This window comes from Strigops habroptila, chromosome 8 (assembly GCF_004027225.2).
Source record: "Strigops habroptila isolate Jane chromosome 8, bStrHab1.2.pri, whole genome shotgun sequence".
In the NCBI taxonomy this organism is placed as follows: Eukaryota; Metazoa; Chordata; class Aves; order Psittaciformes; family Psittacidae; genus Strigops; species Strigops habroptila.
Genome location: NC_044284.2, coordinates 2,444,305 through 2,566,200, shown reverse-complemented (window position 1 = coordinate 2,566,200; position 121,896 = coordinate 2,444,305). Strand labels below are relative to the sequence as shown.

The following is a 121,896-nucleotide window of genomic DNA, read 5'->3' as shown; positions in this document are numbered from 1 at the left end:
TCGTTTTAGTAATGGAGGACTTGTTTTGTGGCAGGTAAACGTGGATAGTTTCTTTGTGATGTTTGTAAACGTATTTATTTCCCTTCATTTTAGCCGTGCTTATCTCCTCTGTCCTCAGCCTGGTTTACTCGACAAGCAAGCTTGTCCTGAAGGCAGCACTTTCCCTTCGGTAGAGCAGGAGGACCCGCTGGGTGATGTGTTTGCAGCCCAACTTCTCCCTTATGTTTTCTTGCCTGAAATTCCCCTTGGAGAGTCTAACTCAGTGCAAAAAAAGAGCAAACCCACAAAGTGTGTGTATACCTGTCTGTCAGGGTGGAGGAGTATGTGGAAAGGAGTGGGGGAGAGATGGACTTGAGAGATGAAATCCTGCACATGCTGTTTTCTCTTTCTCCTAGCAGAGGCAGCCCTTTTGCTGAAGGCCTGCGAGAAGAACCTTGTTGCTGGGTAGGATGTCCACAAGGCTGTCTCACGGTGTTTTGGCCACGAGCTACAGCCTTAGGTGGGTTCTGTTGTCTCCGTGTAATGCTGTCACTGCTTTGTGCACTGGTAGCTTTGACCACCTCACTTTTGGGCTGCCGTGTGATCATTGTCTGTATGCGGAAGGAGGGAGAAGTGGTTCAGTAATTCCTCTCCATGTGCTCTTGATTCAGCAGCCTGGGTAGGGATCTGCAGCCTCCACATGTCCTTAGGTCAGGCAGGATGAAGAGAACATGTGCGACTGGCACTCTGGATAACTGGACTTCAGGAAAAGCACCCTTGAGGGTGTGCATTATCCTGATGTCTTGGGCTAATTAAGCTGCTTCTGGTTTCCCTGGTGGATTTCTTTAATATTCCTGTAAATAGTATTTGTAGGGCTGTTTGTCCTTCTGCCTGGAACCTGATGGGTGGATTTCTGTGTGCTGCAAGAGCCTGAGCGTGTTGCCTCTTTCTGGCAGCAAGTATATACACTCTCTTAAATGCTACCAGGAAGGAGCTGCAGAAGTCTGAGTGAAACAGCACCTCTATTTTGAAATGGACCATTGCTTTATCCCTGCCATTCTTGCCTTTTGGGGATGGCTGCCTTTCCCACACAGCTCCAAGTAAGAAGACAAGCAGAGGAAAGAATAAGTGCTTTTTCCCTTGCACATCATTAGTGAAGAGCTCCGAGAGAGGAAAAGTGACCAAGGCTCACAGGCAGCAAGAAGGAAACCAGTTAAAATGGTGCAGTTTGTCCCCTTTGTAGGGGGTAGAATCCCATCCCTGGCTGGATTGACTTGCAGAAACAATTATAAAATGCAAATATTTATGAATCACTGTATATGTTGTAATCTGATTTCCAAAACAAACATTGCTTTGTGCTGAGAGCAATATGCTGCAGGGAATAAATGCTGCTAGTCAGGCTGAGGGGTGATGCAGCGACTCCTGGAGCGTGATGTGCTCCTGGCAAGTTGTTGGGTCTCTGTTCAACAAGTGTTTGTCAAAGTAGTCAACTGTGACTGGGTGGATTAGAAAACCTTGTGAGGACCAGTATCAGTTGCACTGATTTTGAGAGAAAGCAACTCGTGATCCAATATATTGGCAACTGGCACGAAATAAAGGTGCTGCCATGAAGTCGTACAATGAGTATCACTTTGCAGGATGAATTCTGGTGCCTCGTCTTGATTATATTTCTAGCTATAAGAGAAAATAATGAGGCTTTTTTAAAGGGTGGCCTGGCTGCAAGGAGCTGCTTTATTTCTGTAGCAGTTGGTAATGTGGTTGTATACAAATACTGATGGTTTGTGTGAAGACTGTATTTCGGGAGCTGTGTTTAGTTACAAAGATTAAGACCAGGTCTGATGGACGGGTACAATGTCCTTTATCAAAATACAACACAGCAGTAAGAGAGAGTAAATCAAAGTGTGTGAAGGAAGCTGCTTCTTCCGTTGTGGAAAACATCTCAAGCATTAATCGCTAACTTCCTTTTGCTGGAAGCATGACAAAGGAGGTAATTTCCTTCCAAATTACAGGGCACAGTGGTTTTTAAGTAGAAAATGCATTCCTGTGCAGAAGGCCACCACAGTAGGTGCTGGCCTCTGAGCCGAAGACTATTATGCACTTCTTAATTTGTCTCTGCTTATAATTAAGCTCATCACATAGAGCTTGAATAAATCAGGGTATAAATACATTATTAGAATGAAGTTATATAATGTGCATGTGCCTCTAATACTAATAACATAATCTGTTATATGTCTGCTTTATACAGCTGCATGACATGGTGTATTTATCACAAATCTAGCATTTGTATATTCCTATAATGGCACATCTTTTTTCAATTGCTTGGGAGCCTGAGGGTATGCAACATCCCTTTATCATTGCACTCTGATGAAACACCAATAAAGATGAAAATGCTGCAAAGAAATGTGGACCTGTAGTGACAGGGGAAGCTACAAATTCAGGGGCTAATACACTTCTATATCTCATAAATCGACTTATGCTTTTGCTTATTTGCAAAAGAGAGTAGCAGAGAACATGCAGTCTCTGTATGCACAGTAAGGCAGAGATAACATAAATAAGAAAAAGAAGTGATGCCAATTGAATGCAATATTATGTATTTAAGATGGAAGGAAGTAATTTGAAGGAAAGAAAACCACCCTTGGCTGATGATATTCCTACAGAGCTTGTACCCAATGCTTTGCAATAGCCTTAAAAAGCGGTGTTCGCTTAGTTCTAAAGTCACAGCAGTGAAAACCAGGAATGTCTGGTAATGTCTGTGGCAGAAGAGGTTTAGATCTCTTCCCTCTGTGGTCCCAAGGGTACTCGCTTCTTGTTTGCATTGGGTGCTTGGAGACAGAGCAGCAGAAACTGAAAACTCCTCCCTTTCTTGCCAAGCTGGGAATATGGTGTGGCATAGGCTTGGTGGAGCATAGCTCGGCCATTCCCATTTGAAATCCCTGTGTGGATCAAAGGTGACTCAAAGCATACTGTCTTTTTTTTACTAAAAGATCATGAAATGGAATGCAAAGATTTTACTGGATTATATTTCTAACGTTCAGCTTTTGGGGAAAAAGGCCGAACACAATAAAGTTGTCGCTGTTTTGAGCGATCTTATAGCCAATAAGAAAGCAGAAGGTGGCAACTAATTTCCCACATTACAATCATCATCAGTGTTTTTCTTGGAGGATAGAAAATGCAATGAGAGGTTTTAATTGTGGGTTATTGGGGCGAATAATCCTCATGCAAAACAGAACGTGCATGTACTTTCTGAAACACGATGGCAGTTACTGCTTGCTGAGAATGTGATTTCTTCTCAAATCCTGCAGCATCCCTTTGCTTTTATCAGCTCTGACAGCTTCACAGGTGTGGGGACAAAGATGGGCCTAAAACCAGTCCGTTAGGTAATACAGAAAATAGAACGATTTCTGTGACATAGCGCAAAATCTCTTCCTTCAGCTGTCATGTGGTGTCTCTTTTCTTCTTTGTGCTTTTTTTCCCTTAAGCCAGACTGCTGAATGATGAGAGCGGGGTTTGTGCTTCATCATTTTCTCTCACAGGAGCAGGGGAGCACAATGCGTTTTATTTCATGTTATTAGCTGGGCTATTGCTGGGCTGCTTCATGATTGCAGGTCTTTTCCTCTTGCCTCCTCGTTTGCTGTCATAATGGGAAAAGCACGGTGGTGATGGAGGAAGCAAGCAGCCATCAGGATGGGATGGAAAGGCAGTAAATTATGGTAGGGCAGGAGGATCTGTAAAGATCTCTTGCTCCCCTTTGCAGATATCTCTATTATTCTACTGGTCCTTGGAGGTGATGAGAGAAGGGAGTGAGATTTTAAATAGAAAGGACTGCTGGCAATTACAGCCCATTATTGCACATGCATGTATGAGTGAGAATACTCTTCATAGCAACACTCAGTGCTATATATCATCCTGTCTTGCACATTTTACATACCTATGCAGGTGTATTGGAGTAGACTGAACCTGCTGCAAGGAACAAAGGTTTCCAAGAACTGCTGCGCAGGTCCATTTGCTGCAATAGGGATAGCTTGGAGTAAGCTTGGTTTGAAAATGCATATTCCTAGAAAAAACAAACAAACAAACAAGCAAAAAAAAAAAATCTAGAAAGCCTTAAAATCAGGGGTGTAATAATGAATGAAATGATTAAATGGGAGATTCAACTCCTTTGCATGTGTAAAATGTGACCACTTTGTGCAGCTGGAACCAGAAGCAGGTAAAGCCCTTCTATGAATATTTGCTCTCTTCACTCCATAGTGGGCAATGTTTTGTAATGTTTTGATTAAAACAGCCAACATGTATCTTTTCAGGACTCAGACTTGTATTACTGTTTGAAAAACTATTTATTTTATTTTATTTTATTTTATTTTATTTTATTTTATTTTATTTATTTTTTTATTGTATTTTATTTTTTATTGAGTGTATTACTATTTTAAACACTAATTTTTTTTTTACAAGACCTTGCAGAATGGTAATAATAGACTCAAAATTACTATGCTTTGTATCTGCAATGAAATAATAGTGCCTGGCCTGTGCTATTTTCTGTCCAGAGGTGGGCATAGTAGGTCAGGGTGGAAGAGAAATCCTAACTAATAGTAGAGAAATACAAGTATTCTGGTCCAGAGGAATGTGTCCATAAACAAATATTTTCTAATGGAGTTCATAAAACAATTGGTTCTGAGCTGGTGAAGGGTAAAATTGAGCCTTTGTATTTAGTTTTCCTGGGAGTAATTGTCACAGCAGCTAAGAACTGAAAGGAAGTATTAGTAACTACAGGATTTGTAAAACCCCTCATGGGATAAAACACCTATTGCTTGCATGGGAGTGTAATTATGCTGTATGTACCTGGTCGTACTGGCCTGTAGCATCATCAGTAAGAGGTGATGCTCTGTTGACTTTTGGGAAGTTAGCAAGCTTCAGGGGCCAAATACAGAGATAGAAATGTATATAAAGAGAAAAGGCTCAGCATAAACTTCAGAGACAAACCATTTACTCAAGGCAAGATAGTGGTAGGTCACTCCCTCTGATAAAAAGTAATACTTAAGGACAATACCACAAAGTAGTACTGCTGTGCTGTGTTTAATATGTCAATTAGAAGAGAAGTTGATTGAACACAGCCTACAGTTTCCCAGCATTGTATAAGCTTTTAAAGAGCAATACAGTTCTCTGTATACGCTGTATTCTCTGTAGACGCTAAACTGATGTTTGATTGTGCTAAGCTCTTTTGTGCTTGACTTTTGAAACTTCCTGCAAGTAGCTTCTGAAGTTAATCTTTTGTACTCTGAATTGCTGAAATGGACATACCAGGCAACAAAAATATTGGGATTATTATTATTATTAGCCATGTATTGTTAACCAAAATATGAATTATTCCCTAGGTTTTCCATTAATTCCCCAGTGAACACCAGAAGAAACTTTCAGTTATCTCTGTATTTCTCTATGCTCAGAGGACTTTAATAAAGAACTGGCTATTGAAGGCAACTCCCACACTAATCACTTTGTGGATGGATAGGCAGCCTTTAATTTTTGGATTTTATACCTTCCTGCTCTGGCTAAAGCATCTTCTGGGGAAGGTTATGGATTTTCTCCTCACTAAACCAGCCCATAGCCTGCATATCGCTGCGTACCCTAATTGCCATTGATATCTTAGCAGCCACCCTGTTCTAAAATGAATTCTCTTTTAAATAGCAACAACTCTATTTGCACATAATGTGGAAACTTGGACTCAATGTAAGAGATTAGGATTGGGCTGAAGAAGGAAGTAAGACACTGGTGTTTTAGGGGTGTTGAAAAGTCAAACCATGATTTGGACCTTACGGTGGAAGTACCTTCTTCCATGTAATTAGACCGTGACTCCCACAGAGGATGGAGTGGTAGATATCAGCTTTGCAACAACAGATTTATGTTTAGGCTGTCAAAAGGGAAAAGAAGAAATCTGCCTGAAAAAATAGTGACTGAGCATACCTTAAAAAAGAAGCCATTTAGGTATGGTTTCCTTCTGAAAAGGAGGGTCATATTTGTCCTTTTCCTACTGTCATTCAGGATCTCGTCTGTGCTAATTGTTAAGCACCTCATACATAGAACCACAGAATGGTTTGGGTTGGAAAGGACCTTAAGATCATCTAGTTTCAACCCCCTGCCACAGGCAGGGACACCTTCCACTAGACCAGGTTGCTCCAAGCCCTGTCCAAGTGCCTTACCATGTGGTTATAGATTAAAGGATTTTGATGCTTGAGCTCTATATCCATTCTTTGTTTATGGTCAAAGGCAAATGCATTCCTGAATTAAAAAAGGAAGAAGAAAGGAAAGGAGAGGCTGGGCCAGTGAGAGGATGGGGAAATAGGAAATACAGTGACCTTGTAACACTACAGCCTTTTTTACTTACAAATGGAAATACATTTCTTAATGCAAAGAGCGTCATGATTTCCTTGCGGGATGCGATGGCTCTGCTCTGGTGAGGAGCCTGAAGGTAGCTCTGCTCACCTCTGCTCCTGAGGGCTTTACCTCAGTGCCAGGCTTTTTTTTGCTGGTATTTCTGCTCAGCATAGGCAATAAAACTGGCATAGTAAGTGGAGCATTTGTGATGGATGCTGAATGCATGCAATGTTTCCTTGTGGGATGGGAGCCTGTGTGTCTGCAGGAACAGCACTTTGAAGAAGCAAAGAAAACTCACGCTGGTATTTCTCCCTTTAATACATTAGAAGTTGTGTCATAAGTACAGCTCAAAAGAAGTTTTTAATGGCCTTAGAAAAGGCAGAATAAGAAAGAGGAGTAACAAAGATATAAAGATATAAACTACCCACTCAGTTGTAAATCTCGTTCTATTTATTTTTACTTTCTGACCAGTACTACCCATGTACTGTAATGTCTGGCAGATCCTATCTTTTTATGTAGCTGACCAATAGAAATGTGTGTCACCATAAGCCATTTAGAGTGAAGAAAAAGCTTCCTCACCCTTTTGAGTTAAAATCATTCTTCAAAGTACAGTTTTAGGAATTATGTATAGCCTCAAGCAAGTCTCGTTGCTTGATCAGCCTCAGCAAAGAGTGAGTGGCTGGCCCAGAAATGGAAGATGATGCTGTGAGTGTTCAGAGTGTCTGTCCTTAGCAAAAGGAGGACATCTTTCTGAAGGCACAGAGTTTTGCTACCTCCATAAATACTTCTGCTTATTCTGAGGGTACGAATTAAGAAAGTAGGTGTTATCTTCCCCCCCGCCCCAAAGGATGAGGAGGCTTTTTGAAGCAGCAGAGGCTTTAGGTATGACAGTACAGTCAGTTATGCTTGGAGTACTGAGGATTGATTTTATGGAAGTTAATTCCTCTTCCTTTCAAGGACTGAAGGTTGCATACAAGGGCACGAGGATATATTGACTGGCTGGGAATGAATGCAGGGTTTAAGGAGTCTGAGGTGCTTTGTGACACATGTCATTTCTGAAAAAATGAGCCATCCAGAAGAACAGTTTGTCTGCCCTGATGTGCCAGGGAACTTTATGTATTGGCAACAGTGATGGAGTGAGAGTGCAGCCAAAGCTGAGCACTGCAAAAGACTTGAATTTTCATGAGGGACATAAGCAAAAGACAGTCAATGCTGTTTGAAACACAGACCATAGGAACTGTGCTAATTTGGTGAGTCTAAGCAGCATGCTGGGGTAGGTAATGTAACACAGCTGTACCAGTGACTGAGCCAGGAACAGTTACAAACCACTTGATTACATAGACAGCCAAAAAGGAAGCTTAGGAAGTTACAGAAGTTTGTTGGTTGTTCTCGTTTCTCTTTTCTTTTTTCTATTTTTAGCTCATAGTTTACTATCAAAAGATGTTTTCTCTAGAAAGATTAGAATTTTAGCTGCCTGAGGGCCTATCTCTTAGGAGGGGTCTTTGGAAACTAATATATTTAGTTCTGTTATGCACAGGTTTGGGAACCATTTCCACCTGATGGTGATGGGTTGCCTCCTTCTTAAGGCTGTAAATTGCCCCTATCTCCTCAGCATTTTGAACACTGAAGGAAAAAAGTGATTTTTCACAAGTCTACCTGCTCTGCGAATGGTTATCTTCAATATGCTTAGACTATCTTTGATCTCATGTCCTGGAAGTGGTTTTTCTTTCATGTTCAGAAGTAGAAGAACATGTACTTAAGATCAGCCTCGGACTGCAATATGGCCAACCTCTCTATCTGTTTGGACAGCTTTTAAAATACCTGCTTGCAAAGGTAATCCTGACGAAATTTCTTCTTCTGACTTACAGACAGAAGTATGCAATTCTTGCCTTCCTTCTGGCAGGGTGGAGGGACGGAGGTCGCTGTGGTAGCGATGGATGTCATGTTTTGGAGTTATTTTGTTGAAGGAAAGGTGTGCATTCGTTGAAGCAAAGAGAACACAGAGAATACTGCAGGGGTTAAAGTAAAGCACAGGGAAAACATAAGTGCAAAAAGACAACCCAAATCTCTAGCATTAGAGAACCTCCAGGTTATGACTCTAGTTTTCAGCACAGTTTTGTAGACCTTATTTCTTATGCGATGTTTCATCGTAGCCTCTCCAGTGTCTCCGAATTTCCACATGGACTGACTGAAGTTAAAATGATCAGTGTTTTTGAGGCTTTTAGCTGGACTCCCATCCTTTGTGCCTCTGCTAGCACAGTTTCTTTGCACCTGACTTAAACAATAGAGAGTCTGAATCTGGGGGGGGTTCTTCCTGTTGAGCACCCAAAAGATGGGTGGTAGCATCTCCTCTGCTATGATAGATATGAGACATCATATATTCATATTCATATATTCATGTGAAACAATCGTATTTCATCCATGATCGATATGGACATCATAAGAGAGTGCACGTCCCCTTCAGTGCTGGTAATGTGGGACTAGTGGGATGTGGGAAATTTGGGAGCCATTGCAGATGAAAACCTGATATTAGAGGTTAGATCTCTAAATGTTTCTTCTCTATCCCACACTACACTATGAAAAGACTACCTCCAATCAGAAGGCAAATCATGCATGAAAAGTTGGAATCTCAAAGTTAATGTTCTGAGCATTATTTTCCTAATGCAGGAGCCAATAGTCCTTTTGTTAAATATGCGCAGTGGCTCTGCTTTTTTAGGTTTTGAAGGAAAACACATTACTTTTCTGAATACAGAGGTAATCAAAATTCAGTCAAGTGGGATGACTCCGTGAGTTCTGACATCAAAGGGCAATCCGTTTGATTGATATCAGTCAGATGGCAATATTGTTTGAAGAAATGTAGTCAGAAGACTGGCAATTTAAAGGCTGTAAAAAGTTAGGGGAGATGGGAGTGCAGTGTTCCATACTGATTTCCAGTGTACAAGACTGTGGATTAGAGAATTGGCAGTAACATGGCAATCTTGTCTCTCAGACACATGCATCTGAAAGGACAGAGAGGAAGAAAATCGAGCTCCTACTTCTCAGACAAGACAGTCAGTGGGGCATTAAAGATACAGTAGTAAATAATTCCTTCATCTTTTGCTTTACTTGCTGCATGAAACGAGGGATTACATTTTGCTTGAAATATATAGAGCACGTAATATTACCAGGCATTAATAAGCAACGAACAACTTCTTTGTCATAGGTTTGTTTGTAGGATAGTATTGATTCCACTGTCTGCATACAGAGAACAACAGCTCTGTTACGTCTTCCTGACAAATACCAAACATTAGCTGTACAGATACAGTTGGTTTTACTCTATTTCCCTGTCTTGTTTTTTGCCTTTGTTTCTTAATAGAAGTAATGGAACAATGTCCTTTTACTGTAAATGGTTCCTTTGCTAAATATGTCACAGGGTCATTACTCCCAGCAGGGTTAAAAACAATGCAGAAAGCTACCTACAGGATTAGAACATTGCCAGGTAAAGCAAAGTGAAAAGAAATCATTATGATTACTTGAAAACATTTTACACTGCTGGCAAAAGGTACCAAAATTGCATCAAAATGATTATAAAAACCAAGTTAGTTGCACAGTAAAGCATCGTGATAAAAAGTTGTGAGAATCGCCATAGAATATCACAAGAATTCAATGTCAGGGTAAAAAGACTAAAGGCTATCAAAGAAAAGCTCGATACCATTTGAAGTGTAAATGCCTAACTAGTCATAAACACTAACTTGAAATATACTGGTCTGGGAAGAAGAAGCAAAGATATTATTGAAGTATTTCACATATCAAGGTTGTTCTTAGAATAAAGTAGTTATTGCTGCTAGTAGGGCTGTGCCTGGAAATCCTGGCTTTCAACATGGACCTGACTACACCAGGCATTGCTCCAATACGAGGTAAAGACGTGACCTAATTCCAACCCAAAATGTAAAATATGAAAGATGGATGTAGTTGAGCATAGTTTCAACATGGGCTCAACACGGGTGGTTTCTTTCTTTTTTTGAAGGAAGTAAATCAAAGCTGTTTTAAGGAAACTAGAGATATTTATGGGCTGCTGCCACTTGAGCATGAGGAACAGTTAGAAGGAAGCAGTATATCTTTGGAAAGGTAACACGTGGAAGACAGGGAGTCTTACAAAATACCCCAGTTTCATATTTTTACTTATCAGCTTTCTTTATCAATGTATTTTCTTTGTATCATGAAAAGTAGGGTTGGGCTCAGTGTCAAAATGATGCAAATTTACAGAATCACCAAATCACACAGTGGCTGAGATAGGAAGGGATGCCTGGAGACCATCCAGTCCAACCTCCTGCTCAGAGAAGGGTCAGCTACAGCAGGTTGCTCCGGGCTGTGGCCATCTGGGTTTTGAACATCTCCAGGGATGGAGGCTCCGTAGCCTCTCTGGTCATCCTGTTCCTATGTCTGATCACTCCCACCCATAAAAATACTCTTTTCTTAAGTGAAATTCCTTGTGTTTCATAGAATCCCAGAATAGTTATGGCAGGGGGTTGGAACTGGATGATCTTAAGGTCCTTTCCAACCGTAACTATTCTATGATTTTATGATCTTTATTTTCAGAGAATTCAGTTAAAATCTCTGAAGAACTCAGAAGTGTTGTTCCTATTGCTATCTTTTTCCTTGCTGGGGGAGGCTGCGCACCTAGAGCAGTTTCTGTTCCTTTTTCTATGTCACTTTATCCCCTTTCCTCACCTGAGGTCTGGAAAGGGCTGTCATTCTGTATGTCAGCAATTGCGACGGAGGACAGTGGCACTGCAGGAGCTCAGGCCTGACATGGTTCAAGCCTGAACAGGAGAGGAGGGTCTGGATGCAGCCTGGACACTGCAGCTTTTCTGGAGATGGCAGGTGGCTGGTGCTGGATTTCTTTTGGATGTTGCTGTCACTTGGGGTGAGATTTGGTGGCACTGGGGGAGCAGGGTCCTTTACAGAGGGGGAGCCAGCCAGGCTCGTGGTCCCAGGCTGATGTTTGCAGCACCCCACTGTCACTGGCTTACTCCAGGCATGAAAAGGGTGGGAATAACTCTCTGTAGCTCCCTGCTTCCCAGGCCGGGCACTAATCCCCTCCCACTGAGTAATTCAGGGCTTTACACTCTCAGTATGTGTCACTTTGTATAAAAGTGCTCATTGCACCATAGCTGGCAGTGGAACAAAAATGATGCTCGTACAGAATGAATAACTTCTGAGGCTGGCTGGAGGTCAGACAGTGTTTTGTTGCTGTTCAAGAAAAGGTAATCTTTCTTGGAGGTAACTTTTGCCATTTCTGGCTCTTGAATATTAAGCTGTGCAATCTTGTCACTTGTATAATTTCCGGATATTTTCTTTGTAAGCGAATGGAGAAGTTAACTTAGATTTTCAGTCAGGCAAAATGACTGGCATTGCTGGGAAAAGAGATTTGGTAGGATGTAAAAGCCAGAAATGCATGAGGATGTTAACACCATACACCTGATCAGTGTTCTGTTTTTCAATTCCAATCAAGTGCCAGTAAACCCAAAGTTTTTGTTGTTTCTGTCCTTTTTTTGGGTTATTTTGTACAAAAAAGAGAAAAAAAGAAAAAAAGAGTTTGGAAACTCCTTTGGATCTCTCAACATAGTTTTGTTGCCAACAAGCTGGGGGATGTAGGCTGACATGCATCCTGTTTCTAATAGCACACACACTGTTTCTTTATTTAGAGCCTCTTTACCAGTATCAATTAAACCCCAGTTAAATCTGACACATCTTAACCTTGCGTTGGATCCAATTCATTGCTACAGCAGAACCCATATGGCACTGAGACAGTTGCAGGCATCAATTCATTGCTTATGTAGAGTTACTGGCTAAATGCCAAGCAGTAATCACTGCTTTTTGTTAATAGACATGTTTGCTTTTGCAGTCGTTTCTATACACAGTGCTCTAGATTAATTAGAACAAAATCTGTCATCCATCTAAGAAACAACCAGAACTCTTGGGGTTGTTTTTTTTTGCTTCAGATTTAAAGAGAAATGAGTACGAGCAGCCAAAGGTGGTGGTGGTGGAGAGTTACTCTGTTTATTCTAGAATATAACCTATTATGTTTATTGAGCACACATATATCTGCTATTTTACTTAAATAAAAGGGAATAGGGGGAAATTGCTGGTCATTGAAAATACACATACAACTTGAGGCAGTAATTGTAGAAAGACTAATCATGTTTTGGTTTTTTTTAACCTGAATGTTAAGAAATAGCAAGAAAACTAATGTTAAAGAAGCCACAATTCTGTTTCTGCAATTAAATGACACTTTCTACCTACAGAGACACTCAAATTATGGAAGTGCACATGGAGGTGGACTTACAGAATCACATAAATATCTCTGAGCTTTGGGTTATTGAGGCTTGCTTTTGCTGCAGCCTGCTTACAGTTTGAAACAACATCAGCTCTGGTAGGCAGGGTCATTAAACCAAAAAGAAATAGTTCCTGCATTACTGGTGTTGTATTTTAGAGACATTTTAACGTGTGACTATACACTTTTGTCCTCCCAGCCCCAGCTTGACGCCTGAATAATGAACACAATTGGGGTAACTGGTGGATATTGAAGTCTTCTGGGTAAATCATTAGCATTTTAAGATCACTTTATGCTATATCCAGATCTGTTGTGGTGGTGGATACATACATGGTGACCTATACTAAGCCTGGAATGCACTCAGGAGTGAGTGTTTTATGCAATAGGGGAATACTTTTAAGCTGCTACATTACGCGATAGAAATAACAAGCCATTTCCTACAGATTCTTATAGTGGTGCTTACCATCATCAAAGTATTTTAAGAAACCATTTTGGAGCATGTTATCTAATCAGTTGTGTAGTTTTTTTATCTCCATAAAAAAACATTCTGGTGGTGGTTTTTTTAATGTTAGCTATTTTTGTTTGCACAGAAAAATTACTTTGGTTAACCTGATTTGCAAGTGAAGCTTTCTGGTCCCCAGTTCTTTCATTCATAACTGTGTCACATAGGACCTGATTAAAAATCTGCTGGGGCTTTCCATTTGATTCATTAGGATTTGGATGGTGTCCACTGTCATGATTAAGGACCTGACTACTGATTGTCAAACAACTACTTGCTTAGCTGTTACTTGCTAACACTTTGCAATGACCCCATGTTAAGAGACCTAAACTTAGTCAGCAGTCAACAATTAATGGTAATCTCCAGTTTTCACTTAAAGTAGCAATGCTATTTGTAAGCTTTGAGGTATTTGTGTTTGCTTAAAGTAGCAATGCTATTTGTAAGCTTTGAGGTATTTGTGTTTGCTTAAAGTAGCAATGCTATTTGTAAGCTTTGAGGTATTTCTGTTTGCTTAAGTGATTTAATGTGATTTATACCTTAGCAGCGGATCCTATTAACAGACACCCTTACCTCTTCCTCAGTATTTCTGATTTATACTCCATATATGTTACATAAGAAAACGTGTGTATTACATATATATATAAAATATAATTTCCCTTTGCATAAAAGGACCGTAAAAATACGCCTATTTTCTGGAAGTTATAATCTCTTTCAAAACTTTTTCCTAATGTTGAGCTAATGTTTTAGTATTCCAGTGCTGTTGGTCCATTGTTCGGAAGTACAGCTTTATCAGCAGAATGTGTGGCAGATGGTTTACATTTGCATTAGCCTTCTGGAAAAGGAATCAGCTCCCACCAACATAAGCTTCGGCTTTTCTTTACAACATTTACAACAAATTCGTCAGAATAGCATTTTTAGAGGAAAAAAAAAAAAAAAACCCAATCCGACTGTCTTTGCCTTCCTTTTTTGAAGAGGAAAAATGAGTCCTGTTCCAATGCCCTCATCTGCACATATATCTTCCATCCCCTCCCCCAGTGTTTGTTAAAATGATTTAAGTATTTCATTATGCAAAATGACTTTTATAGAAAGACCTTCCTTTTTGCCCCACAGTCATTCTTAATTTCGTTTGTCACTTGTTATAGAGTGGAGTTATGTGAGGCTAGGATATATTATTTGTTCTAGTCTGTATTGGATAATTTATTACATTAAGAAACCAATAATTTTCAAATATAATCAGATTTAAGTTTTTAATAAGATTCATCCTCCCATTCACACTTGCTTAATTTAAGGATATTAAATCTGCTCCGGAATGAGCTTCCTCTCAAAGCCTTATGTGCCTATTAAAGGATTTTATTTCTGATGTGTTAATAGGATTTAATTATATTAGTCCTATAGTCCAGAGACGCACCACAATTGTTAAGCTTGATAAACCAGACAAGTACGTGCTAAAAAAGTGATGGCCAGCTCCTTAAAAGAAGTGAAAAATTACAAGGTGTTACTGTTTTAATCTCTCTGCTATGTAACTATAGCTTTGCATAATGCTGAAGTTTTAAATCTTGAATGTTTAACACACTGTAACTAGGTTTTTTTTGCAAAGAAAAAATAAATCAAGCCTAATGCAGAAATTAATAAGGCTTTTAATGAGTGTTTATATTTGTTTTTCGTTTCTGATTCCCATAGATTAATTTAGATAAAGTTCCAGTTTTATTCTTCTTGCGGCATCCTCTTGTTGTGTACAGACAAAAGCAGCAGCAAGTCATTCTGGCAATCCAGCATATTAAACACTGTCTCGATTTCTTGTTTCCTGTGGCTAATTAGGTTAATGGCAGAGTGACAGAAAGAGAAAACAATGGCTTGGGACGTTTTGCTGAGACGTGGTTAGGGAGATGGAGAGAAAAGAGAGGCGCAAACTCCTGTAGTCTGTAAGTCTCAAGATCTCTTTTGGCAAGACCTGGCATCGATTAGAAGTGCTGGCTCTTGTCAAGCTCGCCCTAAATGTAATGCTAAATGTAATCCTAAATGTACAGGAGTCAGCGCTGCTGATGGCTGCAGACATGGAGAGATGGAGGGAGCGACAAGGTTTGCAGAGAATCTCAGGGAAGGAGGAAAAATTAGCTGTGCGCCATCCGGTTGGACGTTTTGCTTCCAAAATTAGATTGACGTGTGTTATGGCACGTTTCCACTGGTAATCACAGACACTCAACATGTATTTCGAGAAGATTTAGGCCCTCAGTTTTTCTCTCACTTGCACAGAGCTAGACTTTGGGCCTCTCAAAACCTGGTGTAGGCTGCATTTGTTTGGAGAAGATAAACATGTGAAGTACGTTTTCGCTTTTAAAAAAGCCACTTTCTGGCATTTTTCCTTGCCATGATAGCCTTAGAAATGTAAACTGAGATAAACTGTTTTTTGGGTTAGGAAGGAAATGGAAGCAGAGTTCTGCTTTGCCCAGTGAGGGGTTGGCGAAGGAAGCTATAAGGCGTCATGCTGGTCCCCCAGCCTGCTGGATCCACCTACCCAAAGCCCTGGGCTGGAGAGCCGAAGCTCTGCCCAGGGAATGAAAAGGAGAGGAACAGGCTTGTTGCTGGGTGGAGCGGCAGGAAGAGGCACAAGACAGTGAATGTAGGGTCTGTGCATAAGATAATCATGTTCTCACCAGACTTGCGGCTCTAAATAAAGAAACTTCTTGAAAATCTTATGATTCTGGAGACTCCAGCTTGTGATTGAAACTGTCAGAGACTGGCTGTGGTGGGAGAGGGATGGGTTGAGCACCAGCGGAGGGCAGCTCTTGTTAATGCTCTGGGTTAGGCTGCCCTTGAACCACCTGCTTCAGACTTTGGTGCCAGCCAATGTAGGAACCCACTGTGAGGTCTGTGTCCAAACCTGCAGCGACAATCTGAGACAAGCTGTAACCCAAAGCTGCCAGACATTGACTTCCTGCAGGCACTGCAGACAAATGATAATCTATAAAAGATAATCTGGGTAACAGACAAGTAATTGTGGTGGTCTTTTAATACATATGGTGGTTCTGCTTTTTTGTACGCTTGTAAAGCCTAGTAGCCATGTCATTCCTAATTTATACTGGCTGTGAATAGCTTTTTAAGACAACATTGTGGCTTTCACATTTATAGTTTGATAAACTCCTGATAAAATTACTCATTCAGGCTTGCTGTCTACCATTGGAGCAGGATTATTGATTGCTTTCTATGTCTGCATCGACATATATAAAAAGCTGTGTATATTTATTAGAGACAAAAGGTATCCTGCTCAAAGACAAGCAGGATAAAGCTGTAAACATGCAACTTGTCACCGTTTATACATATATTCACTCTTTTCTCTGCCTGCAGTACTGTACAAGAAGGTCTTTCCTAATTTGACTTGGGATTTATGGCTCTGTAGTGCTTTTTTTTCCAGTTAGGTGCCCATATTTCTTTTCCCATGAATGTCCCAGGCATTTAAAGGGGTGTTTGCTGCCTTGTGTTGCCACTAGAACCAGAAGCTGAAACGATAGCTGCCAGTGGGAATTAGCTGAGTGTGCTTTTGTTGTATCAGATAGCAGGAGTAGGAGCACCGCTGTCTGCCAGCTTTGGCAAGGTAATCACCCCAGGTTTGGTTGCTCTGTTTATGACAGAGGAATTGTGTTCCCGTGAAAAACACCAAGATCCTGAAATTCCCCTCTGTTTCTCCCCCAAAGTTTTCAAGACTTTCCACTGAAGCAGGAAGGATGCTCACCCTGCAGAGATTGTGGTGCCCAGGGGTCACGGGCCTTGTCTGGGACGTTAGATTCATGCCTTGAGGAGTCCAAATGTCAGAGAAATGCTCCTGTGGAAGAAGAGTCTGAAATTGCATGTCAGAGCTGTAAGCAATGCCAAGAAATTCAGACATAAAGGTTTAATTGCAAAGAAAAACGGGAGAGGTGGGAGTAGAAGGGTGTGTTTCACACAGACTCCCAAAGGAGAAATTGATGTACAGTTTGAAAAATAATACCAGAGCTGAAAAGAATCAATGTTCTTAGGCAGATACAGTGATAAAAACTAGGAGACACTTTCAATAGAGACAAGGATTAGATTATTATATGGGCAGAAATAGATCACCATGCACACTGAAGTAGAAAAGCGTGGTGAGTTTCATAGCATGAAGTGGTGTGAAAGTGCATGAAGGCCTGATAGGGAGAAGAGAGAAGAAACCTTTGCCCAGGGAGGTTTGTGCTAAGCGTTCTAGCCCAAGTGGAAGGATACCTGCAGTTTAGGGGTGCGGGGAAGATACAACACCCCCCTCCTCAAACAAACATCCCATCCTTGTGAAATGTAGCATGGCTTGGGAAAAACCAGCAACTGGTGTGCACTGCAGTGGCAAACACTGCAATCTTTAATACTATAAAGGCTGCTCTGCCTATCCTTTTTATACGCACTGATGCTCCTCTCAAATTCCTCATACATGTGGTTTGGTGGGATGCCGTTGTTATTCTCATGATCTGTATCACACACACTTTACCTCTTGTATTATACTGTCAAGCTAATTTTACCCATCTCTCATCCTTTCAGTGCTTCCTTTTAATTTGCTTGTCAGGCTCCCGCATGTCTTTGTATCTTTCTTAGTCTCTCCTGAGTAGGACGTTACTAGAGCACAGTAGGAAATTCACATTTCAACTACTTTTCTCTACATCGTTCCTTGCCCTTCCCTGCACCCATCCGGCCTCTCTGGCATGTTTCCTAGATGATACCTTCCTTCATGATGCATTAAGGTTTATTTTCCCTGAGTACATCAGCTGCTGTTTGGAATCTTTTTCACCTTTTTCTTCAAAATGGAAATGATCTGGTGCTCTGTTACCTTGTTTCCCACATGATCGTGAAGGAGTAGGCAGAGGAACGGTGGCTGGAATACGGAACTGGTTGGGGCTGAGCAGCAGTTGCCATTTCTGCCTCCTCCTCGCACTGTGTTTGTCGCTGGTGAGTCTCGGCGTCTCTTGCTCCTGCATTCTCATCCTTATTTCTCCTTTCCTCGCAGTCTTAAATTGGGGCTGAGGAAAAGGTCACATTAATAACAAAAGTATTAATTTCTGTGCGGCCGAAATAGTTCGCTTCAGTGCTACCAGGCACTGCTTCGTCTTGCTTGTGTGGTTCATGAACTACATGCTAATTTTCTTTATATTTAATTACCTTCGAATGTCTCCTGTGCTTCAGGGTACAAGCCGCCTTCTGACTAATTAGGGCTTTTTCTCTGAACAGGCTATTCCCTATAAGTCTATGAAGAGTTTCTTGCACTTTCCTTTGAAGCATGTGGTAACCGGCAGTAAATGGATTGCTGGATGCTCTGCTCACGAAGTTCCTCTGTTATTAAATCCACAAATTTACACGAAGCAAAGTTAATAAGTGTAGCTGATTGAGCAGACTCGGATCAAATCTTTGGCATGCAGATATAATGGAGTGCATATCGGGTGAGCTGTTGTGCTTCAAAGAAAATACATATATTTTCTCTTAAGACAATTACCCATTCTTTTGTGATAAATGTGCGCTGCATGTTAACTCCTCCCAGTCCAGGCTTTGTCAGGCAAGTCTCCCTTGTGTAAAAGCTGTGCAGGCATCAGAATTTCAGCCCCAGTACTGCTTGGTCAGTGATTAAATCAGTGTGTGCTGCATACAAAAATCACCACAACAATGCTAAATATTACTATTGATTATGTATATAGCAGTCAATGCAAACATATTGTGTTCCAACTGCAAAAGTGACCATCTTAATTAGCTAATGATTTTTAGCCTGATTTCTCAACAAAACGAGATGTTGTGTGATTGCTCTTTCTGTCAGACTGTTCTCCCTCTCTCCCATCCCTGTCACTTCTGGACCTGTTGGGTTCAGTCAGTGTCAGTCTGGATTGACCGAGGGTGGAGATTTGAAAGGCATCAAGTCCTTGCGCGTTTAAATAGTGCATCTGAAAATCCTCCTGATAGACCAGCGAGGGCAGCGCTGGGTTAAACCGCATTAGACACCAGAGCTGGAGCCCTCTGCAGGCACTCACCTGGGGAAGAAATGTGTGGTGCAGGAGCCAGGTTTCACCGATGCTGTTCCTCGCTGAACAACACCGAGGACTTTATCAACCCCTTCAGCTTTTGATTTAGGAAGAGATGGTGTCCTCTGCTCTCTGTTAAGTGTCTGAAATGCTGAGATCATGCGAAGAGCTGAGTCATGGTTATCACTTGCTCAAAAGCTAAACTTCATATTTCTTTCCTTCATAGATCAGGCTATACATTTCAATAAACAAACTAAACACTTGGACTAGGCTGCTGGAGTCACTCTTTCAAAAAGAATAAGAGCCATTTAATGTACCAAATGGTTTATAATCCAAATGGCAGAAAGCTGACTCCCCTTCAGGACAGATCATGCCGGGCTTCCTCAGCTGGCAGTCGCTTGCTACCAGGAGCTACATCTCCAAAAAGCCTTTGTACACACATACAACCAACTAATTTTCTGAAGTTGGGTCATGTCCAAGCATATGAGATTCCTCAAGCATGAAATTCCACTTGACCCTATTAAGGCTTTCTCAGCATCAGATATGTACACCACAGAGTGGATAATGTTCATAACTCATTTCACATTACCCCTGGGTAGTGCCAGTGGAGAAATCCTGTCTAGTCTAATGCAATCAAAGCTGTGAATACGAGGAAATTGAAACATCTGGCCAGGTTTCTCTGCTGTGCCCCAGGATGTGCGACAGGAGAGATTCAGGTCAGGAAGGGGGGGGGGCAAAGGCATCTCTCCAGGGATGTGTGTGCTGTAGAGGACAGATGTCCCAGCGACATCGCCAGCAGCAGCAGGGTGCATCGGCTGGGCAGGTCACCTCAGATAATTTCTTACACCTGCACTGAAGTTCAAACGTGCAACTGCAGTTCATGTGAACTTGCCTAAGCTGACCCAGAAAAAGGGGGCTGGAGCACCTCCTGTATGGAGACAGGCTGAGAACATTGGGGCTGTCAGCCTGGAGAAGAGAAGCTGCGTGGAGACCTCAGAGCAGCTTCCAGTGTCTGAAGGGGGCTACAAGGATGATGGAGAGGGACTCTGCATCAGGGACTGTAGTGACAGGACAAGGGGTGATGGGTTCAAACTGAAACAGGAGAAGTTCAGGTTAGATCTTAGGCAGAAGCTCTTCTCTGTGGGGGTGCTGAGGCGCTGGCACAGGGTGCCCAGAGAAGCTGTGGCTGCCCCATCCCTGGCAGTGTTCGAGGCCAGGTTGGACACAGGGGCTCGGAGCAACCTGCTCTAGTGGAAGGTGTCCCTGCCCGTGGCAGGGGGTTGGAACTGGATGATTTTAAGGTCCTTTCCAACCCAAACCAGTCTGGGATTCTATGGAAAGTAGGGGATCTGAGTACGTGGACCTTGTCTGGGCTAGCTGCGTGGACATTTGAATGCACTCGGTAGGGTGGTACAGAGGGGTACAGCGCACAGATTGGGATGGGTACTGCATGCTGAGGTAGACCCAAGGTGAGAGGCTCGCTCTGTGCCTACTGCATTTGCTGGGGATGTGGGCAGGATCGCAATCGTCCGGATTCTGTGCAGCCAGAGATGCTGCAGAACCCAGCTCCTCTTGCAGCTTAGTGTAGGGGCATCCATCTTCAGTGTAAAGGAAAGAAGACATTGCCTTGGGCAGCTGTTTTAGCTCTGTGGCTCCTTTGCCTGTGCCAAGGGGTGGCTGAGGGTGGCAGCGGTGGGCAGGGATGTCCTGGTGCCTGTCCCCAAGCCCTTTCGTCATCACTCTGTGCTGGGAAAGCAGTGAGACCAGTCTCCAAGTCTGTACCATCTCTCTCCATCTCCGGTCCTCTCCTTCTCTCTTCCCATGGCAGGCACAGCCAGGCCTCAGCTCTGCGGCCACAGGGCATGAAATAGCATTTTGTGTGCCAAAAATCTCCTTGGACAGGTCTCTTGAGCCAGCAGAGACCTGTCCAAGGGGACTCCAGTCTTGCCTGTCATGGTGGCTGGGGTCAGGAGAATCCTCCTTCAACTGTATGTCCCTTAGAAGCAGCTCAGATGTATAATTCCATTTTTTCCATGTTTCATATTTACTCCATCTAAAGATCAGCTTAAAAGAGAGACAATTTTTCTGGTTCTTGCTGCTTTGAGGACGGAGGGATTACCTCCAGATCATATCTGGGGAATTTATTCTTTCAAAGTTTTTGGTACTTCTAAGGGTACAAAACAGCTTTAATGGGAATTGCCTACAAAAATCTCCCAGTATCGAATGGAGAAGGCAGTTTGTATGTCTCCGTGACAGTATCAGCTGCTAAGGAAATATAGTTAATTGTAGTATAATTAATTTAAGCATAAAAAAATAGAATTAAGAAGGTTCAAGTGCGTAATCAAAAGTCAGTTGTGAAACCCAGGGCTCTGTTGAATACATCTCTGAAAGAAATGAAAGAAGGCATATGTCTTCTTTCCTCCTTGTCCCTGTTTGCAGGCTGCTTGAATTCAGAATTAACCTCTGGTCAAGACCCTTGTGTGCCTGTAATGTCATACCTCCTCTACAGGATTTGATTTAGTCTAGATTTTGTCCTTTATGTTCATAAATATTGTCAGATCCTTTGATTAAAATTGCTGTATACAAGATGCAGAGTATACTCTTCCACTGTTGTTTTTCTTCAATCACAAGGCATTGCTCTCTGCCAGCACTGTTGTTTCCTTCTCCATAATAAGGTATTGTGGCCAGAGTTTCAGCTCTTGTGATAGAAGCAGTTCCTTCTGAAACCATTGGCACTTACTGTATGACTTGAAAAGGAGAGGAGGGAGAGAGGAGAATGGTGATATCAGACTTCAGCTTTTAAAACCAATAACGTTTTTATCAAGCATCTTCTAAAGCGGTGTTTAGCATGGGTCAATGACTGGATATTTGGATATTTCTAGTCCTACATTTTCTAGCACAGTGAATTTCAGGATGGAAGAGACCACAAACTTGGTCTTGCAGAAGAGTCATTATGGACAGACTAGAAAATAAATACTTTGTAAAACTCACCCTCCTCCAAGTCTTGGGGAATAATACTTTCACCATTATTGTTCAGCAGAAGCCGCATTAGCTTAGCTGGATGTGATGGCTTAGCTCTATTGCCTTAATTAAAGCAGTTAAAATGTTAATTCACAAAGTGCCAATGTTCCTGGGATATGTGTTTGGAAAGAATAAAAAAGAGCTTTCCATAGAGGATGCTTGTCTTGAAGGATGGTTATAGCCAGCTCCCCAGGTATGCTTCCTTTCGGAACACATCCAGTGTTTCCAGTTATCACTGGCTGTTGCCACGATGATTGATAACGACACAAAACCAAATAGTTCTTTAACCACTTGAAATAAACCCTTTTCAACCAAGCCTTGCAGAATGGCTCACTCTGTATGAAGAGGGATAGGATTTTGCTGGGCTGTCTGAACCAAAATTAACCTGCCTCCTTCTGTGCCGGGGTGGGCATAATGGATGGCTCTCGGGGCTGGCAGGTTACTACTCTTGCCTATCTGCCCAAAGTTACTGCTTTGAATCTGGGCCAAGCTGACACAACTTGAAAGTTACTCTCAGGCAACAATCAGGACAGTGTCTGATTGATTATTTTTGGGCCCAGTCTTGCTCTCTCTGGGTGTTTTTTGGGTCTTTTTGTGTTCACACAACAAAAATATGCTCCCCTTCTCTGAGTTGACGCTAATTGCTCAACAATTAGTGAAGGATTCTGACTCTGGTTTAAGCACATACTTGAAGCCCTCATTCTTAAGCACAAAAATCAGAGGCAGGTAACACATAGTTAGCTACACTTTAAGTGCAGGTGTATACTCTAAACATGTGCTGAGAAAGGGTACGTTCTGGGTCCAGGCTGCGATCTGTCACTTCTTACTTCGAGCTCACTTGTTGAAAATGGTGAGACAACATGTGGGAACTTCCACAACATCCATGACTTTTCCAGGCATCGGGAACAATGAGAAACCCAGGGTAATCAGTAGGCACTTTCTGGAACAAGTACCATTCCCTTTTATCCTCTCTGCATGTCCTGGGGGATTTTTTTTGCTTCCTCTCCCCTTTTGATAGCTGGAGCCTTGGAACCTCCACTGAATGTCTGGAAACTGTTTTTTTCTGTGGTTTTATTTAAAGCTTCCAAAATTTACTTTTTTTTTAATTAATTTTTGAAGTTTGGCTTTCATTCTTTGTTTTCAGACCACCGGTGGGTTTTGACACGTCCATTGGGCTGTCCTGAAATGCACATGACTTCTTGAGTGCTCTGTATGAGAGATGTATTGCTGTTGCTGACCACCTCCCAGAGAGGTAAATCCTTAGGGTCCTCCCTACATGTGCTCCTGCTTTGGGATGATTTTTCAACTACGATTAGTTCAAATTACTAAGCTTAAACCTGACTGCTTGTTTTTAATACATTGTTTACTGTGTTGATCTTGTATAATTTGATCTCCTTTATCAGAACTACCAAGCCAAATACCCTATGGAAGGCTAAGAAGAATACCCTTTTCACTGAAACTTTCATTTTAATTACAAAAGGGAACAACTGTTTGAAAAGATCTTATTTTTTTTCTTTCCATAAACCCATGTTGTTTCATCACTTTTTTAGCTGCATCCTAAATCAGCTGCTTCATTATTTCCCCCTGGTTTCACGTTAGGATGAGAAGTCTGAGTCATCTCATTTATCCCTGTTAAATAGTGATGCTAAATATTTAATATTAAATATTAAATATTGATACTAATGAGTGACATGTAGAATTGATGACTCCTGGCCCTAAAGCAGGCTAGGCAGGCTCACAGCCCTCACTGGGGTGCTCCTGGCAAAGAGCTGGGGACCTGAAGAAGGCACAGTCTTGGAACAGGACCTGCCTTCAGTGTCTAAACCCCTTCTGTTGTTTGCCATTCCAGTCACATGCTTGCTTTTTGTTTTGACAGGGCCTGAAAACTATTTGGGAGTCATAACAGCAGCATCATTAGTCCCAGGTGAGTCTGTGGTTGTCTGTGGTGTTTCATGGTTTCAGGCACTTTACTGAAATCTGGAGCGCGAGGCTGTCTCCCTTCTGATCAGCATCCCTGGGTGATAAATGGAGGGCTATTCATCAACAGTGTTAGGAGACATCTTGCAAGTGAAGCAGCTGTAGTTACATCTGTTTGGAAAGTGAAATCAGATCCCATAGGTACTGTATGTAGATGAAAAATAGACAAGGGGGTTGTTCTAAGGTTTCCTCCTTTTGTATTTCCAAAGGTGAGTGTGTGAAGTGTCCAGCATCATCAAACAGGCGCTCTTTACTTCCTTGCCCTGTTTCTATTCATACATTTTTACTGTGATTGCTCTTTCAAGGGCTATCCTACTTGTTAGCCAAATTAAGGCAGTCCTGAATTGGAAGGTCTATCACCTGGTTGACCTGTATCAGCTGGTTGTATTACTTTTAATTTCTTCACATGACCTCTTCCTCTTGCCTGACAGCTCTCTCATATGGGAATGTTTTGTAGTGGAAAGGTGCTGAGAGAGGAAGGAAAAAATTGCCACTCATCTGGAATGTGAATCATGAAAAGCTTTCCCAGAGCTGTCCATTCTTAATTTCCTGTGGTCGGCCTGTTAGGAGCATTGCTGGTGAAAAGCCAATATGATTAGTGTTGCTGTTTCAAAACAAATGGGTTTTTATCCGCTAAGGTTATGTGTTCTTTCAGCTTTCCAGGCAATTGTACCCAGAAAGCAAAGAAAGTCAAATGGCATTCTTCTCTCCTTTTTTTTTCGCTTTCATATTATTTTCCTCATTGTTGGAAGCAAAATAATAGCAGGAATAATGTTATATAGAGATACCTTGTCTGTAAACCAGCGGCGACAGTCAACCTGAAGTCCAAGCAAAAAAAAAGTGAAAATGGCTTTATTGAAAATCAATGTGCATTTGTAAGTGAGGATTGTTTCTTAAATCCTTGGTGTTCGTTGTTGGTTTTATGGTAATGACACTTGCAGGGAATGCTGCAAGCTTTGTTTCTGAGAGTTAAAGTGCTGGAGCAGGTAACTGCATTTCCTCCCCATTTGATTTTTCCACCTGCCCAAACTGGCATCCGGCTCTAGTAAAAGGAAGCTGTGTGGCAAATGCTTTTGTAGTTTGCAATATTGCCTAAGGTACACACAAGTTCCCAAATCCAGGTAGGGCATCATTCACTGAGCATGACTGGCAATCACCTTCCCATGCCTGGTGGGGTATTGCCCTTGAGGAGGACAGAATGTAAAGCAGGAGGGTGAGAAGAAGCCTGGTGCTTGGCTGTCCTGCTCAGGACACTCGCTGTGTGACACTTCTAACACCATGGTGGTGGCAGGTTTTCCAGCAGCAGTTGAAGACATGAGTGTCTCTGGTGGTTTGCTCTCTGCACAGAAGGAAAATGCACGTGTGCTTCGGTCAGTGTAGCTTAAATTGATGCCAAAGGCAGATTTGTATTAAAACACTGAGTCTGAGGTGGAGTATCAACTTTCCTGACTCCTTTACAGAGCCGGCAGCTTCCTGCAGAGGGGTGAAGGTGGCAATCCTGTTAAACCACTGCAGCTGTGTGCTTGGGGAACACCAGACCCAGCTGAAGGTCCTGTTGGCTCCAGGTGATGTTAGAAGAGCAGATTTAAGGATCCCTCAGCCAAGTGCACCTGTAAAGATTGTAAGGTGTTCCTGATGCTACAGCACTGCAGGCTGCTGAGGATGCCAGTTTTCTAAGAAAAAGTAAGTTGCTTATTTATCTTGATTCAGTTTTATAGTTGTGTAATTCAGCTGTCTGTTGGGCAACTGTTTTTTAGTAATTTCCACTTTTGTCTGTGTTGGCTTCTAGCATCCCCTTACCAGAACACGGCCAAGCCCAGGGTCATGACAGAATCAATCTCTGTTACTGTGCTGTAGTCCAAACCTGATAGTCTGACTTCCAGTTTTCCATTATGTGCTGCTTCTGCTTTCCATCCCTCCCTGACCAAAGCTCTTTCTTTCCCTGCTTCTTCATGAGTCCCTCATTAGCCTTACTGCTTTCATTTTTAGTTCATGCAATCTGGTGGACTTTCAAGGTTGCTTTTCCTCAATCAAGATCTCTCCTGTATTGTTATTCCATCCATATGTAGGCTGTAATCTTTAGGTAGCCTTTCCCTACACACATCTATCAGCTACATGTGGATCTCTGGAAATGCTAAATCACAGAGTTGCTGTAAGGAGCTCTGTCTGCTCTGCAAAGTTGCCAGGAATTGAACCAGGCTAAGGTGTGCTTTCAGAAACTAATAGAAGTCAAGTAAAAAATGTTTCATCTGGGGAGCGTGGTAATAGTCTGTCAAGAAAAAGGACTATTCCAGCATTTCTAAAAGTATGAGAAGACCGTTCATCTTATGACTGGAAACTAAAATGGGGAATGCTGCTCTTATTTGACTTCTGCCTGATCATGTAAGCAGTTTCACATATATGCCATACGCTTACATTATTTATACTTTCATATTTTGGTATGTATATATTACTCCATCTGTGTTTTTTTTCCCTTTTAGTCTTTACCATTCTGCATTAGGATTGTACGTGAAGATAAACTTGTGAAAGAAGTTAAAACACTTTTTTCACTGCTTGAAGTATGGCACAATGTATTTTTCTAGAAAGGAGTTCTAGGTAATGTTTTTTTCAGGTTACTTACAGGGTACATTCATAATTTATGCATTGTGCTTAGAAATACTGTTTTAAGCTGTGACCTACTGACTTGTTAAGGCTGAATTAAAAAGAAAAGCAAAATGTTTGCTACAATCAAATCAATTTGTGTTATCCTTGGTCAGTTTATCTGAGTAATTTGATATAAAAAAGGCAGCACTCTGAGCAGAGTGAAGAGTTTCTGTACAATTTCCAAGGAGAATGATAAAAACCATTACACTTCACCTAGCATGTGAAGCATAAAGTATGTTCTCAGAGCAGGCTATTGTTAATTATGTTCTGTGCTCAACGTGTTGACTGAAAAGCCCCTATCACCTGTGCTGCTGTATGAAGAAAGGATTTTGTAAGACGCATCCTTTATCTTCAGCAACCGTTCTATCAGCAAAGGCAATCTCTCTGAAAAGACAAGGAAATTAGAGAGAAAACAAAATGAGAGATACTACTTCAAATGATATGTTTGAATCCTATTCTAGCTGCTTACAAAATACCAGTTTTCCAAAGGAAAAGAGTTAGAAAAAGCTTTCATGCTCTGCTGCCAGACCACAGCTCATTAGCACCTCTTCTCAAAGAGGAATGAATTAAGGACAGCTGACTCTGATACCACAAGCATGAACGTGCCATAGAGAGCCTGGGAAGAGGAAACCTACCAAAACATGGTGAATTTGATCTAAGAAGTCCTCCAGGGCAAACACAAGACAGGAATATTACGTAATATGAGTATTTTTAGTGCAGAAGGAGGCAGAAAATGATGTTTCTCAGTCAATTAATGTACTGGAATGAACCAGTGCTAAGGGTTCAGTTGCTGGTACTGTAGCTACTGTTCCAGCAAACTACCAACTTTTCAAAAGCTCCTTCATGGCTAAGATACTGAGTTCTATCTGATAATCAGGATTTTGGATATATCTGTTCCACATGATGCACTTACTTGAGCTAGCTGTAAATTGGGTAGATAAAATGCTAGAAATAGGTGAGCTGCAAAAACATGGCATATGTGGAGAGCTACTTAATCCCACTGGGCGAACAAAATAGTGCTGCTTCTATGCAAGTTAGCTGCTGTCTAGACATACCTGTAGCCTCCTAAACCACTTAGTACTGCTGGAAGTTTTACTGCTACACTCATTAGTCGTTTTATATGCTTTAGAAAGCCATGCAATGACTGTTTAATTATGCAAAGTGAAGGTATAATTAAATTTCACTTGAACTGTGGGGATTTGAATATGATGAAATAAAATGGGTTTAGTTTTACAGGCTCAGTGTGCCACAGAGGAATCACAAAGCCTTTTGATTTTTCTTTTTTCATATCTGTAACTCTCTCCGGGGTAATGGAGACTTTGGGCCCAAGGTGGCTTTTCTATCTTTGTGACAGGCAGCGTAGATGTACGCTTGTAAAAGTTTGATGCTGCCAAGCGCAAATCAAAGATGAGATTTGTTTTCCTCTAGGAAAGCTGCCAGTGCTGTTAATATGTACATCTGGAAGTTCTTGAAACCTGGTAACAGGAACTGTGGTAAAAGCCAAATAAAGAGGCACAATAAGCAGATCTATAGTACAACTTTCAGAAATAGTAGCACGAAACTGGGCACCCAGGCATGTGGCCTGAGTGTATAATGCTGCCTCTTCACAATCATATGAGCTGCAAGCTCAGCTGTTGTGGAAAATCAGGCTGCCCGCTTAAAAATGGATACAAGAGATTGGCTTTCCCCTGATATTTAGAGCTTTTAATCTTCCTCTTTTACCCTAACAGTGGAGTTGGCTAAGTACCTGCTATGTACTGCTTGGTTTTTTACCATGCAGGGTAGTGTGGTAGTGATTTTATTTTCCTCTTTCTGATATAAGACCTGTTTTGGAGAGGCAAATTGAAAACATAAATTCAAATTAAATGCTAATAGAGGTATTGTTGCTTTTCAACCAATGGAGCAGAGACAAGAGGGGGAAAAAAAGGCTGAGAGGGAAGGGAAATGTGGTAGAAATGCAGCATTCCTCATCTAGGTCAGGCTTTCCTGGATAGTGCTACTTGCATGCTATCGCAAGTGTATTGTACAATGATATAAAACGTGCAAATTGTATTATATAGGTGTGAAGGGCAAACTTATAACTTACATAATGACTTTTATTTCTTATGCCATTGGCTGATTTTGTTCACTGTTGAGTTTGAAGTTTGCTCAAGCCAGACAGCGGGTTGAAGAATCATTACATTGAGGGGATACCCCCAGCATCTTCATCCCTTATAAAGGACACCTAAAATCCAGCAGACAACTTCAGAGTTGGAGGCTGTACCTCTAAAACAAGAGCTGTGCCAGGGTTCAGCTGGGACAAGCACCCACTGAGATGTTTCTTCCTCTGGCCGTGTTCAGTGCTCTGGGTAGGTGATAGCTGCTGAATTAAAAGAATTAATTATATATTACTGCTTTAAGCATGCACCGTACATGGGTTTGTGCTTTGTTGCCTCCCAGTCATCCCAGTGAGTTTGTTTTCCTGGTGGGTCTTCCTCAGTGGTCATTGCCACAGTGTGTCTCCACTTCACAGATGTGTGTAAAAAGGTGACTGCAATTTGCAGCTGTGTCATACATGCAAGAGATTAAAGCAAGGTGGCATTTCTTTATAGTTGTAGTTTACCTATAGGGTGTAAATTATGTACTTGTAGCACAGGATTTTGGAATTATTTTAATTCTGTCATGTCACGAATTGGTCAGAAGTTGATGTAAATGCACTAATTTGCCCAGATTTTGGTGACTAGTGGATGTGTTAAATTGACTGTAAAATGCACATTAAAAGTGGAGGAGGAAATTATTCTAACTTGCATAGCAAAACAAAGATACGGCAGGAAAAGCTATTGCTTTCTGTCTTGCAACTTCTAGCAAGAGACTGGTTACCACTCAACCCCATGTGCTACCAGGGATGCAGATCTGTCCCTGGTTCATTACTGTATTCATTGGCAGTGTTTAGGTCTGCTCTTGTGGTGCATGCTGGTCTCTCTTAACAAGACATCTCGGAGATAAACCATGGCCCCATAGCAATTCAGCATCTTATCTGTGGGTTTTCTGAATGACAATGGCTGTTTAAGACTGATTTTTCTCCTTAAAACTCTAAATAAGACATCAAGAATTCAGTATTATTTGGATGTAATCACCCAGCCCCTGTAATCATGTGTAATCATACAGCCCCCATAATAATCATAAGCCCCCGCTACATAATTACTCATTGGTGGGGAATAAGTGTATGTGATGGAAAAGACCTGCTAGTGTGAATGCCTCCTGTAGCACTGCAAACTCCTGTTGTGACATGCAGCAAAAAGTTTCCCCTCTTGATTATACAGGAAATATGGAGAAGGACCTTTCACAAGGGCATGTAGTGATAGGACAAGGGGTGATGGGTTCAAACTGAAACAGGGGAAGTTCAGGTTGGAGATAAGGCAGAAGCTCTTCCCTGTGAGGGTGCTGAGGCGCTGGCACAGGGTGCCCAGAGAAGCTGTGGCTGCCCCATCCCTGGCAGTGTTCAAGGCCAGGTTGGACACAGGGGCTTGGAGCAACCTGCTCTAGTGGAAGGTGTCCCTGCCCGTGGCAGGGGTTGGAACTGGATGAGCTTTAAGGTCCCTTCCCATCCTATGATTATGTCAGCTGAGGAGGAAAATGCCATCCAGCAGTGATACCTTGCCTTTATTTCCTTGCATACTGTTTCTTGACCTTGCCATGGGCAGGCTTTTTGGGAAACATGCTTGTTTTCTGTTTATCCTTTCCAAGAGCTACCTGAGCACCACTGCATGATGATGGACCATGGTCTGAGAGAGCTTGCTCCTGAAGTCTCAGGTAGTTTTGACCAACTTGTTAGTTAATAGTTGTGGTGTATAGACAACTTAGTGACTTAACTAGCTTGAGCCCAGATCAAATTATCACATACAGACATGCTCAGCAGCTTATTCTACGCTTAATAATGAACATTTTGTCTTTAAAAGAAGAATAAGACTCACCAGGGATAGGTGAAATTGAAATACAATTGCAGAGGAAAAGGTGCTTTTTGAGACAAATTAATTGTTTTTCATTCCGAAGCTTTTGAGGTAGCTGACTTTTTTCTTAAGGTTTCTCATCATCTTTCAGAGTACAAAGTAAGACAAACTGAGGAAAGGCAAAAGAGGAAACACTGAAACAGAAGTAGTATGAGGTTGTAAGCAAATAAAGTGTTTTCAAAGATGCACTAGATATGCTTGCCACATTTCAGCATAAAACTGGAATTATAAGCTGGGAGGGAGGAACAGAAACCAGAAATGTGAAACCCCAGCCCCTGAAACAAAAAAAACCCAATAAAACAAAACTATTCCTTTCAGGCATGTCTTTATTCTAGAATTTTTTTGTCAATGGGAAAAGAAGGAAATCCTAATGGGTTAGTTCGAATTTAATATATGAGACATTAGTCCTACTTCTATCTTTAATGCTTGAACTTCTGCACACTCACTCACTTTCCTTCATAACTGCCTTAGGTTTTTTTTCCTCTTTGTGTGAATATCTTGAATAACTGCTGAATTGAACATTTTAAATGATTCCTGTGACCTCGCCAGGGCTACCCGGTTCTTTCACCTCTTCAAAAACTGATGGTGTCTTGCAACTTGAGCTAGCATATACAATAAAACTGGTGCCATTTTTCTGCCATATGATTAGACTTTGAACAAAACTCTTTGGGGCTTGCATATGCATGAGCTATAATTCTTCCAGGGAGCTTATGGCCAAGCTTGCAGATGACTGCAAGCAAATTGATGACTTGCAAATTGATTTGTTTTCAGAAGTGCTGAATGGGTAGATAGCAAAACTTCCCACCTGACTCTTACTTGTCTGATTTTTTCCTCTTTTTCTTTTAAATATGATTTTTCTCTGGAATGCTGAGCAGATCCTTGTTAATGTTTTCATCTTTATCTGGGCAAGCTCTCTAAGGGTGACCTTAGAAAAGAATAGTCTTTCATTGCTATGAACAGAGCTTGTCTACTAAGGAGATGGTTTGGCTTGAAGAGTTAAATTTAAGTAAGATTATATTTAACTGAAACTCTACAGGAGAATTAAACAAGCTACTCAAAACTAATAAAAGTGGTTTGTCATGAACTGTTTTTTTACACTGCCAAATATCTGTTTGTTACCCTGTTGTCCGTCTGTGTAGGTCTGTTGCTCTTGAATTTTTCCAGCAAAATGAACAGGATGTTTTTTCCCCCTTGAAATCAGTGCTGTGATGAAATCTGCAGGCTGGCACAGATGAGGGAGTTGATCTTACCTTGTCCCTTTTCCCACAGGCATTGTTCCAGCACCCATGTTTTGCTTGGAGTGCATGGGTGGAGATTGTGTTACAACACAGAATCCCAGAATCCGCTAGGTTGGAAAAGACCTTTAAGATCATCAAGTCCAGCCTTTAACCCAGGACTGCCAAGTCCACCACTAAACCATGTCACTAACATGTGAAAGGGGAAAGAGGGTCTGTAGCTCTGGGGAAGTGTGCTACAGGTGGAGAGGACCTGAACACTTTGTTTTTCATTAGAAGTGTCTTATAGGAAGGAAAATCAGCAGTGGGCAAGCAAGGTACCTGCTCTTTTCCATCCTCTCTGAAGGAGGAGGAAACATAAGCTCTGGTACATACGCTTTGTAGCCTATGGACTGAGATGCTCAGTGACGTGAAAGCACGTCTTTATAAAGTCAGAATGCATATCTGTTTTGCTCTGTGGTTTCCACTAAAGGCTTTATACTAATGCTGTTATTGGGGGCAGCTGCATTATAGCACCGCTTACTTATTTATTCACTGTAGTGACAGTTACGTTTCATGTAGCAGCTGCTGAAGCCAAGACTATTCAGCAAGGACAAAATGTGATAAAACTTCAATGAAGTTTTCTTCTGCAATATTAAGTTGTAATTTTTTGTACAGGAAGAAATAGTTTTCTACGGCTATTTTCAACTTTTGTCTATCATATTATCAAAGAAATTCAGTATCCACTAGTTAGGAATGTCAGATTCACTTCCTTGCATTTGACTTTCTCATATGTGTAGCTGTTCTAGATATATAACCAGCTTTGTAAAACCTAAATGCATGAAAGTCATTATGATGATAGAAACAGCCTACCCCATGCTCTGAACACTTTCAGCTTTTCTTAATTCCTTTTAGTGTAATGAGGGCTTAACCTCTGGGCAGCAGGAGGTAAAAAACCCTAGTGTGGTATACAAATGATTTCGGAAACTCTTGACACATGCAGAAAATGGCATCTGCTCTGGAAGCCTTATTGATTGCTTCTAAAGTTTAACTAAGCCTTTGGAGGAAAGGAAAACCAGACCTTGGAGGGTACCAATGAGATGCTCAGGTTGGTGCAAGTGTGACCAGAATGTCTGTGGCTTTGGAGTCTTTATTCTACTGTTATCCACCCAAGGTTTTCTGTGTAGTCATTTCTGTTTTTCTGGAAACCAGAGCAGGCATCAGTGTTGGGTTTTTTTTGTGGGTGTGTGGTTTTTTGGTGGGTTTTGTCATGGTGGTTTGTGGGGATTTGTTTTGGTTTTGGTGGTAGTAACTCGTGCTGCTGTAACTGAAAGTCCTGGGCTTGGTTCCTGCTGGCAGCCACGCTGCTGTGAGTTGATCCAATACATTTGGTCACTAGCATGGCAAAGCTAATGATGCTACAGGGCAGTCCAGACTCCAGATTAGAGCGTAGACAATTCATCATCTTTTCCCCATCTGCATGAGGAGTTTGGGTACTGCCCAGCAATGAATGATACAGGAAAAAGGTTTTTTGGCCCATTTCTGTGAATGACATGTCACATCCTTCAATTTAAAGCTGATGCTATCTACTCTATTTGTATTATATACTTATTTTCCTCTCTAAACTCTGGAGGACTGTTTCTGTAACTTCTGTTGCACTACCAGCAGTAGACCCTGTAGAAACTAAGCAACTCTTCGAAGATGATAGATGCTGTGTATATGATGATGTATAATCAAATTCTGCCATAAGTTGCTACCAAAGACTTTTCAGCTTGCTTACTGTTGAGCCATAGAAACTGTAAGAGGATTTGCTGCCCTTCGTGTGGGAGGTGGAGTTGATACTTGTATTTTACATGGCAAAGGTCCATGAAAAGCAGTGATCTTTTGTCTTCAGTACATATGACATCCATAAGACACCTATAAAGTGACCAGAGACAATACTAATGTGTTGTCTCAAGATGTTGCCCTCTTGCATCTCATTTTGCAGGAGCTATTACATAGCTCTAGTGAAGGAAAACAAACTGCTATATTTAACTGTATTTTTAATATACATTAGTAACAGACATATGTTTTATGTGTTTAGCTGCAATTAACACTTTTCCAAATCCATATTATCTCGCTCTCTGTAAATGTTTCTTTCTGTGGAAGAAAAAGACTTCTGCTCTGGGCTGTGGGAGACTGAACGCGCTGATACAGGATGTGCTTTGTTTGGCAGAGCGAGGAGCTGATCCTGGTGAATCTCATCTCTTTGGCTCAGCTACATCCCGATAGGGAATGCAGAAATCTTAAGTCTCAAACAGATCCGAGCAAAGGTTTATGAAGCTTCTGCAAGTAGTAAAAACCCTTGTTTAAACTTTTGGTATTTGTGTGGGATAGCTGGCACCGAGAGCTCATGGGCAGTGCTGAGCATTTGCAACCTGCCTCTGACTGCACACGGAGGTCCTGGCTCCTTCACCTCAGCCACACTTTGTAAACTAGACCCAGCTTCCATATGGACCAGGGCTAATTCTGTATGAGAGGGCTTCCTTCAGACCAGGAGTCAGCAGTGGAATAAACAATGCTGTCTTTTGCCAGTCTCTTTGAAGATACCTGGGTGAAAAGCCCCTCCTTCCCCCAAAACCTCATGCTCATTTAATTCCTTTTGAACTATGGATATCAAACATAAAATGCTGGGGCTTGTTGTCCTCACTCACACTAGTCTCAAAGAGCATAAATTCACAGGAGCTGGTGAGAAGTTTGCCAAGCCCGTTTCTCGACTTAAAGGGTTATAGCATAAAGGGGTACTAAAACATCTCTCTTTGCTCCTCAGCTCATGATCTGTAAGAGGCAGCTGTCTCTGCTGATTGCTGGCAGGCCCCAAGAAAGGGTTGTGTTCAGGGGAGAGTGGGAGAGACTCACAAGGATGCTTTTGAGCCCAAATGCAAGTCTGCATCAAGTAAAACAAGCTCATGCTTGCAGGGAGTTAGTGACTGAGGTGGTCTAATTTGCCCTGAGTGCATGTATTTACTCTCTTTATTTTCCAACACAAAAAGCTGGCAAATTCTTTCCCCATGAAGTAGTTCTTTAGAAGTAAGCTTGCCCAGTCTCCTACAAGACAAAGTGTTTCTGCAGTGGTGTTCAGCGCAGCCAGAACTCGATGTGGTTGAGAGGTTCAGAAAGGTGTTTGTTTCCTTCACTGGCTTATGGAGGTGGCGTTGCTGCTTTTCATGCTTGCAGAGCTTTCCTTTAGGACTGGAGCTGGCAGTTCCACTTTTCTGATACCCCAGGCACATAAAGTTACTTTCAGCTGTTTGGATCCTCACATCTTATCTGTGCTTTGCGCAGCTGCTCTCCTACATGGCAAAGGTAAAGAAAGCATCAGCATCTCGCTTCTGGCTGCCCTATTTGTTACAAAAGTCCCTGTAAATCAGTGCTATATTCGCTGCTTGCTTTGAATTTGATTTTGATTTTTTTTTTCTTTAACCTCTGAGCTCTGTATCTTTGAAAAGGGATGCCATGGTTTCCATCGTTACCTTCTCTACATTGGATCTGACTTTGAAACACACATTTTCACTATGGTGAAACCATCTGCTACGTGTGGGGAATTAGCAGCACCAGGCATAATATTTCTTTATGGCTATCTAGAAATGTGCCCAAATAGTGCAGTATAATCAGGCATAATAAGATTTAAATGCCTATTCAGCGTGTGGTCTTGCAGTAAGGCCATTTTGACATCATCTTGCATTGGCGTACGTTATGTTGTATTGAATTTCCATTCAGGTTTTGTTTGCTGGTGCCATACAGGACCTGCTGTTATCATCTCGGAGTCATGTGTTTTTAATGATACAGTTGAAGTTACATGAACTGGATGATGAATGTGATACAAGCTGTCTTGCATTTACTGGGCAGTAAAAGCATACATGTGGTTAGATACTGTAGAGTGGTAAATGTGCTGTAAATCCACACTTAACCTCCCAGGTGGAACCTGGCTGTGGAGCCACATGTAAGGGTTGTCAGGACCTGGAATAATATTTGTTATATTATTCTATATTAGTGATATATAATATTATAGTTGTTCTTTTCATAAATCCACATCATTTGTAGGGCTCTGTGCTTGCTGTATACTTTCTTTCACAATTGCTATCTATCTTTAAAGGCTTCTGGTTTTTTCCCCTTTTTTATCCCAGCATGTCTCACATACAAACCAGGCTTAATTCTTTCCATACAGTTTTGAATTATACATCCATGGCCATCACAACAGTTTGGTTTTGTTTGTTTGTTTGTTTTCCCAATAGTTGATGGCAATTCTTCTGTTCACTTTCAAGTCTTAGGTCCTTTTAAAATATTAACTAATCCCTAGCCCATCATTTGTAACTATAATCTGTAATTTGCAGAAGTGAAAATTGAGGCAGAGAGGTAAACTTCCCGCAGATGTTGGTGATAGAGCAGTAAAGCATGAATTAATCATTGCAAGCATCCTTGTAGAACCACCCGTGTAGAATCCTGTTAGGTGCCTGAAGTGTGGGGCTTCCCGGCTCCCAGTCTCTATCTTCATATCTTTCCTTCTCTGTTTTTCCTGTGTTCCTGATGATGACTGTTCATCAAGGGATGATGTATGCTAAGCTGTTAGTTATGTTCCTGTGCTGCCAGAATATGAAACCTACCGATGTTGAAAGATGTGGGGACGCCTTTCACTCCTTCGTGTTTCTGCGAGCCTAGCTGCAAATTACCAGTGTTGGAAGAAGTCATGAGGAAAGAAGGGAGAATGCATGACTGAAGGAAAATTCAGATGCTAGAAGCGTGATAAGCTTCTAATGTCCTTTTGCTTTCTGGCAGGCTGTACGGGACCAGAAACCTGTTGTTAACGCTCTCTTTCTAATTTTATGAAATGCTCTTGGCTGAGAAAAAGACTGTTGAGGCCAAAATATTGGTTACAAAATATGGCTTATCTCTATTCTTGTTCAGGCTGGTAGTGTCCAGGAAAACGTGACTGTCTCAAGTGGATCCTTGGTGTTCTATGCAGAGTTATAGAGAAATGCACCTCCGTTCTCAGCACACCAGCACAGCAAGCAGGAGTTCTCCTGCACACTTGCCATCACAGATCAGGCTCTCTCCATACCGGCAGATTGATGCACTCTCTAATGCTGCTTTCCATGTCGGAACTACTACATGGTAGGGAAGAACATGAAGGCACCACCAAATCTGCCTGGCTCAAGAGAAATAAATATTGTTGACCTTGGGTTCTGACCTGTTTTCCTTCAGTGAAATTATGCCCACAAGAAAAGCTTAGCACCATGCTGAGCAGTTAGAAAACATTTCTCTCCGTCTCTACAACGAGATGAAAGAAGTACAAAAATCCAATTGGAATTAGTGTTGTTGAGAGGATTGGAAGGATTTAAGGCTTATAGTTAATAACAGCAAGCTATGTTCATCTACCATTTGTGCATGTGAAGTACTCTATAAAGAAAGATGGCTTTTGGAAGAGTTTCCACGATAATGTATCAAAATACACATTGAAAACGCTTTTATGTCCAGAAGAATGGCATGAATCAACTTTGTGCTTTATTGTATTTGAAATCAATACCAAAACCTGGTTTTTCTTGGCAAGTTCCTACAAAAGAGGAGTAATGTCATCCCTCGAAACTCCAGAATGAATTTTCTCCTTTCTCTTTTTCTCCTGACCCTTTAAATGCATTGGGCCTGCACTGGACCTCAGCAGTGTGAAGCACTATGTGTAGCATTTTCAAGGGATCTGTGACTATGGGTAATGTTGGCTGGGCCACAGCATCATTCAGTCCTGCTTCAGTTGTCTCTTGGCTGTGAGCTGGTGTTACAGCTGGTGAAGGGAAGCTTTGGTACTCCAGATGCACTGCTCTCTAGGGTCCATGTGGGCAGGTTTTTGGGATGGCAGGTCTATGATCTGGATTGTGGTTTCAAGCCTGTTTTGTGCAAGCTGCTGAAGGTGCACTGAAGATGCTTGGATGCTATTCTCCAGTGACAGATTCAAATGGGTACCCTAGAGCCAGGAGGCTTTTATCCTGTGTTCCCCCTGCCACCAGCTTTCCCTGCCCTCTAAGGATCCTCCACTTTTCCTCCCTCCCCTGCTGCTTCAGAGCTGAGTCCTGGTGCTGTGGGGAAGGTGGTACCCACCTTCTGGCAATGCAACTCTTCCAAAGGGGAGCATCAGACTGACTGGAAAGTGCTGAATTGTCTTTCAGTTTTTCTGTGGTTTGCTTTAATGTTTCATGAAAAAGGATGTGACTGAATTATCTCAAAGTATTTTGTGGCTCTTGGCTGTTTTTGTCTTCCTTCCCTTTTGTATTCTTAGTCAGTTCTTCAGTCTAGCAAGGTGGCTGGCTGCAGGACCATCACATATCAATCAATATAAATGATAATGGTAGCCTGGCTGAAGCGTAACCATGTAGAGAGAAAAAAGTTGCTGCCAAACACATGTGGCTTTCACAGCATGTGCCAAGAACTCTTTTACTTCTGGGGTGTTCTACAGCTAGGGGTAGGATGGAAAAGATGTGAGGGAACATGACGTTATCCTTATTGAACAAGATGTAACACTTCTGTTTATTCCTAGAGATATGTAGGATTATACTTAGGAGAGTTAATCCCACTTTTGCCTAGAAAATGGACAGACTGTCTCTTGGTGGCAAAGACCCTCTGACAGTCATCAAAGCAAGCGAAGCTCGCTATGTCATACTTTGTGGAAAACAAAATTGGACTCATTCTATCAATATCCTCTAACCCTCTTTGTTTGCTTTCTGTTTGTTCCCAGAGGATGTGATTGTTATTGGATATATTTGTTTGCCATGTCAGTCGAGTGAAAAGTTTTACTTTGATGCCGTGGCTTGTTTCAAGCCCCTGGTACTGTTGCGTTCAGCCGAGGCTTCCTTCTGCGTGCACGCAGGCAGAAGCTGCCCGTGGTTGCCAGGCACAGTGAAAGCTCGCTGTTTTCCTGTCTCATCTCCATGACGGATTTATTTTCCTCTGCATGGTTACGGTGACTCTTACTCATGTTCTGTCCTTCTCGGTGGCATTAACCTCCCCACTTTGAGGCCGGTCGAATTCAGGCTCATCGGGATACAAAATGGGACAAGAAATAGTCTTTGATGCTGATCGGAGGCTGCTTTTAGATTCCCTGGCTTTTTAACTCTGCTGAATAGGCACTCAGATTTGTTGACCTCTTCCCCAAAGCCCCGCTTTGCTGCTCTGGGGCATGCCAGCATTGTTGTCAGGGTTGCAGCATCTCCTGCAGCCATCGGTGCATTGCCCAGTGTGTGGGAGCCTGGTACCTTCCTCTGCTCCCTGCAGCTCCTTGGGGAGCTGTTTGACTTGCAAGGCCTCCAGGAGACTTTGGGTTCAGCTTCCCATGTACCAGATGTATTTATTTATGCGAATATAAGTAAACATGTCATGAAATGCTGCTGTGTTCACGAGCAGTCTTAATGGCTTGTCTGATGTTTTCCTTTCTCCCTACCATTGCGTTCAAAAGGATTCCAGTCTCTCTCCAGAGTGGATCCTGCCTGGCCCCCATTCTGGGCTGGCAGGACATGCATGGATCAAGTGAATGTGTTGCATTACTTGGTGAAATTCTCTGGCTGAGGCGTTTGCTGGATGTTTTTCCCAAGGTTTTCCTGGTCTGATGGGGGGATCACCAGCACTTGCTGGAAAGGGAGATAAAAGTGAAGCAGCAATGATGGCTGGTTAACTGGGCTGTCTTGCAGGCAGTGGCTTGTTTTTGTCCCTGTTGAACCAAAAGATAGGCTTAGGGCTAGGTTTACTTTTGAATGCTGGTGTACAAGATCTTAAAATGAAGCCCAAATCCCTTCTAAATAGGAGTCCCTGGCTTCCAATTTAAAGAACATCTGAGTTCTGGGAGTCTGTCACAACACAAACCCAGCTGGTTACTGCAGTCTGATAGCAAAACCCACTGAAGCTTTCCTTTCTTAAAAACCAGCTTTTGGGATCTGCCACAGCCCTCTTGGCAAATACACGCATATTGCCCCAAGACAGCCCCTTCTCCAAGAATTTTACCTTTTATTCTGCTCTTTCCAGATCCTGGAGTTTCCAATAAGATCCAGGCAGTACTTTAAGTCTTGTTTCAAACAAGGTGCTTGGTATTTGCTTTATTAACACAAGTTCTTCCCCAGAAGTGCTGCCTGCACATCCTGAAATAGCCAGGGCAGTGCCTGGGCCACCTGGTGCTGTGAACAGTAAATGGAATTTATTCCTGCTTAATGGAGTGAAGGAGTTAAAACTTCCCAGAAATGGACTGTAGATGGAACTGAACTGTGCCGGTGCCGAGCCTCTGAGATCTATTAGTTTTGACAACCTCACTTATTCTGGTGCTTCTCATCATCTGTAAAGTTAACAAGGGCTGATAAGAGATGATGAGGCATCACACGGATTTGTATTTCAGAACTCATAAATACCTCACAATACCATTTTTCTTACAATCAGCTACATTAATTTGTCGGCTGTAGCTGTTGCTGAATATTCACTTGGTTTAACAAAGGCGCTGCAAGGATAAACAGTTTTAAACCAGCAGCTAGAAGCCACGGGTTGTGCTGTGTGCTCAGCTCTTGCATGTTTTCAAATGCATGTTCTAATTTTACCGAAATTGTTGATATTTTTTTTTCCCCAACTTGCTTTCTCCTTTGAAACTATATTATGATTCAGAGGCAACCCCCTCCTCCGGCTGTATTTTTATCCCTTTTTGGTGTCACTTTGTAATTTCAGACCAGCAAGCCACATACCCGAGGGGGAATTTAATTTGAAACAAACCTTAGTCTTGGCAGAACAATTTTTACGAGGGGATCAAACCATGTAACACACCATTTTCTCAGGCTGCGTGTCACCTGGAGATGCCACAACTCAAATTAAGTAAAGGTGCTCTTTCAAGCACAAAAATCCTATGAAATATAGTGTGGACAAACTCTCCAAAGTAGCAGTTATTCTTTCTCCTGCTATAATAAGATGGAGCGCACAAATATCACTTGATTAACAGCTGCAGTATTAATTTCCCTTTTTGGTTGCTTGACTCACAGCAAGAATCATGTCAATGCAGCAGAGAAGCAATTAAATTGATTTTAATCTTTGTCAGAGAAGATAACATGCCTCTTTCTCTTCTCATTTAAATAATTAAAGTTTCAGCAGGTATTATTTCTGGCTTTAAAGAAATTGGTATCTTAATGTAATAGAATCCTTGTAATTATACACTTAATGGGTCTTAATAAGTTAATCATGGTTTTTCATTTAAAATGTTTTTTTACTTATTAAACTTTTATTTGCTTTGATGGTTATGCTTTTAAGAGGGTAGAAAATAATAAGAAAAAATATAAAGTTCTAAAAAAAGCCTCACTTCTCTTTTTCTTTTTTTTTTTTTTCATATTCCTACATGGCCTTTCAAATTCATTTCCAGTGGAATAGTCAGATTTCAACACATGCTTTCAAATTCTAATCCAGCGAAGCTTTCTGTTATGCTACAGTTAATTATTTTGTTGAAAAAGCTTCCTATAATGAGGAGAAACAAATATTCTTTTATCTTTGTCATAGTGCAAACTCCAATTCAGCTGGAGTACAGCAAATACTTCTGTGTCCTCTTTGATCCAAGCTGTTAGGCAGTATTTGGGGTCCTCCAGGTTATTCCCATTAAGCAGGGAAGTGCCTGGTAGAGTCAGGTATGCCTTTGATGCAATGCTCTGTGTTTACCCAGAGCACCCAGTAAGGACATGCTATCTTGCAGTCCCAAACTTCAGGCAGCACTTCTTTCCCCAGAAATCTTGGTAATGACAACATGGCAAACTAAAGTTATTTCTTTTGGTTTTGAATTCTTCCCCTGCCCCTTACAGCAGGAGTGCCAGCAGTCATTTATGTTACTTGTTCTTGGCTTTCTGGCTGGGGGAGTCTTAACCCTTCTTGCCAAGAAGAAAACTGAGCTGGCAGCAGATCCTGTTTCTCTGGAGCATGCATGGATGCTCTCTCCTCTTCGTAATGATACGCTTCATGCAGGAAAAGCTCATTTGCCTTTTAAAGGGGGCAGATACCTCAATCTGTCCAGGGAGGACTATCCCAGGGGAGACCCGGGGCTCGCTGGCTGGGTCCCAGGAGTCCCTTGGCCCTCCCAGGGGCTAGAGCCAGCCCGTGGAGCCACAGGCAGCTTGTACTCACCTGGGGCAGGTGACTTCTGGTGTGGACTCTGCTTTGGAGTTGCAGCCCATATCTCTGGAGGTTCTTCTAGTTATGCTACAGCTAATTATTTCAGCCGTAAGATGAGGGGAAAAGCAAAAATATCAAGGATGAACTATTTGTACTATAGTGCAAAAAAAAGTGAATATCATCCTGTACAACTAATATATTTTGTAGTCTTTAAACTAAAAAACTCCTATGCCTGCTGGATGAATTCCTGGTAGCTAACAAATCGTGAAATTGATGTTTTCCCATATAGTGGATTTGGTCATATTTTCTGAGAATTCCCAGTTGTTCAGTGAGTTTAGTGGGAAGTATTTTTGTGATCAGCATCATTCAATTTTCCAAGTTTGCCCTCATTTTCTCAGTTATACTCTAATTTTTTTAAGGGAATTTTTTTCAAATGTGTTATGTTGATGAGCAACACCACACATAAGCAGCAGGGAGCACACCAGCATTTGATTTATGTCCAAGCTCAAGAACAGCATTGTATTTATTTTTTTACTGTATCATTAGGGTTCTTAGGATTTGTTTTTCCCTTTGTCTAGAAGGGTACTTCATATTTGCTCTTTCCCTTGACTAGATATAAAAATCTTCTCTTCCAAAATATCTTGTTAGCACTGCTGTGATTTGGAAGCCGTACTAAAGTGACAGATTCCTTTTCCTTGGATTTCATTACAGGCAATGCTCAACTGAAATTGGGCAGGGGGGTAGACTTAACAGATAGTAAAACTATCACGAGTGATGTTCATGGGGCTTATGTGTATGCCTCCGTCTCAAGATACTAAAATAGTTCAAAAAACCAGCAGGAAAAGCAGAGAAAAGCACTTGTTTGCAGTCTCAGCCTGGTTCTGACATCTCTGCAAGTGAAGTTACTGCAGTGTGACTGCTGCTTTCAGTATTTTCATTGCTTTCCTTGGGAAAAGCCTTCGTGTATCTTTTGAGCTCTAGATACGGCTGTGTCTGTTCTTAGATGTGCACACTCGAGTGATACAAATATATTTTCATAAAGCAAACAACTCACATGTGCAAGAGCCTGTTGCTCCACGGCTTGGGCAACCTCTGTTTTCTGCATAGGTGCAAAAAGGCTCATAATTGAACTTAAAATCTGTTTCATGGGGTCTAATATGACCAATTAGCTTAGGCTCATCTGATTTATATCGTTGTGCCATATGGTGTGTGTGCAGGCAGAGATTTAGTCCAGGCAGATATTTTATGGAAGAGAATGGGGAAGCAAGAGAGAAATAGGGTGGTTAATCAACAGAGACGGGGTTCTTGCTAAATACATACTGTTTACCCTAAATAGGAGAAAGATACATAACAGATGCTGAATTCTTCAGCACACTTGGCGGCGTAACATGCTTGATATCAACAGGAGTATGAACAATGTAAGTGATGTAGCATATAGGAAGGGATACTCTTTAAGAACTGAGTTGGAAAGGATATTGCTTGTTGCCTTGCCTACCAAGTCATTACTGTGAGCGTTACAGGCAGTCTGCAGATAAAAGGTAATACTTTCTGAATGGACTGACATTGGTAATTATTGTCTATGCTTTGCTCTTTGTTTTTCCTCTTCCAAAATATCTGCTCAAAATAGGATTGCAATTGCTTTCCTTGTAGAAGTTTTTGTAGGACAAATATGTACTGCGCTGTGTATTCCCAATTACATCCTAAGGTTTTGATCAGAAATACAGAAATATAAACTTTTATCTGAGTGAATTTGGAGGCATTACTTTAAGAACAATCTCTCTTGGTCATCCAGGGCTTTTAAGTGCCAGTCACTAGTAATGCAGTGCAGGAATTGTTTAACATGTTTAGGCAGCACCTCTGAACTCTCTTCTTTTTGTGGTGAATGCAGTTGTGAAGGCATTCATCTTCACTAAAACCATGTTGCAGGCTGAGATTTCCTTATTTGTAAGCTCTTTCAGTGCTTTCTTACATTGCAGGACAAATCCAGAAGCCCCAAACCGGGAACTTGGATTCTTACTTTCAGTCAAACTTTCCAGAAGCCTGACATAAAGTGATTTGTGTCATTGAAAATCACATGGTAACAGACATCATTTCACTGAGAGATGGTTTTGTTGTCTTTGATGAGGTACAATTAGGAACCAATTTGGCAGAAACCCTTCACCCTCCGCATAAAGCAGTCATATAAAATATTATAGTCGGCAAAAATCCATAGCAAACGCCTTTAATGACTTTCTTTTATGAAAAAAGATTACAAACTCACATCATATATAGCAAGCCGTCAAATGTTCATCACTGGGTGTATGTGTGTGTGTTAATAATGCCCCCGGTAACCATGCGTGACACGCTGTTATCAGGATGCAAAAGATCTTCAATCTTCTTTGTCACTTCACTTATTTGAATAGTTTATCTGGGAGTCAGTGATTGAAATCATCCAGTGTTTCTCTGTGTGGAATGAAGCTGTACTACACCTTAGAGCTTATCTGTAGTTGAGCTCAACAGCCTCCTGCAGAGAGACAGATTTATTTTGCAAATTCAGACGTCCTGTTAGTAGCATAGGTTAAAAACCATTTCTCTGGTGCAGTGTTTCCAGTTTAATAGTAGTATCTTACCTTGCCTTCATTTACCTCCTCAACTCCTCCTCAACTAGTTTTAAGATGCAGTGCAAGAGGTTGATAGTTTTTGGAAAAGGAGATATATGATATGGCTGCCTGATGACGGGAGGGTAGATTTGATGACCCAGGCAGTCCTTGCCCATTGTATCTTCCTACTACACTGAGGTTAGGAGTAAATCATGCCTGGCCAAGCAACACAGCTTGCAGCCAGGAGGCCTTTTCAGAAAGGGCTGGAATAGAGGCACCTGTGTGACTTGGGCCATGTGCTTCTTTCCATGTCAAATATTGAAGCATGGCTCCTGGGCTCCCAATGCACTATGCCAACTAGCTAAGAAGGAGCATTTGGGAGCTTAAAAAACCCTAAAAAAATTTAAGGGTTGATATTTCATGTGTATTTACCTTTTGTGACCTGCAGGATGCTGACAGCTCGTACAGAAGGGAAAGGAAACCAGAATTCCAGGTCTTGATCACGCTTGGTTTTCAGCATCTTAAGCCACTGGCAGTTCCAAACACTTCAGTGGGAAATTTAGTGCTAGTAGTACTAAGAGTATGAGCATAGTTGATAGCTAATTTTCAGATTGCCTTACTTGTGCCCTCCTTGTGAAATGGCCCATTCTCAATACTGTGAATAGAAAGTGTTTAAAGTAGCAGTGAGAGGAGGTAATGTGCTAATAGGCGTGATGGAGGGCAGGCATCTGTTAAAGGCTGCCCTTTAGAGTTGTGGTGCAGAGGCCTTGAGGGCACAGTACTCACAGTAATGGTAACATGTGAGCCTCTGGGGAGGAAATAGAGAGTATGCGCTGATGGTTAGACTTGTTTTTCTCTGCCTCTACGTAATTGTGTTTGGTTTTACTAACAGTGGCTGTTCCCTTCGCCTTATTTCAAGGTTTTAGTTCTTCTTGTCCTTAAGTGCTTTGGTTGGGCGGTAGGCAGGGTAGAAGAGTGGGTGCTTTTTCAGAAAGGCTGTATTAGTGGCATAGGAGACTCTTTTTTTCCCGTGGAAGGCTGCATACAACAGCTACTCACAATCCAGCAGCTGTGCACACAGTGATCCACCAACTTCTGTTTTGGGTAGTCTATGGTTAGGGTAATGATTTATTCCACAGTTACACTCTTGTTCCTATGAGCTTTACCCTCGCTTGCATGTTTGGCTTCTGACATGTCACCTCATCAGCATCCGTCCAGTTCTGGTCCTGCTTTCCATTTGAAACAGCTGCTGAGATAGGCTCCTGTCTTCTTATCTTGCATGTCCTTAGGATGCAGTAGTCACTTTTCATCACTTGAGGTCTCCCAAGAAGGACTCCACAGCAGCTGCTCTTTTAGGATAGGCAATTCTATCACATTAAATCCCAAAATAGTCCTAGCCTCTCCCCAGGTTTGCTGCTTGATCTGACAAAGGCGTGCTTGCCTTATAGCTTTGGTTACACCTTTTCAGGGAGAGCAATATAGGATAGAAAACCCCTTTAAGAAATGAATTTCTCATTAACAAAGCTTAAATGGAGAATGGAGGACTTGCAGGTTTGTGGAAATGTGGTCAAGAGGGTGAGCTCCTCTCTGATTTTACCTTCTTGTGAGTCCTTAGTTTGGTGCATTTCTTCCAGCTTTCCTGGTGTGTTGATATGTAAAATGGCTTCTCTTTCATAAAAAAATCCTGTTCTATTCTTTGCTGCTTCACTTTTGCAGGGCAATTTTCACATACCATCTCCTGATGGTGTTTTTACTGCGATAGCCACAGAGCCATAACTGCCTGAGAGTTGATTGAGAACCGTACTGTGGGTGACTTTGCTCTTCCACAGTGCAAGGGAGGTAATTGGCAATACAATGACATTCTGGGTTTGCTAGATACCACCCAAATGCTATTGCAGTAACTTCTGCAGGCTCATTTTCTACGTCACTTTGTCCACTTTAAAATGTGTTGCCTTCTTGTGTCATTGGGAACACTGTGTGATACAAGATGGAAATGCAATACATTGGAATACAACGGAAAAGACTGAAGGCAGGTGAACATGGCTGATCTCTCTCATTCCATTCATTATATTTCATTGTGTCACCTTGTATTCATCTCTTCTCTAGTTAACTTTTCCCTCCTTTTTAATTGCTCATTATAAAGAGTTTTTTCCAAACTTGTAGTACTTTTTATTGCACCTCTTTGAACTTACTCTATTTTTGCTCTGTCATTTCCCCCCCCCCCCCCCTTAGATAATAGACCATGAAAGAGTATGGTATTGTGCTGGTTTTGGTTGAGATAATTTTTTTCATAGTAGCTAATATGGGGCTATGTTTTGGATTGGTGCTGAAAACAGTGAGCAAGTGGCTATGTGGTACTTAGTGGCCAGCTGGGGTTAAACCATGACAGGTATCAAGATAGAGAATAATGACATAATAGTTCTCTCTGTCTTCACCCTTATACAACCCAAGGGTTATCACCAGCGTTAGGAAATGCATCTCCAGCATTAGTGATTTCTCCAGGAAAAAGAGGTAAGAGAAAAGGAAGCAGTAGTTAGGGCATGCAGATACTAACAGAGGAATAACTTCAACAGAGATATTCTTTCTCTCTTTGCTGTCGTCTTATCTAATTATGACATGTTTGCTCTTCCTTATGATTTTGTTGTATGGCTAAATCCATATAAGCCCATTTCTGAGATTTAGCAGGTCACAGGTGAGAAAACATGGATTAGCCTGAGCTTTCTTCTCAGTCTTGCTGTCTCCTATATAGCACCATGTGTTCTGCACCCAGTGCTCCCTTTATCACCAAAACTACTGCTCCCCAGTGCTTGTTGAGGGGAGCTCCTGTGCAAGGAGGCAGAGATTTCATCTTCCTCTGACTTCTGCTTGACAGATTTTTGATCAACAAACTGAACGAACTATTGAGGAAGAATGTGACATGCAAGCCAAGTGCCCAGAATAAGAGCATTTTATCTTCCTATAAGTATGACTTCAACCTTTCTAGCTTTGGAAGTCTAATTTAAAAATAAATCAGTGCTTTACTGTTTAATTCTCTTGTGGTGTTGATCTGGGACACTTCAAAGCTCCAACAAAAATAAGGTAATAAAAGCAGACAATGACTTTGGTTATGTATTGTGTATCATAAATATTTGTGTCTCTGGTTTCTTTTTAGCTGGCTGAGGAAATATAACATGCTGAAGGCGGTTACCTTTGTTCGAAGCCAACTGAGACAGCACCAGCCCTCAGTAATTACAGCCATACAGTTTCCAGGAGACTCCTCCTTCACCAGACCTGTCGTCTCATGTCCCCATTTGTAATGCTGTTCATTATATTCAACCTGCTGCCGTCACTCTGGAGCTTTCAAAAGGTATTCTGTGGGCTATCGTGCTGCAGGATGTGGATAATGAAACAGTTAGACGTGACTTGTATTATAATCGGCTCACCTAACTTTCATGCGGCTTGAAAAGTAGTCTTAATAAAAGCAAGAGTGAAAGGCATTTTATGTTTTTAATAAGGAGTCTCATATGGTCTAACCTGCTGTTTTTCATTGTGTGTCTCTTCTTGTAGTCTCCTTTTGAGGTACCTCCCAGAAGAAGAGCAGTGAATGTCTCTTAATCTTAAAGCTTTTCGGAAAACTGCAGTGGTAATCAACACTACTGATCAGTAATTTCCAACTGCAGTAAGAGTCACTTAAAGTTATATCTTAGATATTAAATGGGTAATTATTTATTTGCTGGTAAAGATGGTCCTCTTCATCAAACCCAAAATACCTGCACACTCCAGAACAAAACATCTGCTTAGTCACTTGTTAGCAAATTTTTCTGTATCTAATTATAAGCTTGTAAAAAAATCCCTCTACCCTTGCAATGCCTCAAGTTGGACTGTAAAAGGGGCTAAAGGAGTTTGTGCTGCTCTGTCCTGCGGCAGGATGGAGCCATGCCTCCACATAAAGCTTTAGAAATTCCTGGAAGTGTAATGAATGGAGACAAGATCAAACAACAAAACCTGAGACCTGAATGTGACAAGAGCACTGAAAAACAGCTTCCAGAACCAGAACTCTTTATTGCAGTGCTGTAACCTTCTGGTTTTTTTTTATTGACTAGACAGTCATTGCTAAAGCTGCTCCAGGGAAGCCTCATCTGTGCTGTTACAGACCTGGATCAGCATGTTCACCACAGCATAGGTGAGAGGCAAGATGCAGGTCTGAGGGCAGGGTAAACTGAAGGTGAGGTGGGGAGGCAGCCTCTGTAGGGCCTTCTGAATAGAAGGCTGATTCCTGGGCTCATATGCACAACAGTGACAGCCCAGTTAGGAGGAAGAAAAGCCCTGACCCCCAGAATGGGCAGCTGTGCTTTCAGTGGAATAGGTTCAACAAATGCAGGTAACTGATGTGATTGCATGGGATGGGAGCTGGATCTGTTAAACAATGGAAGTTCTGTTGGTCAGTGGTGGAAAGCACTTTGAGGTGTGAGCAGCTGGTTACTTTCCCCTTTGATTAAGGACATCTGTGCTCTGGTGCACACCACCTCCCGGTTCTCTTGCCACTTGTTCTGGATACAAAGCCAGAGATGCACCACCAAAAATACTACTTTTCAACTCTGACTGTTAAATGAGGGTATTAATTTTTCTCCTTGTCACAGCTAGGAATAGTCATGTTTCCTGTAAACTTCAGACATGTATTTTGCACCTTCTACCGAGCATTGCCCTAAATTCTACCTAAAAGCTGAAACTGATGGAGCACTCTGCTGCATCTAATATTAGTTGCTTAAAGTGGACAGTAGCATTACCAACCACTGCCTTTTTTTGTCAGTTCTTAATGGGTTGGTTCAAGTACTCATGTCAATGCTTTGTTACGTAAATGTCTCTTTAACTCTTCAAGAAGTGTGCAGGTGATGGCTGGATTTCAAGCCTGTTTGCCTTTGGGAAAGGTATGCATAGGGAAGAGAAGTATTTGTGATCATGCAATAAGATCTTGCTTTTGTATGCTTATAAATGCCCAGAGAGGGAACTGGAGACATCTGGTGATGGCTTTAGACAAGAGCTAGCTAAAAATATTTGATAAAAACAAATTTAAGAAATATTTTCATTGAATTCATTGCTTAAGAGGAGACCTAGAACAAGAGCCTCAATCATGGTCTTTGGAACTCTTTTAGCTCCCATCCTGCCTGAAAACCTATTACCTGTCATCCCTTCCCCACTCATAACCTCTAAGGTCTCCCAAACTCCTTTCAGCTGTAGTCACACCTGACTACCCGCTGACCTCTTAAAAGCCTTGAGTTGGCTCAGAATTAGTCCTTAGGAGCTTGGTGGAGCCCAGCCAGGCCTTGTCAGCCCTTTAACCACTTCCACTTGCTTTTACCTCTCATTCTCAACTTTGCAATTGTCATGGTTGCAGGAGGTAATGGTCTGTTTTCAATTCCTGTAGCCAGGCAGTGCTTGTTCAGTATGGTAGGGAATGCTGCCTCACTGCATTAAAGGATCCAGCTATTCAAAGAAGTGTCTATCCTTCTTTTTAATGACAGGAAATCAAGTGAAGCATGATTTGTTGTGTTATATACTGACTAGTGGATGCTATAATGCATAGTTTTTATAGCTAAGAATATTTGTATTGAATACAGTTTCGTGCAAGGTCTCTGCAGTGGGAAATATTCAGTCATTTTAAGTTGGTGACACAAGTCTGGTTGAATTCAGTAAGACCAAGGTTCAAGCACTAGCTTACGAATCAGGTGAAAAATAGCAGTAAAATGATCATTTACAGGTTATTCTTCCACATGTTTCAAAACTTCATGCTATGTAGGCCAGCTTGGTGAATCTGTCAGTGGCTGCTATGTGCTTCACAGCCAGAAGTATTGCTGGACCTTTCCATTGGTGATGGTCAATACCTTTATGGGTGCTGTGTACTACTATGTTGTAAAGGACAGAATGGTATTGGACTTAATCCTTGGTCTACTGAAAATGACTTGCTGCTTCATACTCTGTGTAGGAGGACTGCTGGACACTGAAGTGGGCATACTTCACTCTATTTATGGGTTACTTTGAGGTCTGAGTTACTTCTGGAAGAACTAATGTTCCTTGGAAATGTCAGTCAGAACTTTCCATTTTAATAACATGCCTGGTTGAATTCAAAACTGGCATTTCAGATTGACACGGCGCATGACATGACGTGTCATTATACACATGCTAACCTAGATTTATAAAATAATAAAACCATTGCAGCTTAAATTGCCACAAAATATTGATGCGAAAAGTGTTATACACTTACGGGAGTAGCTTACTTGCTAATGTATTTGCCATTTTTCACTGACCTTATTGTGAATGCAACCTTGCTGCAGGCTCCTGCAAATTGGAGCTCTGCTGCAGTATTTCCATTCAGTTAATACCTGCACGACCACGTGCTTACTGGAAGAGCACTCTATTCTTCCTCCCTTGCTCCTGGAATACATTAGCCTAATAACCAAAATGACAGTCTAGAATAATACATCTTTATTTATTGATGTGTTTCTTCGTTCTGCTCTGCGATAAGAGGCATAGCGACTTCATTCAGGCAGCGTATGATATTGACAATTTCCCTCCATTTCAGTGTTCATCTACCTGAAGGAAAAACAGCCTGAATGAAGAAGAAAGAGTTTTCCTTTATTTGCTATGTTAAAATAAAGCTATGTTAAGGCAACACGAAGGCATGCTTTCAGTAGGGGGAGGAGATTCCAGGTTAACATGGTCAGTGCCATGTTTTAGGACTTTCAATACTCCTGCGTTACAGTGCTGCCTTTTCTTACATTTTGCATATTATTTCAGTTGTATAGTAATGCTAATAATGTAATTTCAGGTTAAAATAGTTTTCAACTGTGAGAAAGATGGGTCTTTCAGGGAATACTAAAGAGAGAAGTCTCCTTTTTTTTTTTGTTTTTTTTGTATTTCCTAAGCTAGAGAGGGTGGAACGATTGAAGGAAAACAACACGGATGGTATTCATTTGGAAAAAAGTAGGGGTTTCTTTTGGTGGCATGCCATTACTTATGTCCCAGAGGAAAGAACTTACAACTGGGAATGAGTTCCCAGTTACTTCATGGCAGGTTCTCAAAGCCAAAGTCTTGGTTTTGCACTTAAGTAGATGACCACCTCTTCAGAAGAGGCTGCATGCTCACAAATTCCCCCCACTATGGACTTTGAGCTCTTTCCTTTTCCTCTGTTATCTGAACTGTAGCTTGGCCCCTTCCTGGAGGGAGTTTTCTTTCGTTGAATACAGACAGCACCGTGCTGATGAGTTGTGTTTATTTGAGGGCTGGGGGAAAGGAGCAAAGTGGCTATTTCTGGAAAAATGACTTGTCATTTTGTCCTGAATTTTCAAACTTTATGTAATTTCTGCATAGGGAATTTCTACTTTTGTCTACCAGGACTATGAAGGGGGATGACAGCTAGAGAAATCATCGAAGGGATTTATGTAAAGATAATTTATTAGGTATTTACATGGGGGAAAAAAAGGAGCAACAATTTAATAGGAATATGCCTCTGAGCAGGTAAGGTCATGTTGCCCTGAAGTGATTGTGTCAGATCAAGGGCTGTGAAGAAATACAGATCAAAGTTGTCTTGGGCACTATGTGTCAGGGTCATTAAAGCCAACCTTCAGATACAGTGAAGAATTAATTTTGTAACATAGTAGGGACAGAGAGGAACTGAAACTATGACATTTGTCTTTGAATTTAAAAAGGACACAGAAATTGAAAAAGAACGGTACTGAGATGCTAAGGGAGGCACAGGGAGCTTGTAATGATCTTGTCGCTTGTATTCCAATGTGCAGTTCTTCACTTCCTGCAGAGGTTTCCATTGAAATTACCCATATCTATTCTGTTCTAATAAGCCTACTTGTAATTAGTTGGACCTGACTTGGTTTTTGAGATTCACTTTGGAAAGAAAAATAGAACTAGCTGTTCTCAAGTAAAATGACCTAGATATTTGACCACAGAAGGAGCTGAATTAGAATAAAAGTCCAGTTTTTGGGGGGGAGAAGTTGCGAATGCTAGACTTAACTCTGAAGAAACAGGAGTAAATTAACTCATTGTTTCTCTGGGCTGGTGACTAGAAGTATTGTAGTCAGACAAAAGGGAGTGGTTTACCTTTCTATTGGAAAGATCTAAAAAATACTGCAGTGGCTTAGTAATGCATACTGAGTTCAGAAACATTGGAATCTACACCGGCAGTTGATAGTAAAAAGCCTTTTGGTTCAAGAAGTAATTTATAAATAGCATTGAAATAAAATTATATTTTAGGAACAAACATATTGTGCATTTTGAAGAGGTAACTTTTAAAATAGTTCAGTAGTTTTCACATGATGAATTGCTTTGGACTTGAAACCTAATAGATATTTTTTCCTTCCTTTTTAGACATGTCAAAGGGAGACGTATTATGAACAATAAAGGAAATAACAAGACAGACTGTATTTCTCTAATTCTTTCCAGAATTACGTATAATTTTACTAATGTCATTGTTCTCCACCCGCCCACCCCCTCTTATTATAGATGCACATGGATTAATGTGCTAAAATGAAAATATAATTCAGGGCTAAGCAAACTATTTCCATGAAAATAACAACATTGTTGATGTCCTTTGGTTTGGGAAGTGTTCCAGAAAATGCAATCCATCAGTTTTTCATCAGTCTAGACACAGGCCAGAAATAAGGGTGTTTTTTGCAAATGAATGCAGTATTAATAGGAACCTTTGTACTTGGATTTGGGTGGTTTTGAGCAGCTGCAGTTTTTGTATGTGTGTATGTGTATATCTATATATGTGCACACACAAATTCCTTTCAGTTCAGGTTTTTAATTACCTTTTTCTTTAAAGACAGTAGATATTCATCAAGCCTGAAACTTCCTTTGAACCGCTTGTAGTTTGCAGACTGTTCAGCACTGTTTGTGTTCTTAGCCATTTAGCTAGGTCCAGTCAAGTTAAAAGCAAGAAGCACTGGCTACATACACGTATGTGGTCTTGCACAAGACTAATGGCTTTCTTGAGATTATTCACAAGCAAAATTTTAAATAAATTGAAACATTTAAAGTAGTACTACACTCAAAAGTTCTATTTCCATAGGGTTGGTTGTGTGCACATGCTCTAGGTTTCACTGGTACAGGTGGACTGGTGGTGCTGGTAGAGCTGGGAAATTAGGTTGCTTCTTGGGTAGAAGCATGTCGGCAGTAGGTGTGCTTCTGCCTGCTTCTCTTGGGTACTCCAAATAGCAAAACTAACATGGGAACTGTAAGCACACCATAATCTGGGATAGTTATTTGTACTTATTGACAAAAATACTATTTTTTGCAAATGCTAGCATTGTTTTGTATTGCCCACACTAATATGTATAGAACTTACAGACCAAAGACCATTGTTAAACTTTTCTTTTTAAAACCATAAGAGAAGGTACAGCATTTCCTTAAATGTCAGCGTATATAAAACACTATTTACAAAGCCTTTATAAATTACAGTCTTTCCTGATGAGGCATATTCACGTTGCTGCTCAATTTATTTACCCAGGAGACCAATTTATTTCACTATCTCTGTGCTAACTGTTTCCATTGACATCCAGGTCTGCTCTGACCAAGCAACTGTGACAAGTTGTTTATTGAACTGTAAACGGGCACTGTCTGGCTCTAAACAATGGCTTTATCTAATTAGGAACCCCCATGCACCATTTTAGGCCAGTATTGTTTTTATACAAACAAGATTTTAACGTTATTGGGAAAATAATTTAAGTCTGGGTATGCTGTAGTACAGTGAAGGATATTCTGCATTGTAACTTTATAGACTGGGAGTTCACATCTGAAATGAACTGACCATAGTGTTCTAACTATGGTTTGTGGGGCACTAAGAATACTTGAGAAAGGACAAAAGAGAGCAGCATCTTACAGGAACATATAAAAGAGATGGAATAACTGAACAAAATCTGTTGCTTATGAATCTGGTGTTATCCAAGTAAACTCTTCAAAAATACCAGTGATAGAAGAGATACAGGTGTACTTATGGAGAGGAAAATTGGGTCCTCAAGGAGAAGTTAACTTTTTGTCTTAGCAGTAGTAGCAAGAATTGAATAGACCCACTTGTAAAAACCTCTGCTGTTCTCCCCATTGCTTTGTCAGAAGATAATTGAGTGCAATCAAAGCTTTTGTCTTCAGCAGTCTGTAAGTCTGCTTCTCTGAGAGCTTTATCCAATAATCACAGAAAGAATTCAGGGGGTTTCCTCTCCTTTGTTGATGTATTTTATTGTTGTTTTTTCTTTGGCAAAAGGAAATCTAACCCAAACTTAATGAACAGGTTGGATTTCACAAAGTATATATACAAAGGGAACAAAGAGAAAAGAGGCTAAATGTGTACACTGAAGAAGACTAGCGTGTTAATGTTCTAGTAAGATACATCAAACATTTATGAGTGAGGGCAAATGTCCTTTCCAGTGAGAACTTTTACAAACAGTGCTGTTTGTAAACAGAATTCACTTAATTCATCTTTATCAGGGAAAACTTTTCAGGTTGCTTTTCGAGGCATTGCTTAACGGTCTCGTATAATTGGTTTCATGCCTTAAATCCCTGTTGGTAGTTTCACTGTGATTTTCTTATGAAATATGAAGCTCTTTAAAATTTAATGGTGAATTAATATTAATTTAATAAAATATTTTAATATTAAATCTATGAATATTTTATTTTCTACATGGCTATGCAGATTTTTGAACGTCATTCCAGTGTTTTCTGACAAACTACTCAGTTATACGAAGACTGTTTAGAAACCTTTTTACTCCTGTGGCTCCTGTGCAGTAGCCAAGCTGCCTGTGTCGCTGGTTATTTTTATTCCACCTCTAGAGCGAATGCAGATGAGATGCAGGACATGGAGAAGCTGAAGAAAGTTTACCGAGTCTGATGGAGTCTGTAGTTTTCTTGTGCCTGGCTAGAATACACTTAAAAGGAGCACTGCATGATTTTGCAGGTTAATCTGTGTTCGCAGCAGGGTTTGACTTGTATCAAGCCTGGCATGCTTAGGTACCTGAGGGCTGTCAATGACAAGGGGCTGCGAGGAGATGGACTGCCACCGATGGGGTCTAAATGAGTCAGTTGCACAGAGCTGATAAAAGCAGAGATTTACGGAAGTAGACAGGCCTGTGCTAAAACAAGCTCCTCTCTCGACTGAAACCCTGTCTGTCACTTTAATCAGTCATCTCCCCTGTCAGGCTCACTCAGTGCTGGAGCAGTGCAGGAGATGCAGCTGAGGGATTGCATCGGCTGGTGGCCAAGCCAGCAAGGGGTTTTCTCCCTGCTGCCCATAGCAGGCAAGAGGCAGTGCTGTGGTACAGCACTGGGAGGAGCGGTTTGCAGCCCAGGTGTGGTCCAAGAGGTGATAGCTAGTGCTAAAATAAGGCTCTTTTTCCAGCTGATCCGTGGCTTCTCCTGTGTTTTCAATACAACATTATTCTTGCATCCTGACTGTGCTGCTTCAGTAGCTGGAACAGTCCCCTGCTCAAGAATATGTGGGCTACAGAGGTTACAGACCTGGTCTGTTGTAAAAGATGTAGTCAGGTATCTTACGGGATTCTTTCTCTTCACCAAAACCAAGTTTAAAATATGCAAAAATACTTGCTTAACATAGCAAACTGGAGTAAAAAATTGAAATGCTACACGTTGAATGCTGTGTGTGCCATTAGCCATAACTTGGTCCCTAAAAGAAGGGCACTGCTGCCTGGCTTGGTGTCATGAACAACGTACCCTCTCTGCTTAGAGGCAGGCAGATGAAGTCATTCTTCATTTTAAATAAGTTTACTTCTATTTTTACAGAAACATGCTCATTTCACCATGATATCAAAGACCAAGGCAGTAGCAGAAAGAGAAGAAGAGAAAAAGGAGACAAAAAGACATTGAGCCAGTGTCACGAAACAGAGCTGGCACTTCGTCATGGGCACAACACTGATGCTGCTTGGCTTCTTACACGATCTTCACAGAGCACAGGGTGCTCTTGTCCGCAGGAACTCATGGTAAGTACTGCAAAGCTTGCTTTCTGGGAGCACTGAGGGTATGTTGATGGGCAGCTGCTCTTCCTTCCTGAAAACTGACCCCTGGGATCAAACAGGCAGAGGAGCTGTTAGATTAGGGAGTGGAGAAGGAAGGGCAAGCATAAATACAAGTGAATAGTAAATAATTTACACCACTTCTTAGTAGCATCTATGGCTGCTCCCCCTTTGAAGGGCTGTTGTCTGTGCCCTCTCTTGGCACACGGATGAGGCTGTAAAAGCTTTGTTGACAGCTTTGTGTTGTGACCTGGTCTCCGCTGCAGTTACCACAGCTTAAGGGCCGTACAGCCTGGAACAGGGGAGCTCTGAGGAAATTCAGGTCTAGACAAGAACTGGAAGGAGGAAATAGCCTGAAAAGTCAGCCCTGGCAGCATCCCCTCTGCCTCTATCCTTTTGCATAAGGCACAAAGGTCCTGTTTATCTAAGGGTTGTGATAAACTTTGGTATTCTGTTCACTGTGCAGCTTGACTGGCTCTTACTCTTCTGGTACAAACTATCACTCAGCTCCAGCATACTAATCTGTGCTTACTGTCTTGTTGGGAAACGCATCCTGTGGCCAAGGTATGGCCAGAATGACCCATAATATCATCCTTTTCACTTTGAATTATTACAATTCCTTTTATCCATGCAGAGGCTTTGGTGGGTACCAAATACTGCTGCTAGCAAGGAGGGCGTGCCCATTGCCACATCAGGTCTCTGAGATTTTAAGGAGCCTAAAGAGTGACAGTAAAAGGATGAGCTTGTTGGTTCATATTTCACTGGCAATGAAACCCATGATATAAATTCAGCTGAGGGACAGTCCTTGAGTCTTCAGTGACTTCCACAAGTGACAGTCAGATTTGTTTGGCAGGAAGTTATCTAAGCAGGTGGAAATGGTGAGAGGAAGAACTGAAATCCAGGATAGTGTAATCCAGGTAAGGGCTGAGACTTGTGCTTCTGAAGCAACACAGAGCAGCAATAGCTCAGGGGAATGTGCTTGCTGGGGAGGGAATGGGTGAGAAGTACAGGCTGTAGGGGCTAAGCTCAAGCTTTGTGGGAAAGGATGCACTGTGGGGATGAATAGGGCAAGAGAGTGGGTGACTGTCCCCAGGACCTGAGGCTACAGCCTCCTACAGTAAGTTGACCATTATGACAGAATGAAATAGAAGGTTACACAGAGCACATTTCACTGAAAAAATGGGTATATCTCAAGAGCTATGAACGTTACAGAATTGCCAGAGAGGTCTCGAGCAAAGGGAGAGATGGTGGGAATTGATGTTTGGGTGGGAAGAAATTAAATTTGGATAGGAGATGCGAAACTGTCCTGACAATGAAAAGGCTATGAAAAAAATATGTATTTACACCTGTGTCATTTGACATCTAAAAATTCTGCCTAGCAAAAGAGCGAGAGAGATAGAAAGCTGGCTTGGAAGAGGCTTGGAATGACAAGCAAAGAAAAGAAACAAGCTCTGTCTGATGCCTTCAGTGCCCAGAAAGCAGGGCAACCAGCTGCAGCAATGAAACGCAGGCCTGAGGTTTTCTCTCAGCAGAAGCAGCATGCAACAGACCAGTATTGGATAGCAGATCTAGATGAAATACTGGCTTAGGGTTGGTGTCAAAATGGGCGACGCATTTGGTTTTACCCTCACTGAGTTCAGCTCTTCTGTCTCCATTATTTCTCTTCCCATATGGAGCTGTTGCTGTAAATACATATCTGAATTCTCTAATAACATAATGAAGCAGTGAATATTGATATGGTAAGGAATATTCAGAGTAAGTTGGGGTTTTTGTCCAGTTTGGAAATCTCAGTTTCCTATTCTTTGTACTTTACATTTAGAAATCAAAGTCTATAGGGATACATAGTCATAATGACAAATTGTGACAACACAGGCAAAATAGCTTTGACCCTAGAAGCCCCCAAACTGCAGCAGACAGATGTACTTGCCAGGGCCAGAAGTAGTCTATTGAATCATACAAGCACCATAAAGTTAGCTAAAGCACTAATTAAGTATGGTCATCTTAAAAGAATTCCTGCTTCATCCTGGCAAGATGCCCCTAAGAAAAAGATAGATCTGTCACAGTCTTGCAGACTGCAGTAATTAAGGTTTAAAATACTTCTCAGTCTAAAACAAGGAGAGTTCAGACAGAGCTAACTGTTTAAACAACGTCCCTTATGAACTGACGTTGCTCTTCTATTTCAGACTGACGTGTCTGAAGGGTTTTGGGTGCTTTTCTGCTATTGGCTTCTGTGCAAAATATACAGAGAACCAGGAATTAGGAAATGCTCATCGACACTTTTTATAGAAGCTGAGGCTAGAAAGCAGCTATATGGAGTAGGCAGAACATTCTGTGTGTGAGTAGCACAGAAAGCTGAAATGAATCTGTCTGGAGATTGTTTTCCTTTTTGCCTCTGAACATGTGGTTATTTGGGTCCAAACATCTGCTTTTAAGGATTTTTTTAAGGATTTAAAATGTATTTCCAAACCTTGTGTCTTGGCTCACACCTGAACGTGCAGGTTCTGCGGGAGAGAGATCTCCATCAGTGCTTCAGCCAAATTGCTTTCACGTTTTGATTAGTGAGTAAATACAAAATGAAAGGTCGAGTTCATTGCATGTGCCTCTGACTTAAATGGGGTAAACACATCATATGTCCTTTCATGGCAGAGGGTTGGAACTAGATGATCTTAAGGTCCTTTCCAACCCAAAGCCATTCTATGATATGTGTGTGTGATCTCCCAGTATAATTTTGGGTAATGTGTTATCTTATCAGATCTCGCCTCACACAATTATTTTCTACTCAGAAAGGTCAGTCTAGTTTTAAGGGTGCAAGTTATTCAGTGGCCCAAGACCATGAACCTTTGTGTAGTGCCCTATTATCCTGTGTTACATTTCTGGTGTAATCCAATACTTGTCTCAGGAAAGTCTGCCCTCTGGCACAGTCATTCCACTGTCATAAGAGTTTAGTTTTCTGTGATCTCGGTGGTATTTAACAATAAGGTCTGAACTGCATGTTTAGCAGAAGCTGTGGGAACATGGATGTCAAGTCCATTAATCACGGATAAAAAAAAACCCCATAAAACTCTCCAGGCTGGAGTGTCAGCCAAGGATTAGCTGTGCCCTCACTGCAAAACCTATTCAAACAACTCACCGGTCAGGTCAGCTTGTCCTTCTGCCCTGAGATTCTTTTAGGAGAAACTGGCAGTTTCAGCTATAATCCTTACAGTACTCAAGGCTGTGTATAGATATGTGACTGTAGTGTTTACTTCACTGATGTCAGGCTGACACAACCGCATAAAATCGATAGAAAACGGCATGTTCTGGAAAGCAGATGAATGCCTGAGTTGGTGGAAGTGTTTTAGCAGCATTTTGAGAGTAGCTTCAGTAGCATGTTTAACTCAGCAATTCGTTGTCAGTCTGACTTGATTAGGAAGGTAAATATTAGCTGTGTATATTTACGAAAAGGTAAACAATATTTAGGAAAAAATGCCAATAATTTGGTCTTATGTGCTGTAAAGATGAATTTCTTTGCAGTGATGCTATAAACACGTTGGAGAGGCACACAAGCAAATGGAGCACATGCTACAGAAGTTCCAGCTGGTTTTGCTGCTTTGGTTTGGCTGATAAAAACAACCAGTGCCTCTTTTGTTGGTGTCTGATGATCTAGCTCTGTCTTTCAAGTGACACTGTGCTGGTGATTTGTGGTGGGTCAATTGGGGTGATTTGGTTTTTATCTGGTTAAAAAGGGCACAAAGATGTGTCTCAATCCCCTGTTGCTGCAGCTCTCAATCCACTTGGCTGTTCTGCATGGTTAACAACATAGCTCCAGAATCCTATTACTATGCAAAGTAATTTCAAATTATTTCACAAATAAATTGCTCAGGCTCTTGTTGGATTTCCTGACTTTCTGGAGTTATCTTGAATTCTCAGAGCCATTTGGCCCCCTTCATTTCCATTTGCAGCATTACCTGTAATATGGAAATCAGCGTTAATTATTTCTCTAGCCACTATTGTCACCACTGGCCAAAACTGATGTTTTAAATCCGTGTCTTACTAGCAATTCTGATACAGAGCTCAGCGTGGTGCTGTGAACTGTGTGTCTGGCACCTTCACTGCCCATCTTACTCCAGGCTGCCTGGAAGGTCGGTGGGAAGGCAGAGTTGGGTGGGATTTCCTCACTCTGGCATTAGATGCAGTAACATGTTTTTCTTGGCTGGCGTCTGCCTGGGCTTCCAGGGGCTTCTCAAGGTGCCTGCCTCAAACCATATGGCATTAGTTACTTCACATCCAAGCCTGGCAGATTCTGTCCCCTTTGTGTCAAGGGTAGCTGGAGCCAGCTCCAACAAGCTCTGCGGGTATTTAATCTTGCTGGCTCAGGAACCAGCTTTTGGACTGGGGTGTCAGGTAAAGGGATGTGGGAGATGTGCCCAAGTAGTAACTCTCTGCACCAGCTTCTGCATGCATGCCGAGAAGGGCTTCTGTTCACATTTGTCCTCTTGGTATAAAGTATTTTTAATGCATGCTCTTGCTTTTGTAGTTTGACACATTGAGATTTATATTTAAAATGTAATTATACATTTGATAAAAGGTTGAGGCAGAGTATGAAAATGTAAAATGAGAATGGAAATTAAATGTCGAATTAGGGTTTGCTTTAGGGTCTGCAAAATTTGGTGTACCTAGAATACGGCTTTAAAAACGGATAGCAGCCTCAATGAGATCTCAATATACCTGTGTTTCTGAAGCTCTTGAGGAAAAAAGAGTTTTGTCATTTTTGTTAGATAATGAATAATAGGCCAAGCAGAGAAAATTCTGAAATCTGATCTTTTTTCAAAGAGCCACATACAGTAAAATAATGACAATGGAACTTGTTTATTAAACTAATGTAGTGATTTTATCACTTCAGTCGTGGTATCTTAGTACCTGATATTAGCCTGGTATGGTTGCCATGGTAACTGAATACACTGTTCCTTTCGTTTGACCTTAAGTTCAAGCCCTGCTGTTGCAGCAGAAATGCCAAGAACACCTCCACTTTTATTAAAAACAAAACAATCAAATACACGCAAAGAGAAAAATAGGCGGAAAGGACGGACAGTGTGACATTACGCTGTGAAACCAAATGGGAGAAGAGCCTACTTTCAACTAGAACACCAAGAAATAAACAACTGTCAGCACATGTATGTTCATATTGTGTTCTGTCCTTAAATTCAGCTGTGTTTGGATTGATCTGCTCCATTACAGTTATATTTACTATTCACTGTAGAAGTGGCTACCCTTTAAACATTTGCTCTTCCTTGTTTGCTTTGAGAAGCTGTTGATTTGCTCTTAGAAGAGCCGTGTTGACCTGCTCAGTTCCACATCCTGACCTCCTGCCAAGGCGGAAAAAGGTTCAAGAGGTCAGAGAAGATTCAAATTAGGGTCTGGCCAGATGAGAGCTCCTGCTTGGAGGTGTTTAGGGACTTCTGTATAGTTCCTATCTTACTTGATCACTCCATGTGAGTTTGGGGTCAGTGACTTTTTTGAGGATCTGGTCCATATACAAATGGAGTCCATTTGGTCTTGGATAGAGCCCTGAAAATGGGGAAGTTCTTGGATATTGCTGAGGGAGATGCCCTTTCTTGTGGTCAGTTAGTGGGGAGGGCTGGAAGTAGCTGCTGGGGTGGGATGGGGACAAGTGCGGGGCAGGAGATCACCAGAGGCAATCCTAAAAAGAGACCAAGAGATCATCTGACGTCTTGGAGGGTAACATGAAGGAGACTTTTCCCAGGGATTCAGTGGGTACTGGGCAGAACTTGCTGCAAACTGGGAAGTGATTGGATGCTTATGGGACTAAGAGCAAGTCAGGAGGCAGGGACAGAGTGGGCAGGCAGGAGCGGGGATGGTTTGTAGAATTCTGATCAGCCTTGCTCAGAAACCTGTATTTTCTCTTTCTGCAGAGCAGTGTGGTTGTAGTTCCCCAGAGCAGCAGTGGGAGCTGGCTTTGTGCTTGTTTTAAAGCCAGCCTAGGCAAGAGCTCCTGGTCTCCCGAGCCAGAGACCAGGGCAATGGTGGGTCCCTGTTATGTTCAGGAGGTGACACTTAGTGCTGTGACTCCTTTCTCTTCAAATCTCGATGTTTAGAGGTGGCTTTGTTCTGGCTCTAGCGAGGTTAATGGGAGAGCTTGTTTCCCAAAACAGGGGCAGATTCTTTGTTTTCCAAGGCCAGATTACTAGCAACATAGCTGGCTGTCATTTCTTAATGTTTCCTATAGTTTGCACTAGCAAGAAAAGGTGGGAAGGAGCAGAAATTTTTAGCATATTGGAAATATGATATTAGAAAATGTAAAAATTGCCAGGGAAGGGTAAGAGCAAGGATATCTGGGCACTAACTAAAGAATGACAAAGAATGGCGTTGCTAGTAGCAAGTGTAAAAGGGAGCAAGGTGACAGTTTATGAGAACAATCTTTGAGAGATTATGGACATCAAAATAAACGTACAATGCAGCGGAAGAAGGAAAACCTAGATGCCTTTATGCCTTTGCCTCTGTGCTGTGTTGCTTTCAGTTGGTCAATTTTGCAACTTCAAGGAAGGTGTCCACTTCATAAGCCCTCAGTGATCTAAACTGGTCTAGGTTTGCAAGAAAAGACTAAAATAATAGTTTATAACCTCAAACTTTCAATTTGAGAACCATGGCAATGATTTGAAAAGGGGAAAAATACCCACCCCAAAACTCAGGACTTGAGCAAAGCTAAAAATGAAGATCTTGGTCCTGTACACGGCGTGGTGGTTACGCTGCCTGTCTGTCCAGAGACTGTGCTTTGCCAAGCCATGCAGCAGCGTTATTCGTCAGTCATTATTTATTGCTGCTGAACCTCAGTAGGGAGCATTTCTGAATGATGTGTGTCGTTGTCCATGCTGCAGCACTCGCCATGCGTCTGCACAAGCTGCGTGGCATAATATTGCCCATGTCGGTGACTATTTGGTCAAATTCTAAATCAAGGCAGGTGGCTGGTTGTGTTTTTAGTGTTGAGCAACAGGACTATGGGAGCTTCTTTAGCCGTGTAAGACTGTCCTGATGTGGGATGTTGGCTGCTGACTGAGGGTTCTCTCCTTCCCCCTGCCTTTTGAGACTTACAACTGCGTTGGAGTGTAATCAGAAGCTGAGAGTTACTTGTTTATTGTTGGATTTCCTCAGAAGAAAATGATAGAGAGAATTCTGCATTCCTGGAAAATTACCATTGCCTTTAAAGTGTAAAATGTGAATACAGATTAGTTTGTAAATATTGTTCTAACATCAGTAATTTTCAGTTGAAGAAATGTGAACAAAGTATAAATAAGCTAATTGTTAGCGTTCTTCCCAACACAAATGATGCCTTGTGAATTCTGATCATATGGGAAATAGATGAAGCCCCCCCAAAAAAACCCAAAACAAACAAAACAAGAAGCACAAGCATGTGAAAGCAATTCTATGCGTTTCTAATTGTAGATCAGCTTAGGCTAATTTGCTGTGCAGTGTGCCCTTTGGTAAAGCCAAAACATTGCAATGAAGAACTTAAGTCTTCCTTGCTGTTAGTATCACAGCCATGATGCATACTTTTGTATGCTTTTTTAATACATACTTTTTCATTTTACAGTAGCAAAAAAAAAAGAGAATAGGATCTGAACGCCAGGGTCAAACAAAATGCCTTTGCCCAAGGTTCAATTCTTCTAATGCTTCTTTAGAAAAACACTCGTCTCTTTCTCTCTGAAAACAAGCCACAGATCTCATCCAATGAGTTGTACTTGCTTCATCCCTCCCAAATAGGATGAGCACCCACCATCAGTGTGCAGCTTCTGGTCCTTGGTGTGTAGCTTTGGGGTTGTGGGATTTTGGGGTTTAAGACCATAGAAAGCCCTGAGCAAGCAGCGTGTAGACCCAAATCAAACCAGACCTTTCCCTTCTCCAACCCTTTTGTGTTTGTTTTGCAGCTTGGGAGGCCAGCATAACTCCACTACTCTTTCAGAAGTGCCTGAAAGAGTTATTTGTGCCCTTTGCTTGGATATAGCACAACCATGACCCTGCAGGTCTCCAAACTGCCAAAATCAGAAGTTCCAATATTTGAGTCTGCATATCACAGCCTGGATATAATTGTGGAAGCTCTGCCCTCAAAATGCTTGACAAACAATTATTTTTAGGGTAGTTTAGCAAAGGTTGTAAGTGTCCCATTTACCACTTTGCAAAGTTTAAGTAAATACTGTGCTGTAAAAGGTGTGCAATGGTCTTAAATCTTCCTTCGAAGAAAGGTTTCTGTTGGGAGCTTGAGGTGATATTCTCTCCACCACCCCCCCAACTCCTTTCCCTGTAATGAAGCTGTAGTTGACCTTGAAGGAAAAGTTAATCTGTTTTAATAACATTGTTTGTGCTATTAGGTAAGCTTTTAAACTTGGTTAAACTGAATGATTTAGAATGCATACCTCTTCCTCTTAGTGATTCTTAGTCTACTGGCTTTTCCTTCATTTTTCCTTAATGCTGGATTACTGCAGTAGTGATCTTGATTCTGTGTCAGTCTTGACCAAAGTGTCTTTAAGTTCAGAACAAGAAGAATCCATTTAAATAGTTTTAATAGCAGCAGCTATTATAAAGGGGAGGAAAAATTTCCTTAGAAATGCTAACTTACCATTTCCTTAGGAATAAATATAAAATAATTTCTTTATTAGTAAAGATATCCAATTTTATTTTGATTCTTATCTTGATTTTATTTGCATGTGATTCAAATAGAATCTTCTTTCACTAGCAATATTCTGTGTTGCTGTTTCCCTCCTACTCAGATGCTTAAGATCATTATACTTTATATTTCTTCTCTAGATTATTTGTTGTTGTGGTTTAATGTAATGATGTACTGATGTAATGATAAACTGATGTCATATAAACTTTCCTGGTGTGTAACTCAACCAGGAGGCAGTTTGACCTAGATGATACTACTGCCTTTAGTAATAGCATATTACATGGCTGATAGGACTAATCATTAAAAAGCATCTGAAGAATGAAGTAAGAATTGAGAAAGAGTATTTCAAAATTCTTCCAAACCAGTGTTTCCAGTGTGATTTCTCTAACTGTTTTTACAGGAAAATCTGCCTTCAGTGTATCTTAGATTTTAGGTTTTTTTGGAAGTTTCAGTATTTTGTACAAAAAGAATCTCAAGAGTATCCTATTTAGGATGGTTCTGGTGAAGAGGAGCCCTCAGTCGCTCCTCTGTATGACATGTGCAAAGGTGACACAGCAGGCTGTGACATCTGATAAATAGCACTTCCTTTCTAAACAGCCTGTGCAAGGAAATCAGAGTATTGCCAAATTCCATAAGCATAAAAAGGGCATATATGTCAAGATATATTTCATATTACCCATTTATTCCTGTTAAGGGTAATAGCATGTTATGCTTAGGTATGCCTTTAAGTGAACCACATTGAAGATGCAGTCTGCTGTGGATTCAGAGTGACTGATGTGTGTTCTTGCAGTTGCAACTAATACAAGGGCTGTATGAGAATTGCAGGAGCTATTTAGGCATAACTTGCCTTGTTAAACAAGAACTGGAAAGTCAGACTTGTTCATTCTCGACTCTTTCAAGGTGTGTATAGGAAGGGCATATCAAGTTCAATTTTTCCTGGCTTTGCTGTGAAATCAAGAAAACTTTATTTCAACCCATCTTTAGCTCTAGTTCCTGTGTTAGCCTACAAGAAAATTAAGTCTTGCTGCTGTGATACCGCATACAAATTCTGGAGCGATCAGTGAATGGTTTGTAGAGTGTCCGTGTTATACAGAGCTCTGATATTTATGTTAAAAGTCAATTATTCATTAAAATGACACTTTAAATCTCTTAGTTATTTTTCATTCATGCAATGTGAACTAGTGACAGAGCCCAGGCTCTCTAACACAGCATGGATGGGCCATGTGTACTGGCACCGACCCTCAGCTGCTCTGTGAGCTCCTTGGGGCAGCGTCAGTGTTGTAGGGAGGTGTGAGGTGTGATTACCACAGCCACGTTGGGTTTTCCATTTCGTTCTAGTTATCAGGTCACTCGGTGGGTTGACAGCATATCAGGTGATGGACTGGCATCAATAATCTCCTACCACGGGGGTGCCAGGTTGTAGACCTTAGTGTTTGGATTTTCTTATTTTTCAGAGAGAAGCGTAGATTTAAATAGGAAAAAGTCCTCCTGAGTTGAAAAAGCTGTGTCTGTCTGGTGTTAAGGATGGGTCTCTGGCATGAGGAGGCTGCTTAGCGCAGTGTGCTGGGATTCAGATGAGCTCTGCTGAAGTTGTGACTTCTTCATAGATGTGCTATATAGGTATATATCCTGGTGTTTTGGGGACATAATTATATTTGTCCCCAAATTATAGTTTTACTACTTTAGCTCGTATGGGCACAAATTACTCTTCTACTTTTCATCTGCTTCTCTCTCCAGAGCAGCCAGCGTGAGAGAGAATCTGCCTTATGTCTCCTTCCTGCTGAAATCCTTAATGTTTTTAGGCTTTTATGGAGTGGGTCATATCCAAGGCTGTGCCAATGTGGGTAAAGGTTTATGCTGAGGCAGAGTGATGCCCCTGCTGAGACCCAGGCCCCCATCCTGCTACTCTCAAGCTCCCCAGGCTCTGCCATGGCCCCTTGCTTCAGGCTACATCTCCTGGGGCACATGGGATCGCTGCAGCAAACAATCCCCTGGTGTAAGCTACTCCTTGTGGTGCCCTTGAATCTCAGCAAGGAAGGAGGAGCCTGCAGGGATGAGCACCTCTGACCATCCTCTGGTCCATTGGGTGCCTCTCTGCCCAGCTCCTAGCCCACATGGGAAGCGGTGCAACTGCGGGAGCCTTTTGAAAGGGGAGAAAGTAGGGATTTAACTGGGGAGGGTGATCCCTGCTACAGCTCTTGATGATCAGTGGCCATTGTGCTACAGTCCTAAAAATAACAAGTAACAGGATGGTGCCATAGCGATGGCACCACAGCTGGTAGGTAGCGTATTGGACAGGAGTTTCTCTCTGAGCTCTATTGTTCACCTTTTCATTGCAGTGTGCTTTATTAAGGAATACATTGCAATTTGCTTTCAGCATTGAAGAGCCCCTTAAATGCTAAAGAAGCCACTTTCAGTTGTGCCAGGAACTTTTAGTATAGCTGTTAAGTTGGTGGCAGCTGTCAGCCTTACAGTTTGGGAATTTTTTCTTTATGGAGTACAAACCTTGAAAGAGTTCTGCATGTACAGCTCCAGATATGAACTCTGCTCCTAGGGAAGTGTAGACAAGGATGGTGAAGTTGCCAGCTGTCATTTTCTTTTGGTATTTACTTATTTATGAAGTTACCCCATTGTCATCGTGCAAGTGTAGCAGTGGGTGGAATGTGGCTCATTTTTAGCTGCTGATTTGATGTCAGGTCTGCATCTGGAGTTTTAAAATAGTCTGCCTGGTGCTGACGGGAAGACTTTTTTTACCCATCACAACAATCTGACATACTTTTAAACATGGCTTGTGTCTTCTGTCATGTCACATCTGTGAGAACAGATCCTAGGTTATTGTGCCACAATTAGGCAGGTGTATTGTGGCCATTAGATTATCTTTTTGAGATCTACCATGGGTGTAATGTGGAATTTTGCTCTTAAGATGAATAAAAATCAATGCTCCCCTTATTACCAACACCATTTGCGTTTTCTGTGGCTCAGAAAGTCTCAAGGTGAGAATTTGGTAATAAAAATTAGAGGCTTGGGGAAATGAAGGAAATGCTAAAATAACAATAGTATAATAGTAAAGGAGTTTAAAAGCCTTCTTTCTTAAGGAAACCAGGCTTAGTATGACTGCACTCTTAGCATGTCTTAATAACTTCTGAGGTTGCTGGCCCATTTAACAAAATTTGACTGGTGGAGAGAGACCTCAAAGGTGTTTTGTTTCTAGAAGTTTGTAAGAATAAGAGCCTGGAGAGAACATTTGTACCCCAGCTGTGGGAAGAGCTGCAGGGTAAGCTCAGTTCTATGATTAGAGCTCAGAGAATTGGCAGAAAGGAGCCCTGCTATGACTACAGCTGGACAAGTTTTCACCGCAGCTTGCTCTCATTTCACATTTCCAGAGAATATCCCATCTTAAGACAACGAGCAGCAGGGAAGCAAGTGGTGCAAAGGTGTTCAGTAAGGGAGAGAGGATGCTGTGAGCCAATCCCAAATTCAGAGATGTGATGCCGAACTTCTTAGCACCAGTTTTGACTGATGCTTTGCCTATTGCATCAGTTTCGGTATGATCTTGAGCATGTGACTCTCCTGGCTCATTCCCCGTGGATCAGGTTGGACTGGGTTGGGAAAATGTGCCCTTTTTTCATGGGAAACCTTGCAATATAGTCTGCAGTGCTCTCTGTAGGTGCTGCTGCTGAAGGTACTATGGTGGGGGGCTCTGCTGCCTACCCCTGCCACTGCCTCATCCCTGGATGCTGCTGCCTGGAAGTGCCACATTTAACTGCAGGGGCTGGCTGGGAAAGTTCAGCTTTCCACTTCTGTATGAAAACCCATCAGGTAGCTTATTATCCTTAATTTTCCTCTCCTGCTTGCTTTTATTAAAATAGGAATCCTGAAATGACTACCCCACTGTATTTTATAAGTCTCGGCCCCTTAATAGATCCCCGTGTAATTTTGATACACATTCTCTTGGATATGGCAGCTATAAAACAACTGCTATAGCTTTCACTGTGGCAGCTTTTCTGCAGAATCTGTTTCATAAAATGGCCCGTTAAAGGTCTTTAAATATTTCCTTATTGTTGCAGGCTTCCAAGTTACCACCCTGAATGGCTTATTATACTTCTGCTCTTTCTTACGCTCTTTAGAGAGAGGATTTTTTTATTAGGTCTCATTCCTCAAGGACAGACTTGCTGTACTGGGCTTGTTACAATTTTAATAGACTTTCCTGTCACTTAGTCCTGTACATGGGCCATGGAACTTCAGGAATCTCTGTGACTAAATGTTATTTAAGAAGTGCCTCCTGCTTCTCTAATTAATTGCAATCAGAAAGGCTAGTTGGTGGACACATGGTGTCGCAGCTTCTGTGAAATACTGCCTGATGGCTATAAACATTGCCATATGTTCTCTGTGAAATATTGCCATAATCACTGGCAACAGGAGCAGCTGAGAGGAGATGAAGGATTGGTTCTCTTCTCCTTTTGTTTTTGTTGGATTTACTTTCAAAATCTGGAAAGCACTTCCTGATCACCTTAGTGGGTTGTTTTAGTTGCTGGTAGCTATAGAAGACTATTTGCTTCTAAAATGTTATTGAAAGAACTCTGATCTTTCATGTGACAGTTGCTTTGTATACCATGTCCATTTGCTAAAACCACTACTTAATCAACATAGGCAGCTAAAGGGAGGTTTTTTTCCCCCCAAATTAAACAGGTAATTTTGTTACAGAGCTTAAATAGTTCAAAACTTAATAAGAGCTCTCAAAGGCTTGACAGTCAATGAACTCCCAAGTTTTCATCTAATGAGAAATGTTTCTGTTCTTCACTGTAACTGAAGTAGGACAGTTTTGGGGCTGAGCTGTTTAGCAGCTCTTGATTGTGAAAAGTCTTCAAAGGTGGGATCTTAATTAATGTTAGACTTCTTTTCAGCCTTTTATCATAAGAGGGTGGCTGCTGCAGCTTGTGGTAACATCCAACAGTGTTAGCACATAACATTCTTTTCCTCTGCTGACAAAGCTTCATTACGCTATAGCAGTAGCTTAGGAAAAATTATCATCTTTTAGGTAAAACAGTATATTTCAGATTGTTCAGCAGCATTTCCAGAAAGCTTTCCTTTGTACGTTTTGCCTCTGACATTAAGTTTTTAACACTTTGGCCTCGATTATAAGGAGACCATTCATTACAAGCAGCAATCCTCCAATTACTTCAACACAGCTAGAAGCCTCAAAAGACTGCTTCCACAATAAGCGTGATTCAGTAAGAGAAAGGCAGTGCATTAAGCATGTAAAGTGTTTTTGTGTCTCTGGTTAGAAGCATAGGGCTCTCATGAAGGTAAGCAAACAGGATTGATTCTGCTCCTTTTATTAGAATTCGTTTCTTTTAAGCACTGCTTTTCTGTCTCAAATTACTAATTCTAATAGGGTATTTGCTAGCTCTGAGAAAAATTTTGTTTTATTAAAGCAACAAATGGTTTTACATGCCTCTCTATACTTCAGGAGTTGTGGGCTATTGAAACAAGTTCTGTCTTACATGCACAGCTCTGGCTATTAAACTGTACACAGGTGATTGATCTCTTTAATAAACCCCTGTTCTTTAGTAAGGAATGAGTGATAATCAAATGCACTTGTCTGTCCAGTGCTTCGGAGATTATGGTAACATGAGGACATCAAGAATGCCATTTTAACGAATAAGGTAGATGAAACACATCAATTTGTACTTCATTTTAAGCATGTCTCGAAACCAATATGCTTTAAGTTAATTTGATTAATGCTTTTCATTCATTTGTAACACCACATACATTAAAACAGAAGATGGTTCATACTAAAGGAAAGAAAAGATTCTGGCAGGGGGAAGGTTCTGGCACTTTCTGTGTGAGGATTGAATAGGTGAGGGACAGGGACTTTGCGGATCCGGTCTCCTGCGGCTCGTTGTGGCTCTGGCCCTTGCTGTGTTTCGAAGGACACATGTCACGAGCACAGCCTGTGTGCTGTGAAGGATAGCTGGAAAGCTGCTGTGAAAGCACAGGGCTACACAGATCACTACAGCCCTAATGCCCAAAATGCTCCCTTGTGCATGTATGGGGTCTGAGCTTTCATTCACGCCGACGTTTTTCTGCTGATGTCAATAGTTACATGGATTTATTTATTTATTAAGAGAAGTGAGGAAGGGGGAGGAATGAAGCCCTCATTTCTCTTGCTATCCACTAAAAAGCATTTTCCATGGCAACCCCTGTTTCCATGGTACGTGCTGTATTGCCCTTCCGAGAAGCTTTATTAAGAGGCGCATAGACACACACATGCTGTCATGTGAATATGGTTGCATTTTATAGCACTCTAAAGGAAAACTACAGTAAATTGTCTTCTTTTTTTTTTCTTAAGTTGTAGTGCTTTTTTCATTATACAATGCGATGAAGGATTATTGCTGCCACTGCTTGGCAGTGTCATGGGAATGCAGTAAAACATGGTTCTTTCCACTGTTGTTAGAAAGAGATTCTTCAAACTGCTGTTATTTACCAGTACATTAAGATCATTGTTTTCTAAACTCTCTTTGGCATACAAAGTAATCAAACTCCTTTCGCAACTTTAAGAAAAAGTGTATAATAAAGGTTTTCTACTCTTAGGTTCAGCGTGGGAAATGATAGAGATGTTGGCAAATTCAAAGGCTTATCTTCCATTCTAAAGAGAAAAAGTGGACCCACAGAAATTTGTGGCAGCTTCTCCATAATGACACCTATTAGAACGTGCTTGGAATGTTTAAAATCAGCTCAATTTACAAAAGCGAGATGATATACCTTTGTTTTTGACTATAAAGATGCAGCTGTAAAACTGTTAAAAGTTGTATCATTACTTTTACCTTGAGAAGGTTCATTATAATCACCCTTAAAAGAAATTAAATCACAGAGCTTGGAAGTTAAGAAGCAGAAACCCTCTTGCTGGTGCTGTTGGTCCAGAGGAACGTAAAGTATGCTTACACTTTTCACTTCAAGGTAACCTTTCACCAAGTAGACACAGTATTGCTCAGGGTTGTAACTGAATCCTCATATAAAGTCATAGAATGGTTTGGGTTAGAAAGGACCTTAAAGCTCACCCAGTTCCAACCCCCGGCCACTGGCAGGGACACCTTCCGCTAGACCAGGTTGCTCCAAGCCCCTTCCAACCTGACCCTAAATGCTGCCAGGGATGGGGCATATATAATGCAATTAATATGACAAGCACTACTTGAGCAGCTCGTAGGTGCAGGTGGGTGTCTCATTCAGCTGAGCACACAAAGACTGATCAAGGTCTCTTCCCTGCTCCACTGTGGTCTTGTTGGTGGCAAACCTGCCCTGCTGCGGCTGCCTGCTGTGGGGAAGCTCTCGCTTCAGTGGTGGTGTGCTTCGCAGCAGCAGTGCATTCAATTCCACACAGTAATAGTGCCCTAATAACAACTGAAAATATGTTTTATGGTGGATGTTGATAACTAAATGCTTATCCCATATATATTTGAATTCAAATAATTGGAAATTCTTATAGCCTGGATGCAGTTGAGATCGCTGGAGGATACCTCGATATTGAAGGTTAAAATCAATAGTGTGTTCTGGTTATTTTTCAGAAGTCTGTTGTATGTTTAATATAGTATATTTGTATTGTGGGCTCTCATTCCTGTAAATCTGAGGTCTCTCTTTCCTGAATGAATGAGGAGGTAAGCAATTGAATTTGAAAGATACTTTATGCAACAGAAAAGCAATTTGGTTTCTGCTTATCAAAGGGCGAGAAGCAAACTAGCAATTGAATGCTCGATATTTATAACCCTTACGCTGCCAGTCTGCCCTCAACTCTGAGAAGCCCAGGGCCTTGTGCTCAACTCGTTGGCCATTCCCCCGCTGAGCAAGCTGCTGTGGTGTCAAGGCGGCTCTTAGAATCATAGAACAGTTTCAGATGGAAGGGATCTTGATCTAGACCAACCCCACTGCAATGTGTCTCTAGAGACACAGCATGGTTCAGGCTAGTGTATCTCCTTGTTTCAAGGTATCTTAAGCTTCACTGTTGTGGCTCTCCTCTGCCAGCAGCTTTTCCAGGTGCCCAGTGCTGGGATGGGAGCAGAAGAGTCATCAGTTAGTGCTGTTATTTATATAGCATCATAAACCTGTGTGAAAAGTCAGTGGTAGCTAGCGCAAATGAATGCGTCTGGATTTGGCACAGATGATGTATTTATGCCTGTAGCATTTTAGTGCCGTTGACTTCATAGTTTTGGGAGATGAGAAGAAAAAAAAGCCCAAAGGAGTTAAAAGGTTATGCAGTGGTTAAGCGTCAGTTTGTCTGTCTCTGTGTCTCTGTTTGCGATGGTGTAACTCAGCTGTGGTCTTCAGTAGCATCTTCCTTCTGAGAAGGCTGTGATTAACTGTCGTTGTTAATTGACTATACATAACATGTTGTTATAGGTGCGGACTGCAGCTGTGGGTGTTTTGAAGGCACTGTCCTATGAGGGTGGCAGAATCCTGGCAGCGGTTGAAACTCTGCCCCAGTTGTGTTCATTGTGACAGTGAAGGGACACTGCTGGCTTCCAGCATTAGAGCAAACATGTTTTATTTGTCACTTTATTTGAATTCTGCAACAGCACTTCCCAAAGTCTGTATTGTTCTTATCAGTAGTTATTTCTTGACTGCAAAATTACAAAAACTGAAAGTAAAATAGGAAATGAAACTATTTCCAAGAAACAGAATGGCATTAGGTGTGAGGACTTTCTTTAACAGGATTGAAAAATCAAGCAATTCTCTCATGAACTGGGTGTTCTCATTAAAAGGCAGTGTTTCACATCAGATTCCCTTTTAATGAAAGGGTAGCTTTCAAAGTGGTAGCAACAAGTAATACTTATTGCTCTTTTATCTGCTGTCAGTAAGAATGACAAGTCAAACTGCCCAGCCATACTAAGGTATTAATCTCAGTTGCCTCAATCACAATTCAGATGCCTGTTGGAAGATAAAGGAAAAGTTTGAGAAAATATCTTTTTCTCTAGTAGTGATCAGTGTTCAGATAGAGCTGACAAACATGGAAATCACACTTTCTTGTACAGCCACTTTACATAGTCTAAACTCAAGTGTATGTTATTCTGGGCCATTGAGTTAATGAAGTTTTATCTCTGCAAGGAGTGTTTAATTTGATTTTAGCATTATTTTATTTTCTAAGAGAAATAATACATTGTTTTCTGTTTCCCTCTCAAAATTCTCCATAGGTTTTACAGAGAGAAAAATCAAAAGTTAAACTCCTAGAAATAAATCTCAGTGCGTAACAGCAAATTTGGAACTGAGATCAGAGTCAGTGGAAGCTGTGCACATTGCACTGCAAATAAATTGCACATGAGAGATTTCTGTGACAGGTTCAGTTTGATGGTTCTGTGTATTTTATTATGTTGTTATGCTTCTTTCTGATGATCTTATTTTCCTAATGGGTGCTAGAAAAATGTAAGTACAATAATATGCGCTAAATATGCTTGCTGTTAATAAGCAATTTCTAGATGCGGTTATGAATATTAGTTTAGTGGTGCTGATAATATCTGAGGGTACAGGAACTGGAGTCATGCCAGAGAGCTCTTAGGTTACATCTGCAGTGAACTATAGCACTGCAAGGTGTGAACAGTAGTGCTGGAGTTAGAGATACAGGTTCCTGTTTGCTAAACAGTGTTTATTAGCATCGCCTGGGCTTGCAGCTTTCGACTAGTTAATGGGGCACATTCCCTCAGTGCTCTATGGCAAGGGTTTTGGGTGTTTTTCAAAGAAAATGAATGCACTTTGCTTATCCTTTGTCGATGGTGGTTACAAATAGAACTACAATTTCACGTAATAGCTATAAACGATTACTCTAATGGTTTGACAAATACCTGTGAGGATAGACTGCAATATTTCATCTGAGAAAGGGCTGAATATTAAATAAATGTAACCTCCCATTGGGTCCTGCTTTAACCTCCTACTGGTTTTGGAAGGTGAATTTAAGAGCTGAAAGCATTTTAGATTAAATGTTAGGGGAGAGGTTCAGTAAGACCTAGACAGCAGATTAGCACTTTGTGCTCATGATAACAGGCCTTTCCCTCTTCCCATTATCACTTCAAAGACATCATTGCAAAGTGCAGAATTTAACTTGAGTCAGGTATACAGCTCGCTTGTGCTGATCATCTAATAGTTATGGATATGGAAACTTCGTGGTATTTTTTCCCCTTATTTTTTCCTGTACTTGGTAACGGTTGGACTTGATGATCTTAAACGTCTTTTCCAACCCAGGTGATTGTATGATTCTACGATTTTGATGACACATAGGACTGAGAATTGGGATTTCCCTATTAACTCAATAAACTGAACTTCTGAATCTAGTTCTCAAGCCCAGTACCTCAGAGAGGAGGTTTTCGAGTCATGACCTATTTTAGAAATAAGAAATAATGAAGCTGTTTAAAATGTGTAACTTCAGACTATTAATGCAAGGAGAGCTGGTGACTACTTCTCAATCCAAATTCTTTGTTTTACAGATGATTAGCTGACGTCAGTCGGAGAGAATGAGCTATGTCAAGGTGAAACATTTTTATTCCACTATGAGAATTAAAAATGAAATGCTGACTGTAGTAAGAGTAAAAACTGGTAGTGATATAGTATGGAAATACCTGCGGAGAGAGATTTTTTTTAGAGTAATTCCGGATCATGTTAGTAGCAGCAATAGCAAAACAGCTATTGGATTACCAAGCCCTTTAATTACAAGGGGGGAAAGAGAAAAACATTAGAAGCTGCATATAATGTCTGTTTCTAGAAAAATGATGGTTATCAATTATGTCCTACAGAACAATTGAAAAGAATACTTTCAAGTTGTTCAGGTGCCTTTCTTGCAATAGAGTTCAATGAGTAGTGAAATGAACTGATAAACCAATATGATAAGCAAATCTCTCCCACTGAAATGAAATTGCTACTGTTGAAGTACCAGTTCATTTGCTAAAATCCTCTGTTTCTAGTTCCTCTTCTGATACATCACACCACCTTGGGCGCACCTGTGACAGCTCTTAGGAATTAGTTGGTTTCTAAAATGCTTTGATAGAAACAAATGGCCCTAGTGAGCAGCTAACAAAGAGAATAGGCCTGTCTCTGGGTGAGGGTGGCACAGCTATAGAGAAGCGTGAATTACTTCTCCCTGTTGAACTGTCATGGATCAAGCAGGTAGCAAGCTTACTCTGCAGATGGATCAGCAGTCAGAACAGCATGGTTCTGGTACCCGGGTCTTTCAGTGGGTTTTGTTCTTGATTTGGGCCAGAAGCCAATCTTTTCTAATAAGACAAAGAAATAATGCGTTATTCACAGATGTCTCAAACACAATTAGAAGCTAAATGTCTTCCTACTATAGCAATAATAACATAGAATGAAGAGGTGAAGACCATCAACGAGTGAAATGCAATTTAATCTCCAATTTTTTTTTTTTTTTTTGTTTTGTTTTCTATAAGTATTATTCATTACTTTGCACTAGCAACCATGATGGACTAAATGCCTGTCCTGGGTTCAACTGTAATAGTTTTCTCCTTCTTAGTAGCTGGTGCAGTGCTGTGTTTCAACTTTAGTCTGAGAACAACGCTGATAACACACCCATGGTTTTAGTTCTTGCTAAGTGATGCTTACTCCAATCAAGAACTTTTCAGTCTCATGCTCTGCCAGTGAGGAGGGACACAAGAAGCCGGGAGGAGGCAGAGAGAGGACACCTGACCCAAACTAGCCAAAGGGTTATTCCATACCACAGCACGTCATGCCCAGTATATGAACTGGGGGGAGTCACCCACAAGGTGCAGATTGCTGCTTGGGTCAGGCTGGGTATTGGTGGGTGGTGAGCAATTGTATTGGGCATCACTTGGGTTTATTGTTTTCTTTTCCTTTTCCCCTTTTAGTTTTATATTCTCTCTCCTTGTTATTTCCCTTATCATTATTATCATTGGTGGTAGCAGTAGTAGTTTTGTATTATACCTTAGATACTGGACTGTTCTGATCTCAACCCATGGGATTTACATTCTTTCCATTCTCCTCCCCATCCCTCCAGGAGTGGCGGGAGAGAAGGAGCGGAATGAGCGAGTGGCTGCATGGTTCTGAGTTACTGACTGTGCTTAAACCACGACAATGCCTTGTTGCAGCCATAAAATTCAGGTCTCAGCAAGGAGTGCTTAATGTGACAGATGGATGGGGAAGGAATGCAGAATGCAGGCAGGGTTGTGCTGATGAGGTGATGAATATTAGTTAAATTGAACTAGTGTTATCAGGCTGGTTTCGTATAGCCTAACATTGCCCATTCAATGTTTTTTCTTTGTTGTTCTTCAATCCCCTGTTTCACCAGTTAGTGCTATAGAGCTGCTCTGTGTGCTCACTGTGTCTTCCAGTGACCTGATCTCTGAGGTGACTGTTATCAGCTGATGCCTCAGTGTGTTCTTGCAATAAGGTGCTCCTGTAGCAGGGACATCTTCAAGGCTAGGAAAATCAGAGGCTGCAGTGGGAACACGGCTGCATTTTAGAGGTACACTGAACAGCGCTGTAAAAGGCAAAGGGCAAAGAAGAGCAGTGTAAGAAGAATGAGCATCTGCAATACCAGTTAACAAGCAGTATGAGGAGATGGAGGAAAGGAAAAACAAGTGCTGCCCCGTATGGTTTAAGGCCTAAAATATAAGGGAATTGGACTATTTGGCATGAAATCATAAGCTTGAAAAAACAGGCCTGGTGGAAGGAGTATAATCAGTGCTGCCGGGCCACATCAGCTTTATAGGAAAGATGAGAGGGACATAGTCAGGGGAGTGGCTCTGTACGTGAAACATAAAGCGCAATAGCATAAAGGTATTATGGGAGAAAAGCAGGCCTGTGGAACCCCTGTGGGCAGAAATCTTGTGCTCTAATAAAACCGTAGTGCTAAGATTGTGTTACCAGCCCCCTGCTCAGACCCGTAATAGTGCTCAGGAAATGTGAAATGAGAGTAGAGAAGCTGCAAATTCAGGACAGGCAGCACCAGTGGGAGGTTTCAACAAGGGCCTCATAGAGAATGGGTTGGTGTCTCATCAGGATGGGAGACAGAAAGGATGCATCCAGATGTGTGAAGTGGCTGCTTCCCAGAGCACCTGGTACATCCAGAAAGATACTATTCCAGACTGGTGCACTGGAGCTGCGTGGTAATTGGTAACCATTACAAGTTTAGGTTGAACTCTATGGCTGAAGAAAGCAGAATAGATACGTGCAGCACATGGTCATTTGGTTTCAATGCAGGGTCTGCAGGAAAATGAGGCAATTGGGCAACAAACCCTTAAAGAATTAGTCCCAAAAGGCTATAAGCAGCCTGCAGGCTATTAAAAATACAGTTATTCTAATAAAGTTATTAGAAGCCTCCAAATATGTCCCACAATAAAAAGAGAAAACAAAATCATCCCCAGGTTGATAGAAATGCCAGGGGAGGGTACTGCAGTGAAATGGCCAGCTGCTGAAAAAGGGAAAGCCTGCTCAAATGAACAGAAGAGGAAAGTCCTTAAAACAGGGTAGGTCAAACACAAACAGGAAATTAAAAATCTCATGAAGAATTAGAATAGTGCCTTACAAAGGATGCTCAAGCTGTTGTTAGAAAGTTCCTAAGTATACCAAACCCAGGATATCAGTGGGACCACTTGACTAGGGCAGTGTAACTGGGGGCACTCGGAGAAGAGACTGGGGCAGAGATGCTCGGTGAATTCTTTGTGTGGCTCTTTATTGCTGAAGATGCTGGGGAGATGTTTCACATGAGTTTGGGGTGTGTGTGGTGTGGGTTAGTTGTTTGGGTTTTTTTTGTGTGTGTTTTGTGGTTTTTACTGTGTTGGGTTTTTTTTAGAACCAGTTTGAAGTGACTATCCAGGAGCTGTGTCACTCCACTGGTAACTCTTAAAAGCAGGAGAAAGTACGTATTGCTTTGTAAAGCAGTGAATTTCTGGAACCTTCTGTTGCCAGTTTCAAAGGAAGTTTGTGTAGGTTCTTGGACAACATGTGCATAAATAGATACCAAAGGAATAGGCAGGAATGTGCCTGCTGCCATCAGTAATATAGCAATTGTGGCTACTGGGGGAGTGCTTGGGGCTCCTGTGCTCCCCCTGACTAACACCTCCACTCAGTCTGAGTCCTGGGCTAGCTGCACCTCTACTCTGACCTATTAGAGTGTTTTAGATGCTTGTTTATCAAAGTACCATTGGTTATCAAACTACAATGTCAGCTGAGCTGAGTGCATGTTTCTGCACTGTACAAGGTAGAGAGTCTTGGGTAACTTTACCCTTCTCCAGTGTAATTTAGCCTGCTCAGGCTGCAGGCTGAGTAAAGCTGAATTATCCAGCTTTTGCTTTAGGCTGAGAATGCACTCTCAGACAGTCCCCAGGGCTCAGTCAGTCGCTTGGTGACTGTGATCGTATGTTTGAATTCCAGCGTTTTGTCACTGCTGTTGCTGAGGAAGGTCTTTCTGTTGCAGTGCAGCATGTTTTCATACTTGCTGAGCTGTTTGACCAGGTTGCCAGTAATGCTGAGAGGAAGGAATAACTTTTTCCAAATGTTCGTAGTAATGTTACCCAGAAGTTTGTTTCTCAAACGTGATAGTATCAAAATCTTTATGCAAGGAAAAGATTTGTTCTAATTTCCTCTTGGACTTTGCTGCCTTCCGAGCATCACTGAATCAAGCACAGATTTGGTCCTATGACCTCCAACTATCCTTTGTCTAAGACCTTTCTGTTTGTGAAGTACAGTTACTTCACACAACTACTCGAGCCTCGGCTAACTTTATTCAGTTTGCTTTCACTGAGCACAGTTGAGGACTATTTGTTTGCTCAAATTCCTGTACTTCCTGTTAACTTTTTTTGCAGGAACATAAAGTTTCTTCTCTGAGCTGCTTTTCCTCTGCATCACAGAAGCACTCTGTCAAGTGCTCCCTGGATGTTGCAGCCTTTGCCCTTGAGTGGCACAACCTTGTCGCTTAAACCATGACACCGTACCAAGGCATCCACAGAGAATTCTGATTGCAAGCACCACAATGCCATTATTACCATTTATTTTGGAGGCTTTTGAAGTTCTCAATGGGGACAGAGTGTCTGGTCCCTCAGTTGAAGGGGACTTTGTTGAGACATAAAGTGAGGATGAGAATATCAAAGTAGTTCTCTAGTTTGTCTTTTTATCCTCTGCATATGTGAATCAACTAACAAATGGAAGAAGCATAATATGAATTTGCTCTATTGTACCTGCAAACTTAAAAGAAAAGTACACTTCCTGCTGGTTTCTTCCTAGAATGATTTCTTAAGCATCAGGGTGTCTCAACAACAACAACAAAAAAATCTTTATTGTAGCTAATTTTATGTTCTTTTCAGAAATCAAACTGTTGCAAATGAAAGTAGCTATTTGTGTTGTTTCATTGGGACTGTGGTGCACAGGGTGCATAAACTGAATTGCACAAATATTGCTACATAAATACCATTAAATATTGACCACAAATATATAAGTTTATAGCTAGAAAGAGTGCTTTTCGTTCACTTCTTTTGTTGAATTAATTTTCTGCCCTTTTCCCCCTTAGGCAATGATGTGGTTGGTTTGTAACATTATGTGTGGTCCTAAACCCACATGATTGAGCAAATAGTTAAAGCAAAATTTACATTTGCTGGTTATAAGTTCAATACAGAGAGTGCTGTTTCTTTTATTACTCTATTTGTAAAGCTCCTAGGCAAATCGCCAATAGTAAGTCTATAATCTTCTCTAACTATTGGAATAGGCTTTTTCTCTGGCAAAGTACATATAAATAAGTTGTGGATTGGTTTGTTTTCAGAACCTGGGTCTGAGTGATTCAGCTAGCTTTGAAATGTGAGGATACCCATGGACCTGGCTCTTTGACTGTGGCTGTATAACTCTTTTTGTCTTGCATGAGGTCTTCCTACCATGAGATACAAGTCAAAATCTCAGTTCTACTAAAGTCTACTCAGTCTACTAAAGTGAAATTCAAGTTTGATTTAAGAAAAACAACCAACCAAAACCAAACCTAGCCTCATCCTCTGGAATGTTTCAAATGAAGTTAGCTTTCTTTAAAACTATGTTAATTGTCTTTCTCTTAAGAGTTTATGTAAAAAGATACTATAATAGAAAATACATAGAATATATAGTCAATTCCAGCTAGCTAGATTTCTAGATACAGAAAATTAAACTAGATAGGTTCTGAATACTTATAGGCATTCCAGGTAAGTTGTGGGAAACATGACTAAAATAGTACTTTGATCATAGTTGGTAAGAGGCCAAAAGCATGTATAATCCAGACCTGCTGGGGGCAGGCAGTGCTGTATGTGTATGATGGTTGCATTGCCATTAGATCTGTCTGGTACCTTTGAAGCTCTTTGCAAGACACTTTGTAAAACAGAGTAAACAGAGAGTATTGAGAACAAGTATAGCCGTTTTCCTGGGTTTCCAATAGCCTTGCAGCCATCAAGATGAGTAATAGGTTTTAAAAGAAAACAATGAGTATCTACAGGTTCAGAAATGACTCTGTGTTAATGGTTGTCTTCATCAATTAAGCTTACTGGTCTGAAAAGTGTTATTGATTGTTTTGGTGTTTTATCTAAACACACAAAAAAGGAAAGGAAAAAAGTGATTTGTCTAATTTTCTTCAGTGACTATTTTCATGCCTGTCTACAGCGTGAAGGATACGAAAAGATTTATCAATCTTTGTTTCTCCAGGAGCTTTTTTGCTCATGTAGTACACCGTGAGTGGGCCTGGTTCCTCTGTACAGGAAAGCCTTATGAGATCATTTTAGGGAAATTTAATTGTTCCTTAAGGTAAAAACTTTCCGATGCTGCTCAGCTGAGGGAAGCATTCACACATCTTGTGTATCATTTCAATAGCTTTTTAATTGCTGAGTTTATTAAATTAGAGATCTGTGTGAGCTGAAGATAAAGTACCATACTTAGTACCCATATGGGTTATTTTGATTGCATTATTTACTTGCCAGACTTTATTTTAAGTAATTCCTATCCTTTTTCCCCAGTTCTCTTTCTCTTTCTTTTTCCCCATTTTGTTAGGTGATCCAATCACAAAGTGGATTTGGGTAGAGATAAGGAGAGAATATGGGGTGCCTGCTTCTTGTACTTGATTAGATGAGTCACTGAATTTGGACATAAGCAAAATCATCAGCCTTAGTGACCGGAATTTATCCAGTTCATGACTTCTGGTTCACAAACCACTGCCAAGATGGCTTGTTGGCTTGTGCACAGGATTGTAAAGTTGCTTGTAGGATAAATGGGACTAAATCTGCAGGAGGTATTTGTAGGCCAGACTTAAATGTCAAAGTGTTTGTGTGGAGACATGTTTCATAAATGGTGGATCCATTACTTCATCTGTAGTAACTTAATACTTTACCATGTGCCTTTTTCTCACCTTTGAATTTATGCCATGTCACCATCTTGAGCTGTTGGTTCCTTCCCATGCAGGAGGATGCTGGGGGTTGTATTCCGATGTTAAACAGTACATTTTTCTGAGCCCTGTTACCATTGGTTGGGATTTGTCCCATAACCCTCTGTAAATCTGAATTAATAAATTCTTTCATCAATTTTAGTTACCTGATTCTTGGCTTTCACAATTTTTCTCTGGTTCCTGCTGTTACAGCCATTTACTTGGCAGGGATGGGGGGAAGGTGACTGTTTCATCTAATTCATCACTTAGAAAGTCATTCTGAGAAAGAAAAACATACGCAGTCGATTTCTTCGGTTAGCTGTATGGCCCTCTCAACTATATGTCCCTTTGAGGAAATGATATGCTTAAAATTATGTGGTTTAGACTTCTATGTTTTTCTAATTTGTATCTGTCTGGCGAATATATGAGAGAAAGTTAGGAATGTAAATGAATTTGGCTGCCTCTTTGTTACTGCATTTGAGAAGTACTTGACATAGATTTCTCCTCTACCTATTTACCAGTTGGGTTCTTTGGGGTAGGAGCTCTACCAACTGAAGACTTACACTGGACATGTGCTTCTGTTATGCCATCCCTGTTAGAACTGAGTTCCCAGGTATTTCTCCACCATCAATTTCCCTGTATTTATTCATCTGGGTTCAGCTACAGCAGTCATTTTTCTCCTTCTTAGTAGCTGGTGCAGTGCTGAACCCAGGACATCTGGTATAAAAATCTCTTCCACCCCACAACAGGAGGCCAAAGTGGAGCAATCCAAACCCCAGCTCTGCTCTGCTGTGATTCCAGGGAGGCAGTTGCTTATCTAGGCAAGAGAAAGCTCAAGTTCTCCCTGCCAGGAGAGAGATGCAAGAGCTTACAAGAAACACTGACTTGTACATCCATTCAGTAATTTCTGCCATTTCTCCTTCTCAAATGTAAGGTTGCCCTTCAAGAAGCCGTTTATCACTTCCTTTTGAACAATGGTCTCGTGCCATTGTAGTTGTGAATAGTGCCTGGTCCCTGCTCAGTCTTTGAAAAGAGCTGCTTGAAAAACTATACCTGTTTGTTGCATTCATCTTTCACTACAGAAGTGACCTTGCTTATACCCCCATCTTCATACAGTTTATTTTCAAACTCTTTGATCTTTGGTGCAATTGTTGGAAGAATATCAGTCTGCAGACTCACATTGTGTAAGATATATCAATTGACAGATGAAGATATGGAGCAAGACTAGTGCTAGCTTGTTCTTTTATTCCTGGGTTAATTGATTATCCTGAAGACTCTACAGTTTGTCCTTATGCCTTCTGCTCTTGCCCCCTTCCCCAAATTATGCTTGAGATGAAGCTTTATCTTTTCTAGGCTGCTATGGTTGAGGCAGCCTTGTTTGGATTTGTTCTTCTGTGAAAAGTAGTGCCAACTTTAGAGGGGAGGTGGGGGAGCAGGGGAGATGGACTGTGCTTGTCCCTCCCTGTACCTTCATATAAACCAACAGGGTTTGCTCTTTTCCTAGAAATGGACAAACAGACAAAACTTTAACCACTGGAAGCAACATTCAAGCAAACTGTTTATATGCAAGGTTATTGAGAAAAGGAGTAGAAAGGGGGGAAGTTACGAGATCTGTGTATTTCTTTTCTTCTGCTGGTCTCTTGCTTCTTGTCCCTTTAGTCTGTTGCTCAGTCTTCATTTGGCAATGAGCTGAGGAGATTTAAGAGTTCACTCAGCTGTAGCTGGCAAAAGTTGGTGTGTCTTGTATAGACTGTGTATACACAAAACTGAAATGATAGCATACTTCCCTGTTAAAGAAGTATGTATTGTATGTTATGAGAAACACAACATACATTGTATGTTATGAGAAACTGTGTCCGTATGTTTCATGCTAGTGTTTAAAATCTGTGGTGAACTTGTATACTGAAGTCCACTTAAATATTTACAATTAACATACAAAAAAGTCAAAATCGCTTTTATCGAGATAGGGAGACACTTAGTTTCTGCATTAAAATACGCATTGACCATGGTTGACTTCCTGTGCTACTAGAAGTTAAGAAATTGGAATATTAAGATTTGCGCAAACCTGCTGTTGTTGCACAGGATTAAATCATGTTAAAGAGTGGAAAGATTTGTACTACTTTTATTATTATGGGGTTTGGTTCTTTTTTTTCCTTTATTTCTAAGCATTTTCAAGACACAGCATGTGCTAGTTAGAAATCTGTGAGCCCAGAAGGCAAAGCATGACCACCTCTGAGTGGGTGATTAATGTAGATGGCTTACAGCCGTTACACATGCTCAGTAAGAACCAAACCCAAAATATTTAACCGTTCATAAATGTTTTTTTGGTAGCTATACAATTTTAATGAGATGGCACAAAACTCTATTGTCACTACCAAATAATAATTTCCTGGCCTTTTGTTGAATGAAATGGATATTAAGATGCCATAAAAAGATGAAGTAATAGGAAAATCTTGCTACTTAGAACAGAAGTTTATTGATATCCATTTATTAAAGGAATTAAGTAGCCTTTTCTTCCCTTTAAATTAGTTAATAGTCCCATGTGTATGAGAATCCAAACCTTTTCATTACAGTTTATTTCATTTCTTCTAATAACTTTCTGAACTTTGCCATACAGATGCAGGGTGTAAGAGCTGTAATGACTACTCATTTTGCTATTTATTAGGCACTGACACTGTATTTAGATGATACACCCTTTTTCTTCTCAGTGCTATGGGGTTAGACTTGGCTGACTTTCCAGGAACTGCTCTCTGTCAGTAGCTAAGTGCCTTTTGTGTCTGGTTATTCACTTTTGTTTGGATATATTTTGTGAGAAAGAAAGAAAACTGTGAACGAATTACTTAAATTTATCTTTGCAGGTGCAGTTACCTTCTCCTATCCTTTGAATGTTGTTCTAAAACCATCTGATACACTTGAATCCACACTGAAGTGGCTGTTTTAGAATTAGGATTAGCTGTTAAGGCTAACTCTGAAGCAGATAGTTCTCTTCCTGCAGATGATCTTCTTGTTGAAACTCTTCACTTTGCACCATTGACTATTTGGAGTAGAGGCACTAAGGCTCATACCAATGATTTTAGCAACTCATATTGCACTATTGATTCCAGCAATTCAATGCAAATGCATAACACATTTTTTTCCTAACTGCTTCCAGCCATTGTAATATCCACATTCATAAACAAACCTTTATGATGGAGCAGATAATTTTTCTTAAGAGTCTCTCCCTATTCAGAAATCTGAATCAAAACCAGCTTGTCATATTGACTAAGAGAGAAATTTGATGTTGCCTGGTCCGTCTCCCTATACAGACACATCTTGACACAGTGTATTTGAGTGCTAATAATGACATTAGAAGATGTTGGAAAGAGATCTAATTCAGCATGTGGAAGTGACTTTGCTGTCATCTCCTATTTTCTGCACAATTGACAGCAGATACTTGGGGCTGAATTTTTACTTTCAGGTCAGATTTCCAAGGCATGAGGCTGTCTGTTAGAAACAGATAACACCTAAACCAATACCAAAGTATTTATTGGAAGTGTCAGCAGTGCTGAGAATTTGAAAAGGGTGCTTCAGTTTTCTGTTTATGACATGACACAGCAACATAGGTTTCACTAGCAATGAAATCCAACCAACAACCCCATGTCAGGCTTTGAAATTTCTTACTAGGAAAAATTTGTATCTGGGAAGAATAAAATGCGTTTTCAACTAATGTCACACCCTCTGGCCAATGTAGTCTAAAATTCTTGAAAGAAATCAAGGTGGGTATAAATACCCTCATGATACAAGATGGTAAGTTATATCTCTAGCTTTCATTGTCAGATAAGTAAGTTTCATACCTGCACCTCATTTTTAATGTGCAAGCCACTCAAAAAGAGTAGGAAAAATATTATCTTAGGCAAAAACAACACACACCACCCCTTCTTCGAGTGATCCCATAGATATTTCATACAGAGTTGGTTCTCAGCCCATTTTGTATCCCATCTCTTACTTTCAGCTACGCTTCATCTAGCTTTCTGTTAATGGGTGTTAGTATCAAAATTGGTCCTGAAAAACTTTGCTCAAAGGGCAACTGTGAAGAACAGCTTCTAAACAACCTATTTCTACACACTTCTGTGCTGAAGCACCGTGCTGTGAGCATCTGAGGCTTCCTTATCTGCAGCTTATGAATGCTGAGTAGTAGCAGGACTCTGCCACTCTGTCAGCTCCATTCCTGATTCTGTTTGGTGCTGTCTTCTGCCTTCCCTTTGTAGGTTGAACTTCCCAAAGCCACAGCATTAGGCCTGGCAGCAGTGAGTTTTCTGATGAAAGTTGTTCTTTCTTTCTTGTTTGCGGAGGGAAAGGGATGTAGAATGAATAGTTTGTTTTTCTAATGACATGAAAGTGTTTGTATTAAAAAGCCCAGAATACTGTTGTAAACAACAACAAGAAGTCTCTCTGGCCTCGTATCAGCTCTCTGGGAATGGATGATTACCTAAGAAACAGCAAAAAATGGTTCAAGAGTACAGGAATATTTCCCTAGTACATGTTACAAGACCCCCCCCACAGATCTGTAGCTCTGGACTTCCACAGCCAGAATGACATCTTTACATGTGAGAGCTTTGGATAACTTTTCTCCAGACGCTTCCCAGCCTAGATAAATCTTTATCACCTAATTCTTGTAGCAGTTGGTTCCCTCAGTTTAATTAGTCAGTGGATGAAGTGACATCTCTTTTGATATTACCAGTTTCTCTTTTTGACCCTCGTTCTTGCGTTGGAGGAAGGTTGTAAGAAGTTGTGCTTCATCATTGAAACAAGAGCAGCAGAAGCTGTTTGTTCACCTATCTCATGTGCCTTCCAAAAAGCTGGCTTGTGAATCAAGTTGTATGCAAGTTTAGCAGAGTTTGGAGAAAGCATGTGTTTAAATTGCACTGGGATGTCATGTGTGAATTGCCCCTGCAGGAAGACAATTGGAGAATAAGATCCCACACTGAAAGACACAGTAGGTACAGGATTCATGCTCTGGCAAGGTGGGAAGAAGTCTCTCAGCTGAAGGACATGGTTTAATCAAGTAGAGGAGATTAATTGCATGACTTGATCTTGTGACTGCAGTCTGAAGAGTGACCGGTTGTGCACTCAGCTAGATGCTGTTGGTATTAGTTCAGCCTCTATTACTTTAGGAATTGGTTGTGTGAAACTAGATTGTTGTTCTCTGGAAAAATATGCTAATTTGAATTTCTTTCTTCTAATTAATTGCCCCAAATAACTTTAATAGTTTAATATCAGTCCCAATTCTTAAAGACTGTAATGAAAATACTGTTTGTTCCCAATAAAAGGGGAAGGTGTTTGCCGAGTAGTACATATGCTGGGGGGAAAAATACATGCCTTTTTTTAATTAGAGTGAGCAAGGATTGGGAATGTACAAGAACTCTGTACTGTAGGGAACAGTTTTGCTTCTCCTGTGTTCTTTCCCTGCTGGGGTGGGCTTTGAAAAATACTGGAATGATTTTAAGATCTTAATAAACAACACAGGAAATTGGAAGTTTTCACATCGACAGTTTCAAGATGAAGTGTTTTAACTTTAATATCAAACCTAATTTTTCAACTTGAAACATATTTTCATAAAAGGCAAAAAGCAATCTCTTTTGGAGATGGCTGGTCTTGATCAAGGGTGATGTCCTCTTGGTTTATCAGTGTGGGGAAAGTAGCCCAAGATACATTTGCTCTATGCAAAAATAAAAAGCTGCTGCTTTTGGGTTGCACCGAAATATTGTTCATAATCACCCAGTAGTAGTAAGGAGATGAAAGGAAAAACTTTATACAGAGTTCAACTGTATCTGGTTTAGCTATGCTGACAACATAAGGAGCAGCGCAGCAGGAGGGATGGGAGGACTTGCCCCTCACTCTCTGCTCCTCAGCAGACCCCACATTACAGCAAATCTGCCTCCTGATGGTTTTTAAGTATGCTGACTTATGCATATTCATTTGTATCCATCTCTAAGTGAAGATGTTTTGAACCCACTTTCTTAAGTCGTTTATTTGTACTAAATGGTGAACAAGTGACAGGATTGGTTGTGGTGGATGTAGAACCAGATACACAGAGCAATACAGCATGTGAACACCTATTAAAATAGAAAATCTACCCACAGGAAATATTTACCCTCCAGCTGTAAAATGTATTATAGGAGCAGTGAAGTGTTTTTTACTAGGCCAGTATTTTGAGCTGGTAAACGATGATCATCTATTCAAATGGCACTGATAGATCAAAGATTGAAAAAGCTAACGCCATGCTGGGATATCATTTTACAACCCTATAAATTTCCAATACATTATTAGGGCAAAATGCATAAACATGTTGAATCTTTTTTTCATTTGATGGCAAGGAATAGAAATAGTTGAGAAATAGTTTTCTCATAAACATGGAGTATGTGACCAGGCTACTATTCCATGAGTAGTTAAAACGAGGTGCACAGGGTATGGCAAAGATGAGGTAATAAATTCTGGGAATGTATTCTTTTAGTATATTTTTGTATGTAATAAAACTTCATTTCTTTTGCAAGCACGTATTTACAGGGGTTTTTTTTTCACTACTGTTACCTTGTAATAAATTTTGAACCATGCTGTGTAAAGCAAATAACACAACAGCCAATGATCAGACTTGCAGTAAAAATAAAACACTAATAACTTTTGATACGACTGTGGCGAGCCAGGGCTACCCCCGGCTGTGTTCAGGCTGGTCTCCATCAAGCTCTAATTGGTTCCAGGCAGAGCAGCCAGTTCCAAAACACGGTTATTCAGCATGCTGAGGAACAACCTCCTAATTGCTCAGGTTGGTTGCAAGTGTGTCTGTCTTCAACTGGACATCTCACCCTGCCTCCCCTGTTCCTTGCTTGTGCCTGTGAATCAGCATCACTGCTCTGCTGCTGCTCTTGGGAAGTGGTGTGGTCTTTACACTCCTTCCTGGGTTGCCTCTTGCCAACTAAAAAGCTGAGCTTGACAGCAATGGATGGTGCCAGTGCTCCACAGCAAAGTTTCATCTGCCATGATACTTAGTCAAGGTTAGTCTTCTGCCTACGTGCTTGTCACCGGAGCAGCTGCCTTAGTGAGGGGAGAGAAAATGCTGTCCGTGTCTCTCAGTTTAATGAAATGCCTGGATTCAGTTGGTTCCTGTTTCTTTCTGCATGAATATTCCCATCTGTTTGCAGCAGCAGAAGTGAAACCACCTTCTCTTCTTTCCTATCAAAGCCCTTGAAGCAGCCATTGTCTTTTGGGGAGATGCCTTCTATAGTACTTAAAACTCAAGTTAGTCAAGGAGCCGGAGCTGGTGGTGGTGTGTTCATGGGTTTGATGAATCAGTTTCCTGTTGGGAAGAGAGACAGTGACAGAAGATGCAAGCTCATGACTGTGTATACAGAGCAGCTGCATGCAGCATGAGTGTATATACATGCATTGCTCTGAATTCAGCCTCCCTGTGGGTCGCAGGTGAGTGGGGCAGCCCTGTTTCATAGATCTCCTGTTGCCTCTTCTTACCAGTAGTGATTGTGATCTTGCAACTGACCAGCTTCAGGGCAAGTTGAATTAGTACATTGGTCTGATGGAAAGCTGGTCTAGAGCTTACATGCGTGTTCTGTAAGATAAACAGACCTGACTCACGATTCAGTTGTGGGATACTGTGGGTTACACTCAAGAGGGTGGGTGACAGCACAAGTTGGAGGGAGCAAGCCGCAATGAGGTGAATTAATGCATGAAGATATACCTTGTGATCATAAGTGATCATGAAAGTCTCTTACAACTTCCTATTTTGCTTTTAGTCCCAGTCCCCCCTCCATTGGAACTCCATTTCTGTGAGCAGTCAAAACCTATGTTTAACTAGTCATGCAGAAATGAATCTTACAGTCGACTGTATCTGCTTGCAAAGGGTCTTCTCTGCTTTCTTGGCAGTTAAACTAGAGAAGTTTCTTAATGCGAAGCATGAATCTAGATGAGTTAAACAGATGTTATTTCTGATTATACTCACTGTGTGGTCAATTCTGTATTTAAGGTGCTCATTGCAGTACCTTAGCTTTCCTCAAGGAAGCTGTAACACTCATCTCTTCCGGAGCGAGGTGTTGGAGGAGATGCTTTTCCTACTAAAATGTGTTTGCTTTAATCCCAGTGGTCATTAGATCCCCCCCCAGTTATTGTGTGTCAGTCTGCTGCTAGGTTGCAGTGTCTGGGGAAGAGAAGGCTGCAAAAGGAATCAGATAAACTGAACTGGCTTGTGGGATCCTCAAGCTCGGCAACATGCCTGCTCCGTGACAAGACCTGGAATAAGTCTGTTCCAAGAGTGTGAGATCTCACGTACTCCCTTGTCCCTCTTCACTGCCTTAGGATGGGACCTGCTGAGGTGCCAAGCGTTCTGTGCCCCTCCAGCACCCTGTGGGAGCCAGCTAGGTTAGCTGCTGCCCTTCCCATTGAGACTGAAGTTACTCCCCACTTTCTGCAGGAGCTGGAAGGCCATGGATGCATCCTCTCTTCTTGCTCTTCCCTCTCATTCCTTCCTTCATGCTCCTTGCCCCCATGAAGGAAACATTGGGGCAGGCTGTGAGGGGCCAGGGCACTGCTTTTGTGGAGGATGTATTGAAAAGCTGACAAAGCTGTGTTCAGACTTTCCTGTGTAACCTATGAGAGTTTCCGCTGGGACTTAGAGCTGTTCTTTGTACTTTGTTGCCTAGATGCCTGTTATGTGAATGCCCTAAACTTTCTGTCTATAATAAGGCAATTAATTCTTTTGATATTTTGTTTTTTACAGGGCTATTATGACTTGGACTTCTTTTCTCATGACTCATGAGAATGGCAATTGGTAACCCACTAATATTGCTGCCCACAAGGGTTTGTAATTTTAGAAGTAATCACTTTGTGGCCGATGTAAATTTTGTAATGAGAAATGCTAGATTTATGACTGCAGGATTTCTCACAGACTGTTTTATTGCTTAGAGGAATTGCTTTCTCTGTGGGGAAAATCCATCACTAGATGTCTGCCTTGAATGTTTTGTGGACTATTTATGCTTGGAGAATGCTAATGCAATCATTGAAACAATAATGATGATTTGAGGTAGTATAATTGTTCCTCTTTCCTTCACTCCAGACACAGAATGAGCTGCCAGTCAAGTTAGGCATAGGTTTGTAAGGGGACTTTACAGCCAGAACATGAGCAATTGTTATGTCTGGTCTTGGGGTTCTTGCCTCACCTGGAAGGTTTATTCCACTTTCCTGAACTAGATAACTGATTTCTGTACATAGCAGCTGAGAAGATTTGTTTGGAAGAGTGCAAGATGCACCACCTCTGTCATGGTGATGACAATTGATTCTGAGAAAGTCTTTGCTACTGCATTTGCGTGTGGAACCTGTCTAGGTAAAAATGTTGCCTCCCCGTGGGACTGATGTCCTTAGGCAAGGTGTTGGCATGAGAAACTGCAGTTCCTAATGAAACCCAGGCGTCCAAGATGTGAATGTCTTAAACCTGCTGGGGTTGAGATGTTTCTGGGCATGCCTGCTGGATATGGAAGCTTTGAGACCTGCCCAGCTTTTGTGATGAAAATCTTAGCATCTGCAGGCTCAGTTGATGTGGGGGTTGGTTTGAAATATAAAATATGGGTAGCTAGTAAGTACATAAATCTGTTGTTGATCTGTGGCCAGGGTTTACTGTGGGCAGTGAATTATGAAGCAGCTCCTGCAAGCGTGGCTCTGCTCCATGGTGTGGGGCAGTGGGCATTGCCCATGGATGCTGCAGGTCCTCAGGCTGGCTCTCAGCAAGCGTGGCAGAAGGGTAGTTGGTTTATTCAGCTCTTTCCATTACTCCCATGTAATAATGAACGAGTATGTTGGCCTGGGAGCACTAGACAATAACTGCATGAACATTACTGTTATTGCAGCTAAAGAAGTAGTTGCTGTTATGTAGTTTCATCTTCTGTTTATTTGCTCTTTCACTGAGAGCAGATTATGTGTATGCTTTTGTATTTAAGTAAAGATAACTGCTAAATTCTCCATTTTAATTTAGTATAATTTTGCCAGCTCTATGCCAATAGCATACCTCAGCAGAGAAACTGCTTCAGTCAGCAAGGTCTTTCCTTCATAGGTCTGTGTCTAAAAAAAGAAACATAACAAGAGAGAATGATCTTAGACACATCATGCTTTGAAGCACCACCATGTAACCTCTAGTGCCTGAATTTCCCAAGGTATCTTTCCTACATGTGCCTCAGTGGTGCTGCAGGCAGCTGCTTCATGGGGTGCTGACAGCAGGGTAGAGGGGAAAGTGGGAGCCCTTCCCTGTCTGAGTCACCTACCTAGTCCTTCTGCATCCTGCTATATCTCGTTTTGGTGCAATGCCTGCTTTTAGGGACCTGACTGAAACCCTTGTGATGCTTCACTGCTTCTGTGAAGCTGCATTGTTGTGTGGATTAGCATTTCTTTTCATTTCCTACTTTCTGTGTGCAATAGGTGTACTCTGGGTAGAAACACATGCTACTGGAGAATCACCTGTGGTGTATTGGAGTGCTATATCTTTGTCTGATTTGGCATATTTTTGCTTTTGAATGTAATTCATTTCTGCACTGCTGATCGTATTCTTTATTGAAACAGCACATTTGTGCACAATTCAAGTTCGTTTCTGGAAGCCAGTTTCAATAACTTTCATTTATTTAAACTATTAAAATAGTTTAAAATACAGAGAGCCGTACCATTCGCTTTCTATTCAAATTGCTGCTCTAACCATTGAAACAGGCTTGAAATAAAGTATCTCGGGTTCTGCTTGACCTGATTCAATGTGACTGTTAAAAAGTAGAATTACTGAAAAGATGAAGTCAGATGCATTCCCTATTTGGCTCAGGCTATTGAAATGGGAATGGTATGAGTTTGCCACAGCTATTAATATGTTATTAATCCAGGATATAATATATATTGCTTTGAAGTCTTATCTGAAGGACTGGATAGCCTTTTGTAATGTGTTCTTTTGCTTTTTCTATACACTGATATTTTGTAGATGAGCCATTGCTCAATATGTAAAGTCTAAATGGCTCTTCTTATTCCATCAAGTACCATGTTATTGAGCATGGTACAAAGAGACTATATCCTCTGCACATTAAGTTGGAGTCTGGTGCTTATTACAGAATCCAGACTTTTCAGATGCTAAATACCAGCTACATCTTGCAAGCTAAACCTGGAAGACTCCTGACAATTTGGGGCTGTTGAGGCTAAATGACTCTCTTATGTCCATCCTTCTGTCTTTTGTCCATTTTGTTTCTGAGTTAAGTCCTAGTTCTTTGTGGTGTTAAGCACCACTGTGGGTCCAGATGGCTAGAAAGCCGTGATGCCATCATAGTCTCTATTTTCTGAATCAGGGCTTTTGTTATTTTGACTTTGCCTATAAAATATCACTGTAGAACTAATAATACTTAACATGGTGATGGCTTATTTTGTGTCTTCGATCTGCAGTAGAAACTTTCCTCACTTATTTTTAAGTCGTATGTGCTATGTAAAGTGTGTGTGCTATAACTTCAGATTCCTTCTGCCTTTCTTTACAGTGTGTTTGTTTCCATGATCAAGTCACACTCAGATAAGCAAAATAACCAGTGCCCACTCCTGCTTTTCTGCATTCAGTTCAGCTTCACATTGGCAGTAGAGGCACAGTCTAGTCTTTCACCCTGTCCAGTGTTCAGCTTCCCATTTGTGATGATCAGTGATAATCAGAGTGCTCACTTACAGAGGGAGGAACGTATTGATTGTCATTAAAATGTTGAATTGTGTCTTAAGAAGTCTCATTTTGCTCCTCACTGCTTAGCACCTAATTGACTTTGGATGAATAGAATTGTTTCTGGGCTGCACCAAGCTAGATACAGTAACAGAGCCCTTACCTGTTCAAATAGAGAAGCACTCTGAAATAGGGAACGTTAAAAAAAGTTAGTGGAGTGCCAAGAAAAATGATCTTATTCTGGCAGAAATGCAGGGACTCTTTGTTTGGAAAAAAAGAATAAAATAAACATGGATGCTGGAACTGTTCATAGGAAGAGGTCAGGACAAGCAAACCTCCCGACTGATTTGTTTAAAAAGTTTAAAATATGAAAAGTGAGAAGTCTGCAAACTAGTTTGTTCCCCAAAGAGGTGGTTGAATCCAAGTGTCACTTGGTGTCACTTGGTTAGGTTATTCATAAAATTGGCTGCGTATCTATGTGAATTCCACTGAAAAAGCACGAGAACTCTGTAAACTCTTCCCTGGGTTGCTGCTTTTCCAGAAATGTTGTGGCTTTTGCATATGTAGGGGAAAAAACACTCATCTGATCCACATCTCGCTTCATATACCAATTCCAGAATGAAGAACAACAACTTACTTCTATCTGAATAGGTAAAAATATCTCTATGATAATGCAGGAAAATTCAGTGGAACCACCACGAGGAAAAGTATAAATCTAGAAATGATGTGTAATGGCTGTAGATAAAAATAAATAAATGGAAATAATATTATTACGTACCTTTCAGGTTTTGGTTGTTGCCTTTTCTACCAACTGGTAATTATGTTGCAGTGATTGGGAATATTGTGAGGTTTTTATTTGTACATTTTTAATTGTATCCGAATCATAGAATAGTTTGGGTTGGAAAGGACCTTAAGACCATCTAGTTCCAACCCCCTGCCATGGAGAGGGACACCACACTCTAAACCATGTCACCCAAGACTCTGTCCAACCTGGCCTTGAACACTGCCAGGGATGGAGCATTCACAACTTCCTTGGACAACCTGTTCCAGTGCTTCACCACCCTCACAGTAAAGAACTTCTGCCTTATATCTAACCTGAACTTCCCCTGTTTCAGTTTGAACCCATCACCCCTTGTCCTATCACTACAGTTCCTAATGAAGAGTCCCTTTCCAGCATGTCCACAGTTGTGTGCAGGTTGCAAAATAGAGCTGGGCAATGAAGATCAAATCTCTTGGTCTAATCCAGATAGTCCTTTCTTCCTCTGAAATGGTGTATAACTGGAAAGGAGCTGTATATATCAATTAAGATGCTTTCATTAATCTTCATGATTACAATCCATACCTATTTTGCCATCAACTGCTTTGCCTTTTGCTAGTGCTCACTTGAACGAGATGGATTTCCTTTGTAAAGGATGATACACAGGTGCTAATGTTTCTTGTCCCCTTTCCAGCATGCTTGTCTTTAGCCCCTCTGCCACACTCTTCAAGCCTTAAGGAGGAGGATGGATAGCAGAGTTCTTTAGCATTTCTCAAAGGCAGCAGTTGAAATGATATGACACGGGCTCTGTTTAAGGCTAAATTGTGCATATTTATCCTTAGCTGAAAAGGATCATTAGATTATGCCCCATGCTCATATGAAATCGATAGTAACATGTGCAATGAGCCTGTTTTCTCTTTTATGACATTATGGACTCAAGTATTTTACACATAAATAGGGCAAGATATGAAGTAGAGTGCATACTTCTTTGAGTTGGGAGACATGCGCCATAAATCAGGATATGTGTGCATAATTACAAGATATCAGAACAAGTCCCAAGGGTATTTTTAGCGTTGTAAAATGTTAGATAGACCTGCTTTCCTACAGAACATTATCCTTATTTCTCCACTCCTGGGTACCGCACAGTTTTGTCGACCAGATTACTTGACACAGTAGCAGTATGATAAATGGCAACTGCAAGAGTGTACGGTGTTTAATCGCACAATCAGAGTTTAAAACTTCTTCTGATTAAATTGTGCAAAGCCTCTCAACTAATTGTCTGAAAATGTCTTCAGGGCTGAGCACTTTCTTAGCTAGCGTTTGGATGTGAGAATCAAAGGCTTGGCTTTTCTACCGGTGTGCAATATTTCGGGAAGGTCGCTTGCCCTGGGTGTATCATAGACTTGTTTAGGTTGGAAAAGACCTTTAAGATCATTGAGTCCAACTGTTAACCTAACACTGCCAAATCCACCACTAAACCATTTCCCTAAGTACCACATCTACATGTATTTAAATACCTCCAGGGGTGTTGATTCAGCCTGTTCAAATGCTTAACAACACTTTCAGTAAAGAAACTGTTCCTAACCTCCGGTCTAAACCTCCCCGGCACAGCTTGAGGCTGTTTCCTCTTTGTCCTATCTCTTGTTCCTTGGGAGCAGAGACCAGCCCGCTCCTGGCTCCATCCTCCTGTCGGGTAGTTGTAGAGAGCGATAAGGTCTTTCCCCACCCTCCTTTTCTCCAGACTAAAAAACCCCAGCTCCCTCAGCCGTTCCTCTTAAGACTTGTGCTCCAGATCCTTCACCATCTTCGTCGCCTTCTGAACATGCAATGAGGGGCTTTGGGAAATTGAAAGAATAACAACATCATTGTTATGCTTCAGGATCTTTATTTTTATAAGTATCTGGCCATTAGAAACTTAATTTGAAATTTAAAACGCATTACACATCAGTCTTCTCCATGAACCTTGTCCCTGTACCTTCTTCACTGCTACAGTTCAGGATCAGCTTGATGAAAGCCACCAGTGCTCAGGTTCACTGAATGACATGGGCTGTTTGACACAGGCAGTGTCTTGGGCAGAATTCTCATTTTGATGCCCCTAAAACAACGACAACAACCACCAAACAGAAAAGAGAGCAGTGAGATGAATAGCAACGTTGCATCTGCTTGTATTGTCCACACGGGCTGCTGCTGAGTCGGCAGGAAGGAAGAGGATGGAAAACAAACGGCGGCGGAAGTGAAAAAGGGCGAGAAGTACCTCGATGGTAAGAAAAGCTGTGTAACTTAAATCATGTAACTTAAACTTCTGTGCGGCAGAGTGTGGATTCCCCACTGCAGCAGAGCTCAGGCTTAGGAGCGTAGTTAGAACTTTGATGTGATTGTTGTTCCTAACAGCAGATTTAAACCTGCACTTTAGACAGCATTGATGCTTTAATCAAAACAGAAGGGAGTTTAGGGTTTTTCCCTGCCTTACCTGGTACTAAATGTCTAACCCCAACCCTCGATGCCATGAGTCTGGATACAGTTCTTTCTGGCTTGTTTAGCTGACAATATTAACAGTCCCGTGCCATCCCCTGTGCTATCCTACTTTTGCTCAAAGCCAAGACAGGGTTCTTACAAACCTTAAAGGTAGTTATCCCATGTAATTTTGCTAGAGACTTAACAAGCTTCCTGGAACTCTCCCGTGTGTCATTCCTACCTCCGTGTAAAAAGCAGCACTTTAGGGGACAGGATGCCTTCAAATTGGTGCAGCAGGGATGGGAGAACAGAGGTACCGTGCAGTCTTCGTTTTCCTTGGGGATGATAGGACATGTGAGATAATAGGTATGACATCTTAATTAATCCTCTTCATGGAAGAGGGTCTATATGAAGAGATGCGGGCCTGCTCTTGTAGTTCAACTCTCCACTGCTACTGCAACACCTGTAATCTTCTCAATGTGCTTCTGAATATGAATTATTTGTTACCCTTTTTTTGTCATCCTTTTTCCTGAAGGTGAAAATATAAATGGCTTTTAATGTGTTTCTAAGTTTCAAAGGGAAAGATCCCTGCACTGATTTAAGTATCTGAAGCCTCTTATTCTGATGTACTTCTGCCTTTTGTGGAGCAAGTAGCTGTCATTTAGCTTCATTTAGACAATTTACTCATATCAATTAATTGGATAAGAGCCACAGAGCAGGCTTTAGGTATTTTAAAACTATTATCCTCATTATCATCATTTATTGCAAGAGAAAATAGAATCTAAATTTTCCCCAAGTGTTCTAAAAACATGGGTCTATTTTAATAAACTGAAATTGCCACAACTTTATTTGTCCTTGCTGGTCTGTATTATCTTCAGATCGATATTTAGTTTTTCTTTACTTCTCATTTGTGTAAGGCCATTCTTGTATCTTCAAATGGTGGGGCCACTCATGATGCCTGTATATTTGCACCCATCGCTTAAAGCATGAGGCTTGCACCACTAGTTCTCTGGGTGTTTATTTGGTAGATAGTTAAAGATTAATCATAAACCTAGTTTGCTATCATTTTATTCCTCCATCTAATAGATGAGAGAAGACAAATTCATGGTATTCTCTTTACTGCTAGGGATGGCTGGGTGGCTTCTTTTTTGTGGCTTTGTAAACCTTTTGTGACATGGCCTAAAATATTGTGAGAGAAAGGTGCTACACGAACTAATGGGAACATTAAACAGTGTGTGTTCCTAAAACAGACCTTATCCACCACTTAAAAATAAATGCAAAGAAAACACTTTGCAAAGGTATTAAACATTTAACAGGCTTAAAAATATCTTTTTAATAACGGAGTGGCTCGTTCCCCTGGCAAAATAGGATTTTGGATTAATTTTTGGAAGATGTTAATTTTTAGGCAGTGGTGTAATATTCCTCTTCAGATTTTCACATATACTGATAATAACACCAAAACATCTTTAAATTTCACCTTACGAAGCATTCAGGGATTTTTTTTAATTAAATCTGGTACTCGTAGGTTTATTATTGCTTGAATTATTATTTGGCTTGTATCTTCCTTTTAGTTTTATGCCCGCTTAGGTGTATCAGTCAGTTGAGTCATTCTAAACCCTACTGATGTTGTCAAAAGAATATAACTTTCAGCAGCAGGCCAAGGTTGTTGGACTTTTCCCAGTGTGGATGCACTACCAGGCTTCCTGCAGTGCAAGTCCTTTGTATCTTACAGATATAATGTGTATATATAATATGACCTTTGATTATCATATATAATGTGACCTTTGATATCAAAATGTATAGGTCACATTATATACTGTGATTAATTTCTAGGAGCCTGAAGTATCACATTTGCTGTGCAGAAGTGCTGGATCTATGGCTTTTGAGTGCCCACATGAACAGGTCTGTTTTTAATGTACAGTTCAAATGTATGCCTAAAGTAATTAAATACCTAAAAAAGTCTGGGTTTTTTTTTTTGGGGGGGGGCGGGGGGTGTCAGATTTATATGAACGTTACTTATTTCAAAGCATGTAAATCATCACATGTTCTTATCAGGAAAAGTACAGCACTGAGAGATTTTACATTAGTCCTAAGCTAGACCTTGAAAATGAAGGGTGAGAGGTTTAAAGTTTTAAGATACATTTCCCAACAATCAGTATTTTCTCTTGTTGAAAGGGATTAATGAAACTCTTTAAAGCTGCATTTGGTGATGGCCTGCAGCATATTATTGAGGGCTCATTATCTTGTCAAAGCTCCTAAAGAACAGACTCTGCAGGAGTGATGTTGTTACTCAGTGAGTTAATATGGAGTTAGTCTTTTTCCGTGATGCTAGGAGGGAAAATGCTATAGCAGATACAGATGGAGATGAAAACGCAGGACCCTGTGAGACTCTACCCACCGTACTGGTTCTAAATTTGTTTTGAGCAAATTGGATTTGTTGCTTTTCAGTTTTCCTTCTGAAAAGTCTCTTGTGACTGTATTGTCAGCTGAAGTGTTTATTGACTGAGAAGTGCTTGCATTTTAGTGATGGATATGGTGATCCTGGTAAACACTTCGGGGCTTTCGTGATGCAATGTGCTGTGTAAGTGTTTGTGTCATTTTATGATGGAGTGGGCAGCAGCTTATTTAAATAAAGAGTGGAATAAAAAAGCCCACAGTTTCAGCAGCCATTAGTTTCATTAAAGCTAGGACGAAGATAAGAGTTGAATGATTTGTGGATATATACAAATGTCTCAAAGTAGAGAAGTGACACAGACTCCAGTGCCATTATTGCTGGGAGAGGTGCCAGCGTTCTCATTATTTTTAATGACTTCCAAACTGGACCCTTAGTGACTGATGAGGTAAGCAATTTTAGATGGGAAACACAATATCCACAGTGCTGGGAGGTGCTGGATGCCCTCAGTTGTTAGGGGCCATGGCTGTGCTCGGGATACTGTGAGAGGCAACAGACAGATTGCAGATAAAAGGCTCCCATGACTACTCCTTTAGGAAGGGGCAAGAGAAAAAAGGAAGTTTTAATAAAATAGAACAATCTAGATGATAAAAATTGTATGTGATGACACAGCTTCTGAGCAAACATCCATCACTGCAGAAAGGTGGCTACTCAAGAATACAGCTGCAGCGCTTTGGATTTTATCCTAATATTAAAAAAGCCCCCAAACCTAAAAACCCCCACAACTGCAGTAACTGTTTCTGTTTATTGAAAAAGATAAGCACCTTATGAAGCTCTGGAAGCTGTTAATAATGAAACGACAAGTGTCAGAGGTGCTATTTTGGAAGCAAGTGGCCTGTAGTTCTGACATCCCCCTTCCCGCACTGCCAAATGTGCTGGAGAGCTGTGTCCCTCAGGAATCCCACCAGCATTCATCCTGTCTGCTGGCGGGGAGGCAGCACTTGGGTGTCTTCTCTTGTGCAGGGGGGAGTTTGCTTGGGGAAGGATCCCAGTTTGAAAACCCTCTGACTACCCACAGGGCATTAAGCAAGACATGTAAGGCAAGAGTATTGACCAGGTAATCGGGGGGATAGCAAATACAGGAAGTGTTTCAATGATGGAAAAGGGATTTCTGCAGGACCCGGGCTCCTAGTTTTCAGTCTTTCTGGCACATATGTTTCTGTATTGCAAACAAGAGGCCAGACAGCCCCTTAGCCACATTTGCCCCAGGCAGAGAGCCCTACTCCCTGGCCAGCTAGCCTGGGGATAGGGCATCTCTTACTTTCCCTTCTGGCTGGGCATGTCTGCATAGAAATGGTTCCTATTGTGTCCAGTATGTTAAAAATTAAAGTATTTTCATCTTTTCAAAGTTGCTGATCAGTCAGTGAAAAATATTGCTGTGTGTGGTGCAGCTCCTGTCATGATGAAACGGCGGCTTTGGAAGTTAAGATTACTGCAAAGATGACCTAATGGTAGCAGCCAAACCCACAGATTTGGCAGATTTAAAGCAAACGCAAAGCAATATATTTTTATGGTTTTCTTTTTTAATGCAGTAGATTCAATGGTGGAGGTCGCTGCTGTGTGATATTTGGGAAGCTAAAAATATAAACAGATTACAAAGATATTAGAGAGATTCATGGAAGATTGGCTGACTGATGGCTATTAAAAATGGCAGTTGACACACAGCCCCCATCTTAGGAAATCCATAAATCACTGCGTGCTCAAATTTGGAGAAATAAAACAAAGGAAGGCTCATGCTCTATGCCCCTCTCCTGGTCCCTGGACTTCAATTACTGACCCGCAGAGAAAGGGGCACAGTGTTGGCCTCACCCTGGAGCCAGTGTTGTGTGTCTGCTCCTGTGTCCAGATATTATCTGCAGGGACAAGCGTAGATTTTCAGGCACCCCACATGTGGTCCAGCTCCAGACAAGGTAAATAACATTGCTTTGCAGTCTTAAACGTAGCCTCTGCAGCTGGGACACATGCACAGAGGGTTACGGCTAGTGGAAATTTAGGTGAGCACTCCACTGTATAAATTCTCACTACCCTCAAGTATAAGTTACTTTAGACACATAGTAATATCCATAATTAAAATGCTCTCCTGAAGTAAATAATTAAATGAGGATCAGAGTTATGAACCACAAAGTGACGCAGGCGACAGGCTTACCTTAAGTAGGACAATTAAACTGTAAATTAAAGTTAAACTGCTCCAGGAAATTAGAATATCAGGTAAGGTAATTATTTAAGAGTAATAAGTGAGGTCTGTATACTGCATCAATAAAAAGGATTCTCTTGCAAGAAAACTGTTTGAAAGCCCTTGTAAATTAATGTTTCACTAGAAATTAGAAAAACAGAATTGTGGTATCCAAATAGTGAATAGAATGAAGAATAAATTAGCTTTAGACAAAGTGGATTATTAAAAAGAATATTTAGGCAGACTGAGGAGCTTTCAGTACCTCTAGTGTGAACTTCAGGGCCCATTCTGGAGTTAGAGGTGGTTTTGGCTTTGTCCAAGGGAGTAAGGCAGCATGTGTTGTGGGATACAGTTAGGGCTGTTGTATGTTAATGGCAAGATTTAGCAATTCCTTGCTTGGATTAATAGTCCTTCCTTACGTAAGTAGCCTGGCTTAGTTCATTGACATATTTTTGTGAGTAAGAATGTTCCGAACATTGAATCATAGAATAGAATCCCAGACTGGTGTGTGTTGGAAGAGACCTTAAAGCTCACCCAGCTCCAATCCCCTGCCACGGGCAGGGACACCTTCCACTAGAGCAGGTTCCTCCAAGCCTCTATGTCCAACCTGGCCTTGAACACTGCCAGGGATGGAACACCACACTGCTGTGGCTTGCTGGTATCTCCGCAGCTTTACTGATGTTGTTTATCACAAACGTAGAGCTGCTTAGATAATTTTTTGTGGTACACTCTGCTTGCTCTGTGTGTGTGTGTGGTTTTTTTTAATTTATTTGAAGTTCTATTAATGTAAATGATCAGAAATTCTGAAATTATTACGAAATTAAATTAGAATCTGATTAGAGTAAGTCAATAGCCTTTAGGAATTTGACAATTTGAAGCACGCCAGCCTGCTAAATCAGAGCATCAAAGCATCACGACAAACAAGAAACTCATTTTGACAGCCTTTTAACTCTCGAGAGAAGAAGCAACAGGGTTGGGTTTTTTTTTTTTCATCTTTAAATGTACAATCTTAAAGCCTGGAATGATTTAAATCTCTTTTTAGATACTGTACTCTGTTTAGTAAAATATTTAGTGCTATTAAGATAGTGTAAACCATTAGACTGCAATTACACTACCACAGCACAGAGAGTAATAGTTCTGTTGGAACACAACAGTGATGCATGATTGCCCCATTAAGATCGGAAGCCTTAGGTTATTAAAAAAAATTAATCACTGCAACAGTCTTGATTTTTGTTAGATTGTAATAAAAAGTTCTTATTGATGGATAGAAGTACTCCAGTGTCAACCTGTTGAAGAAGGGTTTTTAGTAAGGATTCTTTGGATTATGGTTATTTTGCCTTACTGCACCTGGAAACCCACAACTTCATCTGTACTTACCCAAAAGTGTTATTTGTCCAGGTTGTGTGTCCAGGATTTCTCATCAATACCTGTTTTAACAGGTATTGATGAGAGCAGTTTGAAAGGTTGTGAGAAATTTTAAGTCGTATTGTTGTCTAAAGACTCTTTTCCCAAAATATCCAAACGTACACCCAATATATTGACATCATTTTGAATACAAGTATAGATGAAAAGTAGGAAGAAATGTTTTCTTTTTTGCTACCTTGTTTAGCTTTTAAAGCATTTGAAGAGAGTTTCTATATATACGTATGTTTTCACAGCAGCGGGGGAATAAGAAGCATTTTGCAAATAAAAAGGAGGCTGTAAAAACTTGAAGAACATGATCAGGCACTCAGGAGCTCCATTAACATCAGTAATAACATCTAACTAGTAAAAAAGAAAACGGATTTCATTTCCAATTGCTAGCATTCCTCTACATTTGCACATGTGGGTGTCAGTGGCGTATCTGCCTGTGCTTAATATAATCAGAGAAGAGACTGCAAAATACCTGAACTAGTCACCACTGAGCTAATTGATGGGGACTAAAAACCGCAGGTATTTGAAGATAATTCTCTCTCCAACCATCCACATACTGAAAAATAAAGCAGGAAAAAAAAAATCACTCTCAGCTGACAAATTCATTTGAGAAACTAATTTAAAAGTTTAGAAAGAATTAATGTCTGAGGGTGGAAAGAAAGGCTGGAAATGATTTGTGTGTACTTCAAAGCCAGAATGAGTTTTGCCTATGGTGACAGAGGAGTGATACTGAGCTTAGCCTGGTTTTGCAGGGATGAATATGCAGCTAGCAGGGTGGCTGGTGCAAGGGCTGATTCCCTCGGGAATGCTGCAGGAATGCAGCCACTGCAGCAGGGTTTGGGAAGAGATAAGAGGAGCAGAGATCAGAGGGAATGTGAAGAGTGAGGAAGATGGGTAGGTGGAAAGAGTAAAGAGAGAGCAGGAAAAAGAGAGTGTATGCTATGCAGGCAGAAATAGTCATGTTCCTTACCCTAAATGATTCCTTGTCACGAGTGGTGGATGAAGAGTGTTTTTAGGCTTCTGACAGTACTTAGGTGTGTTTAGAGAGTGTTGTCTGTGGTAGATGGTTGCTCTTGCTTCTCTTAGTTTGGCTGACTTGTCTTTCAAAACTAGTTTAGGTCAGTGAAAATAAGCTTTAAACTTAAGGCTGATTAAACATTGTTTAACTTGTATTCTCCGAAATATATATAAAACATATAGACCATGTCAACTTTCTGCATCTGCAATTAACTTCACACGTTAGTTTATGATAAAATTACGGTTTTGATTAATACTGAATAGGGATTTAAAAATGTGTGGGCATAACTATTAAAACACTGTATTAGTGAGAAAAGGGTGCATTTTAATGCCAAATTAACAAATATGACTCAAGGGTAGGAGGTATTGCTTTAGAAAAATGATACAATTTGAATAAGACACTTGAAAATAACACATTAAAATATGTCCTTAATGTTATAAGTTCTTTGAATTGTGTCTGTTAGCTCGATAGTAGAAGTTAGTTTGAATAGGCTGTGGTACAGAAGTGACCTGGGCCCTATTTAAGCATGCTCTGGCATGGAGGGATATTTGAAATAATGCAGAAATGAGTAGGAATTTCTGACGTTCAGGGTCATGTCACAGACCGTGGCTTTGGACCAGCAGCTGGTCACATCCACCAAGCTCCTGCAGGTTTGGGATTCTGCTGACTGCCATAGAAGGCAGCCCTATAGCTGTTTATCTACACCAGTAATACCAGTTTCTTAATGCCTGCGGAGTGCAGGATTCTTTCTTCTGGTTCTGCAGGTCATGTGAGGCCAGGAAAATAAATGTAATTGGAAATATGGGAATGGCAGCATTGAAAGAACCTATTTCAAAGAGCTAGAAAAGCTTCAGTCTCTTCCTCCACAAGTTCTATTTAAAGAATTGCAGGCAGCGTACCCCAGCGAACACAACATACAGGCTCGTGATATTTTCTGTATAGTTTAGACAAGTTGGATGTTATCTTCCCCCTTATTTGGGATGCTTTCTAACAAGGCTCACCTGCCTTGGTGGAGTTGTCTCTTATCTAGGTAAGGTGGGAGAACTGCTCTATAAAATGAAATAACAAAAGTGCTGTATAAAACGTTTCAAGTTGTGTATTAGCAAATGCATTTAAAAGAGCCTGGTCCAGACTATTAGGGCAAATCTGGTTCCTCTGCTGTACAGAAGCACTGAGAACAGCTTTATTTTAAGTGAAGCTTGGAGTGTATCTATACATTGGCTGTCTGTGCCTTGGCTTTTGGCTGCATTCTCTGGCTATCGTCCACAGTGGGTGTTGCTGGGTTTTGAAGCTCTTTTCTTAACTGGCTGATTATGTTATGCTGTTTAAAACCAATTCTGGCTTTAAATGCTATAGCTTTCTAAAGCTTGATCTTTTGTGGCATTCTTACAGGTTCTGTTTTATCTTTTTTGCCTGGTTTTCTAGAGGAATAAGTTGGATTCAGCCACGCTGGTGTCTCCAGGGCACTCACTAACTGCTGAATGCGCTGTTGCGTCCCCCCCACATTTGATGATGTGGGACAGAGCTTCAAAGATACCAAGTTTCTTGGAGAACAGCTACATAAATACCACATAACTGCTCACCTTTAACTGGACGTTGGAGAGATGTTACACATGGCCAATGGGGAAATCTTTGTTAAGAACCAGGAAAAACTCAAAGAGGAGACACAAAACTGTAGGCATCCTGTCCATACGCACACTATACTTCCCAGCCTGTGCATCACACATCGATCTCCTGTATCCCTTGGGTTTCCCCGTGTGCTTTGCTGGTGCCTTGTATTAGCAGAGCTAATCTTAGCACTGTCTTTCTTGATTCCAATTGAAAACAGTTAGGATTTGTAAGTACTTTGACTTGTTTTTTCTCCAATACCAGCTGTCAGAAGCGCACATAGGTCTCATGAAACAGGTGCGGTTTTTGAACTGATTTAAATGAAGAAGGGAGAGACATTTGGTAAATATTAATTGGCATGCACTCTGAGTAAGGACAGCAAACAGAATGGGAAGAACAGGAGTTTGGGAGTGCCTCATAAATGGGATTTATTTTACTTCATTTTAATTTCTTTATATCTTTTTTTATCACAAGAAAAGGGAATGCAGATATCATTTGATCCTGTGGAGCCCTTCATGAGGCTGTATCCCTCTGACTCATTAAGTGGATGGGAGCATTTGTTAACTAATTGTGTGGCACCTCACAGTCATTATCTTTTTTTGTCAGTGCCATTGTTTTTGCCCTTCTATGTCTTCTAATATTTGAAATAAGCAGTAAAAATGTTAACACAGGAAATAATCGTGGAGATCTTTTTTTCTCCAAGTAACATACATTGCACAGAGCTTACCTGAGAAGGATTGAACTTGTAGTCTATACAAGAGTCCCAGCCCATTTTAAATGCCACGTTGGTTTTATGACAACTAGATTAGAGTTTCCCAGTGTATGGACCTACCTTACAAGAAATACTTGTAGATGAAGTTTAAAGGATGGAGGTAAAGTAAGGAAAATGTCTCTTTATTCTCTGATGATGCTCAAGTCTGAAAGAAATATTATTGTCTACATGAACAAACAGAAAAAATGGTTATACTTTATACTTATTTATATGTATTTTTAATGTTTATACTTAAATTTATACTACCTGGTACATTATTATGCATTTTTCAGCATGAGTTCTGTTTATTACTGCCTGAAATAGGAACTTTGACATTGGAAAGAAGAACTCTTTGTGTCCAGACAGCAAGAAGGATGTGGATTGCATCAGCCTCTTTCCCCCTTGTGACTTTCCTTCGTTTGAGGACTAAATCCTCTGGTATTTGTGTGCGCAGAGTTTCACAAGGAACACTTCAACGCAACGACCCTGCTTTGGGGAGTGGGAGGAATGGTGTGCTTTGAACAAGCGTCCTCGAGGCAGAGAACAACAGGAAGGCACAGTGCCGTGCATCCTCCTTTCTTTATGTATGCATATGGAGTGCAAGCTAATGGGGTCTGCAGAGGGAGAAGGTGCAGTGGAATCAGGGAGCTCTGGAAGTTCAGCAAAAACAATGACAGACGTGCAGCTTCCCTGTATCTGCTCTGCATAATGGAGACTCTGGTTTCTACAGCACTTGGATGCTCAGTCGTCCTGGGATTTCGTGAAGGACATGGAAAACAAGTGCATTTGCTGTACCTACTTCCTGCTGATAGTCTGGAAATGGAGCAAATCAGAGAGAAATGTAGCTTTTTGGATCATTAAAAATCCATTTTCATTAAAAGCCAAGGATTGCAGTGACATACTTATTTATACATTCATCCCCTGTCTGTCTCTGCCTTACAGATAGAGTGAAAAGAGAGCCTTTTCAGAGCAGTTTTAAAGCCTAAATGAAAGAAAAGCATTCTATTTACCTTGAATTACTTACATGGCATACTTGTTTGGGGTTGTTTTTTTTCCACACTGTATGGAACGGCAATTACTCTGCATTCTTTCTTTACCACCAGCTCCTTTTGTCCTATGTATCTATAATTTGTTTTTATCTATATCTTCCACCTATCTATTTCCTCTTTGTGCTTAGAGTTGGTTGCAAATTATATTTGTGATGCAGGGAGCTTTCAGTCTGACTGCCTTGATATTATTTTATGCAACCGTGACTACCGTAAAAATTGGCTTTACTGCCTCTTTTGTGTTATTGATTCAAGCCCATTTCAGAATTAACTTGTTTGGAATGATCTGGCAATGTTGTGTGCCCCAGGTTCTCTCAGGAAAAAAATTCATATCTCATAACTAAATGCAATAAAATGTTCAAATATAGCTAAACACAGTTATATTTTGAATTTAGATGGAAGCCTTATGGAGTCAATCAAATGTACAAGGCATGCGTAAGTTTTAGTTCTAGGCTTACAAGTACTGTACTGCAGAAAAAGAAGTATTCAGAGACCAACTTTTTCCTAGAGGTCTGTTCCTTATGGATGCCGTATGAAATGCCTAATCACATCATTCCTGTTTCCATCCTGAATTGGATGGACAGCATTTTGACATTTTGACTGTAGGACTGTATATGTAATTTGAGATTATTGCCTTAATTCATTTAGGGATTCAGTCTTTCAAATCTTAGGGTTAAATTTGTCCTCATGCTTAGGTGAAAATATTTGTGTGCTGACAGCCAGTGGAAAGCGATCTACAGAGCTAAATCTTCCCTCATTAGCGGCTTGACTGGTCAATTTTGAATTGGTTTTGTTATAAAAGGAGCAAACTAAGTACTAGTTTAAACAGGGAACTGTATAATATCAGTTAACTGTAACACCCGGGTGTTAGAAATCAGATCCCAGTGCCTAATATCTTTAACTAACCTATAAAGCTGGTCTATACACTGAAAACCTCATCTCCATTAGGATTGTTTTTAGGTCAAAAATGTGAAGTACGCTTTGAATGACCTAATAATTTTAGCCTTTCTATTTTAGAGCTGTCCAGACTCCCCTGCCCAGATGTCCACCACAAAGACGGCATCTCCAAGGCTGGCCCAGGCTACACTTCACTCTGGGAGAAGAACAGGTTTGGCTGGTGGGAAAAAGCTGTATGCCAGCTACCCTTTAAAATGTTTTGGCAGTCGTGGATCTGGAATACAAATCCCTTTTGTTTCCCTTCATAGCTTTTTTCCTGACTGGTGTCTCCTAGTTCTTTACTAATCTTTTTATTGTCCTCTAGAGTACAGAGCCTTTCATGAGTATATATATTAAATGTGTGGAGAGGAAAAAGCTACCCAGTGTGAGCACAGAACAGATGCATGTATATCCTGAGATGAGCGCAATATGGGTAAAGAACTATTATTCTTTCCACAGTCGTGTTTCCATCTACTTATGAGATATATACGTGTGCCTTGTTAGCAATGATGTTGTAATGCAAAAGCTAAAGTTTTCATATTGGAGGAAACGTATATTGTTAAATGAGCTGAGAACATTCTCCCAAGGGTTAGCATTTCTCTTGTACATGTGAAATCCTCCTGAAATAAATGGCCCTATTATTTTAATTGGATCTTTTGGTATTAGAACATATTTCTTTGTACTGCAGTAAAGAACCTTCTTTTTCTTCCTTCCCTGAAAACATGAAATGAACAAACACAGGCATTGCATTAAAACATTTATGACTTTAGCAGTAGAAGACTATACCAATATACATAGATGCATATACACATGTATAAATTAAATTCATATTTTATGATGTATTCCTCCATTCTCTCTGAAAACATACAAACAGGGTTTCTGCTTTTAGAATATGTATGATTAAAATTGTGTCTTGTCCTTTAGACTGATTCCTTGTTTACAATGCTACTAATGACCAAGGCACTTAAAAACAAGAAAAAAGCTCCTGTTCTTTAATCAGAACATAGTAGAAAATGTTCGGAAAGGATAGTTTCTGTTTAATAAATAAAGCATGCTCTCTAACACCCCTAACAGTTGTCAATAGACTTCAGTTCTCCAAATACTTGGACTATGTGCTTAATTTGCTTCTATGAGTGAGGGATTATACAGTATAATATATAGTGTACCATTCTAATCTGTTTTGTAGATGATCACAGAAGTAAGTGAGGAACTCTGTTTATCACATTCTGATCAAAAGCACAACAGAGTATAAAATTTCCTGTGAGCATAGGCTTGAAAACTAATTTGTTGGTGTGTTTCTTTCCTTTCTTTTCTGCAGCTGTTCCATTACAAACTGTTACCACTGGTGAGAAAACCAAATATCTATTCTCTAGGGTTGGCTACATTGTGCTCCAGTGTTTGAAGATTTGGTTTCTTTTATAATTGGAATGCAAAGAATTCTTCCGCTCCTCCATCTGAATATGAGCTGAACAGACTCATGTATGTATGCACTGTGTGTTTAATATATAGATACAGTAATGATGCAAACCTGAAAACAAAATTAGTCGCCATTACAGAGGCAAAGCAATTTTTTATCATACAGAGAAGATCAAGGAATTATTTATGTGCAAAATGAGAAAGTTTTAGGGTTAGAGTTTACTGGATTTTCTTGTTTGCTTTTTACCAGGTCTGTTTAAGTTTCATAAGGGCAACTAAGCTTCGAGAGGGGATAAAATGCTCATAGGCCAACTAGTTATGAAAACCTGGAGAAGAAAATACAGCTGGAGTGAAAAGCATTGAATTGTCTTGTTTTGGGTGTCTCTTCCCTTAGTGGAAATGATGGATTTTGTTTCTCATCTCTTCGTCCAGAACAATGTGCTCTTTTGGGCAAATTAACGAAATAACTTACAAACAAAGTAGGTCAGAATTGCTCTCACGTAGTAAATTGCAGGAGCTTGCAGGGAATTAGAGGTGGTTTCCATGTTTGCTTCCCCAAAAGCCTGTTTTAGTGAGGGCAAATCTCCTGCTGAGTGCTGCTCTTGCTGGGTGCTGCCCAGCTTGAGCCCACCGCTGCAGGTCACATTGCCAAAGCATGGGGTGCCTGGTGGTGCCTAAGCCTTGGCATCTTCCCGCTGTTTCCATAACAACACACTTAGAGAAAAGAAACATTTGCTCCACTCTCGCAATTGTCATTTTGCTAAGAATTAATGGATATTAATGTTTTTCCCCCCTCTCTGTGTTTGGGTGCGTTTTAAGAATAACCCAGAAGCATTTATGGGACAATGCAGCATCTAACACCGTTGCAGCTGGCTGTGACCTACTGTGGGTTTGGGCTGGTGAGGAGCTGGAGCTGGTAAAAAGCTGTCTGGTTTTGATTAAAAGGCAGATCAGGTCCTGATGTGTTCTGTAGAGCAGTCTGGGGAACAGTAGAGAGGGGAATGGCTGGTGGGAGATCAGGGCAGGAAGGGGCTGTGGGATGGGCACAGCTTCAGGGGGCCCTTCACTGACATTCTCCACCACCAAACCTGGCTCTCGGGTGTCCTCCAAACTCTTACTCCCACCCCAAACAGCTTAGTTTGGGGTGGGACATGACAATCCTCACAAGTTAAATGCCGAGAGTGGGATATGTACTGCAGTACTCCTGTAACAGCAAGTGTATGCTTGGCTGTATTTTTGTAATCTGGGGCTATTTTGGAATGGATAATCATGGATAAAGGTTTAAAGGGTGGTTGCTTCTTAATATTTTGTCATAGTAACTGCTCATTTCAGTATTTAAAGACTGTGGATTCTGATTTTTAAGAAATCAGTTGCTTCAAAATTCTCTTTGAAGTCAACCAGTGATACAATAATTCAGATTTACAAATCTTCTTGCAGTCAGTGTGATTAGTTTTTTAATAGAGGAAGTTTTCAGCTACTTGTTTCCTACCTAAGGTGTAAGGCTGGGTGAAAAAAGACAGGCCAGAAGTTCAGCCATGGCAGCAATAGCAGCTGCAGTCACTACTGTCATGCAGCATATTGTTATTTATTATCACAGCCATATTTTCTTATCTTGATCTATTCTGCTAGCAGGATGCACTGGCATGACCCAAAGCCAAAATGTGTTTTCCTGCTCTGTTTGGATTCTTTTCTATTGTGCCCACCAGTACGTCATCTGCGTGCCATAAACACCATGACCAGCAGCTGTCATTTGTCACCAGTGTAAATAAGGGACCAAACACAACACGATTACCAACACAAGACCTTCTGGCAGAGCTGAGGGCTGTCACAGTTGTTAGTGCATCCCATTCAAAGCAGGGGTTACCAGAGCGTTTGAGTCCTTGCTTAAGCGCGGTTCATCTTCCAGCATTATGAAAAGTCTCTTATCTATCAGCTGCTAATCCAGAATGACACAGCACAAGAGCAGCTCCAGAGCAAAACTTCAGCCCTAGGGGACCAGGAACTGTTGAGCAAACCCTTGCTGCTAAAGAAGCAGTAGTATTTCGCCATTGGTATAAGGTAAGAAGGATGTGTAAGCTGCGGAAAGAATTAGTGACAGTAGAAAATGAAGCCCATTTTAAAGGGAGCGGGGCTTTACAGTCTGTGTGTGTTTACATTGAATAGGTTTTTTGTGTAAAGATCAAAGGAAGAGGTTTTCTTCCTTTAAATCCTGGAAGCACATTTAATGCTGAGGAGGGGCTCTTCTCACTGCAGGACTTTTCATGGAAGCATTGTAAATCTTGCAAACGACAGGAATTTGGCTGGAGCAGAAGAGTCTTTGGTGGTCTCATTGTTCATACTGTGCAAATGCTTTCTGAAGATTGTCTGAGACATTCTTGTAATTGGATATACACAATGAGCTAAGTGAACACTGACCAGCTGAGGAGGGTGAATGAAAAGGGCACAGATCAATTTGATAATGATTAATTTGCCTATTGTCAGTCTTGTGCTTTTAAATTTGTTCATAGAGCTATTTTCAATTATATTGGGATTGCGACAAGAACTAGGATTAGAGACAATGCATTCAAATTAATGAACTTGCCTAACGTGCACGGGGCAATCTTTTGCTCTTGTTTCTACATATCATATGTTTTATATAGGGCTGAGCCTGTAACAAAAACTCTGCTCGATCCAGGGATCTTTTTGTATATGCTTAAAGCAAGCCTGAAGAACGCCATACAATTAGACTGGTAAATCAATATGTTGGAATAGTATAATGAGATGACATAACGTTAATTTTCTTATCTAAACATGGCTTCTTTAGCACCCAGTGTCTCTATCAACCAAACAAAAGAGTTCTTTATTTAATAACTAGCCTGCAATTTGTATTGCTAATCTAACCACTAGAGAGAAACAAGGCCACATACCTAAGCTGGTAGATGTTGTTGAATATTGACTTCAATATTGATATAGTTGGAGGTTGTTGGGGTTTTTTGTGGCCTTTGTTCTTCATATATTTGTGTTTTAATTGAACAAATTAGGAAGAAAAGAATGTTTGCATCCTTTCAGGACTTATGAACATGGAGCATGGAGTCAATCAAGAGTGATGAGTGCCAGATGAGCACCAGAATAGTGACGGGAGCTGAAGGGGAGTACAATTTACTTTGCAAAATGAAGTGGTCATAAGGGGAGTAATGAATTCTTGAGGTAAAGTGTTTGAGTTTAGAGACCACATTTGAGATCGGTTCTGCAAATATGCTCCTTCCAAAAAGGCTTTGAAAAAGGACTAACCTTATATTCCTAGAGCAGTTGTAGACATCATACTTTTTACTCTTTACATGTATCCGTGCTGGATTTTAACATGGGGCACAGGATCTGTGTCTTTTTCTTTCTTTCCCTTTTTCATGGAGTATGTTGAAAGTACACATTACAAATAGTGTAGGGGATGGATACGGTCAGAACAGGAGCAGAACACATATTAGAGTAAGGCACGTATTCTATCAGGCCACACAATGCATGGAGAAAGAAAATAAGCCCTAAAATGTATGACCATTGTCTTGAAGAAGGTCTCTTTTGTGTTCATTGTATCCAGATGCATCCGAGTCACACAGTGTCTTGGGCTGGGAGAGCCAGGGAAGCCTCTACCCCATTCCCCCATGAGCTTTAAAACATGCACCCTCAGCTCACCAGGGTGTATTGCTGGTGATGCAGAGGTGCCTTAAAATCCTCACAGCAAATCCGAAGGACTTCAGCTGGTCGAAGGCCACCTGGTTGAAGAAGGACTGGAAGAAGTTCCAGGGGGAGCCACTGGAGCCACGAGTATTGGAAATACTGGGAGCCTGAACAAGGGCCAGGTGTCGAGCTGCACTGCAGTCTCTAAAAGCCACATAGCTGAGTTTAACTTCTCCTGGCAGTCACGGGAACTTGCGACCCATCTGCTGGGATAGCCAAAGGTACCTTGCAGATGCGATTACACCTCACAGGATGCACCCAGGCAGGTCCTGCAGGAACTGCTCATAGGAGCACCTATGAGCATCATAGGTGTATGCATCATCAAGGAGCCACCTTGTGAGAGGTGGCTGTGCTAGGTGTCACCCCCTGGCTCTGGCCAGCCACAGGTTCATTGTTTTCTGCCAGTTTAGGGTCCAGGAACTTGGAGGATGGAAATAGGCACACAGTGGTTAGGTATCTACCCTGACAGAGCAGGTAATGGGCAGCAGGACAGCTGAGACTCACCTTACCGAAAACTTCAATGCAAGGAGGAATCACAGCCCTGCAAGTAAGTTCAATCTGCATCTTGAGCAGTGACTGTGAGGCTTAGAACACAAGTCCTGCTGTTGTCAAAGTGGTTTCAATATTGGGCCAGATGAATTGGTGAACTATCATTAAGTATTTTAAAGAGAAATAATTGAAAGGTTTTGGTCAAGCACATGAGGCTGGTTTGCCTTGTCTCTTCAGCAATGATGCACAGCTGATTTGTCTTGTTAGCGAGTGTCTAGTCTGAATGTTTTCCTGTCAAAGGCTCTTTATTTGGCTTCTGATTTGTGGTTCTGTCTACTTGTTTATTGAATTTTGCTATTCTTTTCACCTAATATGTAGATTGGTGATGCTGGCAAGGAAAAGTGGTGGAGGCAGAAAATGAGATTGCTCAGCCATGTGTAAGGTGACCTACAGAGGTAAGTTTTGGAGACTTATATTCCTGAAATATTACTTAAATATCCCATATCACACAGCAGGAGTTTCCTTCTTGGCTTAAGAGGGAGCAGGCTGGATTACTGAGTACAGGGTTTTGACTAAGCTGAGCAGTTTGTGGTTCTTGATAAACTGCTGAGGAAAAGGTGGGACCTTCTCTCTACCCAGCGATGATCTGGCAGCAGCTTTCTACATTTCCACTAAGGTTTATGGGTGGAAAAAGTTCTGTACATGGCACATGTGTAGCTGAGAGAGCTGTGAGAGGCAATTCTTCAGGAGAGCGCTTCTTAGGAGGCCTCTCTTGCTGCTCTGCCTAGGATGCAGTGGGCTGCTAAAGCATAAGGGCAGTGCAGGGGAGGAGATTCTGCTTTCTGTGGAAATAGAGAAAGAAATGGTGTGAGAAAATACATGGCTGTGTGATGAGTATGTGTTAAAGCCATACAGCCCATTCATTTCCCCTTCCTGCAAGTGCACTTTGGAAAATGAATAGAGAGTAAGTAAAGCAGCAGCTCGCAGGAAAAGAGCAGAAGAAACAAAGGGCATCCTTTAAAGCAAAACATTAATGCTAGTAGTATTTGAAATATGCATTAGATGGATTTACATATTTATTGTAATGCGAAAAAACAAAGGGGCTTTTCGTGAATGCTTCTTGTGGGACTATACGTTCTTTTGGTTTATTTTCCTTTTCACTTTCAAAATAATAGGTACCTACTTTCAAATGGGGGCCTCTAAACAGTGCTAGATTTAGGGCTGTGCAAGCTTACTCGAGAACATGGGATTTCTGTCCACTTTTGCTGCCTGGAATTTCTGAAAGTAAGTTTCTCAGTCTTCTACTTGATATCTCCTCTTAAAATCAAACCCTCTGTGAAATAATTTACTTTTATGCCCAGCATTTGTGCTGAGGAGCACATCTCAAACTATCGCAGACGCAGTTAAGACAATGGTTTGTTTAACAAGCCAGACTTTCCCCCCCCGCCAAAGCAGAAGGATACTGTGAGCAGGTTTATATCTTATGATACGCACATGACTTGGTTTTATCTTGAAAATGCCCACTTACAAAAATCCTGTGTCTGATTCACCAGTGATTTTGTTCCATTGTACAGTGTCATTTTCCTCTTTCTTCCTTCTTTCCGACCCCTTTTTACCCGCCTCTTCCTTTTCTTTCTTTTCTTTGTCCTACACCCTTTTTATACTTTGTATAGATTTCCCTCCCCTCTGACATTTTTACCATTTTAAAGCATAAAACAGGGCCTCTCTCCTCCTCCTGCAGCTGCGACCCCATCTCCTGCTGTACCAAATTGACACTTCTGTGAGCAGCGGCTCCAGTCACTCACTTGAAGGCTGCTGCTTTCACAAGTGCTGATTTAGTGCAGCAGGGGATGATGTGCCAGCTGTAAAACTCAGACAGAAATAAAGAAACAGGGGGTGGGGAGAAAAGGTAGGAAGGAGAGGAGGGGAGGAAGGGGAGCAGAGGTCCCTGTGGGCCAGTGGGGTACCCGGCTGCCCAAGGGGCAGTGGAATGGGTGGGAGGGCAGCTCATGAGCAAATGCTTCTCCTTCGCCTCCTCCTCTTCCCTGTTCTTGCTGCTTACAAGGAACTCCTGTGACTGACAGGACAGAGGTTTTGTGTTTTTATCAAAAGGGGCAATTGTTTTGGGATAAAATCCTGGTGGGGGGTGGGTGGAGGATTTAAGCTGTGACTAAGGGAGTGAGGGGCACAAGTGCTCTTAATGCTTATTATTTGCAAATGCAACTTTTAAGCAAGATAGTTGATATTCCCATTCTTAAGTTATACGTTGTGTTGTCCACCGGTGTGCAGGCTGGATTTCTTAGAAATATACAAATCATACAATCCCAGGCTGGTTTGGGTTGGAAAGCACCTTAAGCTCCTCCAGTTCCAACATCTTGCCACGGGCAGGGACACCTTCAACTAGAGCAGGTTGCTCCAAGCCCCTGTGTCCAACCTGGCCTTGAACACTGCCAGGGATGGGGCAGCCACAGCTTCTCTGGGCACCCTGTGCCAGCGCCTCACGGCCCTTGCAGGGGAGACCTTGTAATTTAAAGCATGTAAATGGAGGCTTCCATCTTAACCAGCCCTGATTTACCCTCAGTAATGTTCCCAGAAGAAATAGTTTACAACTTATTGGCATTAAAATGTTGTTGTGTTTCTGCTGTAGAACTAATAGGGTTCCTTAAAGCTTGTGATGGGCTAACGTGTTCTAATGCAGTCTCCAAGTGCCCAGAGTAATGTCTGTTCATCCCTATTGATTTATTCTTGCTAAGTTCCTCAGGTGTTTTTCAGCTGCGGGGAATGGCGCAGGCTTGTCCAGCGTTCCTTAATGCCTTCCTGCTGCACAAAAGGCAAACCCTACCACGTGGGCTTCAACTGCTTCAAGAGAGAGGAGCTCTTACCAGACCATTTATAGCTGTTGCTTTGGAGCAGCCATTCAGCAGTCACCAAAAAAGAGAAACAACAAAAAGGGAATGGTCCTGAAGTTTTGTTTTGGCAAGAAAATGCTGGGAGAAAAGCTAATTGTAGCTAATATTTACTGGTTACTATTTTGTTTTTCTTGTTGTTAAATTTTCGTTTTCAGTGACTTACCCAGCAAATAAATTATTTCCATTGGGGCTAATATTTAACTATCTGTCAGTGATCTGAAGCAGTGACTGAAATACGCTGTGTGCTAAATAATAATATTGGTATTGACATAAACATCCTTTCTTAGCATTCGTTTCTCTCTCGTGAGACCCCACTTGCAGCACTGTGCAGTTCTGGTGTCCTCAATATAAAAAGGACATGGAGCTGTTGGAGCAAGTCCAGAGGAGGCCACGAGGATGAGCAGAGACTGCAGCACCTCCCGTATGGAGACAGGCTGAGAACATTGGGGCTGTTCAGCCTGGAGAAGAGAAGCTGCGTGGAGACCTCAGAGCAGCTTCCAGTGTCTGAAGGGGGCTACAAGGATGCTGGAGAGGGGCTCTGCATCAGGGACTGGAGTGATGGGACAAGGGGTGATGGGTTCAAGCTTGAACAGAGGAAGTTTAGACTAGATAAAAGGAAGAAGTTCTTTACTGTGAGGGTGGTGAGGCTCTGGAATGGGTTGCCCAAGGAAGTTGTGGATGCTCCATCCCTGGCAGTGTTCAAGGCCAGGTCGGACGGAGTCTTGGGTGACATGGTTTAGTGTGGGGTGACCCTGCCGATGGCAGGGGGTTTGGAACTGGATGATCTTAAGGTCCTTTCCAACGCAAACCATTCTGTGATTCTATGATTCTAAGATGAACATATAGCACATAATTCAGAGTATATTTCCCAAAGTAAGTTCAGCATCATCTTTTATTGTGTACAAGTCACTATGCCAGACTGCAATCAGTAGTCATTAACACTGTTCACAGTGTCAGGTGTGTTAAACTAAATAGGAATGAGTGCAGGCAGATATGTGGTTTTGACCAGTGGTCAAGACCATAAGTCTGAACTTAGCCTATCCTTATCAGTGGAGGCTTGAAAGTTGCTAATACATGAGTAACAGATATTATTGTTTGTTTAAATCTGATTGTACGTGACATTTGCCAGGTTTTTGTTGAGAGTGTGGAAATATTCAAAGCCTCTTGGGAAGGCCTTTTCTTTTAAATGTATTTCAGCCCATAGGCTTGGGTTGTTTTTAAATTAATGGGCAATAAGGACATACTTAAAATTAAGCATGTGCTTGAAATCTGGTTGATTGAGGTCGTACTTGGCAGGTCTTGGGAAAAATTTCCCTTGTCTGAAAAGCTTCTGCTTTTCAGCATTTAAAGAGATGCTTTGTAATAGGCTTTCAAAACGATCACCTCTGTAATCTTGTTGTTCATCATATTAATTGAAGAAGCTCCTTTCCGATAAGCTTTGGCTGTTCAGGATGTGTTCCCAAAGCATCAAAGGCTGAAGAAACTTAGAAAGAGAAAAGACATAATGGATCATTCAGTCCATTTTTCTGCCAACGTAGGATTACTTCATAGAGAACATTTTTTAGTGTTATGTCAACTTTAGTTTTTAAAATCCCAAGTGAAAGCTTCCATATTTCTCCTTGGGAGACTATTTCACAGGCTAATACATCTTGCTGTCAGGAAGATTTTCCCGATACTCTATTGAGCTTAAGCTTTTTCTTTCCATTATTTCTACTTATATCCTTTTCCCTTGATGGCTTTACACACTTCAAATATTTATAGATTACTATATTTTTCCCTTAAGAAGTTGTTCTCGAAACTTTCTTTGCTTTATCAGTATCTCTGTGGTTTTGAAAAACCCACCTAAGAGCTTCTAGTTGAGAGCTACATTTACTATCAAACCTTACTACATATGCACACCACAGCATTTTCTCCAGGTCCTTTTTCTCAGGGTCGAACAAACATAGATTCTAGCTAAGACAAACCTGGTAAGTAGAATATTCTCACCAGTGATTTGAGAAGGGTCCTTTTGCTTGCTTTCTGCTTCTTAATGTACAGCTCTTCTGGGTGTTGTGAATGAGAACCCTGAGCTGCTGTTCTGCATCTCACAGCTCTTGGTGCTGCATTCTCCTTAGTCTTTGTACTTCTGAAGTGCACACAAAATTTGCTTCATTCTGGTTAAGTGCAACTGCTGTGGTCAGGGCTCAGTGTATTTCCAGGGAAACAGAAGGCAGGAGAATGAGGTTGATGCTCGACTCTAATCTGAGGTTAATTTTGGAAGTCCGGCTGGAATTTTAGCGCCTTATTTAGGAGAAACTAAAATGTGTCCATGCAGGCAAATGCAGAGAGCTGTAACAATTTATCAGGTGGACATACCAGTGTAGATTAGTCCTGTGTTTGCATAGTTCAGGGTTGCAGAAGGGGAGCCAACCCATGCCAGCTCTGAGTGTCAGCAAGCTGGTGTATTACTGGCATTGCTTCTCTGTGCATCCTCCCCTTGTCATAGAAGGGAAAAGCTGTAGCAGTCTTCTGCTCTATGCTCATGGATACTGGTGCTATATAGACTATCTACTGCAGGCAGCTGGAAAACCTTGCTTTCTTTTAATGCAACTTGTTATTAGTGATGAGTGTTAGTTCTGCCTTCCAGAAAAGGAAAAGAAACTGAAATGGCTTACATGGCATTTGACTGTCATTTTAAGCTTGGTTTTCTAAAGAGATGCTGTCTGTCAGGCTTCTCTAATTACTTCTGAATGCAATGGACGTTTTCACAGCTGAATCTGGTGGTGATAGAGGTCCCTATGACACCATCATCCCACAATGGCTCTGTGTGGTGGGCACTTCTGGGTGTCCGGGATAGCAAGCGCAACATGCATCTGAGCGCATCGTGTCTGGGTAGCACTGGAGCAGCTGAGGAAAGTTTTGGAGGGACAGTGTGGGGAAGGAGGGATTTTGGGCACTTGTGGGTGAGTCACAAGGCAGAAAGTAGTTCTTCTGTTCAAAGACTGTCAGCCGTCCTGGAGGATTTTTCCTGTTAGATACCCAGCACTTGTCTGATTGTTCTCTCAGACTCAGTAGTTAAACTCACACTGATTTCTCCTGACACACAATGCTTCGGATTCCAGATTCCAGGTGTATTGCTGGAGATCTCCATGTTTCACAGAGGCTTATTTGCCACAGCATCTGCTGCCTTCTGAAGCTTGGAGCACAGCTTTCCTGAGAAGCGTGCAGGGTGGTAACACCACTCTGGGTGCCCTCATAGCCTGTGCAGGTACTACTACCTACTAGGTAGTTGTTTCTCCATTCCTCTCACAGGGAAAAACCTGTGCCTCCTGGGCTTATTCCCAGGTCTGTGTCTCTCAGAATGGCAGCTTTCTGCTATTCTCCCTTTTGACTATTCCAAAGCATTTTCCCTAGATCTTTTAGCTGACATTTGCCTAAGAGAGTGTTTCTGTTATTCCTTTTTGTGTGTCTCCTTTCTAGACACTGCTAGGTAGACTTTCTGCTTTACTTATGCTTGCGATATCTTTCAGATTCGCATCTTCCACAGCTCTTAACAATGAGATTTACTGCCTAATATGGATAGTTCAGTGCCTTTAGTTGTATATTTAATCTTCAAGAGATTACTTTCGACTGTATTTCTAGAACAAGTATGAACAACAGTGTTTACTAGCAAGTTTCCCTTAGCTCCTTTTCATTGAGGAATGGAATAAAGAGAGTAATGATATTGTACTTCCGCTGACTATTCTGCTTGACTGATTCACAGGGTTATTTGCTCTTAACATGTTGTAAGAGTTAAAAAAGAAAAGCAAAAAAAAAAAGTGTAAAACTTTTTTTTTTTTGGCACCCAGCTACAGTAGATCCTGTTAGAAGAAACATATGGCCTCACACTAACAGTGTTAAAGCACTGCTAAAGTATTGCGTGCATGACATTGACAAATTTCCTCCAGGCTTTTTGTTTTCTGTGCTATTAAGCATTCAAAGTCCAGTATTTCATTACCACTGATGATACGGGGAGCCTTATTGACATTCTATCCATCTGTTCATAACATGCATTATTAAATGTGAAGCAACTAGTAGGTAGGAGTGCACTTGCCAGCTGCACAATGAATTCTCAGCAGTTTCGGTGCCCTCTATACATTTTCTAGTTTTCTGCTGGTTTCTCAATATGATTTGCAACTGGGAGGTTTTTTTTCTCTTGGTGCCGCACATTGTACAGAGAAAAGTTGCTTCGAAAGAATTCTCTGTTTTGTTATCCTTAATACATCATATCAAGGAGCCTTTTAACATAGAAGGACTGTC

At 41.1% G+C, this 121,896-nt stretch overlaps 1 long non-coding RNA gene across 5 annotated transcripts; it reads left to right on the top strand.

Moving 5' to 3' along the window:
* Positions 1 to 404: 404 nt before the first annotated feature.
* LOC115612052 lies at positions 405 to 108,469 on the top strand. Of its 5 annotated transcripts, XR_003992864.1 has the most exons (10): positions 17,593 to 18,107; positions 23,331 to 23,438; positions 24,063 to 24,110; positions 25,624 to 25,846; positions 47,886 to 48,080; positions 56,516 to 56,712; positions 75,874 to 75,915; positions 97,235 to 97,503; positions 99,530 to 99,598; positions 106,145 to 108,469. It is a non-coding gene; the product is annotated as an uncharacterized LOC115612052 (long non-coding RNA). The 5 variants fall into 5 exon arrangements; XR_003992863.1 differs by lacking the exons at positions 17,593 to 18,107; positions 75,874 to 75,915 and adding an exon at positions 405 to 499; XR_003992862.1 differs by lacking the exon at positions 75,874 to 75,915 and having other exon boundaries at positions 106,178 to 108,469.
* The last annotated feature ends 13,427 nt before the right edge of the window (positions 108,470 to 121,896 follow it).